The 144,179-nt window shown below is 36.2% G+C and overlaps 1 protein-coding gene across 11 annotated transcripts; it reads left to right on the top strand.

Moving 5' to 3' along the window:
* Nucleotides 1-63,676: 63,676 nt before the first annotated feature.
* Nucleotides 63,677-116,353, top strand: LOC121313404 (eyes absent homolog 1-like). 11 transcript variants are annotated; one of them, XM_041245903.1, is made up of 19 exons: nucleotides 63,677-63,857; nucleotides 70,499-70,548; nucleotides 72,746-72,873; nucleotides 73,984-74,049; nucleotides 75,851-75,928; nucleotides 77,084-77,150; nucleotides 77,502-77,647; nucleotides 77,886-78,023; nucleotides 81,914-81,996; nucleotides 82,445-82,631; nucleotides 84,842-84,984; nucleotides 85,498-85,581; nucleotides 90,863-90,952; nucleotides 107,685-107,743; nucleotides 107,851-108,011; nucleotides 108,227-108,341; nucleotides 108,695-108,816; nucleotides 112,927-113,027; nucleotides 115,088-116,353. In XM_041245903.1, exons 3-19 carry the CDS (start codon nucleotides 72,756-72,758, stop codon nucleotides 115,166-115,168), a joined length of 1,839 nt encoding a protein of 612 aa, XP_041101837.1. In that variant the 5' UTR covers nucleotides 63,677-63,857; nucleotides 70,499-70,548; nucleotides 72,746-72,755; the 3' UTR covers nucleotides 115,169-116,353. The 11 variants fall into 11 exon arrangements, with proteins under 11 accessions (XP_041101837.1, XP_041101840.1, XP_041101842.1 ...); XM_041245904.1 differs by lacking the exon at nucleotides 63,677-63,857 and adding an exon at nucleotides 65,079-65,119; XM_041245906.1 differs by lacking the exon at nucleotides 72,746-72,873.
* Nucleotides 116,354-144,179: the final 27,826 nt, after the last annotated feature.

Below are 144,179 nucleotides of genomic sequence, written 5' to 3'. Positions count from 1 at the left end.
CCATGCAAATATTCTGGACTCAAATGCATGGTTTATTTTACAAGAACGAGGAATTCAATAAAAGAAATGCAATAAACAACAACGAACACAGGATAAATAAAGAGGTTTACAGGCTGGTAACACTCACAAAGGTAACATACTCTGCCTGCCTAACTCAGTAATTAAAAAACAAACAAACAAAAAACAAACAGGTTCTCTCCCACAGCAACAAAACTCACACTCTTCACCCATCTCCACCCTCTGCCAAGCTTACATTTCACATCGACATCCATTCCCATCCCACCACCCATTATATCAATGCACACACATAGTCCATCAATCCCCATGGGGGCTCTCCTGCAAATACATGTCTACGATCGGCTGCAGTCACGTTGTCCGCATGAACAGGATCCTTCACTCAAAAACCTGGGCTGTTGTGTAAGAGAACGTTTGTACAAGTGGCAACCCCCACCACCCACCCCCCTGTTCCAGAACCTTAGAAATCGCTTAATTCAGTTGTAACCCCACTGTACCTAATATCTAATTTTAAACAAGTGTTGAAAGATCTGACATTGAATCTAATAGTAGTTATGATGTCTCAATAATTTAGTGTAAAACTGAAATAAATATAATTAGAAAAAAAACAAAAAACTTATTGTGTACGTTGTTAATACAAATGAACCGTGTCATGGTCAACATTGTCTCCCTCGAGAAGTCGGTGGCACTCAGCAAATCTAAATTTTTGCACCGTAGCAGAAAATCTCTTGCCGCCTTGACTTCAATTCCCTTATTGAATTTTAAGCATATTTCATGTCTAAAATTAAAAAGATGTTATCATGAAGCGTTCTTGTATCAAATTTGTGGTATAGTAACGACAGCTTTAGCAGCAAGTGATTTTCAGACATAATTTGTTAATCAAATCAATCCGATAATGCTTTGAGTCAATTAGGTCGTTAAAGAACTAATTTCACATTAAGCATATATATATATATATATATATATATATATATATATATATATATATATATATACACACCATATACAATCATGTACTATCTGAGACAGATAGATAGATAGATAGATAGAAAATCACCAAAAGCAAGAAACACATGTCAGAATACAAATTCGAAGAGAAAATGCATCCTTGTATTGAATATTTGACATTCAGGTTTAGTTTAGTGCTAGTGAGAGCATTCAAAGACAGTTGCTCTCTGTCAACCCCCCCCCCTTCTTCAACCCTACTTCCAGGAGGGCTGTTCCCCTGATGGAGCCCTGATGCATTTTTAACATTTGGTGAATGTTGGAAAGAATGTTCAGGGAAAACACTTATGGTTGAATGAGTTGACCTCACATCCCAGTATTTCTGGATTTCCACAATTTCTGAAATGTACATTTTTTAAAAATACTACAGGGCGTGTGCTGTTACACTAGTTGACATTACACAGTTGCAGGTTACATATTACACAAGTGTGTTGTAATCAATTTAAATAATAAATAAGGTTTTAGCTGATGTAATAATTCCATAAATCTTCATGTCATGCATTTGATATTACTGTAACAATATATTGCTAATAAATCCCTAATAAAAGATTAACATGGTAAAGGCAACCTGCCTTTACCTTGATCTAAACTTCCTTTAAAACAAGGACCTGTCTTAGCAAAATCATGTTAATGTTGAAATGGTGTTTTATTTCTTTTATTTCTTAAATGACACACCTTAAAAGGCACATACTCTATGGAAGCTGCCTAAAACCCTTTCGAAAGTGCCTTAATTTATGTTTTATTATACAGCAACCAAACACTAATCTTCCATCATTTTCTGTGGAGGACAGGTGTTCTGTTATTTCTTAATAATGGAATGGCAAATAAAGCCCAGCCGAGAGATGACATTCATTAATAACCTGTTTTAAAACCTCTGCTTACTGGTAAAACGTTTCACGTGGATGCTTGATCACTACTATCAAAAGTTAACTCGTTTAGTGCACTACAGTGATTATTTCAGACAAAGATAAACTAAAAAAGCTGCAGTACAAAAGTGATTATAGCACAGCTCTGGCATATTCCATTGTAATAATGTAACTCCCTTGTACAAATATTGACACTGGAGTTCCCTTATTACCTGATAACACACCACAGTGCCACTAGTGCTGCTAGAATCCATAGGCCTATGTGTTTTTGTTACTGAGAAGTAGAATTGGCTTCTGTGTAAGTGTAATAGCCCTGACAATTTTTGCTTGCAACTTTAAACATGGTCAAGCACAGTCACATGTTGCATTTAACTATGATAATTCCTCAGGAAAAGAATAAATAGTAGACATTCCCTTCATTTAAGTATGCAAATAGCATATTATTATTAAGATAACATATAGCAAAACATCATCAGAGCGTGTCTCAAACCTTAACAGGATCAGTTATTGACCTAAAAAGTTTTGATACTCACTATAAATAAACATATTACAAAAAGTTCAATTCGGAAAAATGACATGTTGTTGTTATAATACCGGATATACTCATTTTGTTGGAGAGTAATATATATAAATATATATATATAATATATTTGGTGTGTGTGGGTGTGATAATATAAACACATATATATACACAATATACATTTTTGCAGACCCCTGACCAATCCCAGACCCCTGACCATGGGGCCTGCATGGGCAGTGTTAGGTTTGCGCCACACATAACGCTTTGAGTTTTGGCCAAAAAGCTCTATCTTGGTCTCATCTGACCACAAAACCTTTTCCCACATCACAGCTGGGTCACTCTCATGCTTTCTGGCAAACTCCAGACGTGCTTTCAGATGGTACTTTTTGAGTAACGGCTTCTTTCTTGCCACCCTCCCATTCAGGCTAGTGTTATGCAGAGCTTTTGATATGGTTGACTGGTGCACTCCCAGCCATTGAACTCTGTAGCTCCTTCAAAGTGATTGTTGGCCTCTCTGTGGCTTTTCTCACAAGTCGTCTTCTTGTTTGAGCACTGAGTTTTGAGGGACGGCCTTTTCTTGGTAGTGCCTGGGTGGTGTGATGCAGCTTCCACTTCCTGATTATTGATCCAACTGTGCTCACTGGGATATCCAAACACTTGGATATTATTTTGTACCCTTTCCCTAATCTATGCATTTGTATTACTTTATCTCTAACTTCTGTAGAATGCTCTTTGGTCTTCATTTTCCTTCAGATTCACAGCCTTGCCAATGATCCTTCAACAGTGGGGTTTTTATCCAGAAAATGTGACAGCAACTTTAATGGTTCAGAGGTGGAGGCCAATGGTAAGGTAATTGTGTCCTCGTTAGGGCAATTTCTTTCATCGGTGCAAACTGGGAGCTTCCACAGCACAGGGGTTCAATACTTATGCAAGCAAGATATTTCAGTTTTTTATTTTTCTTAAAAATATTTCCCAACATAAAACCAATGTCACCTTACAATAATTGATTCTGAGTTTCAGTGTTTAAAAAAAAAAAAATCAAACAGAACGAAATTTCAATGTACCATTTGTAATTCGGTAATATGAGAGAATTGGTCAGGGGTCTGAATACTTTTGCAAGGCACTGTAGATATATATATATATATATATATATATATATATATATATATATATATATATATATATATATATATATATATATATGTGGTGTGTGTTTGTGTGTATATATATATAATGCACACACACACTGACTGAAACTCTAGCAATGAAAAGTACCAATTATTAATTTCAGTGCTCACCAAAATATATACCTGCTTACTCTGCAAAGATAATTCTTCCTTAGAATGAGAATCCAGAATTTAATGAACTGTGATCTGAATCAACCCTTCTGAGGCAACTGAAGAATTTAATAGAATTGTTAAGGGACCGGGAGAATTGCTAACAAAATTCTGCTCTAATTGCGGCTATAGAATCTTTTTTGGTTGGCACTATAACTGTAAACGGAAGGCTGTAATATACAGTAAAAGAATAATTAGAACCTAAAATAATTTCCCAATGTGTTTCACATCATCCATTGAAAGCTGCCGGTTCTTTCTTACTGACAGGAGAGTGCAACTGGATACTTTTACATTACTAAGAACATGAAAACATGAAACAGTTATTGATCTCAGAATTCACTATAGAAAAGAAATCAAATACCTGCTGGTTTGTTTAAATTTAAAAATAGTTACAGCAGTGTTTACCGGGAGCATTTCAATGTAGTGTAAGGTCCTTTACCTGCCCTTTTCAAACATACATGAAAGGAAGTGTTATTTGTATTGTTAAACTTACATTAAGTCTATCTTAATTGCATCAGCAGCTAAATAGATCTCAGAATAATGGCATTTATAGAGAACATTGCAATCATCTTTGTAACTGCTCTATAATGGATAAACCTAATTAATATAACCTCGTTATGTACCATTATGTCTGCACTTTATCATTTCCACAGATGGACCACGAAGAAATTAAGAATGTTCTAGTTGCCAGCAGACACCCATAGCCATATTTTATTTTAAAGCATTAGTTTTAGCACCCTGTGGCATAAAATATTATTATTACTATTATTATTATTATTATTATTATTATTATTATTATTATTATTATTATTAAGTCTGTGCTTAGTTCTTGAATAGTAAAGTCTACAATTCAAATTTTCAGTTATTGCATCAGAAATTTAGATGGTATGCTGCTGTATCACAAACAGGCATTTAGACATAAACATAAAAAAATATATTCCAGGTAACTGATTCAGCTAGCTGTAGAATAAACTTGATATACATATCAGCATTATCAGTTTACTCTTTTAGCTTTAATTCTGTTCATTAAAAAGCACACATTTTAACAGGTGTTTTGTTTTTCAGATTTAACTTAAATCACACAATTTTGTGTTAGATTTATCAATATATATATATATATATATCTAATATATATATATATATATATATATATATATATTATATATATATAAGGTATAATATATAAATATAACAAAAATAATCTTAGTTTTTAATGTGTACTTTCAGAATCATTTATAATATACTGAAAAATACGATATTACAAATTCAACATTTAAGTTTAATTGTAAAATTAAGTAAAATGAAAATAAATGCTTCAGCCTTTTTTTTAGTCGGAAAAAAAAAAATTTGCAAAACGGTGACATCACTCCGCTTGGTGAGTCAACATTTAGCTAACAGATAAATCCAAAATGCATGATCTTTCAGCATTTTAAAGTAAGTTAAATCATTAACAATTAAATCTGAAAAAGTAAATCAATTTTTTTTTTTCCATTTAAGTGGGGGAGGGGGTTATGTCTGTGTGCATGTGATTCTGATTGGATGTGTTGTTGTGTCAGTGATGGCAGAGATCCTCTATGACAAAACAGAGCTTATGTAAAATAAAAAAAATAAAAAATAAGTCTTATTTTTTATTGCAGTGTTTTGCTAAAACCATCCAAAAATAGACAACCCGCCTACCATCATTCTCTCCCGCAAAATGGAGTGAAAAGCCGCTCAATTGGCAGCACTGCTTTCCGCCGCTTTCCCGCCCCCCGCCTCCTGGAATGCCTACATCAAACGCTTAAATGGGCGGGGACTCAATTGCATGATAGCTTTAGATTTAGCTTGCAAAATAAATATTTATTTTTAAAAACCTGATTTATTTTTTGAGATTTTTTTTTTTTTTTCCAGATTTAATTGCGAATGACAAAGATTTAACGTGCTTTAAAATGTTGAAAGATTTATTTGTTTGATTCCCAGATTTATCATGTCAGCTAAATGTTGACTCGCCAAGTGTAAAAAAAAAAAAAAAAAAAAAAAAAAAAAAATTTAAAGACTATTGTCGTATTGACTTTAAATGTTGAATTTTAAATGTTGAATATGCGTTTTCAATATTTATAAATGATAAAATTTCAAAACTTTAAAGTATGCTGTTGTTAACATTTGTGTATTAAGCTAAATTTGAAAAAAAAAAATCTTTTTAGGTTAAATATAAGAAAAATGTGATTTAAGTTAAATCTGGAAAAAACACAAAGTAAAATATCTGTGCTTGTCGTTACACTTGTTGCCCCATAGATAACTGAGCAAGGGTATGTGTTAATCCTAAATTTAACACACACATGGTCATGAATGACCCTCCCCCAAGAAATAGACTTTCCAAAACTGCACATGAAATGGGAGTGCAGAGAAATACTGTCTAAGTGATATTACATTTTACTAATTACATTATCCTAAGTTCATTTGTATTAGCAATGCTCTGTATATAAAACACTACAAACATGACATTTTAAACAACAGTGTTTTGCTTTTCTTATTGCACTACTGATTCTACAAAAAAAAAAAAGCGTTTTAATTTTACATCCATAATTAAACTACGCTATAGCCTAATTCAAATAATTGAAATTCATTATTGTTATGGAAAAAACATAGTAAACAACAGTGTTTGCATGGTACACAGGCCCTATAGCATAGTCAAGTACGTAAGTATTTAAGTATAGCCCACAGAATTGTGTCATATTGTGCCTATATTCACAGGTATTTCAATTTTTCAAATATATTCCTTTTTTTTGCATTATGACCTAAATAGAAAACAATAATATGATAACATGTATTATAAAGTCATGTTTTAAAATAATATATGAGGCTTCAAATGTCTGAAAAATTATCAGTGTGACTACATTAACCCTTTTTGAAAAGCAATTATGTACTTATTTATTTTTGTGATTGTCACAAATGAATTAAAGACAATTGGAATATACATTACCTGATTGTACAGACACATTCAGTAGTGTTCCACTTCAAATAATATGTTTAATTACAGGTTATATATTCTTAAATAAGTAAAATTGCATTATATTAGGTTTATGCTAATTCAATTAATGGGTACCCACAACGTCTAGTAGGCCTATGGCTAGCAGGTACTGGTATATTGCTTTCACAATTCATGAAAATGTTCCATATAAAGATATCATAATTTAATAAATGTCTCACTAATCATTAAACAAGACATAGATTAAACATCAAATTACTTATCACAAGCTCAAAGTTTATTTTAAAAGAACGATACACTAAAAATCTAATTGTAATAGTAAATAAATACATATTTATGTACATTAATAATAATAATAATAATAATAATAATAATAATAATAATATAATAAGTTTCTGCATAAAAAACTAAAAATACATACCTTAATTAATTCACCTTACAAAACTAAAAACATGCATTTTTAAAATTGCATTTAGATTTTTTATTTACAGAGTGAACTTTTTCAGAATGTGTCTTTTTCAGAAGGAGTTGTAGAGAGACTTCTGGATATTATTTATATCACATTAAATTCAATTTTTCGTAGAAAATATATTTACATTTTGTAAAATCACATAATAAAAATATGTAAAACAATGCTGTATACCTGTAAGGATACAGCTACATAACCTTAGAAATACAGACTACTCACTGGACACCACAAAATTAGTCTAGTTCTCTCTTTTTTGTTTTTTAAAGGAAAGGACATTAAAAAAAACAAAAACAAAAAAAAAACAATATTTAATTAGCCTAACAATCCTACAAACTGAACATGTCAAGAAATATCTCAAGCTCAATAAACTGATGCACCAAGTACAGTAGAACTTACTTTGTGCTGCTGGCATGGCCGAGTACTTAGATTCACTAGAAGCCCAATATAGTTTTTCTAATCAAAATACATGAATATATCAAAATCATTCCATTGCAGATCTTTATTCACATAGCAGTTACCCTGTGCTCGTCTCTCTCCATAATAAATCTACCAATTCGTATACTTCTTGGTTTTCACATCAAATGGACCATTCACGTGTTATCCTTTTCTAACATTCCTAGTGATGTTTCCTGGACAGTAAACCTCAGCAAAATGCTCCAAATCGATTTGCATTTATGGCCTTAAACATAACTGAAAACAGGTGTCCAGTTACTTGGCTGTTACTGGGCTCTCACACAACACTGACCAGCTCGGTTGAAAGCTGGAGACTGGAGCTGATGACTGCTCTAATTTTGGTGGTATGAGCACACATTCGTCTACTGACTGCACAATATACATTCTGTTGGTTTTTGTTCAACATTTTTAAAGAAACAAATATGTGCCATTATAGAATAAGAAAAAAATTAAGAAAATAATATTGGTCATGTATATTTTTTATTCCATAATTTATTATTTAATGTATAAAAGGTATACTTTGTCTGTAGTGGTTCCATTTATATTTTGTATTATGTAAGTAAAATGTAGGATGCCCCTAAATCCCAAAACATAAACCTTCCTTTCATTACCATAAAAGGACACAGTAAAGCTAAATGTGCAAATCTGAGATCAATTATACTAGCACAGGCCGAAGCACCGCAATAGTTTAATTAATGCAGCTCAGTTGGAAGCTGTCAAAAATAATGTAGGCCTATAATTGATCTTGTTTATTTATATTTGTATTTCGCAGTTATATTTTATTTTCTGTTTCATATTTTTTCTGTAGATTTTAAATTGTTCTTTAATGTTTGTATTTGTTATCTAACCCCACTAACATCTGACATTACACTTTTTCTTTAGCTGAAGACCATGTTAAAGTATGTAACAAGCTATATTGTATTAGTACAAAGTAAATAAGTAAATGCTTGTCTCGTCTATAACAGAAAGGGACAGCCTACAGGAGATAATTAACAACCGGCTGTGTGTGTGTGTGTGTGTGTGTGTGTGTGTGTGTGTGTGTGTGTGACTAATAATGATGATGTAGTGCCTTTCTTTACTATGTCATCGCAAAAATGTCGACTAACTTTAAAACTTTTGTTAACCTTAAAATCTGTGAAGCTTTGGATCGTTTTCATATAAAGCAACATTTAAAGAACGTAGAAAAGATTAAAAAAAAGGAAGTACAGAATCAATGAAAAGAAGAACATACTTGATAGTGAGTATTATCAACTGAGAATTTTCTGAAAGTCTTTCAACTGAAGCATTATTTTTTTTTTATTAGTCTTCAGAAATGCTGTAATTGATTGGAAATACATATTTAAGTACAGTCCTTGAGATGGGTAGCCTAGGCTACAGATTATAGTGTGAAATTCAATGTTGCAACCCAACACTGAGATGCTTTACAGACAGAAGCATTTCTGCGTGTTTCATCACAAGCAAAAATATATATTTCTCGAATATGGAAGGGTCAAAAACACACACATATTGATTTGGACTAATCAGAATACATAAAATAGTAAGTGTTCTAAATAAACGTACATAGGAGCTGGACATTTGACAGTAGTACCACTAGTAATGACTTTGTAATCACAGCATAATTACAAAAGTAGCCAATCACCTTTGGGATAACATCAAGAATAAGGACACTGGAAAATACCACGGCGAGAGATTTTCTACTATCGTGTAGGAAAACGTCTCAGGAAAACAGCCTGTCAGTTTTCAGGCCAGATTTTTTTTTCCTGGTCAGAAACATTAAAATTGTAAAATGTACAGAACAAAACTATAGCAGGCAATTCAATAAATAAATAAATAAACACATTTATGAATTATGTGTTTCACAATCTCTATAATTTCTTGTGCCTTTTTTTGTTTGTTTGTTTACTATTTTAGTCAGTTGACAATAAAAACAAAATAATGAATTGTTACGATCTGCAGTAATTACACCCCATGTTTAACTTTTAAATTACAATTAGGTTATATACAGTTATGTTAACTGCTTCAAAGAGTCAGTGAATTGAAGAAGAAGAAAAAAAAAAGTCCAGATTTTTTCAATGTGGAAATCTAGTAACGCTATGCCGACTTCTTGAGACAGACCATGTTGACTGTGACAGGATTCAGTTTATTCAGTTTAACAAAGAACCCAGACATTTGTATTTATTTATTTGTTTAATTTTTATTTCAAATGTAAGGCAACTTTTAATTGGATAATTTATTACAACATACCATTTTATTTAAATCCATTGGCTGTTATTTAATTTTCAGTGATTTGATTGGCCAAATTAGTAAGTAATAATTAGAATTACAACACGTGCTAAATTCAAATTACTGTGTGTAATAAATATTTGAAAGGCGTACTAAATAACACATTTTTGACCCGAATGGCCTTCCATACTTGAAGGTCATTGAACTCCAGTCAGTGATTCTCATTAAACTAGTTCTTTAACATCTCACACACACACACACACACACACACACACACACACACACACACACACACACACACACACACACGCACAGGCTTGATAAACTACTTTTTTATTTTTATAGATAAAAATTATATATAATCTCAAAAGAACCCTTTTGTGTTTTTTGTTCTCACATACTGACAGTTTGGAGTACTAAGTACCATAAGTACCAAAGAAAACTTTTTTTTTTTTTTACTGTAATACTGTAATATATTGGGTAGTGAAATCACTTATTTTTATAATAATCTAAGAGGAGGACTGTTGCAAAATGGAAAATGAACATAATGTTCTTCACAGTTAGAAGAAGTACACAACAACATCAAGTTTATATTAATATATTATTATTATTAATAGAATTGTAAAACATGAAAAACTTTGTATTTTGAGAACTGTAGGATATATATATATATATATATATATATATATATATATATTATATATATATATATATATATATTAGAGGGATCCAGGCATACGCTCCCACTCAATAACAGTACAGTACATAAAAAGTGACTGGGGATGCATGCAATTTAAATGTCAGTCTTGTATTGAAGATGCAGTATACTGTATAATTGTGGCACCATGGCTATAATGGTGCAGATGATACTGTTTCCATTTGTACCATGAATGCAGTCTGTAATCTTATTTTGCTCCAGCATTAAATGAGATTCCTCTGATTCCACATGCAGTCTACAATCAAATCTGATTACAATCAATTTTTTTTTTTTTTTTTAAATACGGTCATAAATGATTTGTTTTCTATAGTTTACATTAAAAATCCATCAATTACATTTCTTAACAATTTAAGAACATAAGTGTTAGCTTATTGTAAACTGAGGCTTAAAATAGTTCATATAACTTATTAAAGCATATTTGGAAAGAATTTTGTGAAATAAATAGAGGTGGGCAAACATGTGCTGTAATTTATTTTTCCATCTCTATGTCACAATTAGATTTTTGTTTATTCAATTGTAATGAAACTTGGAATTAACGTTTTTAGCATAGGTTATTGGGAGATTCAGAATGTGGAATATATTACCTTTTCTCATTCTACACTATTCTGTACATAATGATAATATACATGGTCATTTTATTTATTTTAATTTTTTTATTATTGTAGCTTTTCCTCCCCAAACTTTAAACTGCTCCTGTTTGCATGCAATGTAACCAATCAACATGAAGCTTGGCAGGTATCATCCCGTGTAGATTATAGTTCAGATGTAAAAAATATTGCGCTCCTGCATCAGCCAAGTAAAATGAGCTTATAACTCCTTACAGTGTGTAGATAGGGTCATGGTTACTATGGTGTTTAAAGTTATAAAGCGTCATGAAATAATGAACTAATGCAGTATTTTGAATTGAAACTTCTCCATAAAACTGATCTGTTGCTGACACTTGTGCTGCAATGCTACAGCTTGCCAAAATATCCAACTGGTACTGAGCTTGGAAGCTGTAAAACTACCTGGCAGTTCTAGTTTTTATTGTATTTTTTCCTACTGGTAGCTCTAATTTTGAATTTACAGCTATAGCAGGGGGTGTATGTTGCTGACATGCTTGTTAATTTAGTTGTATTGAACGTGTACTCATATGTAAGGCCTTGTGAAAATCGAGGACATTTTCTTTAAAATTCACGGCAGCGTCACAGGTAAAGTATCGTATTTTGCGGGATGGGCACTGAAATAGGTTATAAATTATGTGTACAGATTTTTCTTTAAAACAGCAAATATACAGATAAATGCACTGACATCAAAATTAACATCAAAGTTACTTAAGCACTTTACAATAGCTTGTGAAACTGTGTTGTAATTAACAGCCTGTAGGTAAAGTTTATTTGCAAGGATAGCTCTCAGTTCTAGTACGTCAGGTGCATGTTCACCATTTAGGTCTTGCAAAACAAATACAATGTGTAACCCATACTAATCTTGTGCATCAGTCAACTCATCAGTGTGACACTGACAAACAATCGGACTGTTCTACTAATTCTATAATCTCTTGCTTATGATTCTCTGCAGCTTTAGGTAAGTATTCACATCTCAGCTGGGCTGATGAAGGAATCGCTCCACCATTTGCTACAGTAATTTCCGTAACCTTTGGTTATCCAAGTTTTCAAGAGGGATATTTGCACAAACAATTGCCTCTGTCAGGTCAAAATTGAATATGTGGAGTTTTGGTATATGGAAGTCACCGTGATTTATTTTTTTTGTATGAAAAACAAAGAATTATGAAATTATTTGTATTTCTTAAAAATATTGTAAAAATCACAGTGTTGGGCTAATTTTACGATTTCCACGCAACCTGTGAAATCATGATTTTCACAGGGCCCTACTCATATGCATTGTCGATGGAAGACAACAAGTGTATGCATAATGAAAATTGTAGCAGTTAAAGACCGAATTTTTCGAAACATGACGTAACATGACTAAACATTTTTCTTCCTGGTTTTTGTATGTATATCAACTATAGATCTTAGCAATTATACATCTCCATAACAAGTTCTGAATTTGCATTATTTTCAGATAGTCTGTTACTGTTTTACTTCCTTGGTAAATGGAAATATATGCTGTAAAAATGTATACATATGTTTGCTATAACATATGACCTTAAATAATGAAATAAAGTGCATGACAACTAACTGGCATGCGGTGACTTTTTAGCAAGACATGCAACAACTTTTAGATGACAGATAACAACATTTCCTTATAATGTTGACTAGTAACATTGATTCAGTAAACCGAATACCAAAGATCCATTCACACTTGTACACCACTTCGCTGAAATACCGTTTCAACTTTTAATTTCAGTTTTTTGTTGCAAAGTCTCTTGCACTAAACGGATTAGTCAACAAACATTTCACTATGTTTTTCATTTAGATTTTAAAGAAAAGAGTTTGCGCGCTACTCAGTGTTCAGTTAAGGAGGATACAACTCCACTTAGGGATGGGGAGTCGATCCCAAAAGAATCAATTCCCGATTCCGTTTGTTTCAAGTATGGGATTTGATTCTATTTTTGGCATCATAGAGTCGACTCCAGCACCAGGATCGATTCCAACTCATGGAATCGAATATTACACGTAATATTTAACTGAAATGTAATATATTACACTGAGTTTTGATTTTATTATTATTAATAATAAATTATTATTAGGGATGCGATTTTGTCAAAGTGGTCACGGACCCATGAATTTTGATATTTGTTTCCACACTTGTAAAGAAGCAGTTCACATCTGTGACAGAGAGAGAAAGGATTCCAACTGTAAATCTCCCTCCCGACCAGAAAGGGCGCTGTGTAAGGTTGGTGGTAAGCTTCCTCCTAGACGGACCGCTTTGACGGTAAGCGGAAACCGGAAGGTGACCATATTAGGGGGAGTGTGTAGTTGCATGTACCTGAAAGGACTCTATTGCAATCAGCTGCGGGGTTGCCCTCCAGTGGAGAAACCATGGCGACGGATTGATTGCAAGGAGTTTCTGGGTATCAAGGGGAAGCAGCTACATCATTACTCTGCCTTGTGCTGAATAAACTCAGCCGGAGTACATGTGCATTTGTTATTGTCTGTCTTGTGCCTTTTGTAGAGGAGGAATGAGTGTCGGGAGCTGCAGCCAAACCCAGGAGCACGTGTCTCATGGCACAGCACAGCACCAGGCACTCACTGCGATCCCTGGAAGAAAGGATTGTGGTTGAGAAGTGTTTTTCTTTATTATTATCAGAACTGAAACCTGCCACGTTTCTCCCCGATACCATATACTTTAAAATGCTGTAGAATAAACATGTGTTTCTATAATATTCTTAAAAAAATATTGAGGAATAAATTATATTCCAAGGCATGCAGTGGATGTTGCTTACGTAGATGGCATGCCACAAGAGTTGTTTATGGCATTATTTCAATAACTTTAACCCCTTTAAATTACAGCTGGCAGACTAGCCAGGGAGATAGAACCTTAAATGCTTAGAAAATTAACTAGAACCACATCCCTAATTAATGTCATTGTGTTCTGGTTAAATATTTCCCTGGTTGTCGTAGTCTATTCTGTGTCAAGGCTGCCACAAGAGACTAAACATTTTTCTTCCTGTGTTTTTTTTGTCACCCACGTGTTTGAGATGTTTCACAATAGAGCTGTGAAAGGCTTTGCTGTATAGGTCATACTGTAACTGACGAGTGACAGTGTTTGGTTTCTTCTCGAGCTTATTTCCACAAAAATGTATTTATTTGTTTTGAACAAATAACTGAACAACTGCCAGAATATTAAAAGATAGATTTTGTTTTAAAAAGCAACAATTTCTCTACAGTATATAATTCTGGACATGGAAATATTTCAATAAATGTGCTGAAAAAAAAAAACATAGACACTGACTAATGACCTTGTATATTTTCAGAAAGATAAATGGATGATCAGGTTTATGTTAAGTAATTGAATCAATTTTAATGACGAATGATTTATTTCAGCAGTGGTTAAATCAAAGCTGACAGTGCTACCATAGCTATGCATTATAATTAGTGTTCCGCTTTGCGGTTTATTCTGAATTTTATCAAAAGATTACTGGATTTTTTTTTTTTTTTTAACTGATTTATACCCAATTTTTGTCTATTATTCAATATTTTCCTGGTACTATCTTCTAGGAAATACACAATATTTTTATTTAAATGTTGTTTTACTTTGACTGACATTGTAATAAACAGACCTACACTGTATCCTAGGATACAGCAGATGTTTAGATGTCAGAGGATCAAATAACGTTCAAAAGTGGTTCTCTGTCACTTCACAAAACACTATCACCTGATTATGTTGGCCAATCAAAGTATAATTATTGTGGCAATTGCTGGGCCTAGTAACTACTAGCTTGGTCAAAAACCAAATTGAAATACATGCACAAAAATATAATATTTTTAGTGGATGAGGTAGGGGGGAAAAATGTAAATCAGTTTATGAATATTCAAAAGAAAACAAATGTTTCGAAGTATACAAAAGGCAAAAATAGCAGAAGTGGGCCAGGTGAGGCAGAGCATGCATAGCGCTGAAAATACTGCTGCACTGAGGTATATGTTTGCACTGACAATAAAATAACATACTAATTGACACATTTAACTAAAACAATAAAGTGAACTGAGAGACATACAAACCATTTATTTTACATGCTCTTTAATAAAACAGAGTGCAGAATGACTGTGGTAATGAGTTTGTCAGTGCTGTGTTTTGCTGGACAGCCACTGTATTGCAGAGGCATGTATTGTTGACTGTGCGCGACAGTAATTTCTGTCCATCAGGTAAAACACTGCCTAACGCCGACAATCTTAATCATAAATATTTTACAGAAAATACTGATGGAATGCATTGATGTAAATGTACAGTGTGATTTTTAACATGTCACTCGATGGCTTGCACCACCCAGTTCTGTCAATTTTCTTTTCTTTTTATGATTTCAAGGTGAATAAACCTGACTTGTTTTGCGCTGTTGTGATGTTCATACCTTCTGTATATACTATTTCTGTCAGCACAGGGATTGTCCAAAAGTTAGAAAAGTACCAGCTGACCTGGGAAAATGTGGCTTTGACTTGCATAGAGTCTGCTTCATCATACATGCCAGAGACATTATTAATCAGAAACCAAAACTGCTGCCCCCCCCCCCCCCCCCCCCCCCCCCCAGGATTTTTATCGATGTTTCAATTAAAAAACATTTTTATCTGTATTTGAATATATGTAAAATAAACTCCGAAAAATTCCCAGAAAACACAGAACAGTAATTATAATGGAAATGGCAGTGCTCCGATTTTTATTTAGTTCAAGCCTATGTTGTGTCAACTAAAAAATATGAAATCTAAAAAGAAGAGACATAAAAATGATATAGGTTTCAGAACTGTGACCTAATCTTACTTGCATAGGCTTAGCATAATAACATTCTTAGCCTTAGGGTACCAATCTAAAAGCTTTGTGGATTTTCCCTTTCATACCATAGCTCAATCTGCAATCATATTTCTTTGTTTCTATTTCCCTTTAGTAACACAGCCCAGTCGACATTGATAGATAGCATGTAGAAACTGAACTTTGCTAAAAAAAAAAAACTAAATAAACTTTAAAAAAATTTAAAAACAACAACTCTGGAGAGAATTTCCTGCATATTTTTCAATTTAGCTGCTAACAACATACTCGGTCAAGTCCAGCATTTGGCTCTTTTGTAATAAAGTAAAAGTATCAGACTGCATATTTGATTACTCTTTAAGATTAATGGGTATACCTGTCTATGCATGTTTTTGAGAGCAAAGCTTTGAAAAGAAAGAGACAGTTCAACATTTTGTGCCATTCACACTTGTGTTTTAAGGCGGCCCAAGGCCGCTTCAGGGCCGCCTTTTCTCATATGTGAATGCTCCAAAAAAGAAAAGGCAGCCCAGGGCCACTGTTTCAATGTAGCCCAGGGACTGCAATCCGAGGCCAGGACTAGCCTTTAATATATATAAATGCAAAGCACACTTAGGCCACCTTTTCGTATCACATTACCAGTTTGATTATGTAGCTCAGTAGTAGGGAGCATAGGGATCAGTTTGCTGCGGGACAACAAGGACAAAGGTAGATTTTCATTGATGTTGGATATTTTTTTTGGGTTTTACATTTGGGGAGGGGCAAAACATGCAAAGCTTTTTGTTTGATAATAACCAAATCAATATCTGTACCATATATACACATTAACACAGGCAACTTTGTTTTAAATTTACATAAACATACCTGTCTAATAAAACTGCTTCTAGTGTTCAGGTTGAACAAGGCTTCGCTTTACTTCAGCCAGTATCCAGAGCTGTTCAAAGATGCCAGTGTCTCATTACAATCTGGGAACTGTTTGTAATATTTGAATTAAAAAAAAAAGTTGTTTGTTTTATTGATTAATGGCACTGGTAACTTGTTACTTGCTTTGAATTTGAAAGTGTAACTGTAGAAGGGGTGTGGGTAATTCACTGACCAGGAGACAGATAGGTGTAATTGAAAACACCACACAGGTGCCCAGTTTTATTTCAGGGGCGCATTGGGTTCCTTTAGCCCGCAGAGGGCGCTGTTGGTCTGTGGTCTGCTTACCAACTATTGTAAACAGAACCACGGGAATACCAAGCAATGGTAAACAGTCCAGGCGCACTCGCAGGTGCTTCAAAACAATACTGCAAAAATCGAAGGCACAAAGAAACAGGGAAAATAAAACAGTAACAAAACTACAAAGAAAAGGTGCTGCACTTTGCAGCAATATCCCGGTCGCCGCTGCCCATGCGACCCGGATCACTGTCCTACGCTACCGACTACCTAGCCTGCTCAGCTATACTTATACAGGGATCTGCCCAAGGGTTCACCTCCCTCACTGTCTCGCTCTGAACCTCCGTTCCGTTCAGTCGAGGACCAGCGTTTCCGCTCACTCTGCGCGTTTAAAAGGGCAGACATGAGGAAACAACAGAGCGTTAATTTATAGGGCTAACAATCTCCCAAGACATGCCTCTCAGCCATTCAGAGAGGGGGAAAGTCCACACACCCACTTTCCCACCTCCCCGTGTCACTGCCATGACTCACAGGCGGTTGTTGGACGACTGCCGCCCTCTTCCTGCAGCCCTGTGAACGCGCCAGCAGAGTCAGCACAGATCTCTCCCTGTTACAGTAACAATTTGTATTTTCACTGTAATATTTCAATGCTTCTTATTGTAGATATTATTTTACTGGCTATAGAGCAGTAGTTTATTATGTATCGTGCATGTTCTTCAGCAAAGTGTATTTGATATATGACGATGTCTTGCTGTGTTTAGATTAGGGCGATTCCCTTAATGAGAGCTTTTATAAGCATATGTTCTGTAGTGCTCCAGAAAGGGGGTAAGGCAGTCTTCACTGGTAATGGTTAGGGACTAGAGAATAATAATGACAATGATAATAATAATGAGTAAACAGTAGACTAGTTTAACAAACGTGTTTGTGAACAAAAACGGTATTCATGCAGGTTAAACAAATTTGTATAAATAAAAAGAAACATGTGTCATATAAAATATATGAAATATAAAAATAAATATATAAAAAAAACATAAAATGAATTATTTAAAATGAATGTTAAATAATAGAGTGTATTTTTGTTTAAAATATTTCCAGGTGTTACCGGTTATTGAATAATTAACTATTATTTAATGCTGTGTCTTTCCTTAGGAGGGAGCAGTCGTACTTAGTGATGGGAAAAGTGAAGCATCCTGAACCACTGAACCCTCTGAATCATTTGGTTCGCGAAAAGATTCATTGAGCCGAAGCACATGAAGCGCTTCATGCTCTTCAGTGCCATCTCTTTGTAGATCTCCAGAGAAGTATTGGACAATTGCATTGAATGTTTGTTTTACATATCAACCATACATGCAGTTAACCTAATCATAGAATAATTAATCATACTAGAGATATAGAAGTGTTGTCCAATTGAAAGCAAGCTCTTGTTGCTTGAAATAAAATGGTGTTGGATATTTTGATTCATATTTACAATGAGATTCTTTGGTGGCGCATGTAGTAGAGCTCTAGCTATAAACTAGAGGTGGAAAATAGTGGGTTTGACTGCTTTTCCAATTTTAAATAATTTGTGTACTGAATATCTTTTATACACTTATAATAGATTGGAGGATTATTTTTACTAATATTGTTCATAAAGAGCACTGTTTGTACAAACGTAACTTTTTTTGTTTGTTCGTTGTTAATTTGAAAGAAATATGAAAATGTTTATGAAATATAACACAAAAAGCAGCATCTTGATTAAAAAAAAACAAAAAAGCAAAAACACTGTCTAGTAGCATCCCATCAGTATGCTTTGCTCGCAAGTGTCGGACCATTTCTGAAGTGTTCTTGTTGTACAACAGAACAACCCCACATCAAGAGCATTGCACCTTGTTTAATGCAAACAAAGTAAAAGCCTCCCACACTTTGGATTGTTTTTGACACCCTGCAGACATGATAAAGAGAATTTGATGAAGGGTTAAAAATGAAAGTGTGTGTGAGTGTGTGTGCGTGCGTGCGTGTGTGTGTATTTGTGTATGTATATACTATGTGTATATATATCTATATATTGTGTGTGTGTGTGTATATATATATATATATATATATATATATATATATATATATGTATATATATATTGTATATGTGTGGTATATATATATATATATATATATATATATATATATATATATATATATATATATATATATATATATATATATATATATATAATAGATAATGTAAGCAATAAGGCTCGACATATGGGATAATAGGTGTGCGGGGATATACCCTTCTCCACACGCCCCGGGTGCTTTATAAGTCACGAGGCAAAAGACGAGTGGCTTTAACCACCGGGGGTGTGGATATTAGAGTATATCCCACACCCTGAAGTGCCTTATTGCTCTTATAAAATGGATCAACCAACATTACTAAAAAAAAAAAACTAAAAAAATGTAAAAGCATGTTTTAATTAATAAAAAAAAGTAATTTTTTTAAATATCCTTCCACCGCTGCCTGAACTTAGAAAATAATAGTCCCTGAAATCATAAAAAAAAAAACCAAAAATGCATTAATTAAAAATAATTTCAGATGTTGAATTGAACATTGCCATTGAAAGTGCAGTTTTGAGTCCTTACACTTCTTGTAATTCTTGGTTTATTCATTACATTTTAAAGTAAAATATTACTGCCCATTTTCATCATGACACAGCACAAATCGGTCTGCCTTTAAATCACGCAGCACAAATAAGACTGCCTTTATTTTAAATCATGCAGACCCTTCCTCACAAAACCTGCAATTGTATCAGGTGAGAGTGCATATTTTTTATTTATTTATTTATTTTAATAATCCTTTGTTATCAAGGGTAGTAACAGGAGGTATCCATAACAGATTTGTGCTACAGCGTCACAGTGGCGAGAAAGACGTTATTTGCATGGAATACCCGGTCACTTATCAAACTGACTTTGCAATTTACAGCTTGGTAACATGGAGAACTACTGGGCCAGTGTTAAGAATCAATTTAAAAAAATGCAGGGCACAGCAGAAGACATGATACCATTGTACCTGGACACAATTGAAAGGTATGGCAGGAACTGTCAAGATGAATTTATAAATGTTCAGCATCAGATCACACAGCTGCGAAGGGGGAGAAGGAACAGATCGATCAGAATGGCGAGTTTTGAATTTATTTGAATACTTACTTTTTCTTTTTTTTCACTTTAATTATTCGTTGATGTCCGGTTCAGATTCATTTCATGTCTCATGTACACTTCGGTTTCCCAAAAGTTCAACATTTACATAAATCTCGTCGGTCATGTTTTTGTGATACAATCCAATATGTCTGCCGTTTTTTTTTTTTAAATTCTAGTGTATGGATATCTGCCAGTGATTTGCCTGTTTTTGAAAAAAAGTGCCAACCCATGGTGATATGCTGTAATATCAACACCCCCCATGTGATCTGTTTAACCTATCAGGATAGAGTATTTAAAATACCCACTTTATATTGGAACTGGCATTATTATTGTTGTTGTTATTATAATTATTATTGGGTTTTCAAGCCTGCCGTGTACCCCCCGATACCATTGCTGGTAAAGGGGTGGATTATTTATTTTTGTTTTGAATTAAACACGGAGTCTTTTTGGGAAATGTACTGTGTGGACAGTCACTTTTCTTGCACTGCACCCCTTGCACCTGACAAGATATATATATATATATACACACACACACACACACACACACACACACACACACACACACATTATTACAATAATAATCACACCTTCCTATTGCCTTGTATCAGTCTTTAAAAATATAAATCTTTCTTTTTAATGCAATACTGAAAAATATTAAACCAACATTTATTTGATGAATATATGCAGCCAAGACCAATTGAAACAGTATTTTTTTGTAATTGCCCAAAGGTTACAATTCTGTATGTGGGTCGATTTACATGTGAAATGGTGATGCGAGTGCATGTTTGGGAGAGTTACTCCGGTAAATCAGGTTCGTGGCCGGAAAAAACGGCCAAAGAGATGGATAGGGTAAATCTCATTTACTCGTGTAAATGATGAAACACACAGGAAAATCCACACCCAATTTCAAATGTTAGTGAGCATGTTTATCCTTAACTGTAAAGATTGCAAGGGAGCAGGTCAGTTGTTACTGTGGTTTCCAAGATGGCAGAAAGTAGTGGCTGAATGGCGATTTTATGGTTAGTGGTGATGAGTTCATCGTAATGATAATGCAGGTGGCTTTTTTTATTATTGTTTTTTGCTTTGTCTGGGCTGTCATGTTGTATATCTCTTGTGGATTTACAGTTCTGTATAAAACCATTTACCATGAACTGTGTTATGCCCTTGTTATAGTATTAAAGCAGCTGTTTGAGAATACCCTTGCTGTAAAAACTACGCTAAAGTTAAACACGAAGTTCAAGTGAGCTGTTTAAATGCGACTGAATTCATTCCCGTCCTTTTTTTTTTTTATTCCAGCTATGTCCAAAGACAACACGTGTCTGCCCTCCACGTTCATAAATATATTTGGTGAACTGGATGTCATGAGCCAGCTCGATCGCCCAAAAAAGTGCAACAAACATCCAAGTTGTTCATGCCCTCTCAGAACTTATCTATACACCATACTCCACACTGTTAAGGGGAAAAAAATGATTTCATAAAAATACAAATCTGACAGATCATAATTGGATAAGTCTCCAACCCCCTGGGCTAATACTTGGTGGAAGCACCTTTGGCAGCAATTACAGCTGTGAGTCTGTTGGGATAGGTCTCTACCAACTTTGCACATCTAGATTTGACAATATTTGACCATTCTTCTTTACAAAACTGTTCAAGCTCTGTCAAGTTTGTTGGAGAGCATTGATGGACAGCAATCTTCAAGTCATGCCACAAATTTTCGATTGGATTTAGGTCGGGCTCTGATTGGGCCACTAAAGGACAGTTACCTTTTTGTTCCTTGGCCACTCCAGTGTAGCTTTGACTATTGTAGCTATTGTACCAGTGTAGCTATTTCAGTTTTTATTTTTAATTAATTTTCTACAAATTTCTAGAATTTTATTTTTTTTTTTCACTTGGAAGTTGTGGGGTAGGATGTATAGATAAATTAAAAAAAAAAAAAAAAAAAAGCAATTTTAATGCATTTTAATTCCAGGTAATAAGGCAACAAAAGGTGAACATTTTGAAAGGGGGTATAGACTTTCTATAGGCACTGTATATATACTATACAATTGATATATATTATATATATATCTCCTATATATTATATATATATATATATATATATATAATCCGAATACCAGTGTGGTCACGAACCTAATGGAAACAACACAAAGTTTCACAATACACCCTGGGAGTCAGTGTTTTGATTTAAGGCGAGGGGTTGTTAACAGAGGATTCTTTGTTCATAGTTATGATGTTTTTGTCCTTTCTTGCCTATGACAATATGAATTCTTGATACTTCCTTTTGCTGCAGGGCTACAGCAGGCTTTGGCACAATATTTGGTGACATTTTTTTAAGGTAGCATTAACTGGAACAGGGTGTACTGTTTTTCATGTACTTTTCAGACAGAGAAACTAGTAAACAAATAAGAGATCCAGGGGCATATTAAGCTCTAAGCACCATTCCTTGCAAAGGATGAAGTTTGGCCCAGCATACGTGAAGTGGAATTATATATGAAAAGGGACACTCACAGAACAATAAACTCTTAATGGGTGTGGAGGAGAAAGCAGAATTTTAATATCTGATGCAATTTTACTATTCATAGCGCTAAAGGAAATGTTCAGTTGTAGTGGAATTTACTGAGGTAAAACTTAAAAGGCATCAGCCAAAATGTTTGTCTTCTTAAATTTGTTCACTGTGAAATATAAAAAGTCACCCTGCAACACTATTTTTTGGATGAGCTGATGGGGCAGGTGCTTTCATTTGATTTCTGTATAGATTTTGTTCCTCATGTCTCGTGATTCTGCCAGATTCTAGGCCTGGTTTTGTTGCGTGAAGAGTTTGGCAGTGAGTTCTCTTTAGATACAACCAGAGATGTTCTCGCTGATGAAAGCTTTTGTGTAGGAGGAGATATCCAGTCACCCTTTCACACAACGGTAGCTGCATAGTCTTCTTTGTTCAAGACTGAATAGGTTCAATTAATTTAGTCTGTCTGCATATGACATGCCTTTTAAACCAGTGATAATTCTGGTTGCTCTTCTTTGCACTCTTTCTAGAGCAGCAATATCCTTTTTGTAGCGAGATGACCTGAACTGACCACAACATTCTAGATGAGGTCTTACTTGTGCATTGTAAAGTTTTAACATTACTTTCCTTGATTTAAATTCAACACTTTTTACTATATATCTGAGCATTTTGTTGGCCTTTTTTATAGCTTCCCTGCACTTCTGAGTCAGCAAAAACTCCTTGATCTTTTTCATAGATTCCTTATTCAATTTCAGTATCTCGTGTATGGTATTTATAATGCATATTTTTCTTGCCTGCATGCAGTACCTTACACTTCTATATTAAATATCTTTTGTCATGTTTTTGTATTGACTGTAGCGTCGTGTGACTGAATAAGATTACAAAAAGTCAAGTCTGGCATATTTTCTATCCAGAACCCAATGTCTATATCAGGATTCATTCCATGAAACAGTTTAATTTAATTTGTATTACTTATTCTGCTGCAGATGCTCAAGCCATCTTCATAACAGCCATGCAAATAACTGCTTATAACTGGAAAACATGTGAACTTTCACAATGGCAACAAATTACAAATGACACTTTTATGATAGCTACTCATTAGTGAATACATCTTTGAGAAAGATCTCATATAATTTGTTCTTTTAATTTGTATTATGGAAATTGTTTAAAGAGGGCAAATGAAAACAGGGATATGTAGGTGTGGCAAAGTGGCTGAGGAGGTGTGGCAAAGTCACTGATACAGGTGCAGGAGTGATGCAGTGCAGTAATGAAGCAGACAGAGATACTTGTAATCCAGTTTGGAAAAGTTTTTATTTCTTTTATCCAGGTCAGATGACCAAACGATAATCCCCAGGCAATACACAACAATGTGTACTGCACGAGGTAAATAACAAGGTTGCAATCCCAAATAATAAACAATATACAGTATATCTGCCCCACTATAATACCTACATGGTCACCAGTCCTGGATGTGTGCAGTAGTGCTTGTGGTGGGTGATACAGTTTATTAGTGACAGTTGGTGTGGTGCTGTTACGGCTTTGCTCTCGCCCTATGGAATATGGTCATAAAAAGAGTGATCAGAAGAGGATTTATCAGTATGCACATCTATAAAGAGGCATGTGAAAAATACAGTGAACATGGGGTGGGGCTTGGCTGGAGATGCAGTACTGGTATCCTTTTTCCATGCACTGCCTTTTAAATCTGTTTTATTATGAAAAAAAATATTTTAAACAGCATGTGTAAAATAAACGGCACATGTCAAAATAAATTGGACCTGACACGCCTGACAAGCACTGAATAAATTGACTGCAAAGGGTTAATCATTCATTATTATTTTAACCATTCATGGTCTGGCAGCCTCGTCTTTTGGGGGGAGGTGACCCTGAGTGCCACTTCCTATCTGCGACACTAGGATGCATGATACCTTTTGTGTTTTGTAGCCGGCCTTGCACAGGTAGCTGTCGAGCACCCACGAACAAGGTCTCCGGCCAGATTTATCATTCATCCTTAAATCGTCTGTTCAATTGCAAATCTATAAATCATCACACTGCAGATTCTCCGTTCAGCTACCGAGTGTGAGGCATGTGGGATGTGGTGAAGAAAAACAAGTAATTTAGTACAGCCAAAAAGATTAAAATGGAGATTAAGATGTGTTCATGTAAAGCTTGCTCAAATAGTTTATATACACAAAAATACATGTGTGATATTTGTTTTATTATGTTTGCTAGAGATTGTAACTCCCATTGATAATTCATTATAAGACTAGTACAGTTTTTCCACAGAGCTTATATAGGTCTAGTGGCCAAACTTTTTCCTACTGCTGGCCACATTGGCTTACTCAAGAAGTGTAGAGTGCTGCACAACACACAATAAAACAAATTTGACTACAGTGCAGTCTTTGAAAGGCAGAGTAATTGGAGTCAATTTCTGTAACCATTTAGACATTGCCTGTTGTAAATTGTAGCAGCTTTTACCAAACTATAGGTAAGACCGAGATCATTCTGTGGGTCTTTTTGGTCCAAGTTTACAAATGCCGACATGCACCTGACCCTCTTCTTTTTACACTATTTCTTGGCATGATCTCTGGCCACTGTATATTTTAATTCCACCCTGACTGTTCAAAAACAAAATAATCATTTTTCCAAGCAGGATTAAAAAATCTTCTTTTAGGTTTCAGCACATCTATTTCCGAAGGGTATCTGATACTGGTCTGCTATTTTGTCTGTTTATTATTTATTATTATTATTATTATTATTATTATTATTATTATTATTATTATATTATTACTTAAGCATATCGAAACGCTTTGTCGAAACATTCTTTGAATTCTTAAACGTCACCCGAGGAACTCCATTTTTACATTATATATATATATATATATCTATATATATAGATATATATATATATAGATTATATATATATAGATAGATAGATAGATAGATAGATAGATAGATAGATGGACGGAAATGCATTGAACTTTTTTGGTTCAAATCAAGAAAATGTATTCGATAACCATTTTTATAAGCTTATGATGTCATTACATAGAGCTACTTGTTCGCTAGAATCCAGTTTAATGGAAACCTGGAAACAGCTGCTGTCTCAGCTCTTGTAAAGTTTAAGTGTGTTACTTCCTGGCTTTTGGTGTTGTGTCTGTCATAATAAATACCCATATAAAAAAGCTGGGATTTTTTGGGGGGATTTTTTTCTTTGCTTATGCATGTAAAAACAGTTTAAAATGTGAACTTCTAACTTATTGTTATTTGCCTTTTGGGTATTGAATTATATAGTCAGTAAATTCTTAGATTTCAATTTCAAATCCATATTCAGTAGAGTGGAAATATCTACAGAACCGACTTTGGATTATAGCCAAATGTAAATATTAAGCACTTTAAAACGCAGTTTTGACATTACATGTTTAAAAACGCTAGTCGTAGAAACAGCCTCCAGGATAGTAAAGGTATAATAAGGATCCAAAAAATATATATATATTTTCTGTAATGAAAAAAAAAAAATCTTGACTACCACCATGGCAACACAATGCTGTCAATAAAAGTACTCAGTATTTAATAGGTGTCTTTCAAGATTTGTGCATCTGCAGTGAGGCTAATTTGCTGTCAGACATTGGGGTCTTTTGCAAGCCAGGCAGGCTCCAGAAATTAATTTATCCAAATAATCAAACCTCGCAGGCTAGCCATGCAGGGACACTAAAATGGCCTAAGTAGGAAAAGCCCCCTTTTGAAGTCTGGAATGTTTTGATTGATTTAAAACAGGCGGCTAGAATGAAAGGATAATTTCCATTGACCCATGGGATATTTCACCATTTTCAGATATTAAGTAGGAAACACAGGCAACTAGCTTGGACTAATTTAGAAGGACTTAGCAATCAGGAAAACAACCAGGCTGAGTATAAAATGTTAGGATAGATGCTAGAATTTTTTTTTTTTTTTTTCTGAAAATCTCAGAGTGCAATTTATCTAACTGTTGAGTAAAAACACAGTAGATTTGACTTGAGTCGTACACAGAAAATTCTTCACTACTGTAACATTGTTTTTAGTTTTTTTGAGCTGGTTTTGATCTTGACCCCTTCATATTGTCTGCTAGTGCCAGTAAATAATATCAGATGGAGCTAATCTTAAACATGTTATTTAAATTTAAAAAAATGTAAAAAGTAATTTAGTGGCTGATTAACAGTTCCTAAGGAATTCATGAGAATTTTTTTTTTTTTTTTAAAAATAAATATATATTAGAATAATTGTAAATAGTTTATGTAATATATATATATTATATATATATATATATATATATATATATATATATATATATATATAGAAGTAAGTCTTTTATTCACTGTTAGATTAATTTACATTACCCCAGTTCACAGTTTTTTTTTTCAGAATTTAATTTGTTATTTATTTGTGATACATTACTGTAAATTTCCATGGTTGATAAGAGACTTATATCCATCTTCCTTTATTTCTATTTCAGCATTTTATAAGTATGATAAACAGTAATAAACATTTAGCACACTTAATTACTTTATTGTGCATATAATGGGTGAGTAGAGAGCTGCAACTTTTAAACATTGGAAAATATTTATGACAACTTTAGGTTAAAAAAAACCCTTAACAGTTTTGTTGTCATAGTAAATTTCCCGGATGCAGTATGAGAAGTGATTACCATCCCTACTGTAAAACAGTATTGAACACAGATTCTTCTGCATTCAGAATGACCAAAGAACTGCAATACATGCAGATGAGACAGTAAGTGATTTCACCTAAGGGTAGAGAGCAACACAGATGACTAAATTAGTTATTTGTAAGAACTTCCTTAACTTGCAGTCCTTAACTGCACTGAAAAATACAGAATGAACTGCAGATGTTTGAAAGCAGGGTGATGGGAGAGATCCAGAAAATGTATCGGAGACTGAAATTAAATAAACATAATAGAGTTAGGACAACAAGGGTTTTTCACGTTGAAATATTATTTTAAAAGAACAGCACAATTCAGAATGTACAATTCAGAATTTCCTTACTTGTCCACCACATATGGCTCTGCACTATTTTTATAGTTATTTATTTTAACAATATTAACAGTACGTCTAATGGTGCAGTACATTTGATGGTGCTGCAGACATATTTATTGGAATGGACTAACTATAGTTCTGAATAACACCAGCAAAGAAAGACAACTTCAAGAGTCAAAGGTTTAATTCAAAATGGCAGATGAAGATTATTATAGTGACAGCATCTTATGTAATGACCTGGTTAATGTACCCAACTCCATGTAAAGCTCTATCACAATATCTTGCCTTTTATCACAGGTAACCTTTGAAACTCTGTATTTTAACCTTTCACATCCCAGTATTCGTGGTGATCTTTCCTGCATGGTACTCTGGAGGTGTGTCTTAAAGACGAGTCTGAATTCCATTGTAATATGGCATGTCATGATTTATTGTCACAGTGGAACATTTTCAAAGGCTTCACTCTGCCTTTGAAACATTATCAAAGTTAGACTTTTCCAAGGATATTAGCTATGATGGGAAAGAAGTTTTCAGAGGTAATTTAATGTAGATCATAGGAAAGTTTGGGCTTGCAGTTCAATGTGGGTAACTGAATTTTTTTCAGTGCCACAGGCATTGCTGTAACTGAAAAGCACCTTATAGTATAGCATATTATTTCTATGTATCTAAACTTTCTATACCCCAAGTCTCCAAACACAGAATATTGTACTAAGGTTTTCCTTACAAAAAATTCAGTTCTGAGATGGCTGCATGGTAGGCCTGCAGATTGAAAAGAAGTGGATGGCTGACGGCACACGTTTCATGTCTGTCTTCGTCTCTCCGGCATTTCAAATTGGGGAGAAAAATAATTGGCGATTCCAAATAAAAAAAAAAAATCAAAGTTAGTTCAGTGTGTACAGTAAATTCAAGAGGACTTACAGTTAAATAACGAGCTGATTTTTGTGCATTAAAAGTTCAACACTAGAACTATCGGGCGTGCATCCATACCTAGAACTACCGTAGCGGTCTTCTTTACGCTCTATTAAAATGTGCACGCTACGAAACTCTTCTGTGTTACACGTAGTCAAAACAGCGTGTTTATTTTAACATAACAAACATAGTGCTTACTTTTAATTCTGATTTCCTCACTTGTATTTTCCCATAATTTCTTTGTAAATCAGACTTTTTTATGTTATTGTTTGTTTTCCTTCAGGATATTGTCTGTGACACAGTTTTTGCAGCCTGCTTGTTACACGTGAGGGAAACCTGTTACAACACGAGCACTGACACTAGATTTGGGGGTGGTGTTAAGGGGACTTATAATTGCAAATGCTGGGCTATAAAACAGAGTGGTTTTAGCAGCTCAGAGACGACTTTTGATATACAGCGGGAGGTTTACAACACTCTGTGAAGCAATAGAGAATAGTGCCCGAGATTTGTTTGTTTGACTGTTTTATACAAGTGTTTTCTGTTTACCCTTTTATTCTGTGCTTGAGTTTGACTTTTATTAGCTATTCAATGGTAATGTATGTCCCCAGTCTTGCAATAGTTGGTTTGGTACACTGCCATTCAGTAACTTTCTTTTTTTTTTTTTAATATATCACACTGTTCATTCCTATGTTGTATAGGTCTATTCATTTTAACTAGGAAAAAAAGTATTTTTAAATTTAGGTATAATGTATTATATCTCCATAAGTTTCTGCAACCCTGGGTCTACTGATGGTTTGAGATGTTTAATATATATATATAACATAATTATTATATATATTGTATTCAAAAATCATGTTACTGCAGCTGCCAAATCAGTGGAGAAAAATGCATTTAAAAAACGTGATGCGCCAAAAAGACCGCTCCGGTAGTTCTAGTGTAATAGTTAAAAAAAAAAAAAAAAAAAAAGTTTGTTTTAAAGTATCGTTGTTAGGTTTAAAACTGATTAATTTTGAGCTAATTATATATATATATATATATATATATTGATATATATATATATATATATATATATATATATATATATATATATATATGGACAGTGACAAGTTTTATGTACTACAGGTAAATTTTAATGTAATGAGGAGTCTTACGTAACAAAGAAGGACAGTGTTATGGTAAAGTAAAGATCAACGATTCTACAAAAAAAACCAAACATGTTTTTTTGTTTTGTTTTTTGTGCAACAACATCATACAATGAATGAATTGCAAAAAACAGTTTCTTCAGTTTTATAATTATTTTATTATTTGTTCTGCCACTATTTACTCTTTTTTAAAAAAAAAAAAAAAACATATTTTCACTTTATTCCTTGGTATTTTGGGTTTCCTTTTGGGTCTGTTTTACCACTTAGACCAATTGTAAGTTATTATTTATATGTTTTTGATCATTGTAAAAGTCAAAAGCAATCAGATTCAAATAATAAAATGTACCATATTTAATTAAATCGAATAGGTATTCCCGATATACATATCTTCTGTTGAATACAATAGCACAAGCAAACAAGGGAAAATAAAGGCATAATAATAACCAGGAAGTTCTTCTAGAGCCATACAAAAAATATTTCCAGTATTACTAACAGAATGAAAGTTTGGTATCTAAGTCAGGGTAAATGCTGACATTAAAACTAAAATTCACAATGCTGCCCAACTGATCTGTATTAAACCTTTGCAGTCCATTTATTCACTTGTCAGACGCATCAGGTCGAATTTATTTTCACACGCGCTGTTTATTTGTTAATTTTTTTCATAGTAAAACAGGTTTAAGTGCAGTGAATTGCAAAAGGACAGTCAATACTGTATCTCCAGCCAAACCCCACCCCTTGTTCAATGTATTTTTCACATACCTCTTTAGAGACATGCATACTGATAAATCCTCTCCTGATCACTCATTTTATCACCAAACTCCTCAATAATGTGATCTAAGTCATTATTTTATTGCTATAACATCTCAAAAAGCTCTGCAAGTGTCTGTGATATTCTTTGAGCGCTGGATGCAGAAGCAGTTCTCTCCTTTGTGTGTCAGTGTTATCTTTGTGGTGCATGGGGCTATGAGATACGCCCTTTTTTTCTGGCTTCATTTAGCTCCTATCGGCCATTGAAAGGTTTTCTCTGCTTTTTCCGGAGAAAAAACGACTAGAGACCTATGCTTTATGTCTTTTTGATGATGGACTGGAAAGGGAAAATTCTAACGTTGGACCTGGTCCGACATAGGACCGCAAAGGGTTAAAACTAAAATTCACAATGCCGCCCAATTGATCTGTATTAAAACAAAAATTCACAATGCCACCCAATTGATCTGTATTAAAACAAAAATTCAAGGCATCGTACAAAGGGGATTTTGCTGCTCCTCTAACATTATGCAAAAAAATCTTTCCCAATGTTGTGATATTTACATGTTTATAAGCGTAAATTGTAAACTTGGTTGCTTTTCTGCTGGGGAATCCACCCATAACCTACACGTCATCAGCAAGCACATGAAGTCTCCGTGCGTTATTCTCCCGTGTCACTTCTTTTGTTTCGGCTTCTCAGTCACGCGCTGGGAAGCTGAAATGGCAGACGACTGCTTAGAGCCTGAAGGAAGGGCTACACTCAGCCACGGATTCCCTGAGATTTCCCCCTAAACCAAAAATCAAAACATGTGAGTAAGGGATTTTTCCTTACCTGTGTGCTGAATGGTTCGTATTTAGTTCTACGGGGTACATGGTCAGGCTGGAGAGGCTGGGCTTTCCCCCTATTGCAGTCATGCTCTGGGGGACTGGCCATGTCTCAGCTGCTCTTTAACTTCATTTTTCAATATTTTGGGGGTAGGTGGAATGCGCCACTGTGGGGTGCGTAATAATTATTATTTTTTCCATTCATGGTTTGGCAGCCTTGCCTTTTGGGGGGAGGTGGCTCTTAGCCACTTCATAGCTGCGGCACTGGGATGTATGTAACCGTCCATGTTTTCTCCAGCTGGCCTCATGCAGGTAGCCTTTTAGCACCCACGATGGGCCCTGCACACCCATCACAGTTTATTAAATCACCTGCAATTACAATCATTCATTCATTTATTCATCCATGGTGGATTCTCCATGCTGAATTGAAAACTTGGCTGCTTTTCTGCAGGAGAATCCATCCATAACCAGCACGTCATCAGCAAGTGCATAAAGGCTCTGTGTGTTATTCTCCCATGTCACTGCTTTTGTTTTGGACTCCTCCTCCCCAGACACACCTTGCAGCATATCTTGTTTCAATCAATCATTCATTCATTCATTCATTCATTGCAGATTCTCCGTGTTTAAATACAATTTTTTACATGTGTTTTATTAGTAGTATTTCAACTAAAATGAGTAGCTTATAAATGAAGATTTAGTGACAAAAACATGTACTTGATTTTATTTGTAGAATTACTGTATAATATTTTAAACCAGAAACTTTTGTTCTCAATGGCTGGGTTTCCATAGAAAAAAAATATACGTTTCACATTTTTCTCATGCAATTTTGATGGTACTTTTTGGGTAATTTGGGTTTCCATGTAATTTTCTTTTAAGGAGAGAAATTCTCCTTCCAAATGCAAATTACATAATTAATACTAAAATATGGGAGGGTATATTTAAATGTTTCTGTGTGACTTACAATTTGGTCTTGCACAATGACTGATATCGTGCAGCTTTCTTAAACTGGGTTTAGGTTGTGTTGAAGAACCATAGGTGCAGTCTGCCTCATTTGGCCACCAAAAAAATATTTTAAAAAAGCAAGGCATTACATTACACAAATAGAATATAAACAAAATAAGGCATAACAGTGGAGAGAGAATTTGGAGTTTGTAACTCCATGGAAACCCAGCTATTAACTAGAAATATTTAGCAAAAAAAAAAGCCCCATAAAAGTGAATTATATTACACAGTATGTGTACTTGATTTTCCCTACTGTGAAACTTACAATATAAGATAAGTTAGGCATGTATAAGGGTAAGAGTAGGGAAGCCCCGCCCCCTCCAAAAAAAACCCAAAAAACCAACATGTTGCATAGTTTCAATAATTCACAGCCCTGGTGTCATAATTTGCTATTGGTAGAAATCCCAAGTGACAGATTTTGATAACCAATGACTCAACCTGCCATTAGACTTCCGACAGCTCCACAAAACAGTCCACAGATCACTTCTAGTGAATTGCTGCGGTGTTTTTGGCAAACTTATTATATTATATATATATATATATATATATATATATATATATATATATATATATATATATCATGCATAGCTTTTTTTCAAATGCAGCTGGAAGGATTGCATACGTATGTAGTATCTGTACCAAGTTTATTATTGATTGTATCAATCCAAAAGTGCATATGTGCTTAAGTCTCATTATTTCCTATAATCCTTTCATTTAAATGTATAATATTAAATGCAATGCGACATCATGGTCAGGTGTGTACTGAGAAAGCATACAGTTTCTTTTTTCTGATAAAAATCGTATGTTACTGCATCAGGCAACAATAGAGCATCTTTATTTCTGTATTTTTTGTGTACAACATGTGTAGGGATATGCCTTTGTCAGTGCAGGTGTTTTTCATTCAACAGTTCTTTTGGGAAAAACTGTATCTTTAAATGTTAATGGTAATATAGGTGGGTTTGAGGGACCTGCTTTAATTAAGGTATTGTAGTGCTTTAATTAATGTTAAATAATGTATTTGTACAATGTACAACAGTACAAAATAATGTACACCAGGCAACATTTTTTATTTTGTAATTAAACAAATTTTTGCATTGGAACTACACAACCATATGTTAGTTAGTGACACTTAATGTAAATTTAGTGTGATTCGGGGGGGAGGGGGAGGCATGAGCAAGGGCTCCTCCTTCTATTTCCTTCTTACCAATAACATCTGTTAAACCCCTATTTAAACCCCAAGCCATGTATGTGTCTTGCATATTTTGTTTGCCTGTTGCAGCACAGCTGACAAACACTGCTGACCATTCTATCCTCAATACTGCTGGACAAAACTGTCTCATTCCAAATTCTCAAATGCATTCCCGAATCAGCTATCTGTTTTCGGTCATGTATCACAATACAGCCCTGCCAGACTCCGATTTAATCATGTAACTCTGATTATCAATTTAGATTGTAAATCGCTACTCACTTCACTTTTCTTTCTCTGCAGAACTGAGTTCTCGAATGGTTACTGCATTCTCTTCCTGGACAATCTGCTGATCATGCGCTGCCACCATGGCACGCTGCTGCTGGCATACAGGCTTCTGAAGGAATTGTCCTCTGCATGTACAGACGCAGCTCCCTCCTGTGACTTAAAATATCTACCTGAAGATTTCACAATTAAAGATAATATTTATTCCTTCCATATAGATGCAGCAGTCAATATCAACAGATTTTCCACGGTAGTGGAATCTTGTGTTCGTTCTCCTCCATGATACATCTTATGCCCAACATAATATTGTTAGTATGCCTGGAGTGGCAGCCTCTCCAATGGGACCATCAGAGGTTTCCTCCCAAAAAAAAGCTTTTTTTCCTCTCCACTGAACGGTGAAATTAGTCTTTAACTGCCCCATCCTTTTTCATTGGTGGTGCAAATGAGACCAACTTAGCAGCACTGCACCATACAATCTACTTTAAATACCTTTCAATTATTCAGGTCAGTAATCCAAGGCCTGAAGAACATTTAGAGTTTGTATTTATTTATTTATATTCTCACAGCCTAAAATTCCATTTATAGTCATTAAAATATAATTTTGGAGAATTAAGTGCTCACTGCTTTACTAAAAAAGAGTGCTTGCCAAGAAAAATAGGTCTGGTGACTATGATTAAGTACTTGACAATAGTGTTAGCACAGCTATAGTGGTTTATGACAGTGTTCTGAGCAAGTGCAGTTAGAATCCCACAATTATTTACAATATAATTTGCAGGTGTTGGGATGAAATCAGCAGGTGATTAACTTGGTTATAAATTAAATAGTTACTGCAGTCTGAAAGTCTCCAATGATTATTTACTACCACCACAGCAATACAGTATAGGAAATTTCTTGATTCATAAACCCTGTTTAAAACTTTACTTGCTGGTCTATGGTATTGCCACTGTTGGATCTGTCCTTTGTTTTCCAAAGCTGTCCACTTTATAGTGTCAAAGCCTCATATAATCATGGCATTTATGTTACAGATGCATTGAGATAGCGTTATAGTCTTTATAGTTGTATTCAGTAAGTGTCTCAGTAAAGTCCCATTATGGGCGGTGTCAGTTGAAATGAACATTTTCACTGTCACTTTGTTTTTCTTACCTCTGGACTGATCAATGGTACAGTTTTATATATATATATATATTTGTTTGTTTTTTTCCGAACTACTTCATGTTTACAACCCATTCAATCAGATTTCTTTTTTTTTTTTTTTTTTTTAGGCACAAAAACAATTTTTTGAGGGGTTTTGCAAAGTGATTTTAAAATGTATCATTCTAAGGCAGCTGAAAGCTGACCTAGATTTATTACCCAGAATTGTAGTTCCCTCAGTTAGGTGAACATGGGTCACCATTGAAAAATGGACAACACTTTATAATAGCCAAAGGTTCATATGAGTAACATCTGCATAGCATTTAAATTATATTTGAATCCCCTGGTTATACAGAAAACATGTACCTAAATAGTGGAATCACATTATAACTAGATTCACATGCAAAAGAACAAAAATAATTAAATTAGCATTTATATTGATTTATTGACAGGATTTTATAGTGTTATTGGTAAAGGAATAAACTGTGATCAGTACACATTTGACAGATATCAAAAGCACATTTTTACCTTGTGCTTAATCTTTTTATGTATTACACCTCTGTTTTAAAATGCATGCAGATTCTAATTAACAATGGTCATTTTTATGAATGTTTTAGCTTCTTTGTGTCTATTCTTGTTTTAGCAGAGTCCTATTTTAATAAGCCTCAGTGGTCAGATTAGTCACAGACAAGTTAAATGCCCAGAAGGTCTCTGATACTGTAGGTGTCTGTTACAGGCTCAACCCCCCCCCCCACCCCCACCCCCACCCCCACCCCACCCCCGCCGACGTAGTACTGTTCATGTTTTTTGTGCTCCTTATTCACAAATGAGAGGAAAAAGGGCAATAGTTCATAAGCTTGCTTTCTGGAAACCTGCTGTTACTACTTAAAGCTAATGACGTTTTCAGGAACAGGTGGTTCAAGTGACATAATTTTGGCTCAACGGCAGACCCTTAGACATTAGAATTTATTGCCCTGCCAGACACTTTCTTAGTTTGTCAATATGTGTGAATTTTTGCTAAAGCAACTGTTTTGGCAATTTAAGTCCATAAAAAAAATGAAAAAAAAACCTTTGAATTTTTGAATGGTACACACAGCTTTCAAAATGTATTGTATTACAGTATAGCCTACTGCCACCCCACAAACGCAAATACATTTTAAAGTTGAAAATGCATGGCTAAGAAAGCTATTTATTCACTTACACTGTTAACTACTGGCACACATGCTTTTGGACTGGAATGCCGTATAGAATGCAGAAAATATATTTAGTTCTCATCAACAGACAGCTAAAGGCACCACTGGGTCTAGTTCTATGTAAGAACAGTTATTTTAGTCACAGTATGTTCTTTCAATTAAGGTAAGCTACGGCTCAGCTGGTTTTAAAATGGTCATTTCTGTAGTGATATTAAACATAAATAACAACACGTGTATTGTTGTTGTGTTTTTTGTTTTATTTATTTATCTGATTGCATGAGATCATTCTGTATAGACAAGGAGCATGCTTGTCTTCACTGGTGATTCAGTGCCCACGGCTTGAGGTTTTAAATTCCACGATGCCTATTGCTAGAAAATAATGAATGTTACCACTGATAATTACCTGTGTAGCTCAAATGTCTGAATCTCATTTTTTATAACCCGCAGGGGATGAAATCATGAAGACAGGGATATAGTGTAGGCGGTCGCTTGTACTTGCCCTCTTGTGACAACTTCTTAAATTATTTTCAAAATAAAATTTGAGATATTGGAAGTCAGATTTTATAGACATCACCTGTGATAGAGGATTCATCCCTAATTGTACCCAACAGACCTGTGGTAGTAGGGCTACCCTTGATTATTTTGCCTTGATTATTTTATAAGATTTAACAGAGCTAGTCATGCATATTAGACCCACTACATACGTTATTGATCTCATTCATACTGAGCTGTCAAAATGATTTTGTGGTATCAATACTCACATTTTAAATATTATAAATGGTTCGTTTTCTTCTGGGTTAATTCCTTCAGATCTTAATGTAGCTATGGTAAAGCTGCTGCTTAAGAAAACTAACTTGGACCCAACAGTCCTTAATAACTATAGGACAATTTCTAATCTTCCATTTCTAGCTATAGTTCTAGAAAGAATTGTGGCTAATCAGTTTCTATCACTGAACAGTATTTATGACAAATATCAGTGTGGATTTTGCTATGCACACAGCACTGAGACAGCCCTTGTCAGAGTATTAAATGATTTGTTGATTAGCTCTGACTGGCTGTCATTCAGTTTTAATTCTATTTGATTTAAGTGCTGTCTTTGATACTGTGGACCACTCTATTTTATTGAATTGCCTCCAAGGTTTGGTAGGATTGTCTGGAGTTGTTTTTATCTTGGTTTCAGTTTGTCTCAATTGGGGAGGAGAAATCACCATTGCCTGAAGTGGTCTGTGGTCTCCCACAGGGCTTTGTTTTTGGCCTTTTCTTATTTTCCATATATATGCTTCCTTTTGGAGATATTATACACAGACATGGAGTTAATGTCCAGTCCTATGCAGATGATAATCAGCTATATTTCTATTTAAAAGCAGGTGTTACTTCTACTGGGCCTATTATAGTTTCTTTTCTAGCCGACATCGTGTTGGATGTCTTTGAATTTGTTATTGTTGCATTCGGTTAAAACTGAAGTTATGCTACTGGGCTCACGAACCACCTAAATAATGATGATTCACTTGGGCTGGATATTAGCAGTCTCCTTGGGTAAATATCAGTGAGCGCTGCAGCGCTCGGTGGGTAGTTGGTTTCTGTCTGGTGTGTTACCGTGCTGCTGTTGCTGGTCATGGTGCTGAACCCGCTGCGTTTTTAAATAAAAGGGCGTCTTGTTGGCATCCTGTTGCAATCCCCTAATTCATTACAGTGTGTTTCAGAGCCTCCTTTTACCTCAATTTTATTGTTTCATTAAGTTTGACCCTGATTCCGGGATTTCTTACATTATTTACGGTCATCTTCATAAGAAATTGCGACACTATAAGAGAAAAAAAAATCTGATATATCTGGGTGAATATTGTAGTTCATGATGTAGAAAGTGTTTAACTGAGTGCATCATTTTGATATGTTTGATTGGTCTCACATCAGTATGAGTGAAAATATATGTCCAGAGAGACAAGGGGGTGTCGCAGGAGGAAGTGTTACAGTGTTTGGACAGATCAGGCCACAGGAGGATTATTTAAAGTAAAGCCTTCTATACAGTGACAGCACCAGTCTTACTAGTCCCAGCAGTAAGAGCACTAGTCTTACCAGTTCCAGCAGTGTCAGCACCAGTCTTACCAGTCCCAGCAGTAAGAGCACCAGTCTTACCAGTTCCAGCAGTGACAACACCAGTCTTACCAGTCCCAGCAGTAAGAGCACTAGTCTTACCAGTTCCAGCAGTGTCAGCACCAGTCTTACCAGTCACACCAGTCTTACCAGTTCCAGCAGTGTCAGCACCAGTCTTACCAGTCCCAGCAGTAAGAACACCAGTCTTACCAGTCCCAGCAGTAACAGCACCAGTCTTACCAGTTCCAGCAGTGTCAGCACCAGTCTTACCAGTCCCAGCAGTAAGAACACCAGTCTTACCAGTCCCAGCAGTAACAGCACCAGTCTTACCAGTTCCAGCAGTGTCAGCACCAGTCTTACCAGTCCCAGCAGTAAGAACACCAGTTCCAGCAGTGTCAGCACCAGTCTTACCAGTACTAGCAGTAAGAGCACCAGTCTTACCAGTTCCAGCAGTGACAGCACCAGTCTCACTAGTCCCAGCAGTAAGAGCACTAGTCCTACCAGTTCCAGAAGTGTCAGCACCAGTCTTACCAGTCCTAGCAGTAAGAGCACCAGTCTTACCAGTTCCAGCAGTGTCAGCACCAGTCTTACCAGTCCCAGCAGTAAGAGCACCAGTCTTACCAGTTTCAGCAGTGTCAGCACCAGTTTTACCAGTCCCATCAGTAACAGCACCATTTATCAGTTCCAGTAGTGGCAGCACCAGTCTTACCAGTTCCAGCTGTAGCATCAGTGTCATCACTCTCAGCATTAACTTTGGTACCAGTGAACCAAACACAACTCTTTCAATGAAGGAATAAACCAATCTTCTTATTCATATTTATAAGTTCTATTCTTCTTGTCCTTTTAATATCACACAATCTTAATTTTAGTTTGGTGTGGTTTTGCTGGGAGACAATTTGTTTTAAAAAATAAGGGTCAGGAAATTTCAAACATCATCCAAGGTGGGTAACTGGCTAAAGGTGTTAGCAACTTATATTGCCTTGCTGTTTGGGTAATAGTCTACAGGCTTTATAAGATGATAGCTTTCACCTTCGTAACATATACAGGATATGCAGTGGTTTTTTTAGACAAAAAATAGATTTTTGCCTAAGTAAATATCTATTCTTAGCTACGCCCCTGCAAATCTATGTGGTTTAGAAAAGATGAACTGAGAACAATAATTGTACAAGTGAATTATCTGCTTTAATAAAATAGAAAAGGGTTGTTGCTTGCAGCTGGGCAACTGGCATTGTATTGTTTGTGAAAAACAATACAAAAGCACATTGCAAACATCACTTGTGCTGTTTAATACATGTGTAATCATGAAAATGCTGTCATTTAGTGTGTTTGTCTTTTCCTGAACAAAGAAAGCTTTGAGTGGTTTCCCTGGGACTGGTCTGAAGTCTGGTGGCTACATTTACTAATACTTTTGCTGAAAAAAAGAACAATAGAAAGGTCAAATATATCAGACAGTCAGCATGGTTTTAGGAAAGGGAGATCATGTCTAACTAACCTGCTTGATTTTTTTTGAGGATGCAACATCAACAATGGATAACTGCAAAGCATATGACATGGTTTATTTAGATTTCCAGAAAGCTTTGTCCTGCCTAAAAGATTAATTCTCAAACTGAATGCAGGACAGATTCAAGGAAGTTCATGCACATGGATTAGGGAGTGGTTAACATGTAGAAAACAGAAAGTACTGATTAGAGGAGAACCCTCAAAATGGAGCGAGGTAACCAGTGGAGTACCACAGTATTAGGTCCTCTGCTATTCCTAATCTACATTAATGACTTAAATTCTGGTACAGTAAACAAACTTGTTAAATTTGCAGATGACACAAAAATAGGAGGAGTGGCAAACACCATTGCAGCAGCAAAGGTTATTCAAAATGATCTTGACAGCATTCAGACCTGTGCAGACACATGGCAAATTACATTTAATAGAGAAAAGTGTAAGGTACTGCACGCAGGCAATAAAAATGTGTATTATAAATATCAGTGAGAGATACTGAAATTAAAGAAGGAATCTATGAAAAAGACCTAGGAGTTATGTTGACTCAGAAATGTCTTCATCCAGGCAGTGTGGGGAAGCTATAAAAAAGGCCAACAAGATGCTCAGATACATAGTGAAAAGTGATTCATTTAAATCAAGGGAAGAAATGTTAAAACTTTACAATGCATTAGTAAGACCTCATCTAGAATATTGTGTTCAGTTCTGGTCACCTCACTACAAAAAGGATATTGCTGCTCTAGAAAGAGTGCAAAGAAGAGCGACCAGAATTATTCCTGGTTTAAAAGGTATGTCATATGCAGACAGGCTTAAAGAACTGAATATATTCAGCCTTGAACAAAGAAGACTACGCGACGATCTGACTCAAGCATTCAAAATTCTAAAAGGTATTGACAATGTCGACCCAAGGGACTTTTTCAACCTGAAAAAAAAGAAACAAGGACTAGGGGTCACAAATTGAGATTAGATACAGGGGCATGAACAGAAAATAAGAGGCACTTTTTTACACAGAGAATTGTGGGATTCTGGAACCAACTCCCTAGTAATGTTGTTGAAACTGACACCCTGGGATCTTTCAAGAAGCTGCTTGGTGAGATTCTGGGATCAATAAGCTTCTAACAACCAAACGAGCAAGATGGGCCGAATGACCTCCTCTCGTTTGTAAAGTTTCTTATGTTCTTATCATTGAGGCTGGTTGATTAACTTGTGGTATATTTTTGAATTTGAGAAACTGTAGATAGAGGAACAGAAAATAAGAAACCCCTGAGGAGATCAGGGTCGTAGACTGCACAGAGACCTTACACTGTGTTCCAGTGAAGTCTGTTTGACCATTGTTTATTATTAATGCATTTAGGTTTTAAAAAAGTAATATACTCTCTGGAAAGTTCATGTGATGTAAAATGCTTGAAGATTTGAAGACTTTATTGTCTAATGCTTCATTGTAAATTGATAAAAAAAAATATTATTTAAAAACAAGTTGCAATAAATAATCATCATTGCAATATAAATCAACATTCATAATGATTTCATATTGAGAAGGTTGCTTAACTGCAAAGGGGGGGGGGGTTGTTTATCGGAGACTGTGTAAAGTCATGGATCTGGTTATAAGAGGGACCAGTTTTGTCTATATCGGGTGGGTATCTGCCGCTATTGCATCTACAAAAAGGTATGATTATTTTAATATACCAAGGGACATTTGTTCAACCTCTTAAATTAAAATCTCAAAAATGCTTGTAGAGAGTATATGTATGGTTCTTTGTGTTTGAAATGTTTTTGAAATAACATGTTTGTACTGAAACCACCAAAAGATTAAGTAAGGAAAGACTCTGTGTAACCCAATAAATAGAAGGGTTAAAACAAAGTTATTATAAATTTGTTCTTATAAATTTGTTCTGTCGCTGTTAGCACAAGACTGGCGTAGTCGGACTACACTTTTAACATCCATGTAATATTTTATCGGACCATATCTGGCTGTGGTACCATGATAAATGCAGCAGCAGTTTTATTGTGCGGTTCAAGCTCAGGTGAATATGTATTTATGGGCATCCCTGCATAAATTCACAAAAAAGCAAAGAAAATAGTGCAAATGAGGGTTCTGAAATATTATAATGAGATGTATGAAAGCTCACGGCAATTGTGACACTTACAATTGCATCATTTTGTTAAGAACTTTTGAAAGCATGTATTTCCCAGTCTACTTTTTCTTGGGCACTGGGTGCACCTACTGATGATACAACAGGTTAGATAATTTGTCCTCAACAGCCTGGCTTTCTGAAAGTGATAATTTAAATACTCTATATATATATATATATATATATATATATCATATATATATATATATATATATATATATATATATATAATATATTTTATCTGTTCTATTAAAAATGTTCTGTAAAAGTTTTCTGTTATTATTTAAAATGTTCTGTTATGACCCACTCATTGCCAAATGCTTCAATAAAAATACATTTTAAAGCCACGTGAATATGGGTTTGAATGGATGTTGTGACAGTAGGAAATTATTCCTTGGTATTACTGGTGGTTTTTTTTTGTTTTTTTTTTATGTTATTTCACTTTTAGGAGGATCTTGGAGCTGTATTTAGCAATGAGGGCATGAAAAAAGACTAAATAACATAATGATTGCCTTTCCCATTGCTATATATGACTAATGGGATTCCAATCATTACAGCTATCTTAAAATGAGTTATGTGGCCTTGACCAAGTGCAAAGTTCTGTCCCCTATTTATAAAAATGGATGCATTGCAGATGCTTCACACTAATGAGGAGCAGTTTGTGGTACCTGGTGATGAGGAAACAAAATGGGCCTGATGTTAAAACATCAAATACATTTAAAGAAATGACCAAATTAAGTGGATTTATTTTTAATTTAACATTTCGTGTTGATTTTTAGTAAGACAATGTCATCAAAATGCTGCTATTTCACAATGTTGGATGCTTTTCATTTCCTTATGTTATTTCTGATGCATACTGCTGAAAACACAGGAAAATGTCAAAATGTGTTTAATTTACTGTTGCAGTCTATTTTTACATTTACTGACAAATATTTTCAAAACTAAGTGTACCTCTTAAGTAAAATAAACTGAAACAAAAGTAAAGCTAATTAACTATAAAATAAGGCTTCATATTATTTTTGGTATTTTGACAACATTTTGTCTTAAACTTGATGATATCATCCACATGATCTAATTTCTCATAGCATATCATTTCTTGATTTTTATCCCTGAGGGTCTAAACTTTAATAAAACACTGGTCTGCAAAACGTAGCAAATTAGTGTCAACTCCTTTTAAAAATGTCAGACCAATGGAGCATACAGAACACAAATTAACCCCCACCCCCTCAAAAAAACTTGAATCCTTGCAATGTTCTTTGTTTGAAAACAAGAACTTTTAATGGATACTGAAGTGTGTTCTTCTTAGATAGTTATAACCTCTTTTAGTTAATGGTTATTTTACCTTCAAGACACACATTTTTCAAATGACAGAATTTGCATTAGATTTATCTAGAGAACAAGAGGGTGAAGTAATTATATTTAAAGATTTTCCTTTGATTTAAGAGTCATTAGCAGTTCTACCTAATCACATTTTTAAAATTTCATCAGGCCATTTTTTTAATTCTCTCTGAATTTATCAGGAGGATGCATTTATTCCTGAGTGTTCTATATTACATTACCGCACAGTAAACAAGTCAGAGACTGCTATCAACGTTTATGTGAAATTCAATTATCACTCTGCCAATTTACTTCTTATTGGGACACAATCAATTTTTATTCATTTTAAAACCAGAATGCTTTCTTTTATTATTTGCCATCTCTCTGCTTATTACAAAGCTAAACAAATTATTCTGCTGTTTGCACTAAATGATAATGTTTAGGTAAAAGATTGGTGTATTTTAAATGGAGGGGCATGTCAATTATTTTACAGAGCTAAAGTGTGATCCAACTGTTTATTATAACAATGGCTCATGGATTTTTTTAGATGGTCAGGCACTGTTGCCTTAAATTTCACCTTCCTTTGATCCAACATTGTTGACGGTCTTAGTATTTATTATTTAGCTATTGTAAATGATTGACTGCTGAGGACCTTTCGGCAAATCGGTGTGCCCGTTTTGTGTTCTGTTTTCCATAACACATCACAAGCAAACCCCTTTCAGGACATGTCCTTTATGGTTTCTGCTTTTTTTCTCAACATTTACATTACATGTACCTCAATCACCTTAACAAATTAAGCAAACCTAAATAAACTATTTGAAGTTGATGGCATAAATAAAGGTTTGTCCTAGTTACAAACCCATGCAGTTGGGTTTTGTAATGTATATATGAACAGTAAAGCAGAGAGTTATAGGTGGGCTTCCTCCTTGTTATGTTTATTTTTCAGGGGCTCACAAAATACTGCAATAAATTATCCACCTTGTAGAGTGCATGCTTGACCTGGGTTCTTCACTGGAAAACCATGAAACATGTTAATTACACCGTGTAACAATTCTTTTTCTTTTTTTTTTTTGGTTCCTGGGTAGTAAGTGTTATTTCCTAATTGCTTATGCCTCAAAAATATAGAAAATGGCTATTATTCCCCACAAACTTTGCTTTTTGTGACCAGGACAGGTAAATTTCAAAATATCACTATTTCCAATGAGAAAACGGGCAAATTTGTGTCTTTTCATTAACATAAAGTCAGAAAAAAACAACATATGAATCCAAATTAACATGTATTTATACTAAAGTAATACAAAAATAACTACAAAAGATTTAGAAGTGAGTAGTTTTTCGAGATTTACGATTATACTGTAAATTTATTATACTGTAAACACTTACTACCCAGGAACAAAAATTGTGTTATGTAGTGTTATACAACATGTTTCGCCTCAACATATATGAGTAATTTCTGACTAGCTGAGCTGACGACACACCGTGATTGAGTGTTGCAGAGATACTGATGTCCAAAGCCAACAATAGGATAGTGCAAGGTATGATTGACACCTGTTTAATTAGCTGTGATTTTCCTGAACTGATACACTTGGTCAGCTGCTGGTCAGAAGCAAATAATACATTATTGCATTAACTAGCAAAGCTCCTACAACAAGTTGCACAATTAGCAGGTTCCATGGTGTTTCAATAAAGATCACGATTCGGCTCAAAAATAAATATGTTACTCTAAAAGATTAGGGATTTATTACAGTATATTGAGGCCCTGAAAAAAATCATAAAGGACAATAAGCATGTGTATGGGATACTTTGACACTTGTAGCATTTAAACAAGCCTTGGCTTCCAGTGTTGGCCCATTCACTTGTACTAGTGCCACACATGTTGGTATCCTATAACCTTATAGATAGAATTCTGGATTAATACTTGTAACAGGGCTGGGAGCCCTGTGCAGGAGAAGGGGGCAGGGTAGTGCCCTGCTCCTATAAAGTGTATTTGTTTTGTTGTATTATTATTGTTATTGTTATGATTTATTGTATTTATATATGACGGCGTAGCCATGCTTTCTGTTATGTTTTTATTTAAATGTGTTCTGGCACAGGCGAGATTGGCAGCCCGTCCTCTGCCAGTTGCTAATTTTAAAACTCAGTGCAGACTGTGGCCAAGGCGTAATGAGTGAATTGATAGTTAACCCCTCGGCCATAGAAAATAAAAGCCTGCAGCTCTCTGCACGCGTGGTGGGTGTTTGGAAGTGGAGAACGGGAGAGCGAGAGGAGAGAGAAATTTAAAAGTAGAAGAATATACAGGAACAGGAAGGCAATTGCCAGCCTGACCTAAACTTTTTTTTATGCGGTTACAAAATATTAATAAACAACAAAGATATGATGTATTTGTGTGGTGTATGGCCACGTCCACTCAAAAATACTGCTAGCCAGAATAAAACCTGAAGTTATGTACAAGACGGTAAACACACATGGCGACTTTCGCTGAAAACATCGAAGATGAAGTCGAAGAACCAATTAATTTTAGGGAACAGAGGTCACAACCCTACATTTTTTAACTGCTGGTGAGGCAGCGGGATCCCACTGATCAACAGAGGCAGCGGCTACATTGGCATCCACAAGAAATAGAGTTGTGGACCCTCCAAAATCTGTGGAGGATCGGCAACACTGCATGATGAGTGTAATTTCAAAAATTGTAATATATTTGGTTACCAATAATATACGCTTCAGTATCTATACTCTGTAATTAGCTTAGTTTAGTTCAGAGATTGTCTGTTATGGCCTATAATACCCATTTTTGTCATTTTGTGTCTGAAATTACAGGCCTCAGACTCACAGAACAGTAGACCACTGCCAGTGTCACTGAAATCTTTTCAAAGACAATAATTACAAACATTACAGTAATGTACCGTAGACATGAGGATTGATAAGATGGCATTATATAAAGCAGATAAGACAACTTCAGCAATGATTATGGAAAAATAAATGTTTCTTTACTCACCATTGCATCAGTGGTACAAATTTTCTGATGCAGTAAAGTTCGGATAGTTGTTTGTAATCCAGAAATGCAGGTTTATATTCCAATATGGTATTGCCATAACAACTATTGACATGTTTTGTATCCCGATGATGCACACACAATAATTAAAGTCTGTATATCATTTTAAAAGTGAGTGCCAATATTATGACCGTAGATTTCTGTCAAAAATAGTGATGTAACTGAAATGCTGTAACTTACTTACTCGTTAGGTAAGCAAGGAAATTTAAGAAACAGACATCCCATAGTAAACAAAACGATTTCCTCTGAGTGAGCGTTCAATAGCAGTTGTTTTGACCCCACTGGGGTTGTTTTCGGTTAAATGAATTTTTCAACAGCATGATAATTGCTGGATGAGACACCTTTTCTGATAACCATGACCTTAAAAATTGCATCAGAACTTCTTCATAATCACTTTAATATTTGACCCGTTTTTAATCTATTTATTTCCACACTATCACTGCAGCTAGTTTATCTGTTTTCATTACTGTTACTTAGTGTTCTGCATTTCTGGTTTATTGTATCTTACTCTGCAGGCGCAGAGCGTTGTTCACGTGCACAGTACGCACAAAATTGTTACAGTGTATATCAAAACGTGTAAGGCCGCATGTTAGCTAGAGTTAGCGTGCATCTCAACACGTGCAAGGCTGCGTGTTAGCTAGGGTATAAAAGCAAAGGAGCTTGTACGCTTCGGGATTCTGGGTTCTGGTTCTGTGTTCTTGGTGTTCTGTGTGTAACTGAAAGAATAAACAATGTTTGATTTTCTAGTTCTTCTTGTCTGGGCTCACTTATTTCCCATCCCAAAATACATAACACGGTTTATTCAGAATTTTACCAAAAAATTACAGGATTTATTTTTTAACTGGATGTCAGTTTTTACTGATTTATACCCAATTTTTTTGGTCTATTATTCAATATTTTACAGGTATTATTTTGTAGGACATGCACAATATTTTGATCAAAATGCTTTTTTATTTTGACTGACATTGTAATAACCAGCTGTACACTGTATCCTAGGAATCAGCAAATGTTTAGACATCAGAGGATCAAATAATGTTTAAACGTGGTTCTCACGATAAAAAACACATTATCACCTGATTATGTTGACCAATCAAAGTCAGATATCACAATTCTGTAGATAGTATTTCCATCAGCACAACGATTGGGCAAACGTTTGCAAAGTACCAGCTAACTTGGGATGTGGCTTTGACTTGCACAGATTCTGCTTCAACATACATGCCAGGGACATTAAACTTAATCATGAACCAGAACTGCTGCACATCATATTCCACATGTAAAATGTGTGTATACTGAGATTTCTTTTCCTCCTGATTTTTACCGATGTTTCAATTAAACTATTTATTACATATTTTATACCTATTTTAATATATGTAAAAAACTTTCTCGGTATGTGTGGTGGTTTCCTGTAAAACTTCAAAGATATATTTATTTAAAAAAAAAAACACATTTAATAGTGTTAAGTAATTTGTGATAAGTACAAAATTGTAACAGATCCATGCTTGTGTTACATAAACAGTCAGGTTGAATCTTACTACCTACAAGTCAAGTCAAATTAAATCCTACAAACCTATAGGCCAGACATACTGTTTCTCTTTTGAAACGTCATGTGTGATGTGGTATAAAAAGGTCGTGTTTTTGGTAGGCTTATACTCACCCCGGTTGAATCTATAACTAACAAGTCAAGTCAAATTAAAATCCTACAAAACCTCTAGGCCCAGACATACTTTTCTCTTTGAAAGTCATGTGTGATGTGGTATAAAAAGGTCGTGTTTTTGGTAGGCTTATACTCACCCACCACTGTTACCTCTTCATACTGCTACTGAAATTCCACCCCTTGCCTCAGACTAACCTGCTGCCTCAACTCCTGTCTATCCTGCCTGGCTTATCCCCGCCACATAACCCATTCAGGCTCTCATCCCCCAACCCACCCCGTCGACATACACCCCAGGAAGATCCACCAGATCCATCCATCGCTTTTCTATAAGCATCCAATACCACTATACCACTTATCGTCTCATATCTCATCCCCTCCACTCTCATCTATCCCTGCTGTTCTCCTTAAGTGGATGGCAAAGAGTGCCCTCCCCCTTCTTTTTCTCATCTCCCCATCACTAGTGCTATTCTATTGCATCTAATCTTAATCTTCCGTTGAGGCTGTTTTTCTCCTTTCGATGATAGTCATAGACTCTCTATCGTTGTGCCTTCCTTGGTTTTCTCGGCTGTTCTGAACTCGATGTCCCCTCCCCTTGCAGTTTTCCATCCCTGGGACTTTTGTTCCAGCAACCTCTCTCTAGTCCCCAATTCACACTATCTCTTCTTTCTTCGTATCTCCAAAACAGACCAGCTCTGCCAGGGTCAATTCACGCACCTCTGTAAACTCAACTCTCTACTTTGTCCTTAATTTTCCCTATCCCGCTATTTTTCCTGCAGCAAACCCTCCAACCCTGATCCTCTTTTCATCAGTGCTGACCGTGATATCATAACACAAAACTAGTTTTCTACTTATCTTTCCTGTCTCATTTCATTTTCGACTCATTTCTAAGTGGTATGCCCCCTCAATTCTACCCCCCCCCCCCCCCCCACCCCCCCCCCACGCAATTTCTTTCGTAAAGGTGCGGCAACCACGCCGTGGAACGTTGATTAATGTTACCAAGTTAATCAGGAAAAAAATTGGGCTAGTTTTTTTTTACCCGACCGACAGTACCGGCACCAAGGACTTTGAAACGAATCCACAAGGGTTGTCATTTCTAACGATCATAAGGACGGGCCGTCTTGTTTAGGAGGTTCCTGGTCTAAGGAGTGTAGATTTAATACTTCCATCTAAGTTCCGAAAGGATAGTTGAATTCCTCAGAAGGGGGTTTTCCTCTCCGCTGAGCAGATGAGATTAGTCCTTAATTTAAAAAAATAAAAAGTGTATTTATTTTCAATAATGAACCTGTATTTTCTTATAAACTTGGTTTGCATTGGTGGTGCAGATGCAGGGAGGTAGGAGTCCTCTTTTGGTGGCAAGTGACATTCACTTCCCAACATTAGGCCCAGCCATGCTGACCTCAGCCTCCGAGAGGAAGTTTCTCCAAGAGCCATAGGGGACCCCCGGCCAAATCTATCTTAATAATCTCTTTTCATTTCAGTTTCCCTCTGGGGGCAGCATAAATGCTCCCCAGCCTTGGAGGCCAATTGGTTCGGTCTCACCTCTGAGAGGGCAGCATCTCACTGAGCCAAGGGGAAAGCAATGTCATCTTCCTAAATTTACAATCACATAATTCATATTTCAAGTCCCAGGGCTTGCTCTTCGCAGCCCTTGCTCCTGTTCTCTGATTTGTAACAACTGGGTGTCGGTATCGGTAGCAGGTGCAGGGGCTCCTTTCTAGTTAACCAAGCCAATCTATCATTAAGTCCATCTATCAACTAACCTCCCTATTTAAACCCTCGGTCAAACACTTATTATCTGTCTGGTTTTTACGTTTTCCACCTTCCTCTCCTCCTCCTCTAAAAAATCCAGTGCCACTTCTGCAACGGTCTCCCTCTGTGGGCAAGTAATGTTTACTTCTCACCCTTCCGTGAGGGCAGCTCTCCGTGAGCCAAGGGGAAAGCAATGTCATCTTCCAAAGCATGTCATCTTCCTAAAGTCACAAGCACATAATTCCTATTTCAAGTCCCAGGGTTTACTCCTCACAGCCCTTGCTCCTGTTCCATGAATCTCTTTTCAGAAAAAAAAAAAAATGCTAATGTACTGCAGTAAAAGGCTTTGTGAATTTCACCTAATGTGCCACACACTGCAATAATACTATAGCCATTGAGAACTACTCTGCTTACAATTGTGGCTGGGTGCTACTGACCACAAATGTAATTGCACTTTATAAAACAATTAAAGAAATCAGAAAATACTAGTTCAGACTAATACAATCTTGAGTTAACATGTTCATCAGTCTGAAGTTCTACTTCTAATTCTACTAAAAGAAATGTGACCAAATACTTTATTTATTTTCATGTAAAAAAAAAAAAAAAAGACATTTCTCACTCTCCCTTAAGACGCTGTAATTGTAAAGAAAGAAAGTTTGACTTGATTGTCTTTAAAATTCCTGCACTTGTTTTGTTTTATATGGGACTGGCATGTGAAACCTGTGTGTTTTTATTTACAAATGTGATTGTTTTAGTTCTATTTATTCAGTAGGACAAGAAGTATCAAGTTATGTGTAGGCTTCAGACAGACTTGCTGGGTATAATCAGGCCTCCTGTGGAAAGTAACCACACACTGCCACCAAAGGTGGTAATATTTATAGCTCTCAACAGAGTTCATTGCTTTTAGCCTCCCTGCAGGAACCAGTGAGGGCCTCCTTGTTTCGTTTCTTCAAATTTATTAGCATTCAGATTCAATGGAGCCCAGATGAATGACTGCTGGACATTTAAGTGGAAAATAAACACCCTTAGGAAGCAGGAAAAGTTAAACTGCAGCAAGTTAACCGGGGGAGAGAGACTTAGGAAAGAGGTACAGTTTGGTTCTTTCTTAGGATTCAGAAGGTCCACAGATTGGCACTTTGATGTTTAGGGGGCCCATGCTTCACTTGTTATAATATTGGAAAAGGCAACCTATTGTTGAGTACAAAATAACAGAAATGAGCAATCAGGTCTTTTTAATGAACAGTTGAATGCACCCCAAATGAAAACCAGATGTTCTTTGTTAACTTTACTAGGAAGCCCCTCCACCACCACTACCACCACCACCACCTTAAGTCTAGTGGAGGTAAATGGTCCATCTGCTAAAGCTGAAATTGTTAAACCTTCTGAAGGTTTCCTAACTAATCTTTTAATCTCCCTACACAATATAATATATATTCCATGTTTTCAAATATTATAAATCGGTTATAACGTGCCTTGGATATAAGGCTCCTACAGCAGGTCCCCCAATTCCCTATACTAGTAAGTCATGCAATATTACTACAGTAGATACAGTACCGCTGTTGTTCAAACTGTAAACAGCTTCTCAGTCTAACTTCTGTGCTGGCACTTTATAACCTTATTCAGCATTAATTTTATAACTAAATAAATATCAGGCCAATTACGTGGTTATCTTTCCTAATGTATTTACTTTTTTGCTGGGAGAGACAAGACACTTCACTTCAGCCCCGCTTTGGCAGCTGAACCTGGGGCGAGCCCATTCCCTCTTCCTCTCTCCCGACACGCTCTCCTTCTCGCATTTGATTTGGTTGTCTGTCATTTCGAACTGAACTCCTGACCGTTGTTTAGCCAGGCTATTTATAGTTTAAAAACTGCTAATTAAAATGATCCATGAGTGGGAATGTTATAATTTTTTTTTTTTTTTTTGTTAAAAATATAGCGTTGATTACATGGTGCTTTATGGAAATTAATTTACGGAAAGTTACATTTTTGCTTCACTGTCTCTCTATGTATTATAGAGAGAGAGTTATTTTATTTTGTATTTTAGTCAGATTAGTTGTTATTTTAGTTATGTGGCGCACAGTGCCCCCCCACCCCCTCACCGTTTATAACGCTCTTCGGTTATAACGCTCATATTGTATGTCCCCCGGGATCTGCGTTATAGTGAGGGAGCACTGTATATATATATATATATAGTGACAAAGTAGTACACAAATCAGCTCAAATTACTGTCTCAAGACACTTGTTTTGAGATAGTAATGGAGGCGAAAACAGGACAGTACCTGTATGTTTATTTCTCTGTGCTCAATACACAGGGTCTTTGGGACAAAGCAAAGCCAGGTACACAGTTCAGGTTCTCATACAAAGGTGGGTCAATACAGGCAATAGTGTTCTCAAAACAGTCCAGGGTCATACACGGCAAATCAATAGTTTTCTCAATATCTTTACACAGCTCTCCTACCTCACTCCACGTCAACGCCACACTCCCTGACCTGAGCTGAGTGTCAACCTCTTTTGAAATAGGTGAATCACACCCTTGTGCTCCTAACAAGTGAGTCGACCTCACCCTACCATCTCACTAAGGCTTCTGGGTAGTGCAGTCTCTGTGAGCGGCCATTTTGGGTCAGCCATTTTGTGGCCGGACACAATCGTCTTAAAATCTCTGCCCTCCTATACTTTCCATCAATCACCCTACTGAGAACTACTGGTTTAGAATAATAAAAATGTTTTTGCTGGTTAAGTCTAGAGTGTTGGCTGTATGTTAATACATTATTGCTTTACTTCCAGTATAATTAGAAACTGTAAAGCAGAGATCCTTTGTAATCTTCAGTGCCATTGAGCTTTACCCAGTGCTTTGGGGATCATTGTACTGGAATACTGTGAAGACTGCTTTTTGAAACAATTGAATAAAGACTGTTGAATGTACTCAAGACGTTTTAAATCCCCTTCAACCCCTACTTTTGGTGCATACCAAACCATTTCTGCTGGTAGTCATGTGAGAACCTAATGTTAATGCTATAATCATAACATTAAAGTATAGTGAGATGCATTGTATTTACAGTGGGACTAGTTGTATTTGCAACTTTTTTGTACTTAGCACTTTTTTTAAATGTACATTATCTGCCATTTTAGGTAATTCCTATTTATTTAATTATATATTGTGGATGTTGTTTATAAACTGGGTACTGATTGATTGCAATAGGTTTAGTAAAGATGCTCCTGATACAATATTTTTGGTGTTGGTTGATATCAGCATATTGTATAACAGATCACCTGTTACAGAGAAAATTATGTGCACACCAGTCCAGTGGAATAGTTGCCTATCTAGAAGCACACATAGCTACTTGCTAAGAAAGGTTGGTAATGAGTCACGTATGACAGCGTTAATTTATTTTTTATTTATTTGGTATCAAATATACATGCAGTACTATAATTTTCACTTGGAGGCAGTTTTGACACTATTACTGTGTCAGCCAGTAAGGGGTTGACCTCTTTGACTATATTAATAAGACAAAGGAGGCTTCCTGATGTTTTTTTTTTTTTTTTTTTTTTTTTTTGCATGGATATGAAATACGCATTGTGACATACTGACTCTAGGTACAATAATAGAACTGTGAGTGACATTGTCGTTTTTTACATTTTGCAGTTTGTTAAGTGCTTTGCAAGCAGTGATGAGATGACACATCCTCATTGATCTGGCCTGTCATCTGACTCAGAGGACTCCATTAAATAATGTATGGACCCATGTGCTTTACTGTTCTTCACAACTCTCAGACCATTAGCTGAAGACAGTATCACCAGCTTTTTTGACCTCAGAAACCCATTGGCTTCCATTTAATTAAATTATCCCATAATGAAATCTACTATAATGAGATTAATTTGAATTATTTATTAGTAGCTGATGTGTGTCATGGAGCAAATCAATTATGTATAGCCTGGCTAAATATTTTTCAATCCATCACCTTTTCCTTTTGTAAAAGGTGCAATTTATTAAGTGCTCTGAGACTACTGGTGATGGGTTAGGAGCAATACATATGCACTCGGAGGTCACAGCAATAGAAAGGGCATCAAGTACATTTCTTCATATTTGCATCCTTTTATGACAACACTAGCAAATAGTTTACACAAATGTACCTGTGCTGTAGGTGCATTGAGGAAGAGATTGCACTCTGTATTAAAGCACTGCTAGCTTTGCAAGGACTCCAAATGTCTGTAAGATTTCTTTCAGGATTTTACAGATGTTAGTGTAATTAAGTTCTGGTTTGATAAATAAAATTTTATATAGTAAATAATTGCTACTTTGTACCAAGATACCTTATTTGACAAGAAACTTGGTATCAACAAATCAACAGCCTCTGTGCCAGAGTGCTGTGCTAAAGAAAATTCCATACTGCCCCACTAATGTGAATCCTTGATTAGTTAGGGTTATTAATAAATAAAAATAATAATAATAATAATAATAATAATAATATAATAATAATAATAATAATAATAATAAACACACAATACTGTTGTCACAGTTTATTCCACACAAATGTAATTTGTTTAAGGTTTAAATTCTGTTTATTTATATATATTTAACAATGCATTTTCACTTTTCTAATTCTGATTTTGCATAAATATGTAAGAAATGATTCAGTAGTGTCATGAAAGGAATGTCAATTGTGAACCAAGCAGTTTTCTTTTAATAGATCTCATCGATATGGAATTCATTATTCAGATGGGGTTCTGGGTTGTTCAAGGCAGAATTTCAGAAAGCTTATCATTTCAAAAATTGTAGAGTCATCATATGATAGGTTGTTTTTCACATTTACAAACACTGTGGACATAAAAAAAGCAGGAGTACCTGTCTGGATGCTATGACCATATTAATTCAAGCTATGACTAGATTAAATCCCACTAAATACAAGAACAAACTAAATAAATGGACCAGTCCCATTAATATTTTAATTTAATAACAAAAATAACAAATCCAGGTTGAACTTGTCACATGCAGGACTGTTTTCACTTGTCTTTCGTGTGAAAGGAACAGCACTCCACACAAGCACAGGAAGGTTTTCAACAGGGCAGGCCTGTATGTTTATTTTAAACTCCAAAACAAAAATAAACAGTTGCAGGTCTAAACTATGCTGGACAGCTAAGTTGTTTTCTGGTCATAGAAATAGAAGGGTTTAGCTCACAAACACTGTACCTTTCCTCTCTAGTTCCAGCTCCCTGGTAGTCTCTCCTAATGGAGCCCTGAGCTCTCTTGTTATGTAGCTGCTCCCAGTTCTCACTAATTATTCAATTAAGGAGCAGCCACATTCTCACATGTTTTTGGCAAGGAAATGAATTAACCCCATCCCTGCCAACCACCACCAAAACACACACAAACACCACAATATTTACAGGCAGAGCTCTTGCTCTGCCGCAGCAAGGAATAACTGTTTTTTTTTTTTTTTTTTTTTTCTGTAACTTTGTAACTCAAAAGGCACTACTTATACATTAGGACCTCTAGTGGACTTTAATCTTGTTTCTAACAAGTGGGTAATTTACTCTACTACTTTGAGGATCAATTCTTTTGAATTTAGTCTTAGTGTTTAATGAAAAATTCACAAAGGCCAGTTTTATTCATTCATTCACTCATAAGCATCTGTACTGTATTGTTTTATTATTATTTATTTATTTATTTATTTATTAGCATCCTTAACCAGGGCAACTTACAGGTGTATATAAAAAATACTTATCAAAAATTACAGTACAATTAAAAGCAATATACAAAATACAATGACTTCAGCCCTAATAAGAGCAAATACAAAACCCAGTATGATTTGATATGGTGACAGTTCAAGAGCAGATAACAGTGTTAATAGTTACATCAGGGTTAGATACTAGTTCAGGTGAAATACAAAATACTACAGATTGGGTTAAGTGTAGGATTAAATACAGTAAAATAGGGAGCAGATAATTGCAAGTTAAAGTGCATTAAAGGCAGAGTGCTATATTGTCTAAAGGGAGAGTTGAGTTTTATAGGTGTTGTCTGAACAGGTGTGTCTTAAGGAAGGCACAGGAAGGTCGTCAGGAACTGGGCAGTCCTGACATCTGTAGGAAGGTCGTTCCACCACTGTGAGGCGAAGGCGGAGAAAGAGCGGGCTCTGGAGGCAGGGAGCATAGAGGAGGTATAGCCAGTCTTCTAGTGCAGGCGGAGCAGAGAGTTCGGGTGGGGGTGTAGGGAGAGATGAGGGTCTGGAGGTAACTGGGTGCAGTCTGGTCAGCGCATCGTCAGGCAAGTACAAGCGAGCAGTGATCGGGAGCTAGTGGAGTAAGCGGAGCAGTGGAGTACTGTGGGAGAAGATTGGCAGAGAGAACACCAGGTGAGCAACAAAGACAAGCTGGAGTGGACAGGTGGCGGACGCAGGGAGGCCGGCTGGGAGGGAGCCGCAGTAGTCTAGGCAGGAAAGTACCAGGGCCTGGACGAGGAGTTGTGTTGAGTAGTTGGTGAGGAAGGGTAGGATTCTTCATATGTTACTTAGGAAGAAACTGCAGATGCATTCTAGAGTGGAGATGTGCTGGGAGTAGGAGAGACATGGGTCCAGGGTTACTGCGAGGTTCTTGGCTGAAGAGGAGGGAGAGAGCATGGTAGATTCCAGAGGAATGGAGATAGAAACACTAGTTTTCAACACTAGTTTTCAATGGTTTTCCTATATTATTATAATAACTGAAATATCTTTATTAACTTGATGTTCACTGTCAGGTTAATTATTGGTTGAATGTTATTTTCAATTTGTAACCTGTGACACAACAGAGAATACGGCTTTGCATTAGTGCTGGGTTAAATCATCTCAAACTAGAAGATTGTTTGCCTTTGATAAAACTTGCTGCAACACTAAGAGACAAGCAAGTATCAGAGTGATTTGTGTTCTAACATAGCTGATCCGGTGCCTGGTTTGCTGTATGCCATTTATAACCCAATCAGGTACCAGAAATGACACAGAGGTACTTTGGTATGCTATTAACATTTGCTTCAGCAGTTTCATACTGTACATGGTCCATCTTCTCCGGTTATTAACCTTTGGTTATTTTTGAATGTGAGGCATCCACGGCACTGACAAGCAGCAAAGAATCCACACACTTTGCAGGGATGACTTCCAAGACTGTGGAAAATTGTAACGCTCAGCATCTTCCAGAGTTTTATAAAATGAATGGCATTCCCTCCTAAAATAATCCAAGAGTCATTTTTATATGCACATACAGTAGAAGAAAATCTCAGCTGTCCGATTTCTAATAGTCATTTAACATTGCATGTGATTGGTGTTGGCAGCATACTGTAAATTTAGTTGGGATACATACTCTGTTCATAAAACCTGGAGGAGGGTGACTTATTTATTTTCAACCATGCTTAGTGAATTATTCTCAGGTATTACTGTATATAATTTCTCGAGCTTACTATAAAACACTTTACTCTAAAAGCTGAATCACTTTTATTTGTTCAACAGTACTGTATATAAAAAACACCCAGGTTCAAGCTAAATACTAGCTTTATGTAGATGGGGGGGGTACAGCTAAGGATAACAAGTAGGGGCCTCAATCAGTGTGGACTGCAATGCCCCCTTCTGACAAAATAAAACAAATAATTCTTAGATTTTGTTATTAGATTTGCTACTTTACAATTCATTTTTTGTTTGTAAAAAAGTATGTAAAAGAACACAAGCATGTAGAAGCCCTACAGTATTTTAATTATTTAAATGGTGGTGGTATTTGGTTCTGCCATTTAGACAATTAAAATAGGAGTGTTATTTGGCTCTAAGACCCCATTCACACTACTGGGCCTAGGGATATAAACTACTGCAACTAGGGATATAAAGTAATCCTTTTGTAGCAGATGTTTCTTCTTCTTTTTTTTTTTTTTTAATGCAGCACAGTAGCAATTTTATGGTAAATATTAAAAAAAACATATGAACTATTTGGACTTGCTGTTATGGTGTGTAACAGGGTGACGGTCCAAGCTTATCCCCACCCACAATCACATTATTCTCTCAAGAACACTGGGGTATTTAGAACGCGGGAAACAGCAACTTGCCAGTGTTCACAAGTATAAATATTTATTTTCGTAATGGCTATTTCACTCAGATTGCAAATGACTCTCAGGTTGTACACAATGACTGACATTCACAAGACAAACTCACGACTGACCACATAATAGTACTACTGCTCCCTCCTAAGGAAAGACACGGCATTAAATAATGTTAAATACATTACGCATGTTTGGTCTCATTTATACGTGTTTGTTTAACCTGCGTGAATATCGTCTTTGTTTACAAACACGACTGTTAAACTATATTGTTTACTCATTATTATTATCATTGCCATTATTCTCTAGTCCCTAACCATTGCCAGAAAAGACTGAACATCAGCATTGCCTCTTCTCTTGGAAGAATACCGAACATATGGCTATAACAAAACCCTTGTCCCACATGTAAACTTCATTAAGGGAATCGCCCTAATCTAAATACAGCAATACACTTTCACATATCAAATACACTTTGCTCAACAATGTGAACGATACATAATAAACCACTGCTCTAGTGCCAGTAGAATAACATTAACAATAATAATCACAATAACAGGTATTGAAATATTACAGTAAGGGTCTCACCCTCGCATGGTGCATCAACGAATTTAATATTTGTGGATGAGAATACTATTTTATGTGTGTGTAAAAGCAAGCAGCTGAAAGAAATGATCAGCATTTTAATGTAAAGAAGCACATTTATGTAGCTATGTATATTGTTGCATGCAAAATCAATCAATCTTTATTTTATATAGCACCTTTCATAGTGGACCACCATCGCAAAGCACTTTACAAGATGCAGTAACAACAAGAAAATCCATAATACTTCAAATACAGAGAAATGTGTGATATATAGTAAAAAAAAAAAAAAAAAAAAAAAGATGCATAATACACTAAATAGAGTGAGAAATGAATAATACATGAAATAGTAGCAACAACACAGCAGCTAATAGCAGATATCAGGCTTAAAGATCATGGGAAACAAAAGAGGATAGAAGAGGTTGATTTAAAGCGAGCGATGGTGGGAGCATCACGCACCAAAGCTGGGAGAGAGTATGTAAAAATAATGTGGCTGAATATGCCAAGTCACCAGCACCATTATTGATCATTATTGAAATTCACAATTCTGCAGATTTTTTATTTATCGTTTAGTTACTAAGTAACAGAAAGAAAATATAATTGTGACAAATTGAGCATAATTATGAATGCACTGCAGCTTGTATATTATGTGAACGAAAAACCTTTATAATTAGTTATATGACCACATTGGTAATGTGATACGAAAGACCAGCCCTAAATCTGCTTTGCGTTCATACATACGGTATGTAAAGGCCGGCCCTGGTCTCGGATTGCAGGCCCTGGGCTGCCTTTTCTTTTTTGGAGCATTCACATATGAGAAAAGGCAGTCCTGAGGAGGCCCTGGGTCACCTCAAATCACAAGTGTGAACGTGGTCTAAGTGCATTTCAGTTGTTGTGGAAACTTTGCACTGAAGCTTGCCTTCTGTGTCCCCAAACTCAATTTGGATTTTGAGATTGAGACACAGAGTACTTTATTGCCCAATAGATAGCTCCTGCCCTTTCCCATTTGTGTGTGGGGCAATGGTTTACTGCTATTTAGGGACTAAAGGTGGTTTTGTTCGTCCCCTGTCATGACAGTCAGTAACCTCATCCCTGAGGACACATCCCTGCTGTGTTAATCAGGAGACTTGCCACATTGCATTGGTGGTCAACGACCAAGTCAAAAAGCAGCTGTGGGCTTGGGCATGCTAATTCTCTGGATGTAGGGGGCCAGAATGTAAGTGCCTGGGACACTTGGGTTGTCTGTTAAATGTTTTTGTGGATGATTTACATGTTAAGCAGAAAAGGTTCCAGAGGGACTACCAACCCCTTTTTATTTTAGGGTGCAGCTAAACGATTTAATGAAAAGCATGCGATCTCTGTTTTTCATTTTTGTATTTATTTGCATCAATTAAGAACTGCTATCATTTCTTATTTCTTTTTTCTTTTTTTTTTAATATGAAGGGCCCTATTCAAAAAATACTAAAATAGGTAATGGCATTGGAATTTGGAAGGAAGTCTATGGGACTTAGACCGCTTGCTAGCAAAAAGTGCTTTTTTTAAATAAGCCACATATAGCAAGTAGTAGTAGCCGGGTTCCAAAAAATATAGCGTTATACGTCACCACAAGTTGCTACAACTGTTTAAATAATGTACCTGGAATTTTTCTTTTCATTGTTAACATCCTGACAACTTATAACTTTAAAGTCTGTTTCAAAGTTATTTTAAAAATGGCCGCTCTAGTGCACTGGCATTTGAGATCTGGCCTCTAAAAATCTCTGCAGGAAGAGCAATCAAATCAATCAATCAAAAAATAAATAAATATATAAAACATAACTCTGACATTTTTGTTCCGTACCACATCATGGATAATTATTGCTGTGTTACCTAAAGTTAAGGTGACCATATGGCTCAGTGTTCAGCAGGATAATTCAAGCTTTTCAACTCACAACCCATTGCATTCTGGTAAGCTTAGTGCTGCTTCTCTTAAAGGTAAGAATGTTACCTGACACAGGTAAAACGGACCAGAGTGCATTGGGTTGGCAGGTAAAACGGACTAGAATGAATTGGGTTGCTAGTTGAAAAGCCTGAACTATCCCAAACTGTCCTGCTGAACACAGTGCCATATGGTCACCTTACCTAAAGTTATAAGTATAGAAAGTTGTCTGGATGTTAGCAATGAAAAGCAAAATGATAGTTATGTTATTTAAATTGTTGTAGCAACACATGGGGACGTGTAATGCTGTATTTTTCAGATCCACTGCTGACTCTAAAACATAAACACTAATATATTTGGTAATTCAGGGAAGCAAATACATTTAATAGTTTGGGTAAGAGCCTACTTTAAAAAAGGAGTGGTATAAATGATTTTCAAAGGTTTTTAAATTGTCTGTAAAAAAAAATAAATAAACAATATAAACCCATTGCAAATCAATAATATTTACTGCACTGAACATTACTCATTGAAATAGTTTCAGTGCATTTTTTTTAAATGGGTTCCAAAATGATGAATATGCGCATACAGGATAATTATGTTGATCATTATTTACTTACATGAGAGACAAAAATGATTTGGTTTGTTATAGTAGTCTGGATTCACTGTAACTTTCCTTTACCACTTCAAAGTATTTTGTGTTCCTACTAATTTAAAACATCTTTGGAAAATTCCATTTGCACCCGTATGGGCCATAAAGGGTGTCTGGCTAAACCCAAACTAGTAAGGTTTTTAACATGTATGTATTCAGCATGGAAAATAGCTATGTTGGTTATAGTTGCACAACCAAGGCCTTTAGATCCTAATCTTTCAAATGAAAAAATGTACAAATAATAATAAAATGAAGTATATCTAAAACAATACTATTTTTGGGCTTATGCACCAGTCTGCAAGAATAGGGTTGTCACAATTTCTCCTCTCCCAGGATTTCTACACAACTGGTACGATGATCACAGAATCATTCAACTCACTTGCACATCTCGAGTTAGCACCATTTCACAGCTTTCTTTATTTTTTAAAATGCAGCAAGAGAAATACACTCCACAACCAAGCTTGAAGAACTTCATGCTATAACGTAACTACACACCTGCCTTTTGGAATTGTACTGTGGTTTTTCTCACTAGTGTTAGTGACAACAGAAATGTGTCCCTGTATATTTAGAATGGTAACCTTCTACTTGTTTTAATTTGGACTGGCCAACATTATCCATACCAGGGCCTGAATATGTAACAAAAAAAGCCTCAAATGTAACTTTCAGGTGATTCAAGAATGATGATCTTATGGTTTTATAATCATAGACAATCAATTAGATCTGGTGAGACTGAGCCAAATAAAAGATATGAAGTTTTCAAATAAGATACTGCTGTGTAAGACCTTTGGTTTGGTAACAAAACAAGAATGTTCTACTACAGAGGAGGCGGTAATTAAACTGATCCAGGAGTGCCAGATATTCAATACCTACTGCCCAGTCACTTGACAAAATGCCATTGAAAGGCCCAAAAAGATCTGTAGCATCAAAGGAAGGTTTCAAACTTTATTTTCCTCCTAGTTAATAGAAAAACACTTTGCTGGTTAAGTGTCTAGATAAATATATAGAAGGTGCTGTTTTCATTAGTGCAAGGCAAAGAGTTCAGATTTCCTATGTCTGGGGTGAGTTTGTAGAACAACATGCACAGACCTAATGGGAGAAAAGCAACTTGATCCCCACAAAGTGTGACTGTGTATAAACTTTTATAGTAGCCATTTAAAAGCAAATATTTAGAATGTTCACATAAAAATACCGTAGATACAGTGCGTAAGCTGTAAAGACATTCAAAATGACATGTTATTTAATGTATGTGTTACTTTGGTGAAAGTTAAATGTGAAACTTCAAAGCTCATTGGAGCTGCTTAGTTGCTGCTATTAGTTAAGAGAGTAATAACATCTTGCTTCCAACAAAGCTCTTGGACATATGCAGTTGAGAGCACACTTTACTTGCCATAATTATTTGCTCTTTCCTGCACAGCTAACTCCAAACACTGTAATTAGTTCTGAGGATAAAAGTAACATTTTTGTTTGTCAAATTTAAAAGTCACACAAAAACGTAATTATTTTTAGAAGGTAGATGTGAAACCCGTCTTGTATTTGTGTTTGAGGTATGTGATTTTTAATAAGGCACTTTTGATTTCATTGAAGCTTTTTCATTGAACTCAAGCTTGCCTAAACATTACAAAGCCAGCAGCTTGAAGTTTGAAAAACACATAGAAATTGTCTGTGGTGTGGGAGCCATGCAGTCCGGTCCTAAATATGTTTAATGAAAAATGTGCTTGACTTTTAAATTTTTGCTCTAGCTTGATATCGTTTTTGGCCCATAAACGTTTTGCGCAAATGTCAGCCTTGCCTTACTTTGCAACTTGTTTTGCAATGTCCATTGTTATAATTACTATATATTTCACTTTAAGCAAAGTGTTAGGTAAATGGGAACAGTAATTCACTTTACAAATGTATTTTTCATCTGTCTTTAAACAAGATATATATTTTTTTCAATATGTGTATTTATTTATTTTACTCTGGGTAGTAGTTAATAATGTTATAATTGTTAAGACACAGTGGGTTCTATTTTATTAACTCATACAAAGTCTCCTTCTTTTAATGATTTTATTAGTATTTCCATCTAACACCCTAGTAATCTATTGTCTATAATGTTTTAGATCTATGAAGTACAGTCAGTGCAAAGTCTAGGCAAACTGTTATTGGTATCTCTTTTAGATTCAAATAACTCTTCAAGTTCTAACAAGCCTAAAATATAATTTGCAGGCCAGATTATTCTGTTTATGTTAACGGCACACAGCAGTCCAGTACACTCAAAAACATTACAGGATGTTGTTTGCTGATAGCTTACTCATCGCTAGCAAAGAGTTCATTGTTAAGTTTTTACAGAATTTCTTCATGTTGCAGGACATGAAGAAAACACAATGCATTTTAAACAGCAGTCTCAAGCAATTGAAAATAATTATACTGTACAGTTCAGAAATAATTCACATGCAAAATGATATAGAAAGTTATTTTACAATTGTAAAATAAGTGTAAATAAATAAAGGTACTATAAAGTTATGTAATTAACTCCTATAGCAACTTGAAATATTGTACTGAGATATTCAAGAACTCTTGTAAATCCAATTGGAAATAAAAATGTATTTCCTCTTAACTTACTATGCTTATAATGGGGAAACTGCAGCTAGCTCTATGTATGTCAGTTTCAGTCAAGCCAGTTAAAGGTTTGCTCCTGTTGACCTGGTCTCCCTTATATGGTACAGGAGGTGATATACCACAGTTCCTTAGCGGTTCACAAGCAAAATTAAATCCTAGGTGTATGTGCAACTGGAGGCTGCAGGCAAAACATGCTCCTATTCTAAAGTCCCAACACATTTTGCTCAACTAACTCCGAAGAAGGTGGTGTCATACAGAAATGCACACTTTGCAGCAATTGGATACGTAGCAAGACAGTGTTTCCTCTTTAGAACTGTTAATATTGTGCTGCGTAGATGAATTGTCTGAAAGGTAAGGTGAGATCCTCAAATGATGCAGACATTATTAAAACATGGAATGTGTAAAAAACAAAACAAATTATTTATGTGTTTTTGTTAGATTTTTCATTTAGTTTTTAACAATTTCAGTTGTAAAAAGTAATTGGTGTTGAAAAAGTTAGTTGAGTCTTGCTTAGTATTTTGCAACATTGCTTGTTTTTTTTTTCTCTGTTTTGTATTTGCATGCTCATGACTCAAAAGTGAATTAAGATATTTTGTTATAATAGAAACAAATCTAAACTAATCAAAGTTTTACAAAAATAATGTATGCTGTCAAAACATACTAACATAATTGCTAACCTTTTTAATATATAAAGTTAATGCTGATATTTGAAATTAGTAATTTTTCTTAAACAGTTATGTACAGTAACATTAATTACTGTAACATTAATTAAGAAAATGAAAAACATGCATGCAAAATAAAGCCTCTACTAGCTAACAATTAAAAACTGTTAAAAAAATGTAATACAGAATGTAATCATTAACTTACACATATACTGGTAGCTGCTACTTGTTGAAGAAGTGCTTCCACTAGGCTGGTGAGACACAGAAGTCTGTCCAGATAGCAGAAGCTCGATAATTTACATAACGAATTTATGTGAGGGTGACTTAGATAACACTGCTGAGGTTATTAGTCGGGTTAAAACCAGTAAGGCCGACACAAGAGAAAAGCTGTGGTTTGTACTAGAAAAGCAAAAACAGAAAAAAGCCCCAAGGCTGCATGACCAGAACCACAAGATTCAGCAAACAAATAGGATGGAAGAAGGATCTGCTGTTTCTTTGTCTCAGGTTCACTGATACGATCTGGAAAAGGCTATATTGCTTAAAGCTGTAAATGACATACGGAGGTCCTGTGTTGCGCTGCTTGGCGCTCGGTGCTAACTCCCTAGTCCCTCTTCCAGCCTAGTCTTCCTGTGAAAGTCCACGGAGGAGTTCTTGTTGCTTCAGATAGCAGCTTTTTTTTTTTTTTTTTCTCCTTCCTCAGACACACAGTCAGAGCCTGCAGCAGTAATCGGACAGCTTTCATTCCAGCTCTGGTTTGCCCCACAGAGACACTGCACTGTGGCTAATGTAAAGCTTAAAAACTGTTAACACATATTTCATCCATCATAGGCCTTGTGTTGTTAAGAGCAGAGAGTTGCACTTATGCATGGTAAAAAAATGGAAAAACCTGAAGGAAATTAAAAAAGGGTAAGAAATAGAGGAAAGTCAGTGGATCCAACCGTTTTTAGTGCTGTAAGTATATGCATGTTGCTTTTTTAAATTAGGTGACCTGTCTGTAAATGTTTTTTTTGTTTTTTTTGTAATACAAGCTTTTCATTTTTGAGGTTTTCCTGTTGGAACAGTTTGAAAAGGTTTGGGCTTTTGATATAATTTAACAGTGTGTGCTTTTTAAGGTTATACTTACACTGTCTTATTTTTACAAGCAGTCTTTGCTGAAATTTAATGTAATATTCAAAACGTATTGTGGCATCTACTTGCTTGGCTAAAGAAAAATGATGTTTTAGTTTTGTTATTTAGAAAAAGCAATATAATGGTATACAAAAATAATTTTCACAGAATATGACAATTAAATCTGGCTCGCTTATTGCTATATTTTGGCAGTTTCCAGGCAGTTACTTAGTTATTTTAAAAGTACAGTTCATTTTGTATGGTAGATAATACATATTATATCATTCTGCATGGTAGCCACATAAATATGATGCTAATATATTTTCTTACTGAATGACACGATTGCTTGTTTTATACAAACCATATAAACAAATATACAAGACAGGTGTACTGAAATATTTCTGAAAATACAAAACCAAGCTGGATGCATATGACAGTTTGCTTGAGCAGGAAATTCTTTTGCTTAATAAGTTTTAAATTTTCCATGCAGCAAGCAAAACATACTGATCCCCGCAGGAGAGCCCTTTTCAGGCTGTCAGAATAAACAAAACCTACACAGTCAAAACACATGACATTTAATGGCATCTGCTGCAGCCTGGAACGTGTTACAGAGAGATAGAAACCACAAATATATATTCTAGAACAACGTGCTACGAAATTATGCTTCTGATAGTATGTTTGGTAAAAGTTTTTTTTTTTTTTTCATATGGAATGTGGATTTTTATGCTTGCTCAATTTAAATAACAATATATTTGTGTTCATGTCATGTATTTCTGTTAACATTTGCAAGTAATTCAACACAGGCATTGATAAAAGAATGACAAACATTTCTTGCTGAATTTTGTGGGGAAAATAATGCAAAAGGCATCATTTTATACCTTTATTAACAACAATAACCCAGTGAATTTATTAGGTGATAAAATAAATGTGTTGTACTTTACTAATGTGAAATATATTTTCAACAAGTTGAAATTTTAATTTAAAATTGTATAATTAAACTTAGAAAATACATAGAGACTAATACTACTACTACTACTACTAATAATAATAATAATAATAATAATAATAATAATAATAATAATAATAATAATCCTATCCATATAAGAACAAAATTGCATGATTTCTTAAATGAGAGTTTCCATTATGTTACATGATGAGCCTGTCTTTTTAATTAACTGATAATGCGCTGCCTGATTTGTATTGTTTACCTGTTGTATTTGCTTGTATATGGCCTTCATATTTTGTGAATTAAGCTTTTCTTGATAAGCTGCCATGCCAGCAGTCTCCTGCTGCTGTGTGTTTGCTAAAGGCCCAACGCATTCCGTATGTGTGCGGCCAAAGTCTTTCAAAGCTAAAAACTGTCTGCGGTGATAGACACAGAGGGCTAATTGATACTGCCTAGTTCTGCTGTTTATTAGTAAGAGACAGAGGAAACAAAACCCTAAAGCACATACCGAGCAATTAGATAGGTGGTGTTTACTAAATACAGATGTGTGTTATTTTATTAACATGATGCTGTTTGTCTCTGGAATCTGTTGCCAAAAGAGAAGGAAATGAGAACTGAGTGTCTCAAATTGACTTCACAATCACATCTCAAGAAAAAATTAAATAAAACAAATAGTTTTAAATACATATTATGATTATTCAAAAGTGTTTTAAACTCAATTAGTAAAAATATAATTATTTGAATTAATGGACTGTAGAATTCTACCAATATCTTCCTGTTAATGATTTTTGTATGTGTGTGTGTGTGTGTGTGTGTGTGTGTGTGTGTGTGTGTGTGTGTGTGTGTGTGTGTATTATATATATATATATATATTTTTTTTTTTTTCTTTTTTAAATAAAGACGTTTGTTTGATTCTGTCAGTATAGTTGGTTTTAAATGTGTAAATTTGGTCCTTCGTTTTTGGGTAGAATACTGTTGAGAATTATTATTGTTCATCCTTTTTACGTGTTTATTTTGGGTAAACTAAGCATTTTTCAACTAGAAAAATGGAAATTGTAAAAAAAATGCTTTTCAGTCTTAATTGTAATTGTATGTTGTATCTTTCTGAAACTGGAATGCAAATACTATTAAGAGTTTACTTTTTTGCAGTGTGCTATTATCATTCTGGCTTAACGTATGGTTTTCTATGAGATGCTTCTCATTTAACATTTAGCAAAGTATAAGAAAGTGGAAAAAAAAAAAAAAAACCCTCCTGGCTTTTGTGTCTCTATCCCCTGGCTCTGCGGTAGGCAGAGTGTGATAAAATGTGTGCCTTAAATCTTGTTTGATGGGCTCTCAAAGTGAGCTTGCCTTCTGGAAATAATTTGGGGGGTTGAAGAGCACAGTATTAGTAGATTTAATGTAGCTATTCAGTGGATATCTGGAGCACTGTGTCAGATTTAGTAAAATGAGGGAGACAAATTGAACATCAACAACCCCATCTGTGAAAAATTACACTTTTATTTAAAAAAAAAAAAAAAGTGAAAATCAATTTTACGTGCTTTTCCCTGATTCATCTACATTACAATTTAATTGCCTGTTGAGCAACCGATATTTAAATATTCTTTCTAAATATTTCTGACTGTCATAAGCTTGTGAAGTAATGTACTTATTTTAGGGTTTACAGTTATTTTAGACACATGGTGACATTAAGATAAAGAAAGAAAAAATGCAAGTTTGATATGGATAGTTTAACAACATTTTAGTTTCTTTGTCATCAAATAAAAACTCATTTTAAAAAGCAATTGTAAGTTCATCCTTGAAAATAAGTGTCTGCTTTTTTCTTTTTTTACAAGTTTATAAAAAACAACATGAATAGTTACTTTTTTATATAAATTGTGTGCAATTAATACAAATTTAAAAAAAAAAAAACACTAAAATAATACCCAGACAAAATGAACACTAACATATGCATTTTTATTTTTTATTTTTTTTATTTACTGCCTGAAGAAAAATTGCAAATTTATCATAGCTGTATTTACATTTAATGTTGATGCCCAGATAAAAAGCAACAAGTGAAGTGTAACGTTTTGTAAACTGTGACTAATTCTACTCACATCTGTGTCCAATTGTTGTCTGCATCTACATTCTTTGTGAGTAGATTTATTTTTCCTTGGCCACCATGTGGATTCAGCTGACCAGCTTAAGTGAAGATTTAGTTGTTTTAAAAGTTATTTTGATTAAAACGTTGTTTTAACACACAACACATGGTTTGCATAATCTGTAACTCAAAGAAATATGTAGTTTACTCCATAAAATTAAAATCATGTAAACTTGGGGTGGAAAGAAAATGCAACACGGGACATATATATATATATATATAATGTGTCTGTATGGATAGATACACACAAATAGTAAAGTATTGCTTATTTTTGTATAATATATTGATATTTAAACCACTATCATTTCTGATTTTACTCTGGTAGTTGTCATGACAATAATTTGCTTTCACTAGGAATACTGTAGTAAAAAAATGTCTGATCAGCTAAAAATACCATTTAAATAACTATCGCTGATTTGGTATATTTATAATGTAGAATTCAACTGTTATTAATAAAATCCTTTATCCTTATTATTGATATGTATAATATCAGCAGTGTCAGAAGTGTTACTGTACATCATAATTAAAATTAATTAATTAAAATCATTAAGCAATAAAAGAAAGGTCCAGTGACATCTAAACAAGTCATGAACTGTGTGGCCTTTTAGAGTTGGGATGTGTTGGACTACCAGAATTCTGGCCTCATGAATGGTTAAAAGGCTTACAATATAGGCTAATGGAAATGTGCAATTCTTGAAATAAGTAAAGTGAAGCGGTGAACAAACAGACATAAGTGAGGAGCGTTTAACTTATTTTGATGACACTTGGAGTGCCTCATCTTGCTTGGCTTTGTTCTGTGATCATCAAAGCGAAGTTGGTTCAGGTTGAATTGAAATGCACATCAAAGATGCTGAATGCAGACTTATATATAAGGCTTCATAGAAGAAAGGTTTTGTTTTTGCTTTCCAGCCACAGCCTCTCTTCACCTGGTCTATATCACCTGCTGGCAGTTTATATTGGCTTTGGTGGAAAGACCTGCATCATTACTGATTGCTCTTCACAGCCTTTCACTGCTGAGCAGAGAGAAGGCACACTCGTTAAAAACAAGGGTATTCAGTCGCTGTTTACAAAAAACAGTAGGATAAAGCAAACTATGCAAATGTCCTTTTGTTTTAGTTCACAGACAATAGCTGTTTCCTGATTGTGTGTTTTTTTGTAGTTTTTTTGGCTTTGGTCAACAGCATTTATCAGTAACATTTCATTCATGGAGAGTAAGACTATCACAGGCTTTTAAGCATGACAATCGGATCTCATCTAAACTAACACAGATATAAGAGCTTTGTAAAAATAGTCAAACTAACCAAATGTGATGATATGCTTGAGCATTGAGATGTGGCCTCAGTAAATTTTCTTTGTTAGTCATAATAAATTAAAGTCATAATAAATTGCTCTAAATCCAGGTAGTACTTGCATTTGTTTAAATGTATGTGTGTTTTGTAAAACATGTTGTTGTTCCCCTCTTAATCTTTGTCAGATGCATTTGATTGTTCGGTGCTTTAATTACCCTTTTTAGTTCACCACTCATTTACACTCATTACCTGTCTGTTTGGTAAAACTACTGCCTTGCCTTAAAACATTACTGTCATTTGAAAAGTTCCCCCTGCAGAGTTAGGCTGACACAGTTCTGCGGGAGTGCACCATGATGATCGTTAGAAACTGTCAGTGTTCAGGGAGTGGGAGTGGAGATGTATTTCAGATAGTGTCAATGGTAGATGAAAGATCATCTGAAGATGCTAGGGGTGTTATGCTTGAGTTACTTCCATTCAGCAAGTTCATTTTCCAGCAGCTACCTTTTTCAGGCATCTCTTCCTGCTTACCTTGGCTAAGCTGCTTTGCATGTTGATTGGGGGAGGGTTAATCCAGTTTGCAGCTGTCGTAGGCCAATGATGAATCACCTTCCCGGCATTTGACTGTTTTCTTCTGACATGGGGAGGAGGGTAGACCTGAAGGAGGAAACAACAGTAGAAGGGTTTAACCTAGAGACAATGTGCCTCTCTGTTGCTGGGTCTCCTCTTTTCCTATCCTGCTAGAGTATAATAATATTTGTTTCTCAGACAATGTCTATTGTGTCATGGATGGACTTGGACAGCAACACCATGCTAAAATAACAAGAAATTTTATTGTTTCTGATTGGCAGGTGAAAAAAACTCAAAGTGATTCAGATGTTTTTGATCCATCAAGTTCCAGGTAAGGACACATTGATATTTTTTCAAGCATTGTTAATTAGAACTTGACCAAAGTGTTGTCTTCATGTAAGTGAGCTGAAAGATTATGGAATGATAGCTCATCTGGATTTGCTGTGTATACTTGAAATGTTACATCTTTCATATATTAAAAAAAAAAGAAAAACAAACACTGGAGAATACACTAATTCAAGGCTACTTAAAAAATAAACAGAAAAATTTAAAATGGTCTCAGATCTGTAAGTAAAGTTAAAAAAGGAAAAGCGTCAAAATGCGTTGCTGATTTAACTTATTAACCATAAGATGTATTTAGCTTAAACTCCATACACATGGAATCTTTAAATCTCTTTGATTTGGGAATTAAAGAATTTTAGCAGGATTACTTTTAAAATAAGAAAAACTGTGTTAAAGTTGTCATTACAGATTTACCTGTAATTAAAACACTTTGTGTACTTTTCAGTTGACATTATGTTTTCAATTAAAATCCAGAAATGGCATAAACATAAACTTTCCCTATCTGATTAGTGTGTTTATCCATGCAGAAGTATATTCAGCACAGTGATAACATTCATTTAGAAGCATTCAAACGTAACGAGTTGGTTATGCTATTTTCCTAGTGAGGTTTTTACAGTTTTAACAATACATTGTAATGTAAGTCAATTATTTTTTTTTATTTTTTTTTTATAAAAAAGTGTATTTTTTGTATTTTGTTGTTATTTCTCTTTTTACAAATTTTGTTTGATAGTCAATTAGGCACTCTTTACCATTATGGCATACAAATGTGTGTGCGTGTGTGTACACAATATACTGTATGTCGGCCTGACCTCTTTTCAATAGGGCACGCTTTATATAATCCAGAAGGCAAACAAATGAGCAGACATAAAAATGTTTTTAATGCAATGGGCTTCAATGCAAACAGAGACACAATTAGGTAGTCTGCCAGTGCAAACACATACGTTAAGCAAACCTCATTCCCTGTCAGTGGACCATGGGCTTCACAATAGTTTGAAGTGCTGTATTTAGACAGCGAACCAATTGAAACTGAACAACCGCTGTATGGTATACAGCGATATATTATATGTATATATATATTGGATATATTGTATATATATATCTTATCGCGATATATATATATATATAGTTTAGTAATACATAGTTCATAACCAACGATTTTTTTTTGTTTATGTTTTTCTAATTATAATTTCAGTATTCGTGATTGTACGTGACCCTTCTAATTTTTAAAGAATGCTCTAATAAAGTCTCTTATACAGTAGTGCTGTCATGTTTTGCTGCATTGTGTTTGAAGCATTAACTAACTAGTGCTGAATTACTAGAAAATAAATATAAAAAGAATACTGTTTGGCATGTATTAAATATGAATTACATTCTCGCTAAATAGCTACTCAATGAAAACAGTTATTTAATAGGTTATTAAACATATCAGGCCATATTTTAAACCAAACAATTAAGTAAGGTTTCTTAAACCCTATGAATTTGCTTGCTTTTTATTTTGTTAACATTATGGTGGAATTGTCCAATGGTTAGTTAATTACAGGAGCAAGCTTAGAAAATGTGGCCGATTAATTAGAAATTTGCTATTTGTTTTATTCTTTAATTTATTATCATGTGTTTGGGGTGCATAAGTGGTTGATAAGTAATTAATGAGCTATTCAATTCTGAATTAGCCTAATTAGCTACTCCTGCTTACTAAATTAGCTGATCCTTAAAATATAGGTGGCGATATTTACAAAGAATTTACCACAGGTATTCTTTTTTGTAATATTAAATAACTCAGGAGACTGTTTCAAGAGCTCCGACGTGCACCTTACATGTTGTTTGCTAGTCCTGTAGATCTGTTTTTTGTGGTACAAAAAAAAATGGTGCAAACTAAAGAAAATGTTTTTTTTTTTTTTTTTTTTTGTAAATGTGGCAGTATTTATTTGTGTTAAATTATGTTCTTGTTATTTCCAATCCTCTCTTCAAAATCACACAAACAAATTACACTTAGAATAAATAATATTCAGCGTGTTTATTTGTAGAATACATATAAACAACCTAGATCATATTTCACTTCTCTGAACCGAACTGTACACAAAAGCACAAGCCTGATTTAGCATATATCAAGTTAAGCTTTAAGTCTCTTATTGATAGTTTTAAATACGACACAAAGCAAGACGTAAATTGCCCGTGTTTTGCTTTAGGTCTGTGGAAATGCAGGATCTAGCCAGCCCACTCAGTCGAGTAAGTGGAAGCAGTGAATCCCCTAATGGTCCAACACTTGACAACTCACATAACAATAATAATTCCATGACACCAAATGGCACAGAAGGTGGGTGTCTGTGTTTTTCTTTTCTTTCTTATAATTGATTAATTGTATACATGGCACTGGTTAATACATTTGCATTTTATATTCTGACATTATAATGGTTGGATTGGCTGTACTCATACCTATTATCTGCAGAATTGCATATCAATATATCAATATATTTACATACATTATGATATATATATATTATATAATATATCTATATAATTGATATATATTATATATATAATATATATAATATAAATGTAATCTGTATTTTTTTACATAGTTTACAAAAATGTATGAGTAGATTAGTTTGCTAGTTCATCCATAACCTTTACTGTTCTCTGTACACTTTACAGATTAACTAAATTTAAAAACAATCTATGAATATAATTAAATCTGACTATAGAACTCTTAGTTCTAGTTTTGTAGATTATTAAATGCAAACCAACACTAACTAAAGCTTGCATTTACAAACATGAATGCTCTTCACTGCTTGACAGTAAAACCATAAAAGCTGAAACAGCTCAGCTTGTAGTTTGCATAGAATTAAAAATGTAGTTCCTCATTCATAGGGGAGAGGGGACATATTTGTAAAAAAAACAAACAAGCAAAATGCAAAGCAAAAACTATACAGTAGTAAGAGGATAGAGAAGACAGATCAATCACTCATGAACGTAGGTTTCAAATTAGGCTTGTTGTAATTACTGTTTCATGCTAAGGGGTTTTCTTTTTTGTGTTAAGAACATCTCTTTTTGAAGAAAAGGTGATACAATTTTTAAATGTTTGCCTTTCTGCCCAAGCTATAACCTCTGAATATGCCGCTTATAACCTGTTGAAAGTAGTAGAATGAGCCTGCCTATTTTGATCATAGTGACATAACAACTCACATATTTAGGAATGCAAACAAATAAACTAGTAAACAGGGTCTGCTTTCTGGAAACACAGAATACACAATGTCAGACTGTGGTACATACCATGTTGAGAGTAACATAGAACATGATTGTGGGCGACTGACTCTTTAAATGAGAGCAGGGTTGCTGACTATGTAAAGCTAGTATGCAATGACCATTGAGAAGCAGAAGCTGACTGTATATTTAGTCACTCTCCTTTGCCATTTCCCCTCCTTAGGTGATACCATCACTATGCTCACCACTGCAGACTGGTTGTTAAGTTCTAGTACAGAGACCACTGCAGGTTTGTGAACTTCTGATGCTAGAGTGAATTTGCAATACCTGGCAGTTGTATATTAAAAACATTGGTTCTTTTTTGATTCATTTCAGAATATATAACATGAATGTATATTCCTTTCGATCAGTATTTTAAAAGTAGGAAATTCTACCTCTCTAAAATTATCCCCTGACCTGATTTGTGCATTGTTGGTAGTAGAATCAAATAATTAACTTTTTTGTTACGTAACTTCCTTTTGAATTGCTTGTATTGAACTTCCTATAAAATCTTGTAGTCTGGATTAAGACAAAAAAATAACTTCTATCAAGTATTGCATCTCTCATTAATTAGGATTTTATTATGGCATCGATTGTTGTGTCATGCTTCTCGTGTTAAAGGCATGGTTTGAAATTATTTTTGCTGAAATCTGTTCTTTCATAAATTAATTAATCAGATTTGTGGGGAAATGCATGTGTTTAGTGTTTCTGAAGGCAGAGTTTAAACATGTGCGATGATATGAGTAAAAGTTGTCTATTGTGCATGCCCTGGGATAGTCCTGAATATTCAAACGTGCATTGCTATGCTGATGTGTATTCAAATATACTGTACACCAGCATGTGCTTCATTTGTAGTGTGAGCTAAATAAAAATGTGTTAAACAGGACAGCAAAAGTGTAATAATGAAGGGTTTAAATGGACAAGGCTCCATACCCACATTATACATTTGTTTTTAAATTAGTCTTTTAATAAAAATCCACCTTCCTGAGGTGAAGCTGATTTATTGCAAAGAGTTGTGGTATCTCCCAGACATCTGCAAGCTTGTCTTTAACTCCCATCATTTTAGTTTAGTAGCAAGGAACCACCAATGTCAGTACATTGTATGAACATCATTTTGATTGGTCAAGGTGAATTTCAAGCATACTGAAAGGCCCTCATCCTATTGAGAGTAGCCATTCGCTGTCCTGATGTTATTTTAAACATGGGATCTTATGCTCTTCCTATGTAGTTAATGTTGGAAACTGTCAGTAATATAACTTCTTAGAAGTGTTGTCTTAAAATGTAATCATGACTCATTTGTCATATTGAAAGAAAAGCATACATTCATTTGGCCTGCAATACACCAGGCTTGAGTCATGCTCCCTTTATATTATGCTGTTAACAATATATCACTGTATGCTTTTCAATAACAAATATTGTAGTTTTAGCACAAGTGGTGTGGTTCATAACTATGCCTTTAAATTCTTGTGATAACTTTACTGGGGGATTACAAACATTGACTGTCTAGATGCATGATAATAATAAAGAAGGAAATTCACAATGTGGCCAAGTTTCATTCAGTTTGCACCAGTGCAAAGTTAACCCTAATTTTTTTGCTACGTGATAAAAAAATGTGTATATATATATATATATTTTAAACAACCAAAAAAACAAATTTTAACGGTACCCAAGTAGTTTCTTGGTAGTTTTTATAAAGTTATTGGATTTTTTTTTTTTTTTTTTTTCAGATAAAACTATGCACTGGATTAAACCAAACCAGCATTGGGCCAAGTGTTCATGATACAGGGATGAGAATATTGAGATTGGCTGGTTTCAGCCTCTTTTGTAGTTTGTTTTGGTGGAAAACATTTTTTAAAATGTGTATTTAGTTTTTCATAAAAATGGATACACTCAACTGCAACACCTGAAGTGAAATTTTGAACTTAGATTTATGTTTAGAGCTGTTGGTAACCTGTGGGCCCTAAATCTCATTTCTCACTGCTGTATATATTATATTATGCATTTTATAAATGGTACTATAACATTAACAAGCCCTACTCCTACATTTGCAGTTAAAACAGAGCCAATGAGCAACAGTGACATTGCCACAGCGACAGCGGACGGGTCTTTAGACAGTTTCTCAGAATCAGGTAAGGTGAACAGCTTTGTACCAAAAGCCAATTTATTACCTACAAATGAACCATATAATCCACATAAGTCATCCTGCTAAGCAGGCCCCCAAGATATGCCCCTCTTGCTAAATTACCATGATAAAAAAGGATGAAAAGGTGTGCTTGGTTATAATTTAGAAGCAGCTGCCTGACTGTCTGACTTAGTAATTACAACTTAAGGCCTCTCCTTTTGATTATTTTTTTAATTTATTTTTTTATTAATGGTACGATGTAGAATTTGTCTAATGAGGCTTCTAATCTACTCAGAAATATAAGTTGCCAGATAGCTGCAGCTTGCACTAAACCATTTTAAACAGTACAGAATTACTTAAAAGGAGTTATGTTTTAAATTCTAGTAATCTATAAAATGCCCAGGTTTTCACCAGAAAATGAAATTTGCAAGCTAATAATTAAAGTGGTGGTTTTAGCTTTCCATTCACTGGCTGATGAGCATAAAAAGTCACCACCTTAATCAACATCTGACTAGGCATCTGAAGGTTTTTTGGGGTTTTTTTTTGCATTTGATTGAATGTGTTTTTATCATATAGAGATTTGAAATCCTGATTTTGAGGAACTCGTTTTTGATTCTATGAGCAGTTTATAGTCAGCTGTTGCTTTGTGTGAGTGTATGTGTCTTAAGTAGAGGTAATTTTACAGTTGAAAACAGCATCAATTATATTCTGTTTTTTATGTTTCAGAAATAATATTGTTAAGATGTTACCTTTAATTACAGTTGTCTCTTCGTTAGTATGCCTCTGAGACCTGCTGCAAACAAGAAATTAATTATTATCGTCAGGCTGAAGAAAATGATTTACCTTTTTCCTAGGTGTGGTGCCTGCTTCTTTTATTCTGTGTATCGCATTGTAAAAATGCTCCCTTGACAGTGTTGGATATTACAGATGGTAGCTTGTTACATAAAGTCAGCAGAAAAAAAATAAAACTGTTACCTGATTATTTTACTCTTCATTTTTAACCTGATCAGGTTATAGCAATAAACAGAGTAATGCAGTGTAATTACATTCTCCTTGGATTCCAGAAGTTCTGTTGGCAAAAAATAACATTTACCTTATTTTCTAATGTTTAAATATGTGCTTGTTTGTGTTTTTCTTTTCTTTTCTTTTCAATTTTATTCAGCTATTGGAAACAGTGGCTTCAGCCCAAGACAAACTCACCAGTTCTCTGCACAGATCTATCCTTCCAAGTAAGGCTTCTTTTATTTTTCTTTGAAAAAATAAGCACCTTCTTGCTTAATTCAGGGCCCTAATTAGATCCTTCTGTTATATCAGGATTTGAAACTTGTTTTGTTTCTCTGGATGTTTGCTACTTGCATATTGTGAAATCGGCTGTAATTATTATTTTTCAAAAAAATGTCCATTGTGACGTATTAGTCTTTCACAATGTATATACAATGTTTGATTGCTATCTTTCTTAATTCAGCGCATTGTTTGGATCAAGTAACACAGTATCAATACATTTGTCAGTTAGCACATGCAGCTACATGTTTTTGGATCTAATGGAAGGCCTTGCTTTTTTCTGACATGTTGACAAATAGCAGACCATATCCACATATTCTGCCTACCCCTTCATCACAAACTATGGCTGCATATGGACAGACGCAGTACACTACAGGAATGCAGCAAGCAGCCGCTTATGCTACCTATCCACAGCCTGGCCAGGCTTATGGAATTCCTGCTTATGGTAATAACCCTATTTATTACTAGTCGTTGTTGCTGAATATGCGAGAGGAAAAAAAAATAAAAAATCTTTCCAGTAATTTTGTGCCTTCGTTATTTTATACCCAGACTAGCTAATTATTGTAGTTGAAAAAAGACAATGCTTATATTAGGGAAACATACTGTAGTACTTTTCTTACATGTGTCATTGAAAACAAAAAAGCATTAAGATCATACAAATGTGATATCACTAACTGATCTAGGTACATTATGGGCAGGCATCAAGACAGAAAGCGGGCTGACCCAAGCACAGTCTCCAGGACAGACTGGATTTCTAAACTACGGTTCAAGCTTTACAACCCCTCAGACAGGGCAGGCGCCTTACAGCTATCAGATGCAAGGTTAGTGTCACTGTTCACGCTTTCTGTAGTAAGTGGAGGAAACTAAACATTTATTTGTCTAACCGAAAGAATAAAAATTGCCAGAGTGGGATATTTAAAGTATTTTGCCTTAAATAGATTTGAATTGCCCCCTGTGTTACGGCAATGTACAATGTCTATAATTCATTGAGTAATGGTGACAGTAGTATGTGTGCATTTATCTTATTGGAAGCATGTCTTATCGTTGGAGACAGGTGCTGTTTCCAGTACTGTTGTTTAAGTTCCTCCTATCACAAATAACACATAAAATAAATTTTAAAACACTTGGCCATCAGTGGATTAACTAGACTAGATAATGTCCCCATTATGTAGCTTTTACAGTATATTGATTGGATCTCTCACAATCACCAGGGAGACACACTTTAACTTATGACAATGACCAATGTAACTAAGCTGCTGCAGGGGTTAGACCATATGATGCTTTTCTAGACTCAAGCACAGCAATTATTGGCAATCTGTTCCCAGCTGCCAAACATAAATACAATTAGATTTATGTTTTTACACGTTACTTACATGTGTGATAATTGGCAGCTTATGTGACATTTATGTATGTTTAAGAAAAAAAAATGTTTTGGCATGGTCAAAGCTAATGGTCTTTGCTGCTATTTTGTGTAATTGTATCAATTTTATAATGTTTTTTTTTTTACAATTAGTTATGGAATCAGATTTTTCAGTCTGTTAGTTGTGTGCATGTAGACTCAAACACGCAGACACATTATTTGAAAAGTTTAGCAAGGACCATGTGTTTACTACAGTATAGTATATTATAATAACGATCCAGTCTTTCTAGCTTTTATTTTAAGTATTATGGATGTGAGGTTGAAAACAGAAAACAGTTTGCACAGGTTTTGAAGAAACAGCAAATGGTAGTCTAGATTTAACTTTTAAAGAGCCCATCTGGACTTGGTAGGCTATTCTCTAGAGAGTTGTACTAACTTCTGCCACAGATATTGTGCACTAATGATGGACGTGTAAGAAGACTGATCAAGCAAAGCAAATGGGTTTCCATGGGAGGCCAGTGCATGGACTGGAAAAGAGAACTGCCCTTGGGAACTACAGACTAGCCCCAGCAGGCGTTCATTCTTCAAATGCTGGCCGAGGTTTTTTGCTTTTATGTGGGCCCTCATGCACTGCTGAGGGGACCTTTTGCTCTGCAAGTTGCAGCTTTTATCTCTGTTTGAACTGCCTGTCAAGCTAATTTGTTTTACAAAAAGGTTTCCTTGTTTCACTTTTTAATGCTTTTGTAATAAAGATTCACAATTTACAAATGACAAAACTTACAAAAATGACACAGCAGCTTACCTAAAGTATTTAAAAATAAATACATTAATTAATTAGTATTGATGTAAATGTAACTTTTTATTTTTTTTTTATCTTTCGCATTCTAATTTATTTACAGCTAAAAGTTTTGCATCACCTACAATTTTAGGATTGAGACATAATTAAAAAAAGAAAAACTAGCAACATAATTTAGATCCGTTATTACATTGGTTACATTGGTTACGTTGGTTACATGTAACCAAAGAAAATACAAAATGAGATTGCATAATTCTACTGCAAGCCATAATAGTAGTAGAGTTTTTTACGTTAGGTTTATAATGCCACCTTTTTTAATTTGTCAGTTTTTTGTTAAGTATATATGGAAAACTGCAAAGCGCTATGTAATTCAATATGTTAATGTAACATTATTCAGCAGGTTTCATTCAACTTTATGAAGCAAAATTAATTAATTCTGTAGGGTTATGCAAACCTTTTGGCCATAGCTGTAAGTGGTTAGAACCAAGACCGCTGATTAGCCCACATGGCAGCTTGTAACGAACCCATTTCACATTTGTTAAGGTCTGTAAGACCTCCCCTGCAGCTAGTGATGACCACAGGATAAAAGGGCTTTGCTTTTTGCTTACCTGAACAGAGGTATAATTACCTTTTAATTTAAATGCAGTAAATTAATCTCCAGTGCATTATGACAAAAGGTAGTAATAACTAAAGTTTATTTTTGTTATTAGATCTTTGGAAGTAGTATGTACAAATCTTAATACCTCGGCTAGCAACACTTTTAGAATTTGTACAAGGTAGTTTTGTTTTACTTGCTTCTGTTGTTTTTCAATTCTGAATTTATACAATTTAAGAAAATGGTAATACTTTGTGAGGTAAATGAATGTTTTCCTTATAATCCATTAAAATAAATGTGAGTGAATCTGTATAATTTTCTTATGCAGAAAGCAAATGAAAGTGGTTTGCTGTTTTGACAGATTTTTTTTTAAAATATATATTCACTTTTTCATATAATACAGTATAATACAATTCACTTTTATATAGTGCTCTTCATGCAAACATTCCAGGGTGCTTTACATATATATATGCTTTACGATATATATATATATATATATATAGATATATATATATATATATATATATATATATATATATATATATAATAAGCAAACTCAACAGATATGTTTTTAAAATTGATTTAAAAATGTCAACTGTGCCAGCATTCCTGATATAATTTGGAATGGAGTTCCAAAGGCAGGAAGCAGAACTACTAATGGCCCTTGCAGCTCCTGATTTCAGCCGACTTCTAGGAGCAACTTGGAGGCCAGCATTTACTGATCTCAGGGTACAACTAGTGGCATAAGGTACCAACAGTTCCTGCAAATATAGTATACATTAAATATATTATTCATTTACACTGCACTGACACCTTCATGAAAGTATTTTTTGATATCAGTGAATTCCATATTTTAATGATGAAAGCTAGAAAGATGATTACAAAAACTGTTTCTTCTTTATGCCAGAACTATATACTGTATAAAGATACCAGAACCTTAAGTGGCTTATCAAGATCAATGTAGATGCAGAAACAACGTGTGTAATTTACTTTTTCTTTTTTTTTTTTCTTTTGGTGGCAAAGCTTATTGAAAAAAGAAATAAAAAAAAAACGATCAATTGCAACCAATAAAAAGCATATGCTTAATGTAAGTTATTTGGAAAGAATCCAGTTTCCTTTCAGGGATGTTGCTTAAAACAAAGTGGTTAATAATTATTGGAGGGGTAAAGTCCATGAAATCGTATTTTCTCACAGATGTTCATTGATGTCAGTATTCAGGTGGAGACTAAAGATGTATTAAAAAGGCACAAGTCATTTAAGCTAACATGGACTTGTCAGCCTCTGGGGCTTTCCCTTGCAGCTATTATAATTCATACCATGTATATTATTAAGTCATTAGATGGTATCTCTGTTTGATTGATTTAATTACCTGAAGGTGCTTCTTGAAGCCACCAATTCAATAAAGGGTAGACAGACATGCATATTCATTGGCCAATATGTCAGAAGAAAAAGTCTTCCCCCCTTTTCTCCTGTGCCTCGCACACAACAGCTGTACTGTTCAGCTTATTGTTTGCTAGGCTGTGACTGAAAGCAAGTGGGTTGCCCCTCACCCACCACACTTCATTGAAAAGAACTGGGCTATGACAGCCATGATCTGAGCACTGATAAAGATCTGAGCTTCAGGAAGGAAAAGAAAGATAAGGCTTGTGTGTCAGTCTTATTTCCTTGTGCTATGTTGCAGCTTATACAGTATCTACTGTTCTTTTTTTAAAACATTTGTATTATTGGTATTTCCTTTTTGCAGATTAGACAGTTCCCAAATAAATTAGCCTGTTGCGTTCAGAAAATAAACACTCAGAAAGAAGAATGTTAACATACATAGAGATTTTATAAGAATCGAGATTCATGAGAAATCATGCATATAATACATAGATATAATAATAAAGTCCCTTTGTTATTGGGAATAGTGATTGCTAAGTGTTCTTATAATAATGTAACTATATTTTGTCTTTCTATTTAGGTGGCAGTTTTACAACAACGTCAGGACTTTATGCAGGAAGCAATTCCCTCACAAATTCTGCAGGATTTAATAGTTCACAACAGGTAGTTGAACAGTATTTGAATTGTTTACAGATATGGAAATTGCTGTACATTTACATACCTGGAAAAAAAAAAGTGTTGTTGTATTATGAGATTTTATTTTATTTTATTTTTTAATAAGCTCATGCTGTCCACTAGTATCTAGAGTATATATATATTATATATATATATATATATATATATTATATATATAGTATAGAGAGAGAGAGAGAGAGAGAGAGAGAGAGAGAGAGAGAGAGAGAGAGAGATCCTATATATATATATATGTTTTACAGTGGACACAACAATTACTAATACTTCCAGTACATCTGCCAAAAAAGAAGAAAAAAGAAAATTATAGACCAGATGCAAAATTTAGCCAACATATGTTTGCATTTATGTTTTGGAATCTGTGCTGTAAAGTAGCAACATTAACAGGGTAATCTCATGTCACTCTTCTCTTGTGTTGTAGGATTATCCTTCTTACCCAGCTTTTGGCCAAGGTCAGTATGCACAGTATTACAGCAGCTCACCCTACACTTCCCCTTATATGACAAGCAACAACACCAGCCCGACGACACCCTCTACCACGGCAACATACCAGCTTCAAGAACCCCCGTCTGGCATCGCCAGTCAAGCTGTTACAGATCCTACCACAGGTATGGAGTTTTACTACCTTATAGTGTTTACAGAGTGTATGCTTCAGTAGCAACATGCTGTAGTTTCACTGTAAATTATACCTACAAATTTATATGACTTCCAAAATAATTTCTTAAGAATATATCTGAATAGCTTATGTTTGCTAGTTTATGTCTAGTGATTTTATAATTATACAGGTTTAAATGAAATATGAAAGCTAGCACTTTAATTGAATTTGTGTCCTTCAAAGTGAACAGATCTACTATAGAATAGTAACAGCAGCAAGCGTGGTGAATATCTATGGGACCTCTGAAGCAAAATCATTTTTGTGAGCCCCAGCCATCCCTATGGTATGCGAGTTAAATGAGAGTAGCGGTTCTTGTTATTTGAAAAACTGATGATAATAACAGTGAGTATCAAAAGAACAGTTATGTTTTAATGTAAATATATTTACATCATCAGAATAGTCGTGTTTTTTGGGGAACTTTTTTAATGAGTACATTTTTTTTTTTTTTTTTTTTTTATCACAAGTAATTTCCTTACCTCACCTAGGAGTGGCAAACCCAGATGTTACCATAAAAGCATTCCTTTTTTTCACATAAATAAACATAAAACTGCTAATGCATTACTTTACCTTTTCATCAAAGGTGTACTAATATTACTACTCCTTTGAAAGTGGGCCGATACCACAGGCTGTAAAAGCATATTGCAGTCTGAATTCTATTGCTGTGCGCACAATTTCTGCCCTTTCTGTTGTGCATGGTCATCCAGAAAAAAGATGAATTACACAGACCTTTTTATTTTATTTAGAAATAGGAGTTTTTCTTATGCCTTCACAGTTTTCCATTTAGGCAGTGATTTATACTCTACAATTTGGTGTCAGTCTTCAATCAATTAAAGATGCAATATTGCTGTGTTTCCTACCCTAAGACTCAAGACTAATCCTGCCTTGGCAAGATATTACTTTATCAGTATTATAAAGTGAGGTGTACAGTTTTTAGAAGCTCATTTTCACAGAAGAATGAATAGGAAAATGTTGTCACATAGTGTTTTTATTGGTTGTTGTGCTGGCCAGCTTTTTTAAATAGTTGTACAAGGTTTTACTGCACACACTGTGTCAACAATAGTCAGTCATTAATTATAATGTTAGTTGTTTTGTTTTTTTTTCATTAGTGTTATGCACGATAAGGTGTACATATTTTTACTTTACCTTATTTGCTTATTATTTCTGCTAAAGGTCCCTCGTGTATACAAGCTTGACACGGTTTAGTATTCAGCTTCATGATGTGAATGTTCACGGCAGCCCAGTTATCATTTCTGCTGTTTATATTGTTTAAATTATTTGCATTGTTTTTATTCTCTCTACTCTTATCATTTTAAAATAATTTCTATTATGCTAAAAAAAAAAAAGGGCAATAACTCTTTTTGTGACTATTTGTAAAGCTTGAAGTTTTTTTTTTGTTTACTGAAAACAATGCGCGTTGATGAGAATCTGACATTCTTGGCACATATAGTATTTGGAAAAGAATGATATAATTTTTAGCCAATCACAAGGCTAGATCTTATCAAACAAACTAGCTTTAAACATCTAACAGCAAAGCTGGCAAACGCATAGACAGGGTTTCATGTCAAAAGTAATATATTATTATTTAATCACAAGACCCAAAAGTAATTTTCTTTTTCTTATTGATTGCAGACTCACTTTTTGGCAGCCTTGGTATTGTAATAGCTCTCAGACCTGTAGTATTATATACTGTATAGTGCAATATAATAGAGAGGCATTATGACACTTCCTTCTGAAGTTGATGTGCACTGAATCCTTAGTAATGTTTATCCTGGAAGGTTGCAGTTTGTGAACACATTCTCTCTTTCCTGGTTGGTTTGTGCCATTTAATTATAGTAAAACAAATTTCAATTTATTAACCTAGGAGGTTTATTTTATTGCCTTAATGAACCACAGCTTTTGCAAAAACAGACCAATTGAAACACTTTTGACTAAAGATATACTGGTAGCGGATATGGGAAAATATTGATTTTCTTTTGGTCCCATTTATATATATAAGTGGATGAACTTTTCAGAACCTATATAAAACTGGAAATGCATGCTGGTCACTATTTCGGAAACCAGGCTACAGAGACTAAAGCGAATGGTTTCCCACACTAAGGTAAAAAGATACCATCTCTGTGTTCGAATGGGAAGGTGAAAGTCATTTTTTAAAATATATTTCAGGGGAGTACAGTACAATCCACAGTGCATCAACTCCCATTAAAGATTCAGATTCAGATCGATTACGTCGAGCTTCAGATGGAAAATCACGTGGCCGAGGCAGGAGAAACAATAACCCCTCGCCACCCCCAGACTCTGACCTTGAGGTAGGAGCGATAGCTTTGTGTTACATGTAAATAAAAGCAAGACACATTTATTAGTACGGGGCTATTTTTTCTAGGTAAATATTAAGGACTATTAGAAAAAATTGTTTATAGATGTGTTTTTTTCATGAAAAATAAAGACATTTTAAAGGAAAACAAGAAATCCTTTAACGACTAGGTCCAATAACAGACAGCACGGATAGCTGATGCAACCTACTATTAGGTTTTCAGTGTTATATTATCCCTCTGTTTTTTTAATAAACAAACACTGTAAATTATTGCATGTTATAGTAATATGGCCAGTTAATTGGTTGGTCCCTATTGATTATTATAATATAAAGGACGAAAAAATGGATTATGCATAGCTATGACTTTGACTTAAAGCCCTCTAGTGAATAACAAAGACAATGGAGCAGCAGCACAGTGCCACTTAAACACAAACCCCATGGTTTATTGACTAGGGTATCACTTTCCAGGGTACAGAGTGCATTATTGATTTTCTTCTTTCTTTCCCAGCGCGTTTTCATATGGGATTTGGATGAAACAATCATCGTTTTCCATTCCTTACTCACTGGATCTTACGCTAACAGATATGGCAGGGTAAGTGACGTAAGACAAAAGTTGCATATTTCTATCAGCATATTTAAAAAATAATAATAATAATAATAATAATGACACAACTGATTTATTATGAGATTTAAACTCCAGCAAAGCCACTAGAGTTATCTAATTGTGTAGATTTGAAAGCAAATTGCTTCTATTTTATAGGTCCAATGGGGCTCTCAAATGTTTGACTTGTTATGCAGCTGTTTAAAACTATGTAAATAGTTGTTGCCGTTGGTGAACCCAAGCGTTTAAAAAGATTATCAATAAGTTAATCCTATTCCACTGGCATGTTAGTATTTAGTTTAAAACAGTAAAAAAACATTTACTGTAGAAAAGTTGACATATTTACAGTTGTTTCCTGCTATAAGATATTCAGTATTGGTTTGGTCACTTGTCAGAAAAGTCAAAGTGTGTGTTGGCTACTGCAGTTGTATTTAGATTCAGGAATGAGCTGTAATGTCAAAGTCATACATGAGATATAATGCCTTCTGCACAACAGTTATAGTTCATGTGTCTGTTTCTACCAGAAGGACTGTATGCAATAGAAAACATAATCGTCTTCAAGTGCTATATTAATATTGTTCTTCTAAGCATTTTTTTTTTAATAACAGTTGGCTGTGGATGACATACTCTTTACACATCTGACAAGTCAGCCAATTGATGTGGCACATTTGTCTAACAGCAGCATTCTTTGCAAAAACAGCTTTAGTTAAGGGTGTAAAAGACATTTTGTATGAGCAGCAATATAGTAAGCAAAAGTATATACTATGAAAAGAATATACTAGAATTTTGTAGAAGGATCTAGAGCCAGTCATTATGAGTATTTGTATAGTACTTATGAATTTCACAGTTGTTCATCTTGAGAAACTGTGTATGTACTTTTCACAGGTAAGGTCACGGTCTTGTCAATTGCTTGCACAAATGTAAGGTTATTCAGTATTGTGAATATAGTTTATAGTCACAGCCCTGACACCTGTTTAGCAGATATTACTATATTATCGTGGCTATATCTTGGAAACCTCTTTCCAAAATGTTAGAGCTGTGTTAAATGGTTAAAAGATTAACGTGTTAAACACTGCTATTAGGATAGTGGTGCCTTTATTTAAATTAATACATAGGTTTGTATTTGGAACTGCTTGTCTGGTTTTGATTAATCTATACATGGACATTTGTAAAACATATATTATGCTACCTGCTCAAATGTAGGTCTGGTGAGTAGTGACCTCTTTTCATGACACTGACACTTGTGCATATAATGACAATATATGTATTGCTCTTTTACACCTGTATGTCCCCTTGGATAAAGGTGTTTGCCTAATAATAATAATAATAATAATAATAATAATAATAATAATAATAATAATAATAATAGTTCATATAACCAACCCTTGACATTTGGTGGGGAACTGTATCCTACTAAGATAAATTGTTAAATATGATGTCAGGCTACATTTTAACATCAAGAGTAAAACAGTAGGCATAGGAACCAGCTACTTGAGAAGCAACATTATTACAATAATGTAATAAAGGTGACAAAGATGATGTCATTAGGGATGGCTGTCATTAAAATGCATGTAGATCTAATCAACCAACGTCTCTAATTAGTGCTAGAAATTAGGAATTAGAAAAAGAAAGATTCATTAAAAGGCTTTGTTTTTACCATCATTATGAAAAGGTTTTATAAGGCACCCTATTTGACTGAAGGCTGATGTACTACTGTACATCTATGCAGCCTATGAAAAAGATCTAGGAGTTTATTTTGACACAGAAATGTCTTCATCGAGACAATGTGGGAAAGCTATAAAAAAAAGTCCAACAAAATGCTCAGATATATAGTAAAAAGTGTTGAATTTAAATCAAGGGAAGTAATGTTAAAATTTTACAATGCATTAGTAAGAGCTCATCTAGAATATCGTGTTCAGTTCTGGTCACCTCGCTACAAAAAGGATATTGCTGCTCTAGAAAGAGTGCAAAGAAGAGCGACCAGAATTATTCCAGGTTTAAAAGGCATGTCATATGCAGACAGGCTAAAAGAATTGAATCTATTCAGTCTTGAAAAAAGAAGACTACAACCGCGATCTGATTCAAGCATTCAGAATTCTAAAAAAGTATTGACAATGTCGAGCCAGGGGACTTTTTTGACCTGAAAAAAGAAACGTGGACCAGGGATCGCAAATGGAGATTAGATAAAGGGGCATTCAGACAGAAAATAGGAGGCACTTTTTTACACAGAGTTGTGAGGGTCTGGAATCAACTCCCCAGTAATGTTGTTTAAGCTGACACCCTGGGATCCTTCAAGAAGCTGCATGATGAGATTCTGGGATCAATAAGCTACTAACAACCAAACAAGCAAGATGAGACAAATGACCTCCTCTTGTTTGTAACCTTTCTTGTTCTTATAGTAATACATCAGGGAGTTTTAAGCACATGCGTTTAGAATACTTAAAACATATTTATAGATAATTATACAACTTAAGTTTTTTGATGTAAAGGAGTTTTGACCCAGAATACAAGTATATCAAACATTCACATGGTTTCAAAAGTACAAATGCTTTTGTTTATTTGTATATTTAGCCATCTTGCAGCATCTATTTCGGCCCTTTTTTCTTCTCTTTTTTTTAAAGGGAAGCGTGTTGCTTTGTAGATGTGAGAAATCAAAAACACTCTTGTCTACTTAATAGGTTTTCAGTATGGCCTTAAGGTTTCCCTTTGTTCTTTAATGAAAAATGTGTGCTGTGAGCTCTCTTGTTGATTACGTATTTTGTTTTTGGTGGCTAAAAAAGGGTTGAGCCCTTGTCCCTGTGGTGTTTATTTACTTTGTGTTAATCATGCATGCTGAGCAAACAAATGTGTAGAAATCTGCAGATGCTTCATCTTCACGGCCATGCCATTCAGCCAAAACTGAGCCTTGCTGCCACTACAGAAAGTTTTACATGTATGGTTTATGCATTTGTGATATGATTTTTTGTTTTTATTTTGTGTGTTCTAAAGTATATAGAAATACATAGATAGATACATAGACGTAGATGTGTGTATAAAATGTTTTTTTTTTTTCTCCTAAAGACGTTACACAAATAAAAAATGTGTAAACAATATTTTTCTTAGCTTTGACGCATAAACTATAAATAGAGTTATATCCAAGAGCACTGCTGTGGTTATCAGTTATCTTAATTGGCATTGGGGCTGCTTGGGCCCATAAAGCTGATGGTTGAGGCCAGCTGTCAGTGTGTGGATCTAAGAAGTTTTGGGGGGTGGGGTGAAGCTGGCGTCCCTTAGATGGCACTGATGACTGAAGACAGGTGCAAAAGCAATAAAGCCAGGCATGGTCACACAGCTTAGTTGCACTTAAATTGTTTGAAAATTATTGTTTCTGTTTGTTTGGAATACAAGTCTTGATTAACACAGACCATTAATTCAAATATGTTTGTACTTTTACTGTATAATACAGTTTAAGTGCACAGCAAAGAATGCTTTTGTCAATTAGAAACAATTTGATGGTGCCTTTTTTTTTGTTTTAGATTAAAAAAAAAAAAGTTGAATCTGGTGGTTCTTGACAATTGACTGATTATATTTTTGTTAATTTGGAGAAAAACTGGCATGAAACTTGACATTGGCCTCTGTTCTGCTCAACTTAAAAGATAAGTTAGGGTGTTCCCAACTCACAAGACAAGCTTCATACAAGAACTGCTGATAGTGAAAAAAAAATGCTGTCACTTCATTAGCTGTCAGGGCATGACTTAGCACGCTCAAATTAACAGCCATCATATTGTGATTGGGTTATAGCAGCATTAATTGTTTTAAAAAAAGCAGTGCATTCAAAATCATATAAAATTAGATGAAGTGATCTCATTTGTCAGGTCTTATTTTTAGTTTGGTACAGGATTTGGGAATATACTTTTATTTTCATAGGAACGATTAGTAACTTTACTAAGTTAGATTACAGAAAAATATATAAATAAAATAATTCATTAGAATATAGATAGAAAGATAGATAGACAGACAGATAAACTTGGTATTAAACAAAAAAATGTTTTCAATGTCTTTGTTGCCCCACTTGACAAAATGAGGTGAGTAACGTAGAGGGAAAGGAATGTAGTCCTACAGAGAAGTGCTTGACCTTGTCTTTAAGTAGAAAATGTTTAAAAGCTTCAAGAGACCTGTTCAAGCAGGTAGTTAAAAGATTAAGAGTCTCCATTGTTAACATACATTTTTATCAATGTATTTATTTATTTATTGTAAAATAAAATCGTCCTGTTATGTATGAAATCCTCCTAAAAGTTTCTGTAACTGTGAAGGTATAGTGAGAGTCCATTGGGTAAAACAATACTCTCTCAGTAGCTGTCTGACTTTGAGCACTTTTGACTCTTTTAACACTCATGGAAGATTTTGCACTAATTGCATAAGAAACTGAAGTTCAGGGCTAGAACGCTTTTAGGGTTGCTATATCAAGCTTTCCAACATGCAATCCTCACCGCTGATGAGCAAATCCTAGAACAACAGAGAAATAAAGTCTCTGTGCTCTTATAAGACATTCATTAATTAGCAGCTGCCTATTGCACCAAACCATTTGGTAGTTTTGAGATGCTGACCTGAAATCTGTTATTAACTACAGAAGCCCATTTGGTCTGTGACCTCACATGAAGTCAAACTGCAATGCAAATAAAGAAGACTGTGATGTCCTAAAAACATTCTTTTCATATTAAAAAGAGTATCTTTTTACATACATTTATATGGTGGCATTTTAAATGTGAAAAAAACTAAATTAGTAGGAGTATGTGAAGTATTTAGAAAGTACTTGTCTGAAAGAAACAATGATGTTATTTCTGTGGCCAAAAACTTAAATTATTTTAATACTGTCACAATTAAGTCAAGGTCCAGCATTGTTTCCATTAATAAAAACTACAGATATGGTGGAAACAATGCCAGCTATTATACAATTATGTCATTTTCTGGGTAATTAAGCAATAATTGCTTTAAGTGCATTCTTTAAATATGGCTACAATGTCAGTATTGTGTTTTCACTTAAGGTAATGTGCTGTGAATAAAATGATTTTGAAACTAATAATATATCCCTGCTTGTGGGCTAAACCAGATCTGCAAAGCTGTTCGTGACTTGATTTACCAAACATATGAACCAGGAAATTAAATATTCCTGATCCAAATCTAAACAGGTTATGTATGTCTGTCTAGTGCTACATCTCTTTCTTTCAATTTAATTTCTAAAGTGAACATGAATGTGTTTTTTTTTTTTTTTTTTTTTTTTTTTTTTTTAAAGGACCCTCCTTCGTCTGTTTCACTAGGACTTCGGATGGAAGAAATGATCTTCAACTTAGCAGATACACATCTTTTTTTCAATGACTTGGAAGTAAGTGGGTTTTTTGTTTTATATATATATATATATATATATATATATATATATATATATATATATATATATATATACAACTCTGTGCTTTGAACAATGTTGAATTTTTTAGTATAAAAATGTGTCATTTATGTCTGCCGCACAAATTTGTACTTTGCCATAATTACTTTAGCAGCCTATTTAGTTAGCTGTAATATTTAAGACCCAGCTTGCAATATATTCACAATACAGTGTACACATTGCATTACTAGCAACAGCAGACCATAACATATTTAACTTAAGCATCAACAACCATTTGATAGTGGGGTGCCTATTTCTCAGTTCTGTTCCACTGCACTGAAGTGTTACCTTTGCACCCAAGGGACATCATGAATTTTTCATGCACTGCAGTCTGAGGGTCCAGTGAGTAGACCCTACTGCCCCAGTGGCAGGTACAGTTTGTCAAGTTCTAGTGTTTCTATGCTTGCTCTGTCTGTCTGTGTATCATGCTGCGTGTGTTTGGTGTCACTGCTCATAAAAAAACTGTTCCTCAATCATGGTATGAAATTGGGCTCTGGTTTTGTGGTTCATGTAAGATGCTGTAAAATATGTTCAGCTGTGTTGAGTGCTGTGTATGCAAGCAGTGTTTGGCATTGCGAAGCTCTGTGGGTTTACCTTGTAAAAATGAAGCCACTGGCTTCCAAATTCCCACAAATAGCTCAGTTTCTCTAACATAAGAACAGAGGCAATAGTTTATTTGAAACGCAAGTGTGAAGTAAGCTGTGGTAAGAGTGCCAAGACTCATTAGTCACTATGTTGGTGTGCTTTCTAAAGAAAAGAAAAGAAAATGTGTGCCAATTCAGACACCAGCATGAGCCTGAAAGATTCAAATACCAGTTCTGCTGATCAAAGTTAATTGGCAGCAATTGGCTTTTAAATATTTCCTGATGTTTCCCTTTGCAGAATTGAGCAAACTGCACCTTATTTAATAGATGAGCCACAATCATTTGAAAAATGTCAGTTTGTGACAAAGCTTAAATGTGGGTTCTTCAACATCTGTCATGTATTTTGTTTCTTTTCATCTGTGATCAAACTACTCACAGATGAATTGGCAGCTCACACTGCAGTAAAAAAAATTTAAATGTGCCTTGCATATTTTTTGCAGTATCATAGTAACGGAATTATTTCATTTTGTATTGTCAGATTAAAGGCTTGTTTTCTGATAATAAAAATCTTAAACTGACTCATAAAACTTGCAAGAACAGTTAAAACTATGCATTACATACAAGATTTCACATTGAAGGTACATATATCCATGCCTTCCTTAAAAAACAAAAGGGGGTAGTATAACTCCAGTTTATTATAGTTTTAACTGTGTAATGACATGTCTTTTTTAAAATCTAGTTAAAAAGTTGTAAATTCTAGCTATGTTCAGTATGTTATATAATTATTTTAAGTATCTTTTTCCTAACTAGAAAGAGAAGCAGTTACTGTCTCAGGAAGTATTATTATTATTATTTTTTTTTTTTAAGAAACTGCTATCAAGTCACATGCGTGTAGAACATTTCAGGAATACGTGTTAAGTTTAAATAGTGTAAATCAGTTAGTCAGCGTGCTTTTAAAACCTGTGTTGTGGCTGAGTACATACAACTTTAAAGTGTTGGCTTCATTCTTCTAAAAATAAACATGTTCCCTTTTGACCTTGTTTCAATTGCATTGAAAAGGTTGCCTGCAAACTGCCATATTTCTATCAGGAAGAAGAAAAGACAGACATTTGTTCTGAAGGATTCCCTAAGGGAAATCCTAATTACATACTGGCACTCGTGATGCGTATGCTTGTTTCTGCCATCAGAAGGAACAATATTAGCTCATGAAACTGGAATGCTGTGGTAATTCATACTACAGTTAAACATTTTGTGGTAGTAAGAATCAAGCATCATGTCAAGATTAAATTATAGAAATTACAATTCACAGCAATTAAAGGTGAAGCTTACAAGTCAAATTGTTTCAAGCAGACTTCATGGTTAGGTTGAAGTCTGATACAGTATGTGAACATGTACCAGAAACCTGTCTTGTAAAAAAATAAAAACATAAAAATGGACACTCCCGAGGATATTTATAAATACCCTAAAACATACTCTGTCGATATATATATATATATATATATATATATATATATATATTATATATATAGATATATAAAGGGTCACTAGACATGTGTTGTTTTTTGTGTGACTACACGTATGAGATACTCACGTAAAATCTGTACAAGGTAGGTCTTAGACATGTTGCATTTTTCTACTCTTATGCAATATGAGCATCAATAATTTACTCAAAGCTTCCATTGGTGTTTTCTACTATTATTGACTACATCTACAACCTTGACTTGCATAAAGAAGGAAAAACATTAAGTGAAATAGCTTGCATCACTTGTTTTTCAAGGTGTGGTATCCAAAGCATAATCAACAGGTACAGAGAAACATCATCTGTAATTGCAAACTCCGGACTAAAGACCCAAAAAGCTGTCTAACAAGGATGAGCAATACTTTGAATTGATAACAGAACTGGTAGAAGGCACAGGTGTCATTGACCATCCATCAACAGTCCAAAGCACCCTTGACCATTGGTTCATAGTCCAATTTCTGTGTTGTTGTGCATATTCTAGCATTTTAGTCTTGTTTCCCTTTCTTAACAATGGTATTCTTACTGCAATACATCGTAAGTCCTGATTTCAAGATTGAACTTCATAATGTTGATTTGATTGGACAACGACACCTGTGCCTTCTACCCGTTCTGTTGTCAATTCAACACTTGTCTTCTTTCTATTCTTTAAGGATATTATCTTCAAGCATTGCTCATCCTTATTAGACAGCTTTTTGGGTCTTCCAGTCCTGGGTTTGTCAATTACAGATGATGTTTCTCTGTACTTGTTGATAATGCTTCGGATACCACACCTTGAAAATTGAGTGATGCAAGCTATTTCACTCAATGCTTCCTTCTTTATGCAAGTCAAGGTTGTTAATAGTACAAAATACTAGTTTAAACTTTGAGTAAATTATTGATGCTCATAATACATCATAGAAAAATGCAATATGTCTAAGGTGTGTGTGTGTGTGTGTGTGTGTGTGTGTGTGTGTGTGTGTGTGTATGCAGTGGCTTGCAAAAGTATTCAGACCCCTGACCAATTTTCTCATATTACCGAATTACAAATGGTACATTGAAATTTTGTTCTGTTTGATATTTTATTCTAAAACACTGAAACTCAGAATCAATTATTGTAAGGTGACATTTGGTTTTATGTTGGGAAATATTTTTAAGAAAAATAAAAAACTGAAATATTTTGCTTGCATAAGTATTCATCTCCTGTGCTGTGGAAGCTCCCAGTTTGCACAGATGAAAGAAATTGCCCTAACAAGGACGCAATTACCTTACCATTGGCCTCCACCTGTGAACCATTAAAGTTGCTGTCACATTTTCTGGATAAAAACCCCACTGTTGAAGGATCATTGGTAAGGCTGTGAATCTGAAGGAAAATGAAGACCAAAAGAGCATTCTACAGAAGTTAGAGATAAAGTAATACAAATGCATAGATTAGGGAAAGGGTACAAATAATATCCAAGTGTTTGGATATCCCAGTGAGCAGAGTTGGATCAATAATCAAAAAGTGGAAGCTGCATCACACCACCCAGGCACTGCCAAGAAAAGGCCATCCCTCAAAACTCAGCGCTCAAACAAGAAGGAGACTTGTGAGAGAAGCCACAGAGAGGCCAACAATCACTTTGAAGGAGCTACAGAGTTCAGTGGCTGGGAGTGGAGTAATGGTGCACCAGTCAACCATATCAAGAGCTCTGCATAACACTGGCCTGTATGGGAGGGTGGCAAGAAAGAAGCCGTTACTCAAAAAGTACCATCTGAAAGCACGTCTGGAGTTTGCCGGAAAGCATGAGAGTGACCCAGCTGCGATATGGGAAAAGGTTTTGTGGTCAGATGAGACCAAGATAGAGCTTTTTGGCCAAAACTCAAAGCGCTATGTGTGGCGCAAACCTAACACTGCCCATGCCTCAAGACACACCATCCCTACAGTGAAGTATGGTGGTGGCAGCATCATGCTGTGGGGATGCTTCTCATCAGCAGTTACAACTGAAGGAAGAATGGATGGAGCAAAATACAGGAAAATACTGCAAGAGAATCTGCTTCAGTCCGCTTCACTACGAAATTGTAGTTGCTCAAGAACATAAAGGTGAATGTCCTACAGTGGCCCAGTCAAAGTCCTGATCTCAATCCCATTGAGAATCTGTGGCACTATTTGAAAATTGCGGTCCACAAGTGTTGTCCAACCAACCTGAACAACCTGGAGCAAATCTGCCAAGAAGAATGGGCCAAAATCACTCCGACACAATGTGCAAAGCTAGTAAATACTTACCCCAAAAAACTTAAAGCTGTCATTGCAGCGAAAGGTGGCTCTACCAAATATTAATGTGTGGGGGTTGAATACTTATGCAAGCAAGATATTTCAGTTTTTTTATTTTTCTTAAAAATATTTCCCAACATAAAACCAATGTCACCTTACAATAATTGATTTTCAGTTTAAGTGTTTTAAAAAAAAAAATATCGACCAGAACGAAATTTCAATGTACCATTTGTAATTCAGTAATATGAGAGAATTGGTCAGGGGTCTGAATACTTTTGCAAGACACTGTATATATATTATATATTTGTAGAAGTGGTTGTTATTTTTATCACAGGGCTGTGTACACCATACAACCTGAAGCTATGTATAATAGGAAGGGATAAAAGCATTTCTGTCTATTCCATCATTCACCGATTCTGACAGAGGCTTTGCAATAAAAGCAGTGATTACATGTGGGAATGTGGCTTCTCTCAGCAAGGCAGCAGTCTTTCACAGTGGGGAACAGATTCTTCATATGGTGGAATCAGGTCATCCCAGCAGGAACCAGCACATCTTAAAGGAAAAAGCACTTCAAGTATGGAGGACTTGAGGAGTTGTGGCAATGACAGAATAAGCCAGTCATGGCGAGTTGACACAAAGGCTTAAATTGGTGAAGCAGCATCTCAAAATACACATACCTGACAACATAAGAACTAGGGCTGGCAGTGCTCTGGGTTTGCTGGCTCCATCTCTAGGCTGGCTGCAGAACTGAAAGAAACCCCCTGCTCCGGCTATGCAGCCGCTCCAGTGCAGCTCCGCACTGCTGCTACAGCTCCGGCTGCTTTTACCTGATTCCGGCTCCAGAGTCATAAAAAATACTGCAAACTAAGATGGTATCAATCAATCAGTCAATCTTTATTTTCTATAGCATCTTTCATAGGGCATTGTAGGGGAGCAGGAGAGTTTTAAAAGTAATCCTGAACTTTAGAGGTAGCCAGCGAAGCTGGGCCAGACGGGAGTGATATGTTCACGTTTTTTCATATCTGGTAAGGATCCTGGCAGCGGTATTCTGAACTAGTTGCAGTCGGTTTATGGTGGGTGTCGGGAGACCAACATAAAGAGAGTTGCAGTAGTCGAGTTGAGAGGAAACACATGCATGACAAAGTGTCTCCGCATCTGGGATGGAAAGGTAGGGACAGACTTTGGAGATGTTTCAAAGATGGTAGAAGGAACACATTACGATGGAGGAGAGGTGAGCATCAAAGGAGAGGTTGCAGACAAGAAGTACACCGAGGCTTCATATTGTTGGGGAAAGCCGCAGCAGTCAGTTTCCGAGGATCAGGGCATCTATATTGAGATTAATAGGTTGAGTTGTAGATCCTACCAGGAGTTCAGATTTGATAGTGTTTAGCTGAAGAAAATAGGCAAACATCCAGGCCTTGATGTCTTGAATAAAAGCCGAGAGACGGACCATGGCAGCGGGGCTTCCAGGGTCGAGTATTAAGTAGAGCTGGGTGTCGTCAGCATAGGAGTGAAACATGAGACTATGTTGGTGGATGAGGTGACCCAAGGGAAGCATGTAGATATTGAAGAGAAGATGCCCAAGAACAGATCCTTGGGCGACACCACAAGTGACTGGGTTTGTGACACCGCTGCATCCAGCATAGAAAACAGACTGGATAGGTAAGAGGACATCCAGGAAAGAAAAGTTGAAGAGATCCCAGCATACTTTTGAAGGTGGTCTTTGGGAATGCCATGATCTATGGTGTCAAAAGCGGCTGTTAGGTTAAGGAGGACAAGCACAGAGGGAGCATCAGCATTAAGCAGGAAGTCATTTCACAATCCAGAGCAGAGCAGTTTCAGTACTGTGATGTGTGGAGATGCAGTACTGACGTAGCTTAGCATTGCAATGCCATTTAAACCGGTTATACTTGGGGGGCGGGATATTTTAAACAACGTGTGCAAAATAAACAGTGCGTGTGAAAATAAATTGGACCTGACGTGCCTGACAGGCGCTGAATAAATGAACCGCAAAGGGTTAAAGGAAGGTTGAGAGTGTGCATAATGGAAGGAGCAAGATCAGAAGCACAGAGACGGACAAGGTTAGTCAGCCAGGGGTCCAGGGGGCACGTGGTAGTTGATTTCAACAGTAAGCCGGAGAGAGGAGACAAAGAGAAGAGAACAGGAAGGGCAACCAGAGGAGAGTCAATGTATTCAAGTAGTAAACTGGGTTTGTGGCAGGAGAGCATAGAATAATGTTGTCAATTTTGTTCCGAAACAAAGAGGTGAAATCATGAAAGGGAAGGGAAGAGAATGAATGGGAGATGGATCTGTCGGTGGCTGGGTGTAGGATTTGGTCAATGGTCATAAAGAGAACGTTGGGTTCACTGTGTCTCATAGTTATGATTTCAGAGAAGTACTTCACCCAGGCAGCGCCGAGCGCACGCCTGTAGCTACCGAAATGGTTGTTCCAGATCTCTCTATGAACCATTAGTCCAGACAACCTCCACTTGTGCCCAAGCTTGTGGCATGTAGACTTATGCAATCAAAGTTCAAGCGTGTACTATGGGCAGTTTCAATCTTTCTTGACGGTTCTGGTTGTAAGCGGGGCAACAGTGTCGTTGGTATGAGTAAGGGTGGCATTGTAGAGGGTCACCGCGTCATCAACGGAAGATGGGAGAGTAGCAGTTGGGGGGGGGGGGGGGGGGGGGGAATGAAGAGTCTGAAGAGTCTTACTCTGAGAGTTTCAGAGGACTCAGCAGATTATTGGGATGGAAGGAAATAACGGTATCATTGGCAGAGGAAGGAGCAGGGAGATTAATATTAGCAGTGATTAAGAAATGGTCAGAGACAGATATCTGAGATGGAGAGATTTGAGGGTTCAAGACCCTTGGTGATGAGCAGATCCAGGGTGTGTCCTTGGGTGTGAGTGGGGATGTTGACAGATTGAGAGAGTCCAGGACAGTCCAGAAGCGTGTTGAAGTCGGTCACTAGAAGACAAGTGAACATGAATGTTGAAGTCACTTAGAAGTAGAATTAGTCAATAGAAATGCAGATGAGGGAGAGGAATTCTGAAAACCTGGCAATAAAAACACAGTATCGTTATTTATAAAGTTTCATTTTATTGATATTGCTTGTGTATAAGTATTCCAAGGTGATTTCATGTGTTTTTAAGTAAAAGAGATAAGAATATAGAAATCTGGTTTTAAAGCTTCACTGTTTTATTTTCTTGTGCAACTTTTTTAAGTACCTGATTGACAAAATCAACGTATATACAATATAAAAACATCTGTTTAACTGTTTAAACATAACAAGTAGAAAATAGTATAATATCTAAAGAGAAACAAAAAACAGTGAAATATTTTTCCTGTTAAAAGTTAGGGGTAAGTAAAATATAAAATACTAGAGAAAGGAACATAGTGCAGAGAAAGCTGTGAACCCCAGTGATAATTATGGAAATTCCATAGTTTTACCATGATAGCCTTCTTGAATCAAAACCAGACTTTTCTTAAATATCCAATAAGGTTTATATTAACCAATTCCATGTCTTTTGAAACAAAATTAAGAGTCAGGGTATGTGAAAAAGTAAGTGAACCCCTGGGTTTATCAGCTCACTTAAGGGGATAATTAGAATCAGGTGTTTAAATAATTAGGTAGATCTTCAGGGGTGAGTTTGGGAAGACCCACCCTATATAAAGATCAGAAACTTTGTGAGTTTGATCTTCATCATACAGGTGTGTGGAAACACGTCATGCCACAATCAAAATAAATCTCTGAGGACCTCAGAAAAAAAAGTTATTGATGCTCATCAGTCTAGAAAGGGTTCCAAAACAATTTCTAAGGATTTGGGGCTCCACCAATCCACTGTCAGACAGATATACAAATGGAGAAAGTTCAAGACCACAATCAAAATACCAAAATCTCTCCAAAAACAAACCAGAAAATCATCAAGAAAGTCACAAAGAACCCCAGAGTAAATCCAAGGATCTGCAGGTTACCCTCACCTTGGCTAATATGAGTATTCATGACTCAACTATCAGAAAAAACACTGAAGACCCTTTCTCAGTCCTTACTCAAGGATAGGTTACGTTTTGTCAGAATGACTTTTTCAACATTTGCAGAATTCAGTCTTGTTCTCTGATCTGTGAATAGTTCCCCTGCTTTGGAGAACAGTCTTTCACTTTCCACTGATGTTACAGGCACACAAAATAAATTTGACAGCTGTGCCGACAGAGGCAATGAAGCTTTGCAATTTTTCCTAATAAGCCAAAGGGCAGGAGTCCAAAGGCTCCCACTTCTTTGTTGCATACACCTTCAGCTCATTGTGCAAAGCAGATCCTTCTATGGTATCATCGTCTTCAGGGCTGCTGTCAGAAAGCTCATAGATGCTTTTAGATATATGTGCTCTCTTGGGTGGAACTGGATTACTTTCAGCAGGTCCACATAGAATCTTTGATTACAGCTTATTTTTGCTCATTGTTGAAGAGAGGTTTTAAACCTTGGATCAAGGAAGTTTGATATCTGGCAATCAAGGTCATTCTCTAAGCTTGATAACCTTGTTGAGATTTGTCTCAAAAGATTTCTCTTCAAGCCAGATTCAGATTTAGTTGCAAGCTTTCCAATTGCTCTGCTAATTCCAACCACTGTAGAGAAAATGAGAGATGCAGTTGGATACTTTGCTCCAGAGAGAGTTGTGCTGGCTTCCTGGAATGGCTTGAGCATCTCTCACACTTCTTCTAGGAGTATCTTATGTTCTGCAGTAATGTTTAGTGCTGGTCTGTTCAGTTTCACAGCTGCAATCTAATTGTTCTGCTTGCTGGAGCACTTTTTCAGTCAATCATTCAATCATTGGCAAGCTTGAGATCCATCTTGTAACACTGTCCCTTGGAATTTTTGGTGGTTCAGATACAGTTTCAGTCAGATACACCTTAGCATAAGCATGCCAAGCACTTGGTGACTTCTTAAAAAGGGTAGCTATGGACTGACATCTTCCAATCACTGAACATATTTCTTTTGCTGAAACTTGCTTTCCTTCCCTAGGAAAAATAATTTGCTTTAGGCAGAGATGTAAGCTGTGTGCCAAACAAGAGTGCCGTTTCAACTTCAAGAGACTGCAGGCATGTAAAACACTGGCTCTCCTGTCAGTGACAGCACATACCACTTGCTTTAAGTTAAAGGAGTCCAGCACATTTTGCACAGAGGAGGCAATGTTCTCCCCAGTATTGGACTCATCAGCAGGAATGCAGCCAAAGTGGCATTGCATTACAAAAAACTGCTTATGGTTTTGTTACAGGTCCACAGATCAAAAGTAATGGCAGCAAATACCCACAATGCCTGAGTATGCATTGCTCAACAATGTTCTGGAAACTGTTTTTCTTGAGGGTGGTTGGTATCCTGGACAAAGCAGGTTCAGGATCTTTCTGAAAAGATTAAAGTTCCAATCAAACACTTCTACAAAATCTTTTATGCAAAATAAAAGTTAGAAAATTGTCCTTTAAAAGCAATGCTTTCATAAGTAACAGTAATACGTTAAATATGAAGGTGATGCTTTGAACTGTTTTATGCACATAACTATGCTTAACAATACTAAATAATATGTAACTTGTTTCCTATTTATATTGACAAACACAATGTTGTGCTGTATTTTTCAGTTGGTTAACTTTTACTAATGTAAAATGTTTAGAATCAGATTTTACACCGTTAAAGACTTTTAAAATGTAATATATGCTTTTTTTCATCTCAATTTTAGTTATTATCACTAGAACCGCCAGATTTTCGAACTACCTAGAACCGCCATGTTGGTCACTTTGACCCATACATTTTTAAACAGCTTTGTTACCTCAAATGAAAGACATTCAGCCGCAGATTTGAGTGCTGCTTGCCATAGTCCAATCAATCGGATACAACTGAAATGTTTCATTTATGAACATCATATCTAACATCTAACATTTGCATCGGAGAAACACGGTATTTAAATGGAAAATTAAAAGGCTTTATTTTTAGAATGAGCGCATATAAAGCACAACTACAAACAGTGAAAAAATATAATAAAATATACATTTCAAAAGAAATGGGTATGTACATATACCCGTGTACAGGTGTAAATGAGTGTATGTACACACCAAACTATAAAACCGAAATCACTGTTTCTAATACTTCATAAAAAATAAAATATAACACTACTTCCGGTATGATGGCTGCATTGTACTCTATGGAGGAGCGTACGCGTCAGCCAGCCGAATGTGCCTGCACCCAGGAGCTGTGTTGTAAACACAGACACAGTTCCATTAAATGAGAATCTGAGTTCCACTACCTGCCATTTCAGTTTGCTGTATGCATCTATGATTATAATAAGAAGAATAATAATAATAAACTTTATTTTATAGAAAACACAACAAGGCATCAAAACACAGAACCCAAACACAGAAATACAGAATCATAAGAAAGCCTTTCTAAAAAAGTAAGTCTTAAACTCTATTTAAAAACACTCAAAGTAGAAGAGTCCCTAATCTCTATAGGAAGAGAGTTCCACAATTTAGGGGCATAGCAACTAAATGTCCTGTTGCCCATAGTGCGTAGGCGAGCTCGAGGGACACTCAGTAATCTAAGATCATGTGAGCGGAGGTTGCGGGTAGGAGTATAAAATGATAAAATATCAGATAAATAAAACCGGGCCAGCCCATGAAGAGCCTTATAGGTAAGCAGTAGAATTTTAAAATTGACTCGAAGCCTAACAGGCAGCCAATGCAAGGCCTCTGAAACAGGAGTGATATGATCTCTGGTGCAGGACCTGGACAGAATTCTGGCTGCAGAGTTCTGGACATATTGCAATCTGGCAAGAATCCAATCTGAGACACCAGCAAACAGGGCATTACAGTAGTCAATCCTGGAGAACACAAACGCATGGACTAGTTTTTCGGCCGTAGATTTGAATGCAGCTTGCCATATTCCAATCAAAATGACTACTTTCAAAATTAAATATTTCCTTCTAGTATGTTCCCAGTTGCATTTGTGGAACAAAATGAAGGATTGATGTCTCCAAGGTACGTTGAAAAATAAGCAACTAGGCTTTCACTGAGTTGGCGTCTTTACAAATCCACAGTCGTAGTACGTGGCGATTCTAGGTAGAGCTGTTTAACTTTATCATTTTTGTGATTTTGGCTATCAAATGCCGACAGGATATTTAATTCATATATTTAAGAAAAGTCAAAAACGGAAGAGTAATTAACATTTTAAATGCAAAATGGGTCAAACTGACCCGCAGGATGGTTCTAGTGTTAAATAAATAAGTTTTGGAGACTTGTTCACAATTAATACACTAATGTAACAATACTGTGGACAGTAATAATACTGTAGAGTATTTCAATATTATAATAAAATAATTAATATGTATGTATTTCTATATAACAATATGTATTTCTCCAAACTGGGCATATTTACTACATAAAAAATATCTTTAACATAATAAAGTAAGATGATTTACAGTTTTTTGCTGTAAAATGAGGTGAATTTAGGCAGAGCAAGGGTTTGGTTAAAAGGACATAATTTATAAACACTTAGAGTGTAGAATGAAAATAGGCTTGCATTCTTTTGCAAGTTTTACAAGAGATGTGCACTGAGATGATAAAATCAGTTGCGGAACTAAGAAAGGGAAGGTGTCATAGGATTACAATAAATTAAAAAATAATATGTTATTTACTAATTGCTGGTGTGAGAACTGCTTTTATTTCATCACCCCCAACACATAACAATATCTGTGAAGTTGCATATTCTGTTACTTGAAACTGGACTAAATATATCACAGAGTTGAATGTAAGGTAGGAGAGAGTGGAATCACTCCATGACCTCAAGTCCGGCTTCAGGCTCCGGAGCACTCTGAGTCTGAATCCAGCTCAATTACAGCTCTGCTCCGGCTCCAGCTCCGCTCCAGCTCCAGAGCACAGCTAAAAAACTATCAGTCTTCAACTCCGGGTCTTGAAGCTGGCTCCGGACTCTGTAGCCGGAGCTCGGCCAACCCTAGTAAGAACAAAGAGAAACAATAATTGTATTGACTTTAGTAAAAAGAAAAATAAGAATTCCTATAAAATGCATATTTACCTTTATTCACATATTTCAATAAAATATAAGAATGTCCTCTGTCATTTGATCCAAAGAATATCATTAAATGCATGCATTTGATATAAACAGAATTTTAATCAACTATTCCAGGGTCTGCTCAGTGCAATGACAAACTTGCAAAGCCACAGTCACTAATGGTCATTTACTGACAGCCTTTTGCAGTTAATCTCTCAAAATAAATAAATCGTGAGGCTTAAACTATACTTTTAACCCCTAACCTCAAAGACAGGTTTGAGGATCATTGGCCCAGGGCAGTACTGAATTGAAAATTGAGACTGCCTATTGCCAAAACTGTGTCTGCCTATTTCATGAAACATTTTAGAACTCTTCATGGGCTGTTTTAATTCCTTGGTTGTTCATCCACAAATTGTAGATTGGAATGAAGTGGGCTTCAAGAACCCCCTTTGTTTTCCATATCCTGTGCCTGACCCACAGGTAATCTGCACCCTTTTCTTTGTCGCAGAGTAATTGTGGTGGGAAAGTGGAGAAAATGTGAGGGTCATGAACCACAGGGCAGACAGAGATGATAGGTTCTGCAATTGAGTGCCAGCATTGAGAACCTGCGAACCATAGTTTCAGCTTTTTCACATGGAATTAGCTTGTATGCTGGTAGGAATGTTGTGATGATTGCAGTAATCGTTCATTGCCGTATTGTCAGCTTGAAGCTCACCTGGTTGGGAGGCAAGTGCTGTAGTGCAAATAGTCAGGTCTAATTTTGCTCAAAGCAAAAACATCTAATTTACCTCTCAGATAAAATAAATAAAAATAACCAATGTGAAATGTAATACTAATGTTTCCTGATTATTCGTAATAATATTTTTCATTTTGACATCATGCAGCTTTCTGAAGCGTTGTCACCGGTGACCTTTTCCAACAGGAAGAATCAGGCAGTCAATGCTGATTGCTTAATGACAGCTATATGGAGAACAAAGGAAGCCCTGATAGCTTCCTATGAAGTGAATGAGATCCAACTAGTCTGAACTGACAAGGGGAAGGTAAATTAGAAATGAAAACAGGCTGGTTTGTAGGTTTGATGTATTCATAGAAAGGCATATTGTATTTTTTTCTTTTTCAAAATGCAGTACCAGTATTTCCATTACATTTCTGAAGAGATCTGTGTTTTACAGTGCCCGATGCACTTACATAGAAACACAAAGTAGCTGCCTTTGCAGAAAAGAGACCTTAAATGAGCATGGGAATTTAACAATTATTAACCTCTTCTGGATTACAGCTGAGATGCACTTGTTTTACTGAAAGGTAAAGTTTGCACTATATTGCCTGTTTTTGTGGACAACAGTCATCTTCATTCTAGCAGTCAGTCACTTCTCACAAGCATATTGTTCATCTCAGAAAAATCTATCAATCTAACCGCCTTATAAACTGTTCTGCAGTATAAAGGGCCACCTTATAAAGGGGGAGGCACTATGTCACTTTTGTAAATATGTGCTGCACATGGTTATTACTTTTATACAACGCTGTTTATTAAATCTCAAGGGTTGCTGCATGTATTTGTACTACATTTCACAGTATGACTGTAAATGAAGTAACTACAGGTTATAGATTTAAGTGCATTATTTGAAAGCCAGAGGTGTTTTGAAATTATGAGAGGTTACACATTCTTTTTTTTTTTTTCTTTAAGGTCTAATAACAAAAATAAATCAAAATTGTTGTATAAATTGAACTGAAGGGGGTTTTAAAGGGCAAGTATTGTGAAAAGTGGATAACCCAAGTACATGAATGCACTTAACAGTAAAAGCAAAACAAAACAAAACTTGAAAACATAAGAAACAACAGGTCTTCTGTATATTTTAGGACTGTTTAATGATAGGGATAATTTGGACTGCAGTAAAACTGTGACTGATATTTGCTTTGTTGTTTCATTTTGTATGCATAGTTTCTTTCAGTTGGTACTGTTTTTTGTGATTTTTTTGCATTTTATAACACAAATTCACCCTATGCAGTGTATTTTTGTGACGTCCTTGTTCTTGTTTATTTGTTATGATAGCGTTGTTTCAGAAATTTAACCCATAGGGACAACAGCGCACCTTCAAAATATCACACTTGGAACATAATAAGCTGTCACTTATCCGACTTAAAATTAACTTGTGACAAAGAATGAGATTTCTGGACTTTTCACAGTAAAAATGATGTGTGAATTGCCAGCACACAATTAATGCAAGCTTACAGGCTCAAGAAAATGTTTCAAATAGTTATCTCCACTTGAAGTCCACAAACCCCAAAAAATAAACATTGAAAGCCAAACACAGGGTGTTTAAGAACAATTGTTGTAATATATTCATTACTGTGCAATTAGTAGATCATTGGGTGATTGTTGTTTTAGAGATTTACAACTAAATAGGTTTCTGGAAAAGGGTTGGGTTGTGTAATGATGTTAACTGTGTAATTTTAGGTTTTGGCTTTGCCTTTACATACAAACGCTCCTTCTCTGAATCAGAGGATTAGAGCTATTTGTGTTAGATCAGGAGAAACATTATTATGTCTGTCTTTCCCAGGACTCAGGCTATTCTTTTTTTCTTCTGCTTGAGCTGTGTATTACAAGGGGGGACGGGGACGACAATAATGTGATTTCAGTAAGAAAACCTGAGTGCTGGGCCATTCAGCGAGCAAAGCCTGTAACAAATTGGTGGCACATTCGCGTTACAGAAACGTTCATAACTTTGTCCCGGAACAGATTATACAAACAACTTAAAGTTCCTGAACCATGTCTTCGATTGGCAGCCTATCTTTTAAAATGTTAAATTCACAGCCCTCCTGTGAGGCCATATTGACTTTCTTTTTTTATTTTCTTATCTGAAGTTGTTGACCTCAGGAGAGGAGGAGAAGGTTATGAGGTCAAAGTCTTTTCCTCTTTGGATCTTACAGCTTGCTGGGACAGGCTTGGCTGGAGAATGGATGCATTAGAACAGAGGTTGAGGGGGGTCAAGATTTTAATTCTGTTAAGGAACAGCTGGTTTGAGTTTCTCCTCACTGCTTGCTCCCCTCCCTTGCCAACAAATCCAGGGAGATGAAAAATGTGTTCAGAGGGGAACCAGTAAAATAAAAAGATTTATGGTCTCAAGCCCTTGCTATTACCCTGGCATAGCATTAGGCAGGAATGTAATAACGTCAACATTTGGTCAAGTTCATGTGAAGTTAAAACTAGGAAGTGGTTTCTGTGTTTTGGTGTCTTAACAGTCTGTTGAAACTTAATTAGAGACAGACTTTTATGGGAAAAACTTGGTTTGAATTATAAAATTACTGTAAAGTAATTCATTTTAAAAAGGGTAGTATGCATTTCATTTTAATTAAAAATGTATACTGTACAAACAATACAGAGAAAAATTAAAGACAGGTGTTTTCTTTATAATACCTTCCAGGACATAGTTACATTTTAAAATGGTATGGTATAACCTAAAATAAATATACATTTATGATAATATACTTAAAATATATTCAAACAGACCTTACTTTCTTTCCAGAGTTGGCCAAGATTTAGTTTACAGTAAAGAAAAATCAGCTGCACAGTTCTAACAACAACAACAGTTGTCAAAACACAATTTATAAAACTAAGATCAAACATAATTGTATGAGTTGGACTTAAAAATGAAAGTAAGTGGACAGTACTGCGGTAGCAACATTTGCTTATGCTTGGGTATGAAAACATTTCTATCCCTCCCCCAGAGAAAACTGCTGAGTTGGATGTTATAGCAAGGCTTTACTACATTTTATACTTCTGAGGAGGAAAAAATATGACTCCTATAAAAGGCTTAATGCAAAGCTTTCTTTAGATTTTCTGTTTGCTTTCCCCTGAAAAGTTGGCCTCAGGATGTGTTGGTGTGTGGCATGGCAGCAATCAGAGGTCATCATTTCATTGGCGGTTAGCATCAGGTTTAATTTTTCTAGTATGTTACATTAACCATAAAGTCTGTTTTTTGTTACTGTGTACACTGAATCAACCAAAAGCAGCAGGATGTTTTAAGTACTACAGGACGATGTAAGGAGCACATGTGCTAATTTTTTATCAGATTTTTGTTCTTCCCTGGACACGCGTGGTAATTTACATATGGTTGTAAATAACTGCATAAATAATATTAAAATCTGCAAATATTAAAACAGTTATCGTAGTGGTTTGGTAAGGGAGCCATCTAGTGGTGATATACCCACTTATTCACGTAATGATTCAATAAAATAAAACCATCAACTTAACCTTTTATTTTTTTATTTTGTTTTATTTTATTTCTGTAGGAATGTGATCAGGTTCATATTGATGACGTGTCTTCAGATGACAATGGCCAGGACTTAAGGTACGTTTCATCTGTGACCCTGACATTTCACCTGTACGTTTTGCTAGTCATTTTTGCTGATTCAATAAATCTAAAAATAAAAATCCCCCCCTTGTTTTCAATCACAGCACATACAACTTTGGCACAGACGGTTTCCATGCAGCGGCAACCAGTGCAAACCTCTGCCTAGCAACTGGCGTAAGAGGAGGAGTTGACTGGATGAGAAAACTATCCTTCCGGTATAGACGAGTAAAAGAAATATATTCCACCTACAAAAACAATGTTGGTGGTAAGTTGTGATCCCAAATAAGTATTGTAGTTGGTTTGTCAAAAAAACAAGTAAATAAAAGTTTTACATAAACTTGGGAAAGGTCTATAACAGGTTTTGCTTCATCTTTGTATTTTACTTTAAGAGTTTCAAATGTACAGTAGCTTCAAGCTTTAAAATAAAATAAAATGGCTTGTAGACCTTCTGACTAAAGAAGCTTTCTTGGTACATTTTAGGTCTGCTGGGTCCAGCTAAAAGGGAAGCCTGGTTACAACTGCAAGCAGAGATAGAGGCCTTGACAGATTCCTGGTTAACACTGGCACTTAAAACACTCTCATTAATTCACTCAAGGTAAATGGATATTTTCAGACGAGACAAATAAAAGAAACTATATATGTGTGTGTGTGTGTGTGTGTGTGTGTGTGTGTGTGTGTGTGTGTGTGTGTGTGAAGAGTAAGAGACCTAATCGTGTCATATGTTTCTTTTTATCACATAAAAAAAAAACATTGATCTCAGTTCCACTAAAACTTTTGACCCTACTCTTTCCAATGTATTATGTGATGAATCAGGTGGATAACATCAACACCAGTTAAAGGACATTTAAAACTAAGTCAGTGAAGGTTAGTCTAGTGATCTAGAACTCCTAGAACAGTCAAGAGAACAGTTTTCTTTTGCTTGTTTTTAACCGATTCTTTTTCGTAAAGGTCGAACTGTGTGAATATTCTAGTCACGACGACGCAGCTCATACCTGCCCTGGCAAAAGTCTTGCTCTACGGACTAGGCATAGTATTTCCAATAGAAAATATTTACAGTGCAACAAAAATAGGTAAGAACTATAAAGATTTTTATTATTATTATTATTATTATTATTATTATTATTATTATTATTATTATTATTATTATTATTATTATTAACTGATAACTGTACTCTAAAACAGTACTAAAACAAAATGTCAATATACAATATTTGTTTTATACTGTTTCAGATTTGTTTTTGCTAACTAAGCATTAATATTGGTAATAATCCCCCTCAAAAAAACAAACTAGGAAAAAAGGGGGGTAAATCAGTTCATAAATATTATATAGCATTGACAAGTAAACTCCTGTTTGTGTATGCATATTGTGAGCTCTAAAGATTTCTCATCAGTCTTAATGCAAAGTAAAAAACAATACCAAACCTTTTGAAAATAATGTAGTTTATACAGTACATTTAATGTGTTGTATAAACATGAGTGTGTACCCTGTGGAAAGCAGATTGAAACATATTTTTGTGTGATTTTGTTGTATGGAAAGCATAGACATATGAGATGGTTGATGTTCCATTCTAAGGAAGGGGCCTAATCAGACTGGGATTATTTTCTTGGACCCAAGCCTGAACTGGGCCTCCTCCTTTTTCAGCTGTACATGTGAAACCACTTCTGCAAATGTATGTCATTCCACAAAGACTTATACTGTGTATGTATGTGTGTGTATACACACACACACACACACACACACACACACACATACACACACACACATATATATATATATATAGAGGTCGGCATGGGTACCCAAAAACCCAGGTACCTATCAGGTTTTAAATTACCTGACCCTACCCTGGTCTCTTTTGACTACCCAGGTATGCATTTATTATTGTGAAAATTTAAAGAAAATGTAAGAAACATGACAATGCAGTTGTAAGCGCAGGTCTCTGGACGCGTAATAAAGACAATGTTAAAACAAGGTTTGCATTAAGCCTTTTCTTAACTGACAGGATATCAATGTTTTATAGAAAACAATAACACAGAGCGAGCGACAAGTACACCTCAATAATAACAACTGCTGTGACTATTCTTCTCAGGAACTAAATCGGAAAGAAAATAACATCACATCCTGTTGAATTTATATCAGTGATAACTCTGTGATCCATTAATAATAACCGTGTGGCTTCCAATACAGAATGCTTTATCTACAGTTATTGTAAATATATAGTTTCTTACCAAAAAGATCAAATAAGTTGCCTTTATTTAAAAATAAATAATAAATAATAAAATAAAATACTATGGAGAGCATTAAGTAAGTGTTCTTCCTCCTTTGAATGAAATATTTCCTTGGCAGAGTTTGCAAATTCCATTTTCTCCTGCTTGGTAAAGAAATTCTACCCAGTACTTTGCTTGGATGTCATTGTCATGTATTCACAAGACTGAATTTAGTGATCAGGAATGGCACTTAATTGTTACACCCAAAGAGACGCACATGTCTCTTCTGTGACTGCCGTCAAAACCCAGCTGTTGCAACAGTCCATAATGTAATAGCGGTGTTGTACTACTGTATTAGTTTTAAAACTGAACATAACAGCCACGTTAACAACAACAGCAAAATATGGCCAATATGTGTTGCAAAGAATCCTGTGCATTTAACATTAATGACCGTATTTAAACATATATGTTTATTATTATTATTATTATTATTATTATTATTATTATTATTATTATTATTATTATTATTATTTTAATGTTTCATTCTGAAATGTAAACTGGAATAAACTGCTGTCTAAATGCAAACAAAACTAGGCAATCGTCAATATTCAAACTCACCCCGACTTCGTCACTTCAACAAACTGAGTGACACAGAGAAGAAAAAATGGAATTCGGTGCCATCTCAACTCCGCCTCTTGGTAGATCTTTTCAATGACAATTCATCAAATATCAAAAATAAAGATTTACTTACATGTTTCAAGTAAATGAATGTACTCATCTTAACTTAGTGTATAGTTCAAAGTTTATAAATGGGCCAACATTTTTGGTCCCTTTATTGGCATAAAGATATTTAATTAAAAGAAAATAATAATTAAAAAAAAAAGAAAATTGCTAAACATGTTTTTTTTTTTTTTTTTTCTTGTAATCCACTGTTTTACCTGGATTATAAATGCAATAAGGCCCTTTAGGGTGTCCGTATACGTCCACTATAAGACCTTGGGGGCACTTTCGGGAACTATAGTTACCTCCAAGGGACAATGGCCTTGGGCATTACAGTCCCTTGTAGATACATATATATACAGTGCTGTGAAAAAGTATTTGCCCCCTGTCTGATTTTCTGCATTTTTGCATATTTCTGACATTGAATGTTATCAGATCTTCAATCAGAAGATAGTATTAGATAAAACGGACACTGAGTGAACAATTAACACGAAATTTGTATACGTATTTCATTTATTAATTTAAGAAAGTTATGCAACACCCAATGCTTCTGTGTGAAAAAGTAATCGCTCCCTTAGACTCAATAACTGGTTACGCCACCTTTAGCAGCAATAACTGCAACCAAACGCGTCCTGTAGTTATTGATAAGTCTCTCACAGTGGCGTGGAGGAATTTTGACCCACTCCTTCATGCAGAACTGCTTCAACTCAGTGACATTTGTGGATTTTTGAGCATAAACTGCTCTCTTCAGGTCCTGCCACAACATCTCAATGGAGTTTAGGTGTGGACTTTGACTAGGCCATTCCAAAACTTTAAATTTCTTGTCCTTCAATCATTCTGATGTAGACTTGTTTGTTTGTTTCGGATCATTGTCTTGCTGCATGACCCAGCTGCGCTTCAGCTTCAGCTCACGGACGGATGGCCTGACATTCTCATGTAGAAGTCTGATACAGAGAAGAATTCATGGTTCCTTCAATGATGGCAAGTCATCCAGGTCCTGATGAAGTAAAGCATCCCCAAATCATGACACTACCACCACCATGCTTGACCGTTGGTATGAGGTTCTTACTGTGGAATGCAGCGTTTGGTTTTCGCCAGACATAACGGGGCCCATGTTGGCCAAAAAAAGTTCCACTTTTGACTCATCTGTCCATAGAACATTGTTCCAGAAAACTTGAGACGAGCATTCATGTTCTTCTTAGTGAGCAGTGGTTTTTGCCTTGCTACTCTGCCATGAATCCCATTTTTGCCCAGTGTCTTACTGATGGTGGAGTCATGAACACTGACCTTAGTCGAGGTGAGGAGAGGTCTACAGATCTCTGGATGTTGTTCTAGGGTTCTTTGTGATTTCCTGGATGATTTTCTGCCTTGCTCTTGGAGAGATTTTTGTAGGATGGCCAATCCTGGGAAGATTCACAAATGTGCCAAACTCTCTCCATTTGGACAATATGGCTCTCACTGGTTTGGTGGATCCCCAGAGCCTTAGAAATGGCTTTGTAACCCTTTCCAAACTGATAGGCATCAACAACTTTTTTTCTGGAGGTCTTCAGGAATTTCTTTTAATCTTGGCATGATGTGTCTCTAGAACCTGTGTGCTACAACTTCGCTCTGATGGTAAGGGCTAAATTTAGTCATATTTATATTGGGCACGGCTAGCCCAAATCAGGCATGATTGTTAACCATAATATTCAGACAGCTGACCCTAATTATTCCTTTAATTAGGTTGAGTTAACTAGGGGGGCAATAACTTTTTCACATCTGAACATTGCACGTTTGATTACTTTGCACACCAAACAAATGAAGGAGGCACCAAACTTTGGTGTAATTTTTTCTCTCAGACTCCCTCTATATACTACTACAACCCGCAAAAAGATTTGACCAAATTCAACGTGAAAAGTGCAGAAAATCAGACAGGGACAATCAGACAGGGACAAATACTTTTTCACGGCACTGTATGTGTATATGTGTGTGTGTGTATATATATATATATATATATATATATATATATATATATATATATATATATATATATATATATATATATATATACAAACTTATTAATGTACTACATTTGTTATGTCAACAATAGAGTTGTATCTTGGTTAATCATTAGATCTGAGTTCTGCACTGCTGTTTATTTATGTATTTATTTATTTTAATTTTGTGATCTGTTTTTAAAGGTATTTTGTTTAATAAAGGAGGACCAAGCGAGGAGCCACACACTGTTAACAGTGATTACTCATTTCTGTTCTTAGGGAAAGAAAGTTGTTTCGAAAGAATAATCCAGAGGTTTGGGAGAAAAGTAGTATACGTTGTGGTGGGAGATGGAGTAGAAGAGGAGCAAGCATCTAAAAAGGTCATATATTTTTCGAAAATGTTTTCTTCTATTTCTTGCAGAATGTCCTCCGCATGTGTAAACATACAAACATCACTTACCTGGAATTTCAAAATGGGCAACTGGCACTTACCAGGAAAAGGTCTTGTATAGTGGACAGTACAATACAATTATGCAGAACTTCTCTATCTAGAGCTTAAACTAGCATAATGACATGTAATGCTATACACGTCTGCTCAGGTATGAGTACTTACCCATAAATAGAACTAGTATTTAAGAGGCTTATATCTTTGTTGTTGAAATTAGGAGATTTATGCAAATGACAATCACATTGAAAAAAGAACAAGAACAGCTGACTGGCTGAAAGCTTTGATGTATACCATCATGTGGTTTGATTGCAGCTTAAGCACTTAAACGTCTGAGTGTATATTTCTTTTGTTGTACGAATGAGAAGATTTGTGTTACCTGCTGCCTGGTGACAAGAATTGTGTATTCAGCTTTTCTAAGAGGCTTTGAAGTAAACTAAATTCCCTCACAATAACCACATCCTTGAAAATATTAATTAACCTACAGGCATAGACCTGACCTAATAAACCGACAGGTACTTTTATTATCAACACTAAGGTGTTGTGAATGACAGCAAAGGGTAAAAAAAAAAACCTCTTCTTTTCACTATTTCCCTTCTATCAAACTGGGTTTTCTCAGTTGGCAGAATAAGTAAGTGGCAACATGTTCAGACAAGTTACTTTTTTGGCCTAATGGAATCAGTTGATTCGTGGGAGTATATTCCTGTTTAGCTATTGAACTAATGAACTTGTCAATAAATGAAGCAACAACATTCTAAACAGGATTGACATCTGTGCTTAAGACTGAAGGCTGAGAAACAACAGAATCTGTTTTGAAGTCAGCTCTGCGAATAAATGTCTAATCTTAAATGATGAAAGCACAACTGATGTCTGAGCAGTACAAGTAATGTGACAGGGTAATCCTTCCTCTTATGGAAACATTAAAAATAAAAGCTTTATTTTGCAGTCCACCTTGACAACACTGCAAGCTGTGTACACTGTATAACATGCATGTTATATATTATATAATGTATGGTCAAGCAGTTTAAATGTAGTCCAACTAAAGGTGTATAGTTGAGCTGAGTATTTTTTTTAATTAGAAAAAAGATTTTAAAGCTGTTAAACTTTTAAAGGCAATTTACACAACAAAAGGAAAATACCTTTTCTACGGTCAGTGCAAGCATTACTCAGTGGAACGCATACCTTCTGAGACCGTGTCCCTTTGATAAGCATTGGTAATAGTCCGAGAATGTTTTGAAAGCTTCCCTTGACATAAATGCTGTAGGTTGTGGGATGAACTGGGTGTTTGCTGTTGCTTTGATGTCGTGCTGCTTTCTGAGTGAAAGATTTTTAATTTTCCTAATTCAAATTTTATATATTTTTTTTATATATTTTTTTTATATTCATTTATCGCGGATACATTGTCTTATTACTATTCGAAAATGTATGTTTTTTGTATATTTGTATTTAATTTATTTTATCTATTATATCTATTAATGTTTTTTTTTTCTGATGTATGTTGTGTAAAGCACTATGAGACACTTTTCTTTGTCTGAAGGGCACTATATAAATAGTTTGATTTGATAAATCGCCAAAGAGTCATATTTCTCAAAATCTGTATATTTGTTGTTTGGTATTTTTGAGTGGGCAAAACCTGATTGTCATCTTTACTTGTACCGTTGGCACTGCCAACATCTGAATATAGAAAATACATTTGAAGTGAAAATACATTCCTTTGTATCAGGACAATATTAGGTTATATTTTTAACAATAAGAAAGGAAAAGAAAAAAGAAAGAAAAGAAAATATAAAATTGCCAGTCTCCGAAAATAGTGTGTAAACTGCCTTTTTGCTCTATCATTGTCTAGTTAAAAGTATTAAATGTATATTTAATTGCTTTATACCAAAACACTTCCTTGTCAAAGCTTAACAGTTTGTCTTAAGCGTTGAATAAAGGTTTGCTAAACCGCTGATAGACTTGATGTTTTCTTACATTTATTGTTTGTTCTGTTTACAGCACAATATGCCCTTCTGGAGAATTTCCAGCCACTCTGACCTTATGGCTCTTCATCACGCCTTGGAACTGGAGTACTTGTAGCACAACAGCAGCCGCCTGAGCCTCATGCCACGTTAACCCACAGACTATACTGCAGAACTCTGCAACGTGTCCAGAGCGTTGACATAATGCCTCAATTTGTCTTAACCTTTCACCTTCCTCTGAATTGAGGAGAATTAATTGATGGGAGGGCAGGGGCTGACCCCAGTCCAATAAATTTGCTGATTTTAAAAAGCCATCAAAATGTTTTAACAGCTCTCATTGTACTTCGCCGCTACAAGGGTTCACACCTATGAAGAAATCAGAGCTAACTTTTAACACTGAGTCTTCAATCACATAAAGTCTTTGCCATGGCATTTTTTTTCTTTTTCTCAATAAAAGCAAACTGAAGACTTAATTGAACAAAGACAGTGGAATATATTTGCATGTGGGGAAGGATTCTGATGAACACTCACACCCAGGGTACTCTGTAATTTCATATTTATGAACCGATGGCTTTGTGTCACACTCCTTTTGAAGGTACTCGAGTATGGACTTATGCCTTTTGACAACACAAAGCACATTTAGTTCCGTCGCATCAATTAATAGTTTATAAAACTGATTTCTAGTAATTTAAGAAAAAATAAATATTTACATCGCTGAGACAATCATGTACAGAAAATGACATTTGTTTGTGTAAATTTGTAATCACTGGACTATACCTTTGCATATTGTTTAGGGACGTGCTATTGGAAGGTAGCAATGCCTTGTTGTTGAAGTATAAAAGGCATCGTGTGCACATCAGGTTGTGCTATGCCTTAGTGTTGATGTGTTCAAGTGCAACTGTTTTTTTTTTTTTTGTTTTTTTGTGCATTATAAATATGTAGATAATGGAATTTTGTCATAACTTGTTTTGTCAAGACCAGAAGCATGTCAAGTGTCAACAATAATTTTTATTGTATTCTTTACAATCTCTATTCTTTCTCTCTGTTTCTTGCTCAGCAAGGTCAGTGCTGGCCATACATCTCCACCAGAAAAAAAAGAATGTTCTTTTTAACCTTGTGTTAGCAGTAAATGGCTTCCATGTGCCCTTGGTTCTTCTTTTCTACACTGTAGCTCTATGATACTCCCCTATATTCAAACTCTGCTTGAAATAGTAGTTTTAAGCCTCAACCTCCTGATAAAAAATAAATGTGTAGGATATAGTATATATTTTTATTACAAAATGTTTTTGTTTTTTTTTCTGGTTTTTTGTTAATCACTAGAAAATATGTTTTAATGAACTAGTTATCTTGTTAAAATTACTTGATTCTAGATCATCTAGAATCAAAAAATAATTGTGTGTGTGAACATTATAATATATTTAAAGGCTTATATAATATTATATATAGATATATAATATATATATAGATATATATATATATTTAAAGTTGTGGTTTAAATTATAAAAGGTCTGATCCAGATTAATTGTATATACTGTTGGATTAATTTTAGTTATATAATATATATATAGATATATACGATCTATATATATATAATATATAATATATATATTATATATACTGATTGATATTTCTTAGGTCTTGAACCTTGTATAAGGGCAATCAGAACTCCTGGCCTCATTTTTCTTCATGGGGAGAAGGTTTTGATCCTTGCGTTTGTTCTGTTTACTGTGAATTTCTTGCCCTAAAACTTACCAATCCTTTTTTTATCATTATTCTTGGCCTCCTACAATCACTGTAGAAGAACCTAATTTCTGTTTCTGCTGTTTCTTTAAAACAGGCTTCTTTTAGCATCAGCTTCTCATCAGATCTGCAAATGAGCTTATTTTATTTAAAAACATCTACCTCCTTATAATGGGGGCTACATATTGCTGCTAGATCAAGCTAACAGTAGACACTTTAAGTATTTTATAGAAACCAACAGCATAGGTTGTTTTTTTGTTTGTTTGTTTAGTTTTTTGTCCCATTCAATGCAACAGTTACTGTTTTTTGCTTTTTTAAATTTGCATAATGCAGACTGGAAACTAATAGGTGACCTGGGCCTCACTGTAAAAACAAGTTTGTTGTGTCTGCAAAAGATGTGTACAGATTTGTTGCATTCATTTTTGTGTTTAAATTAATAAAAAATTGATTTGTGAACTGTTAACAAATAGGTGGTTTATTTTAAAACACTAGATTAATGAATGTGCGTTATGATTCAGGGTTTCTACCATAACAGATCACATGCTATTCAAATATCAATTCCATTCGTTCAATACATTGCTATTGATGCATCCCTTTAGAGGCACAGAGACAAGGTGAGTTAAATTGGGGTTTTAAGCATCTTTAAGCATATCCCAAATAAATACAGTGTACGATTAATGAGTCAGAATGGCAATCAGAATGATAAGTTGGTGATCTAGTTCGGATTCCTTTGCAGAGGAGCTGGCCAAAGTTTGTCTAAGGCTGAATTGAGTATGCTGGGGTATTAGGAGGGGGAGCTTTTCTATCACCCAATTACACAAAAATACAAAAGCAAGTGAAGCTGTGGCCAAAGATTTTGCATCACCCTATAGAATTATCTAATTTTGCTTCATAAAGTCAAATGCAAACTGCTCAATAATGTTGCGTTACCACATTGAATTACATACCGCTTTGTAGTTTTCCATATACTAAAATTGTACTAATCTTATGCCTTACAATAGACTTTTGCGGTATCATTTTGTAGTTTCTTTGATTACATGATGATAAATAGAATATCTAAATTATTTTCATGGTTTTGTTTTTGTTTTTTATTGTCTTAATCCTAAAATTCTTGGCAATGCAAAACTTTTGGCCATAGCTGTATAAATAGAGAAGGTTAGAAATGTCAATAATGATTGAGGAGGCTGTGTGGTCCAGAAGTTAAACAGGCTTATAACAAGGAGGTCCCCGGTTCAAATCCCAGCTCATTCACTGACTCACTGTGACCCTGAGCAAGTCACTTAACCTCCTTGTGCTCCGTCTTTCTGTTGAGATGTTGTTGTAAGTGACTCTGCAGCTAAGTGCTCTGTGATGGTGGTCCACTATGAAAGGCGTTATATAAAAATTATTAGATTGGACAAGAAAATTTTAAGATGGGTCATCCTTGCATTTTTGTAACTGCAGCAGAGCTCTCAATGTGTTATACCCAATGGTTTAAGGCATTGCATAAATAAAATAAAGAGACTGATATTAATATGTAAATATCACTTTTTCTGGGCATTTGCTTGATACATTTTAAGAAAAGGTAAAATCATATGCAGCATGATTTCATAGAATTCATTATTTTTCTTACAATGCTACTCTCCCCAGACCCTCATAAGGTGCACATGGTCTTGTCTGAACAAACGGAAATGTCTGTAATTGATCAAGCCGTCCATCTCCGGATTCTCAAGGATTTCATAATCCTGTTAACTACTGTACACTCCTAAGTGATGGAAAACAATTAAGAGTTTGTGGCAGTTCTGCTTCTTCGCAGCACAACCAAGCTGACACGCCACCATTTTCTTTCCTTTGAAAACTCAGCTGTACACTCCATCAGGCCTCATCCTCCGTCCATGCAGCGGAAAAGTGTATTGGAATGTGAGTGAGAGAAACTGGTCCCAAATTAAATCTGTGCACTGCAGATTAACATTCTGTTGATTATTAGAAGCAAGCCTGTCTGTCTCAGCCATTTAGGGGGAGGTGTACTAAGATGGGCCAGTCGCAGCGCAACATACCGCAATTAGCATTTTCATTGTGACAATTAGCAACGTATACATTTTGTCGTATGTACTGAGAGAAAATATGTCAATGAAAAGAGCCGCAATACTTGTTGTCCAAACAAGGGACAAAATGCTAGAAAAATCTACTTGCAAGTGTGCTCAGTTTACTGTAGTGAAGTTTATCATGGTAAATTTGCACTGTAATTCTGCAAATTACCATGTTTGTACACGTCTGTACCATAACTATGCTTCCCTATGCTTTCAGTGCTTTAACAATATCTCAGAAAACTTTATTTGAGTCTATGTATATTTTAGTTGTGTAAAGGAAAAAAGTATGGTACATACAGTAGGCAACTTAAGTAAATACTTTTCATTCTATTTCAGTTGTCTATGATTACTGAGAAGAAAATATTTCAGTTTGTGTTTAATTAAATAACTCTGCAATTATTTGTTTCCCTTCCATTATTAATCTGAAGTTTAAAATAAATCACCTTAAAATATAAAAGAAACCAAAACAAAATGTATTTATTGCCATTGTTATTTATATAGACTATTAAAAAATACAAAAAAATTGGTTTATTTTATAGTTTATGGTGCTTTATTTTAAAGTAACTAATAGTCAGTTTAAACAGATTGAACTACATTTGGATACGAAAGTAGTTTGAAACAAAGTCGTAACTAAACTACCACAGAAGGGATGAAACTAAGTTATGGTAGTGAAAAGTAATTTAGTACATTGCGGGCAGGTCTACGAAGTCACAAAAACCTACGAAAAGTCAAGATACGAAAGAAAAATCAATGACACATAGAGCTTTAAGAGTACAATAATAATAAGCAATACTTGGAGTTATTCAAATACAAAAATTGGTTTTTTTTCCACTATTTCTCTATAAGCTGAATCCAACTCCTGATGTATAGATTTGTAAAAGACTTGTGTAAAAAAACAAAAACAAAAAAAAAGTTTTTGTGCATTTTGTAATAAAATGCACGCAATATTTACAGTAGTCAAATTCTGCAAAGACAAAATGTTTAATGAAATGTATAGGACTAATTTATTTTAAATGCATGATTAAAATCTAGATATGTATTACGTCCTTAACTTTTACATTCTCGGTCACGTCACTGAGTACGCTCTCCAACTCTTAGATCACTTGTCATAAACAAGGTCAAACATGAATCCGCTAATCATTCATGTTCCACCCAGTAACTGCATCCATCTCTCTGATCGGACAGTTCAGTACAACTCCTTATTATTATTGGTTGTTATTATGTTATTAATAATACTGTCCTTTTTATATGCATGCGTGGGACGGAAACATGAGTTCTGGTGATGAATCTTCCTCCCGACCTGTGAGGGCACTAAAGAACGAGAGGAGAAGTATCTGGAAGGGCTGGCCTGACAGTTCGTTTCCGGGTCAGGGAAGTGGGTCAGCCTGGAAAGAAGCGCGACTCTGCTGTAAGACCGTATTGATTTGAAAGGTAAACGAGAGGCAGCTGCAAGTAATAAGGCAGCTGCAACCTTTTACCTAGATATCATGCAGGATTACATATAGGGGCCAGGGTAACGCTGATCTTTTCCTTGGTTTGGGTAACGTGAGGAGAGAAGGACTGAGAGAGGAGCTCTCAGAGCGTGTTGTGTGTTGTCTTTGTTTGTTTATAATTGTCTGTCTTTTTCGCACCACTAGACAGTTAACGCACACCTCCGGAGCTGTCGCCACATAAAGCACTATCCGGAGCACCACTGCACAAAGCACATGCGCGTTTGAATATCACCCAGAACTGCTGACCGTGCCTTTGTTTGTGTGTGAGACTGTACTGTGTTCACCATCCCCGAGCTTTACACATTGTTGTGTACTGCCGGGGATTTATTATTTGACGGTCGCCAGATCTGGAAACAGCACAAATAAACACTTGTTCACTGAATCACTATTGTCTTTTCATCACTCCTGCATCGCATCACCGCTACACCTGTTCCCCTTACCAACCACTTTGCCACACGTGGTGTCAGATCCAGGATTATGGATCGCAACGCACTGGCGGAGATGCTGCAGATGCTGGAGAGCAGACGGGATGCAGAGGAGAGAAGGAGGGAGGAGCGCTACACGGCGCTCATTGAACGGGTAGGGCTGGCCATGGCAGCAGTAACAACCCCTACCCTAACGCCCCCGAAGGCTAGGGTGATGAAAATGACGGCGGAGGATGACCCGGAGGCATTCTTGGTGGCGTTTGAGCGACTGGCCACCGCGGCAGGATGGCCGCGGGAGTTCTGGGCGAGCCAGGTGGGACTCCGCCTGATTGGGGAAGCTCAGGCAACTTACCAAGCCCTGAGCGACCAGTATGCCACCGATTATGACCTTGTCAAGCAGGCTATTCTCCGCCGCCTCAACATTACAGCGGAGACTCATCGGACGCGGTTCCGGGAATTCCGGAGAGCCCCGGAGACACTCCCAGGATGGTCGCAGAGCGGTTGTGCGACCACATGGTCCATTGGCTGACCCCAGAGAAGAAGACCGCGCAGCAGATGGGGGAAGCCATTGTGGTAGAACAATTCTGCCATGTGGTCGGCGCCGAAACGCAGGCGTGGATCCGGCGCCACAACCGCGACACCCTGGAGGAGGCGGTAGAACTGGCCGAAAACTTTGAGGACTCCCTGACGTCGGCCCTGCCCTTCACAGTCACCAACCTCTCCCTCCCTCTCCTCCAACACCACCACCACCCTCGTTCCCGGCACCCAGACCTCCCAGACCGCCGACCCTGTTGGGCCCCCTTGCCTCCCCCCCATGGAGACCGAGGTTTGCCCCCAACTGGGGTAGAGGTGTTGCCCCTGCCCCGTTGCCCTACCTGCAGCGGGACAGATATGTAACCTATGCGCACTCTGTCCCCTCTCTCTGTTTCAGATGCAACCAGCCGGGACACCGTGCCAGGTCCTGCCCCGCTGCCATGGAGTGTGACGTGGCAGCGTGCAATTGGGCATCTGAAACGGGTAAGCACAGGGAAAAAGGTCAGGAGGGGCCCTGTCTGATTGACGTTGTTTTGGGAAATGTGAAAACCCACGCGTTAGTGGACACAGGGTGTGAGCAAACTTTGATTAGGACAGCTCTCTTGGGCAGTGTGTCGTGGCGGCCACAAGGTCAGGTGGCCATCTCCTGTATCCATGGAGACACGGCGACATACCCCACATTAAAATTATACCTATCGGTAGGACCGATAAAACTTCACCTCGTAGTCGGGGTGGCGGAAAGGTTGCCACACCCAGTTATTCTGGGCCGAGACTGGCCAAACTTTAAACAATTAATGCAAATAATGGCAGTCTGGGCCACACACGTCAACATGGCAGAAAAAAAAAAGAGAACGAATTGGTGATGTGTTCCCTTTTCATCCTGAAATGTTTTCCCCTCTTTTCTGTCCTAGAAAAACAAATAAGGAGAGAATTATCGCGAAATGGGAGGGAGCGTCTTTGAGACATGGCTGGGGTCTGATGGGAGAGTGATGTAATGGTAACAAACGCCAGTCAAAGGGAGTGGGAACGCAGTGTGACCGAGAGAGCGAGGTTACTGGACCGACTAGGGCAGAGGCTAGTCCAGCCCCTCTCTATGTACCGGATTGTGGTACTCAAGCGCGGACATAGTGTGGGGCCAACATAACGACCCGTCACTAGTGCACGCTTGGGGGCAGGTCTGGTCCATTGACGGTAAGGATGTTGATGGTGCTAGGGCGCTAGTATATCCACATTTCAGTATCAAGGGGCGATTACTGTATAGGGTAAACCTAGCCGCAGGCACAGGACAGCCTGTAACACAATTATTGGTTCCCCCATCTTGTCGGACTGAGGTCATGAGGCTGGCGCATGATATCCCTTTTGCGGAGCACCTCGGAGCCAAGAAGACGAGGGAACGGATATTGGCTCAGTCTTCATACTGATGTGTCGAGATATGTAGCCACATGCCCAGACTGCCAGCGAGTAGCGCCGGGTCGAGTGCGCCCCGCCCCTTTGGTCCCACTGCCCATTATTTCCACTCCTTTTGAGCGCATTGCAATGGACAAAATGGGCCCATTGCTACCTTCTGACTCCGGGTACATGCATATATTAGTAGTGGTGGATTACACAACGCGATACCCGGAGGCAGTTCCATTGAGGTCCACTAGTGCCGCTGCAATAGCCACCGAGCCGAGACAGTTAGCGCAGATTATGGCTAGAGTATGGATCCCCAAGGAGATTTTGACTGATCACGGAACCAATTTTTTGTCCAATACGTTACAGCAGGTGTACAAAATATTCAAAATACGTCCCATCAGGACGTCCGTTTATCATCCACAATCGGACGGTTTGGTTGAACGCATTAATCAGACTTTAAAGTCGATGCTGAGGCGATTCGTAACACAGGAGCAGAAACATTGGGCATCGCTTCTTCCCTACCTACTTTTTGCAGTAAGAGAAGTGCCACAGAGTTCAACGGGGTTCTCCCCCTTTGAGCTCCTGTACTGCCGGCAGCCTCGCTGGGTGGGAGGAGCACAAAGGCTCGTCTAAAAATGTAGTGAAGTATGTGCTCCTACTACGAGATCGCCTGGATTTGGTCGGTCGTTTGGCCCAAGACAACCTCAGATAGGCTCAGCACCGACAACAGCAGCATTACAACAAAAATGCACGGATTCGAACCTTGGCATTGCAGCCCTTCATGTACCACATGGTATACGGTGCGGGGAAAGACCACCAAAATGCGGATTATTTTTCCCGGGAGGGGGGAGTAATGGGGAAGGTAGATTTAGCCGAGTGTTCCTTCGGCTCCTATCTGAGCGGTGGGATATGTGACGGAAACATGAGTTCTGGTGATGAATCTTCCTCCCAACCTGTGAGGGAGCTAAAGAATGAGAGGAGAAGTATCTGGAAGGGCTGGCCTGACAGTTCGTTTCCGGGTCAGCCTGGAAAGAAGCGCGACTTTGTTGTAAGACCGTATTGATTTGAAAGGTAAACGAGAGGCAGCTGCAAGTAAAAAGGCAGCTGCAACCGTTTACCTAGATATCATGCGGGATTACATATAGGGGCCAGGGTAACACTGATCTTTTCCTTGGTTTGGGTAACGTGAGGAGAGAAGGACTGAAAGAGGAGTATTGTGTGTTGTGTGTTGTCTTTATTTGTTTATAATTGTCTGTCTTTTTCGCACCACTAGACAGTTAACGCACACCTCCGGAGCTGTCGCCACGTAAAGCACTATCCAGAGCACCACTGCACAGAGCACCTGCACATTTGAATATCACCCAGGACTGGTGACCGTGCCTTTGTTTGTGTGTGAGACTGCACTGTGTCACCATCCCCGCGCTTTACACATTGTTGTGTACTGCCGGGGATTTATTGTTTGACGGTCGCCAGACCTGGAAACAGCACAAATAAACACTTGTTCACTGAATCACTGTTGTCTGTTCATCACTCCTGCATCGCATCACCGCTACACCTGTTCCCCTTACCAACCACTTTGCCACAATGCATCAATGGGGTTTCTCATGTAAATTTTGGTTCCGATGTTGCAGGTAATATTGTTCCAAAGTGTGATGTAGGTTTAACACATATCTCGATTCCTATCTGGCTGTTGCCTATGGTACTACGTGAGTATGTAATGGGGTCAATGGGGTGTCTCTTGTTAATTTCTTGTTCCAAAGGTCTGCCTGTCACTCAGAACAGGACTAAAAGAACAGAGGGAGTGATTCGGACCCTGCCCGAGAAGTAGTGGGCTGGCGGTGGTTTGCCCGGGCAAAGCCAGAAATAAGTTATTTTAATATACAGTATATAAGTGAAAGGCAATTTATTCCCATCAGATTCTATAGTGGGGCACCCACCTTCATCCCCAAATAAAACATGTGTTTCTATCAAAAACTGGATATGTTATATATGTTGGCTTTAAAAAATACAATAAAAATCGCACACACATACATCTATAGTGCTCAGTGTATTTAAAATGTATAAATCATTGAGCTGAAATAACACTAATGTGTTTTGGGTAGGCTACATGTTACATTATGAACACACAAATATAAATCTGTACAGTATGCCTATACTGCAGTACAGTAGTAAAATCAAATGAACACCTAGCATACTTTCTTTTTACTTTAGCCTGCAGGCTATCGGTATGGTAACACAAAATAAATCATGCTGCTTCATTGTACACATTGTGTACAGAACTTCATCTTCTTTAAGGTTAGCATCACAAGGGTATCCATGCATTATAAAAAATAATAGATGGGCCTCTTCAGTGAGTTACAGGAAAACAATTCCATCTTGGGTTTCTGTGACAGTTTATAAATGACTCAACCTTTGCTCTCATTATTTATGATGTCAGAGAAACCCTGGATTAAGTTATTTTCCTGTAACTCACTGAAGCCCATCCATTATTATATACATTTGTAATACCAAGGAATTTGGGAGTGCCAGGTCATTTTGTTGTTTGAATACATCATTATTGCAATGCAGCTAAAATGACGCTCAACATTTATATTTAATCCGCCAATCTGTTACTTTTATGTCATAGAACTACAAATTATAAATAAATAACGAAAAAACTCTTGTCTGGCTTTCTTTGGAGGAGGGTCACAGAGAAAGGACACACCATAAACGTGTATAGCGTATTGTGGTTATTCCACAGATAAGGATGACCAAACAACCCACAAGCCCCTCAAGTGGGTTGTTTTAGGCTATCCTCAAGTGAAATAACCACAGCACTATGAATGTTCATTGAGTATTCTGTTTACATACTGTATTTGGAAAATATATTTAAAACAAAACACAACTGAATTTGAAGAATTGCATGCAAAACCCTGTGCTCCAGGTCAACATGTTAAAACAGATATGTGTGTCACTTCAAACAGCAGTCCCCCCTCCCTACATGGCACAGGAATGCTTTAGTATCAGTTTCACTGGTTCCTTTGCTATTGTGCAGTTGAAGTTCTATTTTATATTGCATTTTTGTTTAAATTACCTAAATAATGTCTTTGCATTGGAATTGCACTTTAAGAGTAGGAAAAGTGATTTCAAAACCTTAATTATATAGCTTTGACTGATTGTCTGATTTTCAATCGTCTCCCACTGGAAAAATGTATAGTCCAAGTCTGTTGCAGTCAAGCTTTGGTCTAAAACTCACATGTGTACTATATCTTTCAATATCTTCTAATATTGGTTGACTTGCATATACAAATTCCAGAATTACTATTAGTGGTGTTTTTAATAACAACTTCCAAGTCTTTAAATTCCTCAGCTGAGGCTTGTGGAAATTCGTATGTGCTGAAAAGTTCACCCAAGAGTTCAGGCATTCTGCAAGATAAGCTAAGAAGGGGAATGTGGAGCAGGGGTGTGAAATCACAGGGATATAATCAATGAATCAGAGAGAATTCAGGCAGGGCAATTCTGTACCTTCTGTTATGATACATTTACAGCAAATCATGCTTTCACAAATTGTATATAGAGCAACAATAATATATAGCAATGTCAAGTAAAAGAGGATCTTAAGAAAGCAAGAAGCTTTGTCTTAAAATGTGTTAGACAGCTTGCAGATTTAACATCGGCAGCAAAGGACTAAGTCATCTTGGATTAAGAAATGTAAATGAACAAGTACCAAAGTCAGTTTTACAATGAGGGACAATATTGAGTTTTCCTCAGCTCTTGAAGAATATGCTGTGGCTCACCCTCCAAAAGCAGGAGAGATATTTTGGACAGTGACTATTTGAACAATTATATATCAGGACTAACCAATAATACCTTCTTTTGACAGACATAGGAAGCCAAGTCAGATCACAGATCACAGATCACAACAGTGTTTCAGATAATCACACTAGAACACACATCTGAACAGTCTGCTATGCAAAATGTCAAGCTTTGCAAAACAGAAGTAGGGACTGATGGATAAACAATCACCATATTCTATCACAGCAGAAGTAATGGTTTGTCACTATATAGTCTTGTGGATTTACTCTATTCACACAAGAGAGTGATCTATAGACAGCATTCATTTAAGAACTGGTTCTTGAAACAGTATTGATGTGTTTACCAAATATTAGGTGGGAATCAAGTTAAAGTCGGAAGTATTTCAAATGTTTTAGATGTTAAATCAAAGCAATGTTTATTTTCAGAACAGTTTTTGTTTCTAATATTCGCAATAGTATAGCCTTTTTATTGCAGCATCAGGATAATGTTGAACCTCACACCACCCAAAAAATATAGAAATATTTTGCTGAAAATTTATATAGTGTGCCAAATTATTTTACCCCCAATTTTCTCCCCCAATTTGGAATGTTCAATTATTATTTTTCTCCTTACTGCATCAATAGGAGGTCCGAAGGTTCAGTGGACATCCTCCGAGCCCACGACCAAGCCAGCTTCCTCTTTACACCCAGGAACTCGAGAGCGGATGCCAGCGAGCTACCGCCCTCAGGAGGACAAAGGTCAGTCTTTCAGGTGTCCACTGAGCTCACTGGGGGCCTAGCCAGTAGGGTTCACTTTAGTGCAATGAGGAGAAACAGTCCCTGATGGTTTTGCCTCCCTAACCTATGGGAGCGTCAGAGCCAGTGCGACACTCTCTTCAGAATCCTCAGCGAAGACTGGCGACTCCGCATAGCCAAGGACGTGAACCTGCATTGTATGACTCATCCCTGCACACTACATGGTTGTGCTTTAAATTGTGCTTATTTTAAAGTCAGATTGGTAGTTCATTTTAAGTTTTGGTAAGCTCAACACTGTGTCATGTGGTCCTAACCTAAATGTTAAAAATGTCTCCCATAACATAACACATAACTGTCCTAAAACATAAATGTTTATCTATAAAACTAAACTAGCCTATTAACAGATAGCTTTACTTGCTGAAGCGGACAGGAGTGGACACTACATTCTAGTAATTGAGACATAAGCAATAATTCTAACAGGCAGTAAAAATAAAACACTTTACAAATAGTGTATTCTCTTTACAGCAACACTTCTGGTCTGAAAATGCTTCTGAAATCCTAAGAGAGCATTTAAAAAAACATCAAACACTATTGCCACAGGGAGTTGAGTTAGTTTAAATAACACATGAACAATATTTATGAGCTCTATTTTATGAGGTGGTCAAAGCACAGACCATCCAGTCTGTAACATAAGACTGGATAAAGAATAAAGACTTTTTCTAACTACATTGGAGAATTAAGCATGTATGGAATTTTATCTAAAGCTATACTTTATAATGTTAAAATGAATGATGTTTTCATATTTTGTCTAAATGATAATGCAGAGCAAGGTACGGCTGCCAGGAACAGCATTTTACTTGTCTGTTATTCCTGGAATGTTGCAAAATAATAGACTTATAATGCATATATCCCTGTCTGCCCTTAAAAAAATTGTATGACTTAGAAGCCAAAATAATGGAGCAGTGAGGTTCTGAACCTTTGCCTTTTTAAAGAACAGCTAAGATGTTCTATCTTTAAAACAGGTTCACCTATGTATTGTTTTCTGATTCATTACTGCACAAGTTATGTAGGACAGATCTGAAGTTACATATAGTCCACTGGCTGTTGGCTCAATGAAACATAATTTTTGTAGCATTAACAATTGGTAGACTGCAGTTATGGTACTTATAGGAATATGCACTACACAATATGTTATATTTGGTTTAATACCATACATAGACTTGTATTAAACACAAACCTAAATTGGCCGTACATACGAAACATTCATTGCTTTATTATAATTTTGTATTCTAAAGCATTTAGACGATTCCTTTGATTTATAAGGAACTAAAAAAAAAACTGTATGCATCAAACAGGTACTTCATATTTCATAGAATTTTACAGATAATAAAAAATAAATGTTTTTAAATGATTTCTTCAAGGATGTTTAGCCACATAAGTCAACATTACATGAGGTAGTCTGCTGCCCAGCAGGGGCATCTTTGCCCAGACACCACCCATAAAACTATAGCATGATGATAAACAGCACTTGCATGATTTATTGAAATACTCAGACAGCAATTTCATGCAGATTGACATTGAGTCACTAAGTTTAGAGTACCACTACTGAAAAATATTATATTACAAGTATATCAAACACACGAACTTGATCCTGCTGAGTTGCACTACAACTAGAAAGGCTTTAAATAGGTGTATGTTATCTCAAACAGTTGCAATCGTTAATGCATTTAAAGTCCTTTGTTCTGAGGACAAGTCCTATTGTAAGCTTTTGAAAAACATTGTTTTAAAAAAAGCATGGAATGAAAATATGCATTTGCAGGCTACCTCTAAGTTTGTTGAGTGTTTTTTGTACAGCTGAGTGGTTTCTCGTGTTGCATCAGGCTCACAAGCAAAGCAAGTCGATTTGTCATGCAGGAGCCACTAAATAACACTTTGGGAACCATTACCTCTGAAAGCAGCTTCAACAATAACATTTATATGTGCATAAAGATGCAATCTTAATCACTTGTGATAAAGCTAGTTCATAGCAAGTTTCATCACGGCTGGTCGGACAGACGTATGGATAGAAGAACAGATATATGGCTGGCCCCAGTAAATCTCTGTTTCCCAGGAATAATAACTTAACAGCTTTTACTAGCTTTTAAATAGTCTGAGGATCAGCAATCCCCACCACCCTTACTGGGTACTTCTAAAGATGTAATAGGGAAAGGTGCAGTGAGACAGCTTTTGTTTGTGTTTGAGGTGTACGTAAAAATGAATTGGATTGTACTTGTCATACAGTTTGAACAAAGCTAAATAATATAATAATATACCGGTACATGTGTTTCAAAATCAACATTAATATATTCATGGGAAATTCCATGGAGAATTACAACAAACCAAAAACATTTAAAATAGCTTACGATTAGAATGGCAGCAAACACGTTTGTTTTGTAATTCAAACAGCCTCGAACAAGCTTGTACAAAGTTTTGATCTTTTGGCACTGTTCAAAATGCTTGTATGCTCAAATTCGCATTCCAAGCTCTATAAACTGTGGAGCTTGGCTTCATTTCTGCCTGCATCCTCAGCTCGTCTGCATTCAGGAAGTTTGAGATGCACTCAAGCAGTTGTTTCCACCATAGCTGTCTTTTTCGAGAGAGACGGCTCAATATAAGCAATGTTCATTTTTTTTGGTTTTTTTGTAATATCCCTGGAAAAATTTGAAAAAAAAAGTAAACACAAATACAAATAATAAACAGCAAACAACAAAGGAAAACATTTAAAACATGAAAAATAAGTGTAAAAACATGTCAGTACATCCTGCCAGTCACCTTTTGCCACAAACACAATAACTCCCTTATTACAACAAAATGGGTATGGGAGGGGGACTGGAAAAAATAAAACAGGCTACCTAACTTAATTTGCAAGATTGCTTTCTGTCAAAAAGACATGCAGTGTGTCCAATTATTGTTTTACCTCTGATTTTCTCCCAATTTGGAAAGCCCAATTGCTTTTCCTCTCACAGCATGGTTCAGGAGACTCGAAGCTTCAGTAGGTGTCCTCCAATCCCACGATCAAGCCATTCCTTTGTTACCCAGGAACTCAAGAGCGGGTGGGGGACAAAGGCCAGTCCTGTAGGTGTCAGTCACTGGGCCCCCAATAAGGAGAAACAGTCCCCATCGGGTTTTCCTCCCCATCCCACAGGACTGTTCCTTCAGAATCCCCAGTGAAGACCGTCTTACTTCACAAAGCCTGGACGCGAACCTGCGCTGTATCACTCACCCTGCACACCACGTGGCTGCTATACGGTAGGAGGAGTAATCAGGATGGAATCCTGGGCACTAGAATCTGTTCCTTAAATGTTCTGACCCCAAATAGCACTTCTATTATCCTAACTATTCAGGACCAGAAGGTGTTTGGATAATTGAATTATGACAGTGAAATTTTTTACATGACTTACCCAATCAAAAAAAAATATATAATTCACCCTTTTACCTGTAAATATATAACCTACAGTACTGTGCTGTTCTGTAAATACCAGAAATTGAGGGCTGACTAGTGCATTTTCTTTGCAAACAAGGCAGAAGAGCTCAACACACAACAAGACAGGTTAACAAAGGGCTGTTTGGATAATGGGGGTGTTCGGATAATTAAAGTTTTACTGTAGTTTGAAACACTGCAGTGGAAAGAGAGGTGTATGTGTTTTTTAACTCAAGCTTGAATCCCGATACACTTTCAATGAGCTCAAAAAGGAGCCTGTTTGCAAACGATATCAAGCTTTTGAGTTTAAGACAAGCCTTTTCACAGGTTGAACACTAAAAGCTTGTGCAGCTGTGATATAATGAGGTCACTTATTTTCATAATAATATTGGTCCCTATTTATTGCTTTACAACTGTATTGACAGACACCTCATGGCTTGCTTAGCAGATGAAGACCAAAACTTGTTTTAATAGCTACGAGATAGTGCACCCGCACAGAAAAGGTGTTTTAATAGCTATGAGATAGTGACCCTCTCAAAAAGGTATTAATAATAATAATAATAATAATAATAATAATAATAATAATAATAATAACTGTGAAATAAAAAATACTAGAACAAATTGATAACAATGCTGTTTACACTCAACTGGTAATAGAAAATAAATGATGAAACATTTGTCTATGTGACAGTGGTAGCTGCTGTGATCGACACTCGCCTCTTATTTTTCATGTCAGTCGTATTTATAAAATATTTTTTTTGAATGTTCTGTATATACAATGCATTAGATTGTTGGGACTTCTAGATATTTTGAATCAATAGATTTCAGTTAAATAACTTTCTTTCAAATTCTACCGGAAAATAATATGTATGCGGCAAGATGACAGTCGTTTCCTAAGAAGCTTTAGTTTGCTATATTACTTAGCAAGCATCAGAGTAAAGGCTGGAACAGGCAGGCACAGCAATTGAGGCATTTTGTCACCTGTATCGCTGCCATTGCTTTAATACTGTGTTGGACCATTCAGCGTGAGATTATGCCACTAGTCTCGCTGTGATGCTGAGCGGTGCCGCTCAAATCAAATCCAGAGCAATTGTTTCTGGCTGCCGTGCGGTACGTCGGTGGACTAACTAATCACAGCCAAGTGATGACAACAAACTGTTGTCTACGAAGGTGTCCAAGCACACTGAAATGTTTGATCCCTCCTATATTTCATACAAGGACAGACAAGTCAGTATTTTGTACATTGCCTCTGATGATCATCCTTCTTGTAGCCAATTTGATACTGTTGTCAATTTTTGCCTTTTTTGATCGTTTCCGTAGTTCACTACTATTTTTACTAAATAACTGGCTGTAAAAGGATATATTCATACATGCCAACACTTCCTATATGGTCGGGACATTCCCGATTTCCTAGCAAATGTCCTACATTCCGATGCATAGGAAGAAAGTTTCGATATTTACCCATAGAAAAAATTATTCTGCACAGTACAGCTATTGAAAACCACACGCTATGCTCTTTGTGCAGATGACACATCTGTTGATCACTAACTTATACAAAGGTAAGAATGCTTCATTATGTCTATTTTTACTGTCATGATGGTCGGGTCATGTCGAGTTGGAGGGATACATCTGTTTATGATAATGAGTGTTTTTAGTGTATGACTTTTCCCTGGAGACCAGTAATAGGCTACTTGCTGTCAGCAACATATTGTATGTTTCTTTGCTAAGTTGAACGCACATTTCAGTAGATTATATTTAGTAGATTATATTGGGGGGGGGGGGGGGGGGGCATTACAGCTATTGCATCACCCCATAGAATAAACTATTTTTGAAAAATGTGACATTTGGAAATCTAATATGAAGTACTGTACTACAATTGTAGTTTCACGTAGACTTTTGCTATAACATTTTGTAGTTTCTTTGATTTTTGATTTGAAAAACATTGCATTAAATAGCATAATCAACAAGTACAGAGAAACATCATCTATTGTTGATTATGCTTTGGATACCACACCTTGAAAATCGAGTAATGCGAGCTATTTCACTCAATGTTTTTCCTTCTTTATGCAAGTCAATGCCTATGTCGCCTACCCCAGCACCAGGCCTGTATATACGGTATGCACTGTATGTGTGTATGTATGGAGTATTTTCAGTACATACAAACATATGGTATCGATTCAATAAAAAGTCGAATCCCTTCTGAAAAGGAACTGTAGTGCAAATATTATATATCATACTGTATATGATTATATTCTTTAAGGGTTTAACAGGAGGATAAAAGAAAGAAAGTGGTCACTGACATTTCTGGTCTGGCAACATGGCAATCAGCAATATGGACACCGGCCAAATCGTCTCATAGGCCTGAAAATGCTAAAAGCTTTGGCAAGTGTAAATAAACTGTGTTCTGAAGAGAGGAGTCTTCTGGGACAGATCTGTTAACCATCAGTGGCCATGTTTCATCTCACCGCAGGTTTCAGGCAACTTAAAGGGAGCTTTGTGTACCTGCCGGGAGACAGGAGCTGGGAATCTGTGGCACAGGAAACCATGGCCCTCCCCGTAGGCCTTGAAATGGACAATATGTACAGTATGCTATTCTTCACACACCTTCCCTTTGATTCCAATTTAGGAACACAAACACCAAATAGCAATAAAAAGGTACATTTTTAGGTCAGTGAAAGGGATTTTAAGCAACATATAATGCTAATAAAGGCAAGGATTCTAAATACATTTACAAAGTTACAAAGCAGCAGACAAGGAAGGCCCAGTTTTGAGTCTTCAAGTTATTGTTACATAAAGTTAACTTTTTTTGTGTGTGTTTGTAACAGGGCGAGCAGCCCTGCACAGTGTTTATTTTAGAACGGGGCTTCCCCTCCACCCCTGTACTGTGTTTTGTGTCTATTTATTATTTACTTTTGTTTATAGATGACAGCGAACCGCCATGTGTTTTTGTTTGTTTATTATTTATCGCATGACAGCGTAGCTGTGCTTTTAGTTTTGTTATTATTTTGCAGCTTGGATGGGAAGCCCCATCCGCATTATAAAACCCGTGCAGAAGGTGGCCATCTCCCAAATTAATTAAGTGATTAATTTGTTGCTAATCGGGAGATGGTCACCTGCATAAATACCTGCAGCTCTCTGCACTCCGGGTGGTTGTACGGAGGTGAGAGCGAGAGCGAGAGTGAGATTGAGATATTGATATTGATATTTAAAATACAGGATCAGTGATAGCAATCTGCCCAGCCTGACCTGTGTGTGTAATTTATTTTTGTGTTCGTGATTTGTTTTTGTTTAAACCTTTTATTTTTGTGCTCTGTGAGGAGTGTTAATTTTTGTCTAAACATTTTATTTATTTTTGTGCTCTTTAATAAAACGGCACACGCGCCACTGCGCTGTACCCATCTGTTGTTGTTCCTCCTTCTGGTCTGAGTGACCGCAACCCCATTTCCTGCCATAGTGTTATAAAAACAATTGGCACTTAAATTATCAAAATTTACTCTATAAATTCTAAACCTTTTAAGAGATCACATGTCGTCAAGCTCTGACATCAGCCCGTCAAACATTCACAGCAGAACAGGTTACAAGTTGTATACAACACATAAAACAACACAATAGTCAATTATTTACCAATTTTCCAATACTCCCAGTCCCCCTGATAGTTCCTAAACCAGTCCCCATAGTTCTGGGGCTCGTGCCCATTTGACCCAGCGTTACAATATTATATACATGGGCCTCCGCAGGTAGGTGCAAGGGAGGGCACTTGCTCAAACCCCACCACACCCCCCACCCAGAATCTGAAAAAAACAATAGTTAAGTTTTAAGAGTTAAGTTTTTTTCTTAAAAAAATAAACAAATGTTGACTATGTCTAATATTCTCCGAGAGACATCCTCCCTCTCCTGTGTACACATAACACACACAGACACAGACATTGGGGTTAGTTATTTTTAAACCCTTTCCTTAGCCCTACCTTAACTCTCTCAGTTAGTGGTATGCAGTAATACAGATGAGTCATCTATTAGGTTGATGATATAATGTTTTTGAAAGCTATAGGAAAGTACACTAAGCTGATCAAAAAGATGCCAGAGTAAAGATGTACTAAGAGTAGACGAGGGAGGGGTCAAGGGTGACACCAAGTTTTTGGTGGATGAGGAGGGAAACAGGGTGGTAGAATAGAGATAGAGAGATCAGTGTTTTGGGGGGAAGAAAAGGAGATCTGATTTTGAGAAATTGAGTTTGAAATAATGCAAATGCATCCAGGAGGAGATAGCCGAGAGACAAGTAGAGATTCCTGATGAGATGTTGGAGTCAGAGGTGGGAAAGAAAAGGAAGATCTGGGCGTGAAGAAAACAAGAAGCCATGGGAGGAGATGCGGGGACACAGGGAGTGGGTGTAGAGAGAAAACAGGAGGGTTCCCAGGACTGAGCCTTGGGGGACAGCAGTCAAAAGAGGGCAAGAGGTGGAGGGTGAGCCACGTCAGGACACATGCGCTCTGAGAGGTAGGAGGAGAACCAGGCAAAGGCAGTGCCAGAGAGGCCCAGCTCAGCAAGGGAGGACAAGACAATAGAGTGGTCAACTGTGTTAAAGGCAGCAGAGAGGTCAAGGATAATTAGGACAGAGGAGAAAGTGAGAAGGCATGAGCAGAGAGTAGAGTTTGTGACAGAGAGAATATCAGTATCGGTGGAGTGTGCTGGGCAAAAACCAGATTGGAGGTGGTCGAGCAGAGAATGTGTTGACAGGAAAGCAGAAAGCTGGTGGTGTACTGCTTGCTCGGGGGTTTTAGAGAGGAACGGGCCAAGACCATTGAAGAGTTGCATTATCTATGACTTTTGGCCAATGTGCAGGGTCACTCACCAATGCGGGTCTTCCATGTTGTTATTCACTTTGTGGTCCACAACAGATTAATAATGGTACTGGAGGTTAAGAGCATTTACTAAGGTTGAAATGATCCAAAAAAGAAAGGAAACATAGTGTCCATTTTAAATCACCTTCAGACATAATACTTTCCCTCTGCCGATGAAAGTGTAAATGAGTAGTGGGGTTTCACAGTAACATATTTTCTGTTACTCACATCAGCTGCTATCTTCCAACTCTGTGATGTGGTCTATGACAACACTCTTCAAATATGCAAGGCTTGACTAATTCCCATTACAGGAAAGTTAAAAAATACCATTGGCATACCTGTATATAATACCAGAGTATTACCCCCACGTGAACCATAGCAAACTCACTGCTATCCCAGCAATGGAAACACAATGGCTTTGGAACAAATATGGCACACTGGTCCTGTAATGTGTCAAATCAATCACATAAAAAGAGGTGACTTTGTCCTAAAACAATAGAATATATGTTTGCTTTGATTTTTGGCATAAACAAAGGAGACAATATCTTTTATCTGATATAAATACATATTCAATAAGTAATTATATACTTTGTCACAAAACTTTATAAATTCTAAACATCACATGACTTTGTGGTGTACTGTATCTGGTAGGTAGCTACTGTCAACAGTTTGTATACCTCATTCAGATCTATGTAGGGTTAGGTAGTTAGAAGTGTATCATACTACATCAATACCTATACTAAACCAGCTTGACTGTCAGTCTTGATTAAAAAAATATCTGGGAATAATACATTATATTTTTAGCCGTAACAGAAGAGGATACCCTAGGCGAAGCTGGAGGGACAATCACAGTCTCTGACATAAAGCCTGTTAGTTCTACCCCTCATCAAATACAATTATATGGAAGGCTTTAGTCTCTAGAGCTGTCTTTTTCTTATCTTTTCACAAGCAACATGATGTCCCTCTCAAACTGAGGGTAAACATTATTTCAAAGAGAAATACTTACTAAAAGACTAACACTGTCAGAGACCTTCATTTTCTGAACCTTTGCACACAAAGGACCCTTTTCAACGATTAATATGCAGTGGTAGCAAGTTTTGCTATAATTAGATTATGTTGTTTAAGTACATAAACATACAACTGAATTTCTTTTTCAAATTATTTTTCAGGCAGAAATCTACATCAATCTACATTACCAATCTTTGAAAACAGGAAATGTATTCATAAAATGGTTTAAGAAACTTATATATATATATATATATATATATATATATATATATATATATATATATATATATATATATAAAACTGTTGTTAAAATATTTTTTAAATTCTGCCTTAGTTGCTGAAAGATATGTAAAGTTGTTAAAATAAACCAAGCATTTTATAATACTTGTTTTGTAACCATTGGGTGTCAGTCGGCGAGCAAGTGCAGGGGCTTCTCTCTAGTTAATCAAGCCAATCTATCAATTAAGCCAGTCTATCAAGTAACCTCCCTATATATATATTATATATGCAATATAATAGGATCAAATATTTGATAAGATCTCAATTCAGTCCAACCCCAACAGGCTTTTACCGTACTATACACATATATGACAAGCTCCGATCAGAAATCAGCTGACATATACCCCTTTTACACTGACACACCCGACCAGTGAGGGCCTGGGACCCTCACGGGTCAAGTGCTTTTATACTGGCAATATACCCGCCCCGTACCTTGAAACTCTGATAACATATCTGAATCTGGCTCGGGGCCGAAGCAGGCCATGGTTGGGGTTATTGACTTTCGTCATGATGCTGGTGCATCTTCATTGTTGCATCTGTAGCTTTATTGATTTTGCCTTTATTTTATATGTTTAAGTTCCTTTTTCACTGTACACTATCGTTGAAGTTGTCTTTTCACAGATTAACGGTAAAACTATATTACAGATTTGTACTGTATTTTTTTATTTGTTGATTTCACTACATCTTGGGCCCTCATCAGAGCGGCTTTGCTGTCTGATATTTGTACTGCAGCTAGCTGGGCTACGATGGATACTTTCTCCAGGCTCTACCGTCTTAACGTGGTAGATCCTGCCATGCCAACATTAGGCACAAGGGTCCCTGAGAGTGTAAGCTTACACAGCTAACCCTATGGTTATGCGGTTCTGATGCGTCCCTCATATGCTGCTGTTCCTTCTCCGTCGTGAAGGCTCTGGTATGCATTATCCCATACATAATGTCGTTCATTGGTGGTTGTCTTCAAATTGAAAGGGAATGTTAGGTTACTAACCGTAACCCTGGTTCCCTAAAAGAGAAGACCCCCACCACCGCGAGGTCGCATCAGTCACTCTCACGGGTTCGAAGGAAAAAGAGAAATGGTTTCCTCAGGATGACGGTTTTAATCCCTCGTGGGCAGGACCAAGTGTGTCATCGCAGGAAGGGGCCTATCGGCAGCTCCGGTATAGAGAGCTCAGCAATTCCTATCCAATGGGCAAGCATATCCCATACATAATGTTGTTGGTGGTCATCTTCTCTTTCAGGGAACCAGGATTATGGTAAGTAACTTTTGTAATTATTTGATGAACGAATTAATGTTTTAATTTAACTTGGGCCCCTCTGTTAAGTGTTAAACAGAATAATGAAACTCCTTTAACTTACGATAGATAAGACATACGGCTTTAATGTTGCTTTAAAAATAAGTTAACCATAAATAAAATAACAGCGAAAACTAAGGACCATCTTTGTATAGAGCTATAATAATCAACATATTCAAGCATGACTTCATGGTTATTTTTTATTACCATTATTACTCATTTTAGGCTAGAAAGTTCACACGACAAACCACGAGGAAAAGAAAAACATAACTTTTTTTGCCATACGCCTCCTCTATATTATGTGCGACTCAGCACGCTCATTACATGTGAATCAGCATTCGGTCGGCTCGGCTCTTCAGTGTAAAAGCAACTCAAGGTACCCGAGCCATACCAGGCTGGCTGGGCTCGGCACCGGCTCGGCTCAGATGTGCCAGTGTAAAAGAGGTATTGAACTCATTAACAGGTACTTGTGTGAATAATTCCAAATAGATTTTTTACAATCTATTTGTTCCTAATCCTACCCCAAATGTATAAAGAAAATGTTATTAGCTAGGGACACACTAGGTGTTAACTAATGCATTTCTTTTGAGCCAATCAGACAAAATAAGATTTGTCATGGATCCTTGACAATGCTCAGAAGGAGCAGTCAATCACAGGGTCTCCTTTCTGACTGTTTTTGACCTGGTAATTTGAGAAGCATGTTCTTGCAAGGCTGTTTTTTCACACGGCAATCCCTTTTGAATCTATCACCTGCATCCCATGGATGCCTGTAGGGATTTGTTTTTTTATGTTTGTGAAAATAAAGTGGATCTGTTAATTCCTTTCAATGAAAGGTTTGGCTGCCTTTGCTGAAGGTGGCACATTAATTATTATTGACGCAATTCACAGTCTGAAATTGAATCTGCAAGAATAGGATGACTACATTTTGCTTTTTCATATGTGTATAAGTGTGTGTTTTTTAAAAAGGTATGCCTATGTATGTTTCTCTTATATGGGTAATGTGTGTTGGGAAGGAGTTATTTTCAGATTGTTGTGACTGCAGGAATCTCAGTGGTGACAGAATAAAAGGCAGAAACGCAAAATACACGATTTCTAGTAATTTAACAAATACACTGTATCAAAAAACGTATTTCTTGACAAAAGTATTGGCACCTCTCCTTTTTCTTTTCTTACGGCTTTCTGACATTTATGATCATTCTTAACCAGTACGTAGCATCTTGTTGGTGAACTTGACACTGTCGCTTCACATGACTGAACTCTGACTGGGAACGGATCGTTCATTCATTCATTTTCAACTACCAAGTGCAGCTGGTTCGCAATGAGTGAGAAGCAAAAAATTAGTTCTCATTCAATTGGCTTTAAGCTCAGGTTATACAGGAGGACAAGCATGTCAGCAGAACTTTGAAAATGTGTGTTTTTGCATGCGAAACAATCAACAATGCTTGTGTAAGATTATTTTATACTGTAATAAAGGGCTTGTATAAGAACCCTTAAGAGTGGAAGATTTTTTGCATCAATTCCTGCCTTTTCTTATTCTTGTGGCAGGGGTAAGTGCAGTTTTGACAATGTCTATCCTGAGCTTACTGTCAGGCATGGGAGAAACAGAGGCAGTAACCCATAACACCGTGTGAGGATGAAAACAACTGGAGTCATACCGCCGGTGTAACTCCTACTGAGATCAGAGTCTCTGTGGTGCTCTTCGTGGCCTCATGGGGTATCTCTGGGCTGGAGAAACTGTTGCCGGTGACGCATGAGGTTCTACATTATTTTGCATAGTTTCTGCTGGATTTTCATGAGCAGCAGCAAAATCCTCGATGTCACTATCCTCTTCTGGAGAGGCATCTTCTGGAGAGGCATCTTCTGTTGAATGTGATGGAACCTTTGAAGGTAACAGGTGATCCATGTGTACATGATCAAGTCGATGTCCCACACATACTTCATAAGTCAAAAGTCCCAATTTTTTCATCACCATGCCAGGAATCCAAAGATGCTTGGGTCTTGATGTCTAATGTCATGAACCATCCCCCTCTCTCCCAGATGGAAACTCCGAACTGGCTTGATTGACTTGTCATGCTCCCTCTGTTGTTGCAGTTGATGTTTTGCTACAGTATTGGACAAGTCCGGCTTGAGCAATGCCAAATTGGTACAGGGTTGATTTTTTAGGAATAGTTCAGCAGGTGTTCGCTCATTTATAGTGTAAGGAAGTGTTTCTATAAGCAAACAAGAAACGAGCCAACCTTTGAGTTACAGGTATTGACTGAGAACTTTGTATCATCCAGTTTTTCTTGAACGTATGCATAGCTCGCTTGGCCGCACCATTTGATGCTGGATGGTATGGTGGAGACAAGATATGTTGGACCCCGTTCCGCCTTAAGAACAGTTTGAACTCTTGTGAAGAAAACTGGGGACCACTGTCTGACACTAATTCCCGTGGTATTCCAGCAGATGAAAACAGGTGTCTTAGAAGACTCGTGGTCCTTTCTGTAGTTGTTACTTTGGTGGGAAGCACTTTGATCCATTTGGAGTGGACGTTGATCACTACTAAGAAATGATGTTTGTCCGCTTCAGCATAGTCAACATGGATGCGCTCCCAAGGTGTGGTAGCCCAGAACCAAGGATGTAGAGGTGCAGTTGCAGGTTGGTTTCACACAGCTGCACACTGAGCACATTGGCTGACAAGTTACTGGATATCTTGATCAAGTCCCAGTCACCAGAGGTATCCCTGGTCCAATACCTTCATCCGAGAGATGCCGGGATGACTCTCGTGTAAGTCGGAAAGTAATCTCTTCTGGAATTTTGGAGGTATCACCACTTGGGCACCCCACAGATTAAAAGCTTTGATCTGTGGACAATTGATCCTTTTTGTCAAAGAAAGGTCGAAGTATCGGGTCTCTCATGCTCAAGGCTTCCTTCTCAATCTAAGCATAATTCCTTTCACTTGGTGATAGGGTTCTTGAAGCAAAAGTGATTGGGTGTTCCTCATCTGATGGTAACACATGAGAGATTACTGCGCCCACACCATATGGGGAAGCGTCACATGCCAATCTCAAGGGTTTTTCTGGGTCACAGTGTGCTAGCAACTTGCTGTTCAGAAGTTGTTGCTTGCATGACTGGAATGCTTCTTCGCACTGTGGTAACCAATTCCATTTCACCTGTTTGCAGCAAATTGTGTAGTGATTGCAACAATGGGACAAGTTCATCCCTCATAAGTGACTGGTACTTGAATCTCCCACAGAACAGAGATTCGGTTTCCGGAGTAAGACATGAGCTGAATATGTGATGGGTGCAGTGGCCACTTCCTAAGATTCTACATATAGATGTGCTCTGGCAAAAGAGATACTGTTGCCCTGGTGTCAAGCTGCATGCTAACCGTGTTGCCCACCAAATCAATCTCTAGGTTAATTCCATCACCATTACCTTGAGTTGTGTAGATAGTAAACAGCTCCAACGACTCTTCTTCCAATTCCGTCTCTGGTTTGGTATCGGTGGCATACTGTGCATGAGCTGCATGTGATGCACTTCTGCACAACAGAAATTTTGTTATGTGGTGCGTGTCACGTCTCTTCTGCACTATGGCTGCAATTACTTTGTTATGTACAAATGCTGCTGCTTCAGCCAACGACACCGCAAATAGAACAACTTATGCCAATAACTTATATATCTTGTATTACGGGTATATATATATATATATATATATATATATATATATATATATATATATATATATATATATATATAAAATCTTTTTTTTTCTTACCGCAAGGAAGCAGCAACGTACCAAACTGCTTCTGGCAACTGTGGGGTCACTTACCTCGCCGCCACTGTAATAATCTTTGGGCTCACAGGCAGACACAGAAACAGAGGGGCATGACAGGAACTGCGCAGTAGGATTCATTCCTGACAGGCATAACAAAACAGTTATGGCTACCTGAGTTCTTCTGTGGTAAGTAGGTATATATATATTGTGAGCAGGGAGAGGGTTAATTCCTCCCTGCTTAGAAAAATAAAACATGTGTAAATGCACATTTAATTGTTGTGTTAATTAATTATCCCCTGCACCTGGTGAGCATTGTAAATTAGAGCCAGGTGCAGGGTATTTCAGAAAGGCAGCCAGTCTGTTCAGGACTGCTGTGGAGGAGGAATCAAGAAAGTTTGTGCCCTGTTTCTGAGCAGTCACAACTGTGAGTACTGTGTGTTAACTGTTTGTGTACCGTTAAACAGCTTAGCTGTCCGGTGTGTTAGTTAGGGCAATCCTGACTGTGTAGTTAGTGCTCCGAGGGAGCTAGATGTTTATTTTCGTTTATTTGTTTTTTGTTTTGTGTGTATTATTAAAAATAGCGTGACAGTGCTGGAAAAATTAATCTCTGTGTCCTGGGTCTGTGTTTCAAAGGGGCAATGAATGTCGAGAGCTGCAAGCCTGGTTACAATATCTCTCTCTCTCTCTCTCTCTCTCTCTCTCTCTCTCTCTCTCTCTATATATATATATATATATATATATATATATATATATATATATATAATATATATAATTCATAATTGGATAAGTCTCCACCCCCCCTGAGTTAATAATTGGTGGAAGCACCTTTAGCAGCAATTACAGCTTTGAGTCTGTTGGGATAGGTCTCTACCAAATTTGCACACCTAGATTTGGCAATATTTGACCATTTTTCTTTACAAAAAAAAGTTCTGTCAAGTTCATTGGGGAGTGTTGATGGACAGCAATCTTCAAGTCATGCCACAAATGTTCGACTGGATTTAGGTTGGGGGTCTGACTGGGCCACTCAAGGACATTTTACCTTTTTGTTCTTTAGCCACTCTAGGATTGCTTTTGTTGTGTGCTTTGGGTCATTGTCATGCTGAAAGGTGAATTTCCATCCCAGTTTCAGTTTTCTTGCAGAGGGCAGCAGGTTTTCCTCAAGGACTTCTTTGTACTTTGCTCCATTAATTTTCCCTTCTATCCTGACAAGTGCCCCTGTCCCTGCTGATGAGAAACATCCCCATAATATGATGCTGCCACCACTATGCTTCACAGTGGGGATGGTGTTCTTTGGGTGATGTGTTGGATTTGCACCAAACATAATGCTTTGCATTTATGCCAAAAAGTTCCATTTTAGTTTCATCACACCACAAAATTTTTTGCCATACACCTGCCACTTCTTAATAATCGTGTGTGTGTGTGTGTGTGTGTGTGTGTGTGTCTATATATATATATATATATATATATATATATATATATATATATATATATATATGACAAAGATATGGTGCATCTGTAGTAGTAGCTTAATTTCCTGTCTTGTGCTTCCCCTTCCCCCACAATTCCTAAAAATACATGTTTGCTGGCTCACTAACAGGTAGCTTTCAGTTAGTTTACATCTGAATGTGAAAGGAAAAGTGATAAATGAAGGCAATTAGTCACCGTCATGTCAGCCCATACTTTTTTGTATATCCCAAGCCAATCTGTCACTAAATCACAGCTTTTCTAAATCTTTGAATTATTATACTGTAATGGAGGGGGGTGCTGTCTCAATAAGCATAGTGAAATTGCCACAACAGTCGTAGGTTTTTATCACTAATTTCCTGGGTGGGGATTACTGTTTCTTTATTTCGAGCCTGAGTACAGTATTAATTACCCAAACTCTCCTGGTGCACCTCTTGTCTCTCGTTGTGCCAGCTCCCTTCTCTCTCTTCTCCCTTCTCTCGCTCTAACCCTACCCAACCACTCCAGACATATTTATAAGACTCAGAGACATGAAACCTGCAGTTTAAGCACTAGCGTGCACATTTCTTAATGAAACAGAACAAAAAACAAACAAACAGGTTGAGGGCCAAAATAAAGGTGTTAAACAAAAAATAAAAAAATACAGCAAGGAATATATGCAATATAAACACTCCGTAATGCCAGGCTGAACATGGCCTTCACTGGCTTCTCTCCTCCAACCACCACAAAACAAAAGATTTTTTTCTCCCATTATATACTCCTATGTAGCACTAAATAACTTATTAGGGAATGGCCACATTCCACAAATGATGGATTTAACCCCATCTCTGCTAAACTTGCATTCAC

The sequence above is a fragment of the Polyodon spathula genome, chromosome 3 (genome assembly GCF_017654505.1).
Source record: "Polyodon spathula isolate WHYD16114869_AA chromosome 3, ASM1765450v1, whole genome shotgun sequence".
NCBI lineage: Eukaryota > Metazoa > Chordata > Actinopteri > Acipenseriformes > Polyodontidae > Polyodon > Polyodon spathula.
This window is presented reverse-complemented; position numbering and strand designations above follow the sequence as displayed.

Bases quoted from the DNA above. Each gene is read 5' to 3' on its own strand.
- LOC121313404 (XM_041245899.1), top strand. From the start codon at position 70,433: ATGGATGGACTTGGACAGCAACACCATGCTAAAATAACAAGAAATTTT. The intron at 84,985-85,497 runs GTAGGAGCGATA...TTTCTTTCCCAG, and splicing joins CCCCAGACTCTGACCTTGAG to CGCGTTTTCATATGGGATTT. The intron at 108,817-112,926 runs GTAAGAACTATA...TTCTGTTCTTAG, and splicing joins TTACAGTGCAACAAAAATAG to GGAAAGAAAGTTGTTTCGAA.